The 144179-nt window shown below is 44.8% G+C and overlaps 4 protein-coding genes across 8 annotated transcripts in view; 3 read left to right on the top strand and 1 right to left on the bottom strand.

Moving 5' to 3' along the window:
- The window catches only part of LOC125449681 (putative PIP5K1A and PSMD4-like protein), a 54254-nt gene extending 52742 nt beyond the window's left edge, over positions 1-1512 (top strand). The window contains exons 23-25 of the mRNA XM_059642979.1: positions 111-242; positions 346-419; positions 1106-1512. Coding sequence (XP_059498962.1) covers positions 111-242; positions 346-419; positions 1106-1273 — 374 coding nt within the window. The 3' untranslated portion in view covers positions 1274-1512. The remainder of the gene's footprint in view (positions 1-110; positions 243-345; positions 420-1105) is intronic.
- A 4622-nt stretch (positions 1513-6134) lies between these two features.
- On the top strand, positions 6135-36179 carry prune (prune exopolyphosphatase). Its single transcript, XM_048525693.2, has 8 exons — positions 6135-6239; positions 21606-21701; positions 23763-23968; positions 24933-25117; positions 28202-28360; positions 29536-29630; positions 33936-34094; positions 35521-36179. Exons 1-8 carry the CDS (start codon positions 6201-6203, stop codon positions 35938-35940), a joined length of 1359 nt encoding a protein of 452 aa, XP_048381650.1. The 5' UTR covers positions 6135-6200; the 3' UTR covers positions 35941-36179.
- A 24276-nt stretch (positions 36180-60455) lies between these two features.
- On the top strand, positions 60456-123246 carry bnipl (BCL2 interacting protein like). Of its 5 annotated transcripts, none has more exons than XM_048525718.2 (10): positions 60456-60662; positions 93528-93623; positions 96148-96218; positions 104212-104418; positions 107749-107922; positions 108840-108942; positions 112296-112427; positions 114991-115077; positions 117122-117220; positions 120442-123246. In XM_048525718.2, the coding sequence occupies exons 1-10, from the start codon at positions 60598-60600 to the stop codon at positions 120479-120481; spliced, it is 1074 nt and encodes a 357-aa protein (XP_048381675.1). In that variant the 5' UTR covers positions 60456-60597; the 3' UTR covers positions 120482-123246. The 5 variants fall into 5 exon arrangements, with proteins under 5 accessions (XP_048381675.1, XP_048381674.1, XP_048381676.1 ...); XM_048525717.2 differs by having other exon boundaries at positions 104212-104439; XM_059642952.1 differs by lacking the exon at positions 60456-60662 and adding an exon at positions 68632-68756 and having other exon boundaries at positions 104212-104439.
- A 12416-nt stretch (positions 123247-135662) lies between these two features.
- The window catches only part of LOC125449762 (CDC42 small effector protein 1-B-like), a 21133-nt gene continuing 12616 nt past the window's right edge, over positions 135663-144179 (bottom strand). The window contains exons 3-4 of the mRNA XM_059642978.1: positions 143593-143713; positions 135663-139811 (exon numbers count right to left, since the gene is read on the bottom strand). Of these exons, the coding sequence (XP_059498961.1) occupies positions 143609-143713 (105 nt within the window). The 3' untranslated portion in view covers positions 135663-139811; positions 143593-143608. The remainder of the gene's footprint in view (positions 139812-143592; positions 143714-144179) is intronic.

Here is a 144179-nt window from a genome sequence, read left to right as displayed (position 1 = left end):
CTGGCCCTCTGTATGGTTTATCAATCACCAGTCTCTTGCCTTTAGCACATCTGTACGTTTGTGAGTGTTGGGTGCTGAGGATACACTGTCTGTTGTTTTCTTTCCCCCAGAGCCAGACGACGTGCTGCTGAAGATGTCCATGAGCCAGCCAGAGACTGTGGGGACTGGGTTGCCTGATTTCAGCAGCATGTCTGAAGAAGAGCAGATGGCCTATGCCATGCAGATGTCACTTCAGGCCGCAGGTACTCCCTGCAGTGCACTGTGCCGAGAGCTGTAAGCAGGACAGAAAATGTCAGTATGTGCTTCTGATCAGCGAATTCACGTTGTTCTCTCCTTCTTATTTAGAGTTTGGGAGCTCTGAGGGTCTGTCCGCCATGGAAACTGGCACAGCCATGGACACGTCTGAGGCTTCAGCCAAGGTAAGTCTGTGCTACCTTCCCAAACCACTGCCCCCCCCCCCCCGACTCACCAGGTTCTCTTCTCCTGTTTGTCTCACACGCGGTTTCTCTCCCTCGCAACCCCAATCTCAACACAATAGGTCTTAGCACAAAGAACAAAGAAAATTACAGCACACGAACAGGCCCTTCGGCCCTCCAAGCCTGTGCCGATCGAGATCCTCTGTCTCACCTGTCATCTATTTTCTAACGGTCTGTGTCCATTTGCTCCCTGCCCATCCGGGACCTGTGAGAGCTAGACCGTACCTGTTCAGGCTGCTTCTGCTGATCCAGCTTCTTTTTTGACATAAAAAAACCCCAAGGCCTCACAAGTCATTTATCTTCTCATAGACTGCTTGGCAGTTGCTTCCTCCACCATCGTTCTCTGAAAGTAACTAAGACAAAGCACATGTCTTAAAGCTACAAAATGTCCGGTGTCTCTGGGCTGCAGGGATCAGGAGCTGGATCCTATTCCCTGGTCTAACAACCAAGGGTTACCTGGCCAAAGGTCCTTCCCCAGTGCCTGGGCCTCCTGGGTGGAATCCTCCTGCAATTGTAGCTACAGTTGGGCTGCTGAGGTATTGCATGTGATTCTTTCGAAGTTGAAAACTTGCACTCTTTCTCTTTCCACACCCACCCCGTCCTTTTACTGGCGATTTCCGTACCAATAGGAGGAAGACAACTACGATGTGATGGAAGACCCGGAGTTCCTGCAGAGCGTGTTGGAGAACCTGCCTGGCGTTGACCCAAACAACGAGGCCATTCGGAACGCCATGGGCTCCCTACAGTCGCAGACCTCAAAGGATAACAAGAAGGAGAATGAGGAGGAGAGGAAGTAGAGCTGGGTTGTCCCAGTTGATGTGAATGGAGAATTCTGTCCATACAGTGATCTGCATGTTGCTGCTCCAGACAAACTGGCCTTACAATACGATGAATATCACATTCTTTAGCAGTGGTTATTGGCTGCAAGCAGTAAAACATTGCGCGTGAAAATCTCTATCTCTTGACCCTGGTTGGTAGCACGGTGTGAGTTTTTTGCTTTGGAAACAGGACATTAATAAAATACACAAAGACCTCAGTTGTACTTCGAATTTAATTTGAGTCTGTAACTGAGTCCCTGTGTATGTGGCTGCACAGACATATCACTGAGAAGGGGTTGCTCAGTGTGACATTGCTCCGTTCTAGCCTTCTCATTGTTGGGAGATAATGGTCCTTCTTGTGTATAACTAGTTATAATCAAACTGTTCAGACATGCAGTGCTGCGTAATAAAAACTGAAAGGACTGTGGATGCTGGAAGTCACAAACAAAAACGCAAATACCTGGAAAAGTTCAGCAGCATCATTGGAGAGAAGTCCACGTAAACAGTTCAGGTTCAGCAACCCTTCCTCAGGACTGATGCATGTCCGGGCCAGGTGGGACTTCAGCCTAGGCCTTCTGGCCCAGATATTGGGATACTTCCACTGAACCACAAGAGCTCTCATATTGGGGTTTACCCTTTGTTTTGAGTACTGCTACAGAGATTACTATGGGAAAGAGGTGCCGGTGGCAGCCTATTTAGTAAGCAGATACGGTAACCACTTGCAAGTGATGCCAACCATGTGATACACAGGATTAGAAGCTGACCAAACCTCACTGTCTCTTAAAACATCTCCGTTTGTGTGCGTGTAAGAGAAGGGCAGGTTAAACTGGGGAATGAAATCATTGGTGTTAATGGCACAAGGATAGAACGAAACCACCGACCAATGCTCGCAAGTGCTGATCTTGGTTAAGCCACCAGAGGGAGACATTTCCCCCCCCTGCCCTCAAGCCAGGGAGCGATTGCAGTCTGAGACAGGTACCAATGCTTCTATTGAACAAGGGCTCCGGAAAGGAAGACCTGGAAGGCCTTCCTGCTTTCAAGGGTCAATGAGATAAGAAGTCACAGGCTGCTGAGTCAGAAACTTGTGACTCTGTGACCCTTTCCAGAGAGAGGCTCATGTTCTCATGCAGTGCCAAAGGGAGCGGCACACGATCAGGCATCTAGTTTGGGGCAACGAAGATGTGATATAAACAGAACGCTTTAGAAATGGGTGCTATTGATATTGCTATTTCTGGAGCAGGCCAACATTCTTCGCCCATCCCATGGTGCCCTTGAGATGGTGGTGGTGACCTGCTGCCTTGAACTGCAGTTCACTAAAGATGGTGCATCCACAGTGTTGTTAGAGAGAGGGCCAGGATTTTGACCCAGTGACATTAAAAGAATGGTGAAATAATTCCAAGCTGGGACGGTTATCTGAAAGGCAAATTGGGTTATTGGCAGGAGGGAGGGAGCGGAATGGCAAGAAGTGAATTGGTCATTCACAGACAGTGTACAAACATGAGGGGCAGGACAGCTGTTTTCGGTGCTGTGACCCCTCTGCGATTCTGTAAATGTAGAAAGGACAGCAGATCAAATACCTCAGCTCCTGTGGAGAAGTTGGGATTGGAGAAAGACAGATTAAATTTCGACAGACTGAATAACTGGCAGGAAGGTGAAGCACGAGGGAGATGTTGAAATGTTTGTTTTGATGTCACGAGTTGTGGTCTAGAACTCACTGCCTTGAAAGGGTGGTGAGAACAGATTCAACAGGAACTTTCAAAACTAGATACTTGAAGGAGAACGGCTTGTTTTACCCGAGTCAGCTTTCAAAAAGAGCTCCTCTATATATCCCATTCTCCCACTGCTCTCTTTCCACAGCGCTGTAATTTTGTACCCTGTTAGTTAAATATTAATGGGAGCTTTCTAAGTGCAAATTAGCTGCTGTGTTTCCTATTTCACAGCACTGTGAACATTAGCTGTAAAGTGTTTTGGGATATGTCATGAAGTGCAATTTCTTTTCAGTGACTCAGTGGTTCGCACTGCCACCTCATAGCACCAAAAACCCAGGGTTTGATCCCACCCTTAGGCAACTGTTCTCCTCCTGTGTCTGTTTCCTTCCACAGTCCAAAGATGTGTAGGTTAGGATGGACTGGCTATGCTGAATTGTCCATTGTGTCCAGGTTAGGTCAATTAGTGATGGGAAAAGCAAGGTTACAGGGATAGATAGGGTAGGGGTGTGAGAATAGGTGGGATATTCTTCAGAGAGGTGGTGTGGACTTGATGATCCGAATACATTCTATGGTTCTTTCCATGATAATTGGGCTCCTTGTTCCTCACAGAGGAGTACAGCTCCATCGGCAACAGAGAGAATGGGAAACACAACCAGACTGGAAAGGCACAAAAACAGAAGTTGCTGGCAAAGCTCAGCAGGTCTGGCAGCATGTGTGGAGAGAGAAAGCAGAGTTAATGTTTCGGGTTGAGTGACCCTTCCTCAGAACTCTGATTTCTCTCCACAGATGGTGCCTGACTTGCTGAGCTTTTCCAACAACTTATACTGACAGGAAAGGCTTTGTGCTTCAATATTTCCAGGCAAATCTAGGTCTGTTTTGCCGAAAAATGCTCATGGGTCTGAGGGGCATAGATTGGGAGACTATTTCCCCCTCCATCTGTAATAAACTGGTCAATAACTAAAGGGTTTTAAAGGTAAGAAGCAGAGATTCTGCGAGGACTTGAAGAAAATAATTTTCACCCAAAAAGGGTTGTGAATTTGCAACTTGCTGCCTGAAAGAATGGTGGAGCCAGAAACCATCACAACATTTCAGATGTGTTTTAGATGAACACTTGAAAAGCCATGAATACAAGGCCCAGTGATGGAAAATGAGATAGAATATAGTTTTTTTTTTAAAAAAAACTTGGAAGAACTGCAGATGCTGGAAATCTGAAAGAAAAACAAATTGCTGGAAAATTTCAGCAGGTCTGGCAAAATCTGTGAAGAGTCAGAGTCCTCCAGCACTGAAACAGATCGTTCAGTCCAAGCCACACATAATCCTAACTGCTTGCGCTTGCCCCAAATTCCTCCAAACACGACTTATTCATGTACCTATCCAAATGTCTTTTAAACATTGTAATTCTACCCGCATTCACCACGTCCTCAGGAAGTTCATTCCACGCACGGACCACCCTCTGTGTAAAAAAAAATTGCCCTTTTTTTTTTAAATCTCTCTCCTCTCACCTTAAAAATGTAACCCCCTAGTTTTGAAATCACCCCTTCCTAGGGAATGGACAACTCCCAGTAGCTATATATACCTCTCATTAGATCTCTGTAAATCCCCTCTGAACCCTCTCCAGTTTAATAATATCCTTCCTGTATCTGGGTGACCAGAACCAAATACACAGTACTCCGGAAAAGGCCTCACCAACCTCAACATGACTTCCCAACTCCTATCCTCAGAGACTGAGCAATGAAGGCAAGCATGACAACCACCCTGTCTATATGTGACACAAACTTGAAAGAATTATATACGTGTGCCCCTAGGAGCCTCTGTTCTATAACACTAACCAAAACCCTACCATTAATTGTATAAGCCCTACCCTCGTTTGTTGTACCAAAAGGCACTTATCCAGATTGAACTCCATCTGCCATTTTTCAGTCCGTTGACTCAATTAATCAAGATCCTTTTTGTAATCTTAGAAAACCTTCTTCACTGTCTATAATGCCATTTGATGTTATCCACAAACTTAGTAACCATGCCTTCTAAATTCTCATCCAAATCATGTATATAAATGACAAACAAAAGAGGACCCAGAACCAATGCTTATGGAACAAGGGTTGTCACAGGCCTCCAGTCTGCAAGGCAACCCTCCACCACCACGCTCTGTCTCCTGTTGTTAAGCCAATTATATGTCCAACTGGCAAACTCACCCTTAATCTTGTGACCTAACTTCACTAATTAGTCCACTGTGTGGAACCTTTTTGAAGGCTTTACTAAAGTCTAAATAAACAACATCTACTGCTCTGCCTTAATCAATCTTTTTGGTAACTTCCTCAAAAAACTGAATCAAGTTTGTGAGACATGGTTTTCCTCACAAAATAATGCTGACTATCCCTAAGCAATTTTTGCCTCCCTGAATGTTCATTAGTCCTACCTTTTATAATCACCTACAACAGAAGTCAGACTCAGATATCTTTAGTTCCCCAGTTTCTCCTTACAAACATTCTCAAACGAAAATACAACAGCAGGCACCCCACCCATGGTTATAGATGATAAATATTTTTGCAGGGGGTCTCACAATTTCCTTCCAACAACATTCTGGGATACATTAGATGAGATCCTGGAGATTTATCTACCTTTATGTTCTCTAACATCTTCTGGAGAGAAAGCAAAGTTTAACGGTTCCAGTCCGTTTCTGAAGAATCCAAAACATAGGTGTCAGTATTGAAACCAGACATTCACCCTGCTTTTCTCTCCAAAGACCTGCTGAGCTTTTCCAGTAATTTCTTTTTTGTGCCCCCGACCGAAACATGGTGGATACTCCGGTGTGGCTCAGCAACACGTGTAATCATTGATAATAAAATGTGAGGCTGGATGAACACAGCAGGCCAAGCAGCATCCCAGGAGCACAAAAGCTGACGTTTCGGGCCTAGACCCTTCATCAGAGAGGGGGATGGGGGGAGGGAACTGGAATAAATAGGGAGAGAGGGGGAGGCTTGCCTGCACCCCACCGAAAAGAAGAGTAACTTATTCAAATTATAGCATTTGGTTTTGAAAAGAACAATTTCTCATTCATTCCGACTTTGAAGGTCCTTAAGTTCCGGGAGGGACAGAGCGAGGGGGTGGAGTTAGTGAGCGCTTGCGCAGTGCTGCCGGAATGTATCAAACTGTGGCTATGTATCAATTGTGAAGGGCCGCGTTGAAATTGACTGGACATGGAGCCTTTCCTTAGGGGCTGTATAACCACTTTGGAGGTGAGTCTGGCTGGGTAAGAGTGTGTGTCCTTGTTTCGGGAAAGTGGGCAGCTACTCTTACACTACTGTCATACGTTTCGCTCCTGTCCCCCTTGCAAGACTTCTCCATCCCCTCCCCCTTTTACGACCATGCAGATAGGAAGATTACCAAGTGTATTTAGCTCTGAGTAAGGCAGGCGTTGGAGAAACTTTACCCTCTCAGTCGAGTAGCTAAAGGAGGGCAAGAATTTTCACGCAAGGAGCAGGAGGGTATTTGAGGAACGTTTTCCTTTCATCCAGAAGGTGCTGGGTGTATGTAGAACTCACTGGTCCACAAGGTGGTACAGGCTGGACCCCTCGCAACATTTTAAGAGCTATGCAGGTTATAATTTAAAGAGCCAAAGCAAACAAGGCTTGGGGCAAACTGGTGGAAAGTGGGTCTACAGTAGGTAGGTATTTCTTGTACAGGTACAAAATGTCTTAGGTTTGTTTGTTCCTTCATCTGCTGCAGTACAGAACCGAACTGGTTTAGTGCCTATGTATATGTACAGATATTTTTATGAATAAAGTATATTTTTCAAATTTAAAACAAACTTGATGGAGAAGTACGGACCTGGTTGTCTGAGAGACTCTATGACCCAGTGCTGTGGTACACCCTCTTCACTCCTTTATTTGCCCTCTGTTACTGCTGGTGTTGTGGCACCTGCATGTGCCCACCTCCCCCGACCCCCCCCCCCCCAATTCCTCCCCCGACCCCCCCCCCCCCAATTCCTCCCCCGACCCCCCCCCCCCCAATTCCTCCCCCGACCCCCCCCATTCCTCCCCCGACCCCCCCCCCCATTCCTCCCCCGACCCCCCCCCCAATTCCTCCCCCGACCCCCCCCCCAATTCCTCCCCCGACCCCCCCCATTCCTCCCCCGACCCCCCCCCCATTCCTCCCCCGACCCCCCCCCATTCCTCCCCCGACCCCCCCCCCATTCCTCCCCCGACCCCCCCCCAATTCCTCCCCCGACCCCCCCCCCAATTCCTCCCCCGACCCCCCCCAATTCCTCCCCCGACCCCCCCCCAATTCCTCCCCCGACCCCCCCCCCAATTCCTCCCCCGACCCCCCCCAATTCCTCCCGCCGACCCCCCCCAATTCCTCCCGCCGACCCCCCCCAATTCCTCCCGCCGACCCCCCCCAATTCCTTCCCCCCCCCAATTCCCTCCCCCCCCCCAATTCCCTCCCCCCCCCCAATTCCCTCCCCCCCCCAATTCCTCCCCCCCCCAATTCCTCCCCCCCCCAATTCCTTCCCCCCCCCAATTCCTTCCCCCCCCCAATTCCTTCCCCCCCCCAATTCCTTCCCCCCCCAATTCCCTCCCCCCCCAATTCCTCCCCGCCAATTGCTCCCCCCGACCCCCCCCATTGCTCCCCCCGACCCCCCCCAATTCCTCCCCCCGACCCCCCCAATTCCTCCCCCACCTCCCCCTGCCGAATCCTCCCCCCCCACCCCCGTCCCCCGCCCCCCCCACCCCCGTCCCCCGCACCCCCCCCACCCCCGTCCCCCCCCTCCCCCCCCACCCCGTCCCTCCCTCCCCCCCCCACCCTCACCCCCCCGTCCCCCCCCACCCTGTCCCCCCGTCCCTCCCCCCCCCAACCCCTTCCCTCCCCACCCCCCGTCCCTCCCCCTCCACCCCCCGTCCCTCCCCCTCCACCCCCACTCCCCTCCCCACCCCCACCCCCGCTCCCCTCCCCACCCCCACCCCCACCCCCGCTCCCCTCCCCGCTCCCCTCCCCATCCCCGCTCCCCTCCCCACCCCCACCTCCCCCCCTCCCCTCCCCACCCCCACCTCCCCCCTCCCCTCCCCACCCCCACCTCCCCCCCCTCCCCTCCCCCCCCTCCCCTCCCCACCCCCCCCTCCCCTCCCCACCCCCACACCTCCCCCCCTCTCTCCCCCCCTCTCTCCCCCCCCTCTCCCCCCCCCTCTCCCCCCCCCCTCTCCCCCCCCCCTCTCCCCCCCCCTCTCCCCCCCCCCCTCTCCCCCCCCCTCTCCCCCCCCCCTCCCCCCCCCCTCTCCCCCCCCTCTCTCCCCCCCCCTCTCCCCCCCCCTCTCTCCCCCCCCCCCTCTCTCCCCCCCCCTCTCTCCCCCCCCCTCTCTCCCCCCCCTCTCTCCCCCCCCCTCTCTCTCCCCCCCCCTCTCTCTCCCCCCCCCTCTCTCTCCCCCCCCCCTCTCTCTCCCCCCCCCTCTCTCTCCCCCCCCCTCTCTCTCCCCCCCCCTCTCTCTCCCCCCCCCTCTCTCTCCACCCCCCTCTCTCTCCCCCCCCCTCTCTCTCCCCCCCCCTCTCTCTCCCCCCCCCTCTCTCTCCCCCCCCTCTCTCTCCCCCCCCCTCTCTCTCCCCCCCCCTCTCTCTCCCCCCCCCCCTCTCTCCCCCCCCCCCTCTCTTCCCCCCCCCCTCTCTTCCCCCCCCCTCTCTTCCCCCCCCCTCTCTTCCCCCCCCCTCTCTCTCCCCCCCCTCTCTCTCCCCCCCCCTCTCTTCCCCCCCCCTCTCTTCCCCCCCCCTCTCTTCCCCCCCCTCTCTTTCCCCCCCCTCTCTTTCCCCCCCCTCTCTTTCCCCCCCCCCTCTTCCCCCCCCCTCTCTTCCCCCCCCCTCTCTTCCCCCCCCCTCTCTTCCCCCCCCCTCTCTTCCCCCCCCCTCTCTTCCCCCCCCCTCTCTTCCCCCCCCCTCTCTTCCCCCCCCCTCTCTTCCCCCCCCCTCTCTTCCCCCCCCCTCTCTTCCCCCCCCCTCTCTTCCCCCCCCCTCTCTTCCCCCCCCCCTCTTCCCCCCCCCTCTCTTCCCCCCCCCTCTCTTCCCCCCCCCTCTCTTCCCCCCCCCCACTCTCCCCTCCCCTCCCCTCCCCCCCCCCCACTCTCCCCTCCCCGCCCCCCTCTCTCCTCCCCCCCAGGTGGGTGGGTGTTAGGGATAAATGGAAGCATGGAACTCGGAATACAGCTGTGACTTTATTAAATGGCGGAGCAGGTTATTTCAAAGTTATTTTGACCCAGCGATAGTGAAAGAACGGCTGATATATTTCCAAGTTGGGCTGGTGTGAGGCTCAGGGGGGAATTTGCAGGGGCTGATGTTCCCATGTACCTGCTGCCCATGTCCTTCTAGGGGGTAGAGGTCACAGGCTTGGAAGTTGCTGTCTAAGGAGCCTTGTGCATCTTGATGGTGTGCACTTCTGCAGCTGAGCATTGGTGGTGGAGGGAATGGATGTATGCAGATGTGCCCCCACCTGGGGCAAATGGGGAGTATTCCCTGCACTCCTCACTTGTGCCTTGTCATTTGTTGGACAGGGTTTGGGAGTCAGGAGGCGAGTTGCTCACTGCAAGATTCCAGTCTCTGACTTATAGCTGCTGCATTTATATGGTGATCCAGTTCAGTTTCTGGTCAATAGTAACTCCCAGCATTCAGTGACGATAGTTCCATCGAATGTGACAGGAAATATTTTGATCCTGTCATTGGAGATGGTCATTGCCTGCCACTGGTAGACGTGTTGCCCAGGGTTTTTCTGTAAATGGGTATGCATGTTCAAGGTGTCGCAAATGGTGCTGGAGGCTGTGCAATTATCATCAAACAGCCCCACGTCTGACCCAATGATGGAGGGATAGACTGTTGAAGAAGCTAGCAATTAATTTCAATGGGTAACCAAAGGCAAATGGAATGCTGGTCTCTACAGTTTTGGAGTAGATTTGTAGCTTGGGTTGTGGGAGTTGGCTCGCCGAGCTGGTTTGTTGTTCATTACCCTGCTGGGTAACATCATCAGTGTGGCCTCCAATGAAGTGTCGGTGTGTTTTCCCGCCTGGTTTTTAAACTCTGGGGTCCATTGAGCTGGATTGCCTCCCTTCGTAGTGGAGTGTATACGGGGTTGAGTTCTATGTGATGGTTTATTGATGGCTTTCTTCTTGGAGTACCAGGCTTCTAGGAATTCCAGTGCCTGCCTCTGCTTAGCTTGTCCCAGGAATGCTGGTCTTTTATCAAAGAGACTAGAGATTAAAAATGGGAAGGTCTTGCTTAAACTATAGTGGACACGAGTCAGACCGCTGCTGGAATATTGTGAATAATTTTGGGTCCTTTCTCTAAGGAAATATAGATTCACATTGGAGGCAGTTCAGAGAAGTTTCACTTGGTTCATCCCAGGTATGGAGAATTGAGAGGTTGAGTAGATTCAGGCCTGTATGCATTGGACTTTTTAGATGAATGACAGAAGACTTTTTATTGAAATATAAGATTCTTAGAGGGGCTTGACAGGGGAGATGTGGCTTCCCATTGTGGGAGAGTCTAGGACCAGGGGGGCATCATCTTAGAGGGTGAGATTGCCCATTGAAGACAAAGATGGGAAGGAATTTCTTCTCTTCGATGGGAGTGAATGCTTTAGTGCAGAGGGCTGTTAGAGTTTGGGTTATTCGGTATATTCAAATCTAAGATTGACTTATTTTTAATTGGTGAGAAAATCAAAGGTTTTGTGGAAAAGACAGGAAAGTAGATTTGATTATCAGATTAGCCATTGAATGGTGGAGCAGACCCGTTGGGCTGACTGGCCTACTTCTGCTGCTACATCTTACAGAAGCAGTTGAAGATGGTTGGGCCAAGGACATTACTTTAAGAAGCTCCCGCAGGGATATCCTGGGCCTGAGATGATTGGTCTTTGTCCGTCACAGGTATCTTCCTTTGTGCCTGGGATGGTTTCCATTGGCTTATGTTTACCTTGAATTTCTTGATGCCGCACTCTGTCAGATTTGGCCTTCATGTCAAGGGCAGTTTCTCTCACCCCACTGGAGTTTGGATCATCTGACTGTGCTGTAAAGAAGTCAGAAGCTGGACGCTCCAGAGGAACCAACCTGGGCATTGGTGAGCAGGACTGCCGTGTAACTACCATTTGATAACACCTTTTGATGACTCCTGTCATCGCTGATCATTATAAATGGACTGATGGAGCTGTGTTGGATTTGACCTACACCTTGTGGACAGGAAATAGTCATAGATGTGTACAGTACGGAACAGACCCTTTGATCCAACTCATCTGTGCTGACCAGATGTCCTAAACTGATCTACTTACGTTTGCCAGCATTTGGCCCATATCCGTCTTGAACCCTTCCTGTTCAAGTCCCCATCCAGATGCCTTTTTAAATGTTTGTAATTGTACTAGCCTCCATCACTTCCTCTGGCAGCTCGTTCCATACACGCATCACCCTCTGTGTGGAAAAAGTTGCCCCTCGGCTCCTTTTTAAACATTTCCCCTCTCACCTTAAACTTATGACCTGTAGTTTTGGACTTTGGGTAAATAGCTATCCTCTTTGTCCCAAATCTATGCCCCTCCTGATTATATAAACCTCTAATAATGTTACCCCTCAGTCTCCAACGCTCCAAGGAAAATAGTGCCGGCCTCTTCCTACAGCTTAAACCCTCTCAATCCTGGTAACATACATTTTTGAGCACTTTCAAGTTTAATAATGGCTTTCCTTTAGGCATAGGGCAATTTTTACTTTGGGTCATTTGCAGAGTAATACAGCAGCTATTTTGGAACGATCCCAGGATGGGGTGCAGATCAAGGTACTACACAAGAGCTTAAATTGAACAAAAATCTCACCCGAACCTCATGAATATCAGGGATGGGCGGCCACGATCTCAAAGAGCTCTCTCTCTCTGTCAGGAGTGTCTTAAAGGCAGAGACAGGCAGGGAAGTTTACGGAGAGCTGAGCTGATTCGCTGGAGTTGGGGTTCAGAGTAAAATCAGTCATCTGCTGACTGAACCTTCACACATCATGTTCCAACTGGCTGCCTTGCCAATCTGCCAGCTACATACGTGTGAGTGTGAGTGTGTGACCACAGACAGGAAGGTAATGGCCCAGTGGTATTCTTGGTAGATGATTAATCCAGTGACCCAGCTAATGTTCTGGGGACACTGGTTCAAATCCTGCCACGGCAAATGGTAGAATGTTGAATTCAGTTAAAATCTGGAATTAAGAGTCTAATGATGACCTTGAATCCATTGTCGATTTTGTTTGGAGGAAAATTCCAGAAATGTCCTTTAAGGATGGAAACTGCCATCCTTGCCTCGTCTGGGCTTACACATGACTCCAGTCCTGCAGCAATGTGATTGACTCTTAACTGAGCAATTTAAGGAATAGGCAATAAATGCTGGCCTAGCCCTCATCCCGTGATTGAATGTTTAAAAGTGTATTCGATATACCCTGAAAGTTCTGCTTAGATTCTGGAGGTGTGTGGAGAGGAAGGGGCTGATATTCCTTCCACTGTTGGAATCCAAAGCAGCTTACATTTGTGTAGTGCCTGTCACAACCTCGGCGAGGTGGGGGCACCACTCCTCAGCCAGGGAAACAGCTTTGTGGAGTGACGGCAGAACCCATTTAGTGGCTGTGCGAGCAAATTAGAAGCAGGTCGCTCAGTCCCTTGAGAGCCTCCTCTGGTCAGTCAGCAAGGTCGCTGTCTCGAATCCACCTTTCTCTCAGTCAAGTACGTACCTCGCTGTCCATTTTTGAAATGGAAGTGTTTTCTCTCTCTAGTGCAGAGAGAGCTTCACAGTCTGATAACGCTGAGAGGGGGAAAAAGATGTGCCCTCCCTCTCTCATCTTAAAACAGGTGACCCCTGGTTTTGATACTGTGCTGCCCCAAATGTTCTAGACTACCCCACAAAGAGGGTGCCCTTTTGTGGCAAACAGACGAGTACGGGTAAAGGATGAAGTGTTGTTCCAGAGAGGGTGTTAATGGCAGAATAGCAAATGATCCTTTCTTGGGGCCCCTCACCCCATCGGGATTACAGTTTGCAACATCACCCCCACGTTGCTGGGCTGCAGCGAAATTCTTCAGAATGCGCTAACAGCCCCTTTAGGGGAAGGGAATCTGCCTCGCTCGTCCGGGCTGGACCGAGACGTGACCCCCGGCCCATAGTGATTCAAGTGCTGCCTTGGCAAGAAAAACACTAGCCTGACCAGCGACACCCACGGTCTGACAGTGAACAACAAAAGAATGACTGTGTGCATTCGACGTGGAGGTTTGCCCAGGAAATTGGTCGTAAAATGGAACCAGAATGTGATAGGACTGGGGTGAGCCGGGTTGGGGTGGGCGATGTCTGTTCTGAACCAGGGGATCCTTTTCAAAGCTGGTGTTAAAATCCCTCTTTTTTTCTCTCTCTATCTCTCTTTATTTTTAATTTTGTCTGCCACCCTGAATGTTTCTTTTGAGTTGAAAATGCCAATGATATCATCGAGGGCCTTTGACAACTCGTGATGTGGAGGAGTGGAATTTCCACGTGCCCTGATATCCACTTTCCTTTTTAAACAGGGAAAGTAACCAATGACTTACTGAGGGTGAGTCAGCAGCTCATCTGGCTTCTCCAAGCTGATTTGTTGGATGAAACCAGTGCAACTCCGAATCCTGCTCTTCCTCTTCAGTCCCGCTCCGTTTTTGATAAAAACAAGGACCCTATTCCAATTGGCAGTGAACCGTCATACAAACAGGGGAATGTGGGGCACTGGGGAGTGAGTCATAGACTCTCTCAGCACGGAAACAGACCGCACAGTCCAACCCATCTGAGCTGACCAGATATTCTAAAGTAATCTAAGTCCCATTTGCCAGCATTTGGCCCATTTCCCTCTAAACCCTTCCTTCCTATTCGTGTCCCCATCCGGCCGTGTTTTAAATGTTGTAATAGTACAAACCTTCCTCCACTTCCTCTGGCAGCTTGTTACGTTCACCCTCTGGTCCCTTTCAAATCTTTCCTCTCACGCCTTAAACCTGCACTCTAGGAATAAAAGACATTAGCTATTCACCCTATTTGCACCCCTCATTATATAAACCCCTTTAAGGCTGCCCCTCAGCTTCCACTGCTCCAGGGAAAGTAACCCCAGCTTATTTAGCCTCTCCTTATAGCTCAAACCCTTCAACCCTGGCAACATCCTTGTAAATCTTTTCTGCACCCTCTCAAGTTTAACAACAACTTTCCTGTAGAAGGGAGACCAGAATTGAATGCAGTATCCCAAAATTGCCAATGTCCTGTAATGCCACAACATGACCTCCCAACTCCTGTACTGGATGCACTGACCAATAAAGCCAAGTGTACCGAATGCTGCCTTCACTGCCCTGTCTCCCTGTGACACCACTTTCAAGGAGCTATGAACCTGCGCCCCAAGGTCTCTTAGTTCAGCAACGCTCACCAGGCCCTTACCATTCAGTGTATAAGTCCTGCCCTGACTTGCCTTTCCAAAATGCAGCATCTCACATTTAACTCTGTCTGCCACTCCTTGGCCCATCTGAGGGTTGCAATTTTTGGAACCCTGCTTCTCAAAAGGCTGTGGAAACTGAGTCTTTGAATATTGTTAAAGCAGAGGGAGGTGGCTACTTGATCAGGGAGGGGAGTTATTGAGTGGGTTTGTGGCGATGTACAGTAATTAGGTCAGTCAATGATCTTATTGAATGGTGGGGCAGGCTCGAGGGGCCCAGTGGCCTAGAACTGCTCCTAATTCATAGGTTTGTACCTAATCTTCTCGAAGGACAGGTACATTGACATCGGAGGCAGCCTAAAGAAGGTTCATTCGGCTGGTATGGGGGTGCTATCTTATGAGGAGAGGTTGAGTAGCTTGGGACTGTACTCATCAGAGTTTAGAAGAATGAGAGGCAGCCTTATTGAAACACACCAGATTTTTAGGGGGAAATTGACAGGAGAGGGTGTTTTCCCCCCCCCCATTTTGTGCGGGGCGTGTCTGGGAACCAGATGGGGCATCATCTTTGAATAACAGGTTACCCATTGAAGACAGAGGAGGAATTTCCTCTGTCTGAGGGGAATGAATTTGTGGATTTCTTCACCACAAAGGGCTGTTGAGATTGGGTCATTGGGTCAGTGCTGAGGGCACATGTGCTGCTGGTGGGTCTTATCTGTACCTCAAAGCAGTGTGTATAGAACCCTTAGGTATTAGAATGTGAGATGAGTTCTCACCTGTGTCTCTTCATCCAACTCCTGCACAACAACTTAGTAGCCTACAGTTTGTTTCTAAAGTGATAAAACTAGATTGACTGACTGTTGCGCTGTTGTTAATTTGGCTTGTTTGAAAGGAGGAGTCATACAGCAAGGAAACAGACCCTTCGGTCCAACCAGTCCATGCCGACCATAATCCCAAACTAAACTAGTTTGAACTGTCTGCTCCTAGCCCATATCCTTCCAAACCTTTCCTACTAACGTACTTACCTAAATGTCTTTTAAATGTTGTGACTGTAGCCGCATCCATCCCTTCCTCTGGAAGCTCATTCCACACGAGCCACTCTATTGTCAAAACAGAACTGCACCTCATGTCGTCTTTTAAATATCTTTCTTCTCCTTAAAAATGTGCCCCTTAGATTTGAAATCTCCCCACCCTAGGGAAAAGACACCTGCCATTTGCATTATCCATACACCTCATGATTTTATAAACCTCCTTAAGGCCAACCTCCTATGCGCCAGTGAAAAAAGTCCCAGTCTCTCCTTGCAACTTAAACTGTCATACCCGGAAATATTTCGGTGAATCTTTTCTGAACCCTCTCCTGCTTAATAATATCATTCCTATAACAGGGAAACCAGAACTGGACACAGTGCTCTGGAAGAGGCCTCATCATTGTCATGTATGATCTCAACACACCATCCTAACTCCTGTACTCCAAGGTCTGAGCAGTGAAGACAGACGTGCTAAACTTAATCTTAATCACCCTGTCCATGTGATGCAAACTTCAAAGAATTATATACCTGAACTGCTAGACCTCTGTTCTATAAAACATCCCAAGGCCCTACATTTAGTTGTATAAGTCTCCTCTGTTTGTTTTATGAAAACGCAACACCTTGCATTTATCCAAATTAAACTCCATTTGCCAATTCTGGGCCCATTGGCCCATCTGATCAAGATCCTCTTGTTCTCTGAGGTAACCACCTTCTTTGTCTACTGTACCTCCAATTTTGGTGTCATCTGCAAAATTACCAACCATCTCTCCTACATTCTTCTGAGGGGAGTAAATATTCTGATTCTTCTGAGGGGAGTGAATCTATGGAATTCTTTACAGCAGAGGGCTGTTGAGATTGGGCTGTTAAGGACATTGTTTTTTTTTTAATCAATAAAGAGATAGAGGTTATGGGGAAAAGGCAAGTAAGGGCTAGCACTGCTGCCTCACAATGCCAGGAACCTGGGTTTGATTCCACCAAACATGGAGTTTGCACTTTCTCCCTGTGTTTGTATGGTTTCCCTTCGGGTGTTCCAGTTTCCTCCCACAGTCCAAAGGTATGCAGGTTAGGGCAGATTGGCCGTGCTAAATTGCCCATAGCAGTGTGAGTAGGTTAACCATGTGATGGGCAGAGTTACAGGGATAGGGTGGGTCTAGATGGGATGATCTTGGGAGTTGTGGATTTGATGGTCCAAATGGCCTGCTTCCATACTGTAGTGATTCTATAGGGAGTTGATGGGTGGAGTAGACGCGATGGGCAAAATGGCCTACTTCTGCTGTTATGTTTTGTGGTCCTGTATGGCTGGAAAGGGCAGCCTGGCCTTAGTGGAGGGGGCTTTGAGTAGAAGTGAGTGATAAACGTTAACCCAGGGATGATTCAGCAGGAAGCTGTGTTGTGTTAATCCAGCCAACCCGAGTTGCGAAACTCTAATCTGTTCGAGACAGTCCCAGACTGAGCAAGGGAACTTAGTAAGGGAGCAAAACAGCGATGTATCTTTATTCCTTTTTTTTTTAATTTTTGAAACCGTTTGTGTGATTTGCCTAAATCTCTTTGATTTGTGCTGTTGTGTTGAATGATTCTCTGAGGTGGGGGATCTTACAGGCAAGTGACAGAGAAGTGGGAACTATCTGAGTTACTCCTGCAACAGGGGACGGGTCCCAACACTATGGGCCAGATGGCCATCTCCGGTTCTCTGCCTGACTCGGAATGGGGGTGGGGGGAGGCTATTTGGCCTTTGCAGTTGGGCTTAAGCAGGACAGGATTGGGTGTTGCCATGGCTTGAGCCTCAAGTTCGCTGAAGGCCGCCCAGTTGGCGCTGTTGGTGAGGAGACAGCACCTGTGTTTCCATAGCATGTTTTTACCTCCTCAAAGCTCGACAGCCAATGGGTGGGAAACAGGGCAGCCCGGTTTGCACGCACGAAGATCCCATGCGGCTGGCAATCAGCTAGAGTGCCCTTTATCGGCGGCATTGTTTTTGTGATTGATATTGACACTGGGTGGGGGGAGAATGAGGCCAACGCCTGGTCTCCCCTCCCATCAGCGATGGGATATTTTTGCTGGATAGGGCATTTGTCTCGGTGTATTGTCTCAGCCTGAAAGGTGGCAGTGCTCCACTCTTCCTTTTGGTACTGAGCTGCTCTCTATTTTAATATATTCATGGGATAAGGTCTTCACTAGCTTGGCCAACATTTATTGCCCAGAGGGCAGTTAAGAGCTGGCCACGTTGCTCTGGGTTTGGTAGGCCAGACCAGTTAAGAATGGCAGTTTTGCTTCCTTAAGGATAGTAGTAAAGTATAGACAGGGAGGTTAGGAAGGTGTTTAGCATGCTTGCCTTCACCAGCCCTTTGGGTATAGGACTTGGGACATCATGTTGAGGTTGTACAGGACGTTGGTGAGGCCACTTCTGAAGTATTGCATTCCACTTCTGGTTGCCTTGTTACAGGAAGGATATTCTTAAACTGAGGGTTCAGGAGAGATTTACCAGGATGTTGCTGGGAATGAAGGGTTTAAGTTATGTAGTTAGGACAGCATGGATAGGCTGGGACAATTTCACTGGAGTGTAGGAGGTTGAGGGGTGACCTTTGAGGTTCGGAAAATCATAAGGGGCATTGTTAAGGTGAATAGCAAGTGACTTTTCCCTAGACTGGGGGATTTCAAGATGAGTATATTTTTAAGGCGAGAGCAGGAAGATTTAAAAGAAAGTCATGAGGAGGTAGTCTTTTTTTAGAGTCGTTCCTATGTGGAATGAATGTCCAGAGGAAGTGGTGAGTGTGGGTACAGTTACAACGTTTAAAAGACATTTGGATAAGTACCTGGATGGGAAAGGTTTGCAGGGATGTGGGCCAGGAGCAGGCAGGTGGGACTAGTTTAGATCGGGATTATCGTTGGCATGGACTGGTTGAACTGTAAAGGCTTATTTCTGTACTGTATGACTCTTAATTCTAGATTTTTATTGAATTCAAAATCCACCATCTGTCATGGCTGGATTTGAACCCGTGTCTCCAGAACTGGGTTTCTGTATTAGGAGTCCAACAATGTAACACTAGACCTCCCTATAAATATGCCTAAAGTAACAAGCTATAAATATCAGGTTCGAAGAATGGAATTTGAACTCTCAATTACAGAAGTGGGAGCCCTGTCAGTCAGGTGATGTTTTGAGTGGGGATTGTGGTTGGGGCGATCTAATAATGGCTCAGGACTGGGAACTGAGGCACACCCTGAATAGTAGTGGGCGTGTCTGAAAAGGCTAGCAATGACATTGGCAAGGCATCCTTCGTTTGTCAGTTTGGCAGCGCCTAGTGGCTGGATTCCCCTCCAACTCTGCTCCAATGTTTAATGTCAGTCAATGTCCTGTGGCCAGCTCTCTGTAAAACACTAAGGAAGCAGAAATGAAACTGAGTTCTTTCTTCATAGAGATATTAGGCATGAAGTGATCCTAGTTTCTCGGTGAAAGGTTTGCCCCTTCAGCATAGAATTACATCTCTGAGGCAGAACTGGTGACCGTTCCTTGTGTAAAGACATTATGCCTTTGAGGGGTGCATTTTGCCTTGGTTTTTTTTTCTGTGAGAGTGAGGTACCAAGCTGTCCAATGAAAACCTTTAAACAGCTTATAGGGTCTAGGGTTTTTTTAAAGTTAAAGCAATAAAAGGTGCCTGGATGAGTGGGGTCAAGCTCCCATCGAACCAGAGATTTTTAGTTCCTCAGCAGCAGTTGCTGGAATCTTAAGCTGGGTATGGAAGGTGCAGTACTTCGCGCTCTGCTACTGAGTTTTCTCAAGTTTTTTTTTCCCTCCAGTCCAGGAGGAAAAATAATTGCCTGCCAGACAATCTTTTTCACTGAATTTGCCTTTGCAAAGGGTGTTTTTGAGATCTTACTATATTGGAACAATTATGGTTCAGTAGTTAGACAATCTATTAATGTGTTAAATTATTCCAATTTCTTCTTTTTTTTGCATTTTAACTACTGTGTTGAATAAAGTGTTTTGCTTAAAGTTGAGTAGTTCGACCAATCTAATTCCATCTGAAAAGCAATGCGTTACAATACCTTTTAAAATAAGGAAAAGTTAGGGTCTAGACTATCCTCTAAATCTAGGAAAAAGAAGCAGGAGGAGGTCATCAGGCCCATCAAGCTTGCTCGTCCAGTCAGTGAGATTGCGGCTGGTCTTTTTCTGGACTGAGCTCCACTGACCCGCCCACTCATCATAACCCTTCATTCCTTCCCCGTTCAAAAATCTAATCTATCTTTGCCTTCAAAACATTTAACGAGGTCACCTCAACTGCTTCGCTGGGCAGGGAATTCCACAGATTCCCAACCCTTTGAGTGAAGAAGATCCTCCACAACTCAGTCCTAAATCTGCTCTCCCTTATTTTGAGGTTACACCCCCTCGTTCGATTTTCATCCTCCAGTGGAAACAACCTCCTTGCTTCTTTCTTATCTAATCCCTTCACAGCCTTTTATGTTTCTATGAAATGCTCCCCTTGTTCTTCTAAATTCACAGTCATCTCCTCACAAGGCAACCCTCTCAAATCTGGAATCTGAGCTCCTTTTACTCTCCCTCCAGTGCCAGTCCATCCTTTCTCAAGGGAGGAGACCAAAACTGCACACAGTACTCCAGGTGTGGCCTCACCAGCACCCGATACAGCTGCAGCATAACCTCCCCATTTTTAAACTCCATCCCTCTTGCAATGAAGGACGATATTCCATTTGCACTGACTATTTCGAATAAGAGTTTATAGCTGGTGGGAAGTGTCTTTGTCACTTTATCATCTCGTTATGGCCCAGATCAAACCTCCTTCAAATGTATTGAGGACGTAGTCTAGACCCTGACCTTTTCGTTTTTGAAGGCAAGTCTATGGTGCTGTGCTGTGTTCCCTACAATGCTGCTGTGACCACACCTAGAAAACTAATCCTATGTTCAGTGCAGGATATAATCTATCAGTGCGTTGTTTGGGAAATTGAGGTTCTGGCGGGGGGGGGGGTGCGAAAAAATAGCCTTTCTTTTCTTAATTTGTTCATGGGAGCTGGGACGTCCTGTTGAGATCGCACAGGATTTGGTGAGTCATCGTCTGGAGTAACGTATCCAGTTCCGATCGCCCAGTTACAGGAACGGTATTATTAAATCGGTGAGAGTTCAGACAAGATTTACCAGGACGTTGCCGGGTGTGGAAGGTTTGAGTTCTGAAGTTGGGCTGGGACCTCTTCGCTAGAGCTTAGGAAGTTGAGTGGCAACCTGAAAGAATGAGAGGTACAGATGGAGTTAATGGTAGTTGTCTTCCCCTTAGGATGGAGGATTTCAAAACCAAGGGAATTTTCTTTTTTTTAAGGGCGAGATGAGAGAGATTTAAAAAGGACATGAGGGGCAAATGTTTTTACGCAGGGCGGTTCACGATTGGAATGAACTTCCAGAAGAAGATGCGGGTACAATTCTAACATTTAAAAGACATTTGGATAAGTACAAGAATAGGAAATGTTTGGAGGGATATGACTAGGAGCAGGCAGGTGGCACGAGTTTAGTTTGGGGTTATGGGCCAGCATGGACTGGTTGGACCGAAGGCCCTTTTTCCATGCTCTATGACTCTATGGGATGTGGATGTTACCAGCTATGCCCAGCATTCACTGCCCATCCTTTAAATGCCCAGGAGTAAGGAGTCAACCACATTGCTGTGGGTCTGGACTCCCATGTACGCCAGACCAAGTAAGGATGGTAGATTTCCTTCCTGGAAGGGCATCGGTGAAGCAGAGGGGCTATCTAATCATTCCACCAGGATTTTATCGCATTTGGGTGGGATTTTAAGCTGTGAGTATTAGCCAGAGGTTGTGGATCACTAGTCCAGTGACGACACCACCTGAAAGCACAGACACTGTCTTAGTTCCATATCTCATCTGAAATATTCTACCTCTGACAGTGCAGCACTCCGGCAGGACTGCCACTGGCCATTGTGGACTGAGGCGCGACTGACCAGTGCAACTAGCGGAGCTACCTGTCCAAAGGCTAGACCTGATATTCACAAACGGCTCTGAAATGTGTTCCTCTGGGTCCTCCCTCACTCGGGGGTTCCAGCCACTGGTGGTTTCTGTAAGAGTGCCATGGCGATGGAGCCTCTCCCTGAGAAAAGGGATGCTGAAATTTTATTTGGGTGTTTTTGACAGTGCTGTTCTGTTTCAGAGGGGAGCACCCAGCCTACATGTCGTCCTTGGAAATGAAACTTGTGATCTGGATTCCATGGTTTCCGCCATCGCATTTGCCTACTTCCTGAGCAAGGTTCGTAAGTATCACAGGCAATTATGTGAAAATCCCAATAGACGTCCCTACCTGTGTAACCCTCCTACCCTCTCCATATCTCTGTATCTCTTCCGTCCCTTACACCTCTCCCTATCTCTGTCATCTCCTCCAGCCCAACAACACTCCGTACATCTGTAATGACCACTAGCCTCTGCATCTCTCCTAGTTTCTGTGACCACTTGAAGCCCCGACAGCTCTGAATTCCTCCCTTTCCAGTTTTATGTGCTTCACTCAATTCCTTTCGTTCCACCACATCCCCAGGCTTGGGAATTCCCCGCTTAAGTCCATCCATCTCAAGCCTCCCTTCAGACCCTGTTTAAAACTGTACTCGTTGACCAAGTTGGTGTCAAACACTGCGCGTGAAGTTAGTTTGCCATGTTGGTCAGGTGCCAGGAGTTAGTGCAAAGTAGGTAGGGTGCCAGATCACGAGACCAGTTAAGTGACGGCATTTTTAGGGCTGCTCAGCTGGTGGGGAGGCAGTGTTGGGTGAGGGGTCCGGATAGTATATGCATGAGGGATTAGGTTCAATGTGGCTGTTCTGTCCCCAGCAGGTGGGTGTCCGATCTGGCCTGTTGCTGGCGAGGGTGCGTTGGGTCCCTGTGCTGTATGCTGGGAAGGAGAGGTCAGTTTTACAGTTGCTTGAGAGTTAGACTTTTCCTGAGTCTTCTATAGTACAGAAGAGGTCTTGTCTGCACCAATACAAGGATTTATCTTAACTCTACACCAGTCCTTCTATTTACCCCACATTTTAATCCTCCCAATTCTCAGATTTGAACGGAGCAAGATGGTTATCCAAGATTGCAAAGGGATTTTGATCAGTTGGACCGAGGAGTGGCAAATGGAGTTTAATTTGGATAAATGCAATGTGTTGTGTTTTGGTAAAACAAACAAGGGCAAGAATTATACAATTGAAAGGAGGGCTTTGCATAGTGTTGTGGGACAGAGAGCTAGGAGTTCAGGTACATAATTCTTTGAAGTTTGCACCACTTATAGACAGTGTGGTTAAGAAGATGTTCAATATGCTAGCCTTCATCACTCAGACCTTTGAGCATAGGAGTTGGGACGTCACGTTGAAGGTGTACAGGACATTGATGAGGCCTCTTCAGGAGCACTGTGTGCAGTTCCTGTTATTGGAAGGATATTATTAAGGTGGAGAGGGTTCAGAAAAGATTTAGCAGAATGTTGCCGGGCATGGAGAGTTTTAGTTACAAGGAGAGCTGGATAGACTGAGACCTTTTTCACTGGAGTCCAGGAGGTTGAGCAGTGACCTTAGAGGTTTATAAAATCATGAGGCAGGAATGGAAAGTGTCTTTTCCTAGGATGGGGGAGGCAGGAATTCTAAGACCAGGGGGTGTATTTTTAAGATGAGAGGAGAGAGATTTTAAAAAAGACACAAGGGGTAACTTTTTTTTTCCTGACATAGTGGTTCGTGTATGGAATGAACTTCCAGAGGAAGTGGTGGATGTGCATACAGTTAAAATGTTTAAAAGGCATGTGGATAAGTACATGAATAGGAAAGGTTTGGAGGGACATGGGCCAAGCACAAGCAAGGTAGGACTAGCTTAGTTTGGGGTAATGGTCAGCATGGACCAGTTGGACTGAGGGTTCCGTTTCCGTGCCATATGACTCCATAAAGCAGTTCAATCCTCAATTTCCTGGGCAATTCCTTTGGGGTCCACTACGCTGGGGATTCTGCAGGGTCCTACGGAAACAATGACTGGGAAAATCCAGGCCCAAATTTCAGGGGATGGAGCGGTGTGTGACGGAAAGGCCTTTGTCAGTTAGTATGTTAAAGCATGTTGTTGCCAATGAACACACTTTGGGAAATTATTGTCCACCAGGTTTTAGTTTAATTCCAGAACAACCGTGTAGTAGCAACACGAGCAGTGTTGGATGGCCTGGCCACTTGGAGAAATTCAGGTGGTTTGCCAGTTCTTAACCTACGTGACAGTCAGTTGTTGTTTACTTGAGATTGGTCTCTGTTGTACCCACCATTACAGCCCGAATTGCTCCTTCTGGTTTTATTCCTCCACATTACAGACTGCCGTGGACCAGAAGGCTGCCTTTGTGCCTGTCTTGAATATTCCACGCTCTGAATTCCCTCTACGTGGCGAGTGTACGTTCCTCCTACAGCAGAACTCCCTCTCTGAGGACCTGCTGGTGTTCCGGGATGAGATCGATCTACATGGCCTACACAGGGATGGACGATTGGTCCTTACCCTGGTTGACCATAATGTCCTGCCCAGGTATGGAGTCCCAAGCTGGTGACGGTGAAGAGGGGATGGGAGGTGGGTTATACACAGCAAGTTCAATCCGATACTGGCTTCTCTCACATTCCCAGACTTCCAGCACTCTGCTTGAGGTAGTTGCCAAATGACTCAAATTATCGTATTTCCCATTCCCACTTTGCCCAACAGACCAGCTTCAAACCCCACTCTTCTTTTTTTGATCTCTTCCTCGACCTATCTTTTCTCTGTCGTGTGCGCTCTCTTGTCACCATCCCTCCCTCATTTCCTCCCCTCACCACAACTCTCCTGCTGTCGCCCTCTTTTTTTTACCCCCCTCCAAGCAGTGAACGTTCACACCTGAACTGATGGAGAAATGACAGACAGCTCTGGAAATCTGAGTTCAGTCCAAGGAAAACAAACACGAAACTTGAAACTTAAAAGGGACCTGAGGGGTAACTTTTTCATGCAGAGGGTGGTGCGTGTATGGAATGAGCTGCCAGAGGAGGTGGTGGAGGCTGGTACAGTTACAGCATTTACAAGGCATCTGGATGGGTATATGAATAGGAAAGGTTTAAAGGGACAAAAACAGAAAGTTGCTGGAAAAGCTCAGCAGGTCTGGCAGCATCTGTGAAGGAAAAGACAGTGTGGTGACCCTTCCTCAGTACAGATTTTTTATTTTCCTTCACAGATGCTGCTAGACCTTCTGAGCTTTTCCAGCAATTTTTGTTTTAGTTCCTGATTTACAGCATCTGCAGTTCTTTCACTTTTTACCTAGGGTTTTTGGGGATATGGGCCAAATGCTGGCAAACAGGACTAGATTTTTTTTTAGGATATCTGGTCATCCTGCACAGAGGGATCTGTTTCTGTGCTATATAGCTCTGATTCTGTGGAGCTTGTAAAGGTTTTCTGAGTGAGGCTTTAACACTTGCAGTTTGCTCTTGTTTGTTGTGCATTGACTGTGTACGACTCTCCTTTCCCATAGAGGTGACTCGGCCCTGGAGGACTTGGTGATGGAGGTGGTTGACCACCGGCGCTTGGAGCGTCCCCTCACCCCTGGCCTTGCTGTGACCACCGAGCCCGTGGGGTCCTGCGCAACGTTGGTGACGGAACGGATCATCCTAAAAGCGCCTGATATTCTGGACAGGCAGCTTGCTGATGTCCTGCGCAGTAAGGGCCTACATTGCTATTTCAGAGGCGTGGAAGGGGAGAAGGGGAGCAGGAGTGGTTTTACTTCCCAGTGAAATCAGGAGGCAGCAACAGCAGGGGAGCTGTAATTATGCAGTTATCACTGAATTGAAAGCAGAACTCTAGAGAAAAGTCTTGCGGAGACAGTCCAGGGAAAGTTATGGAGGGGCTGTCATATGAGGAGAGGTTGAGTACTTTGGGCCTGTACTTGTTGGAGTTTAGAAGAACGAAAGGCGACCTTATCAAAACATACAGGATGCTTTGGGGGAAATTGACAGAGGAGATGTGGTGAGGTTTTCTCCCCCTTTGTGGGAGAGTCTAGGACCAGATGGCACTATAAGGAAGGCGTCACATATCTAAGACAGATGAGGAGACATATTCTGTCTTTGAGGGGATTGATTTTGTGGAATTCTTTACCGCAGAGGGCTGTTGAGTGGTTCATTATGTGTATTTAAGGCTGAGATAGAGAGATTTTTAATCAGGAAGGGAATCGAGGTGTTAAGGAGAAAAGGATCAAAAGTGGAATAGAGGATAATCCGTTCAGCTAGTATCCCATTGAATGGTGTAGCTTACTCGATGGGCTTAATAGCCTACTTTTTACCACAGGGATGCATTCCCATCGACCTCGAATTAGTCTGGATTTCCCCACCTCCAAGAATCTAATCCATCTCTGCCGTAAAAATATTCAAGAACGCCATCTACACTGGTTTCTGAGGCAGGGAGTTCCAAAATCTCTCATTCTTCTGAGGGAAAAGAACATTCCCTTCAGCTCTGTCCTGAAAGGGTGACCCTGAATTTTAAGACAGTACCCACTCTTTCTGGAGTGACCCACGAGAGGAAGCATCCTTTCCACGTTGTCAACACCATTCAGGGTCTTGCGTCATTCACACAAATCACCCCTCACTCTTCTGAACTCCTGTAGAAAGAAGCCTAGTCTCTGATTTGATTTATAATTATTGTCACGTGTATCTAGCTACAGTGAAAAGTTTTGTTTTGCGTGTAGCACAGGCAGATCGTATCATACAAAGTGCATTAGGGTAATAGAACAAAGCGAGAAATTCCATGTTATGACTGCAGAGAAGGCACGTAGAGAGCAAGGTCAACATTAAATTTGAAAGGTCCATTCAGAAGTCTAATAACGGTGGAGAAGAAGCTGTTCTAGAATCTGTTGGTAAATGTGTTGAAGCTTTTGTATCTTCTGCCCAATGGAAGAGGTTGCAAGAGAATATAACTGGGGTGGGAAGGGTCTTTGATGTTGGCTACCTTCCTGAGGCAGCAGGAAGTATAGGTGGAGTCAGTGGATGGAAGGTTGGCTTGTGTGACGGACTGGGCTGTGTTCACAACTCTCTGTAATTTCTTACAGTCCCAAGCAGAGCAACCTTTCCTCACAAACCAAGCACTCGTTCCTGGCAATCAGCATTGCAAACTTCCTCTGAACCACCTCCAATGCTGCTTCTTTAAATAAGGAGACCAAAATTGCACACTAACTTGAAAAGTAATCTCACCAGTATCCTATATCACTGCAACGTAAGAGTCATATTTAAAAGGGACCGCAGGAGCAACTTTTTCGCACGGGGCTAGTTGATGTGTGGAATGAACTGCTAGAACAGTTAGATGTGGGTACTATTTGAGAAATCCTATCACTTGAGATTATTTTGTCCTGGTTTTGTTTTGAAGAGAGGTTGTAATGCAGAGGTGTACAGCTGTCTCTGAGAAAGTAAATAATTTGTGAGGCCTTGGGGTTTTTTTTTAAAGTTGGAAGCAGCCTGGGTGTTGCCAGCTCTCTCAGACCCAGGCTTTCTAGTGTTTTTTGTTTTAGTTTTTAGGTTTAATTTTCAAGCATAAGTCTTTGTGCTCTCAAAAGAGTTGGAAGCTTCAATGAATGTCTCCTGGCTGCTCCTCTCTCTGAATTTTCTCTTCCTCCTGGATTGGAGAACTGCATGTGAAAATCTGTCTGAATTAGCCTTTTTGCCAATGGGTATATCTAGGAAATGTGACTCTACTGGAACAACTAATTGTAATGGGTACTGTATCAGTTATTTGGTTAAGTTTTCCCATTGTTAGGTTATTTTAACTATAGTGTATAAATAAATAGTTTTGCTTAATGTTGGGTAGTGTGGTCACATCACATCTGGAACACTGCATCTTGCACTGACTTTAAAGGTAATTTCACGGGCTGTATGTTTTTCATGGAACACAACAAAGCAGCCCACCACCACCTCAAGGGCAACTAGGGACAGACAATAAATATCGGGGGAGGTGATGGCCTAGTGATATTATCACTGGCCTGTTAATCCAGAGACCCAGATACTGTTATGGGAACCTGGGTTTGAATCCCACCATGGCAAATGGTGGAATTTGAATTCAATAAATATCTGGAGTTAAGAATCTAATGATGACCATGAATCCATTGTCGATTGTTGGAAAAACCCATCTGGTCACTAATGTCCTTTAGGGAAGGAAACTGCCATCCTCACCTGGTCTGGCCTACGTGTGACTCCAGACCCACAGCAATGTGGATGCCTCTGAACTAGGCAATTGGGGATCTGGCAATAAATGCTGCCTGGCCAGCAATGTCCTCATTGCATTAATGAATAAAGAAAAATAAATGTTAGGCTCTAGGCTACTTTCTTAAAGCATATTGAGGGGTCTGGTCTGGTCTGGTCTGGTCCACAACAAGTTACAAAGACATTTGAATAGGAAAGGCTGACAGTGATATGGGTCAAGCACTGGCAAATGGATCTAGTTTACTTTTGGAAACCTGGCTGTCTTGTCTTATGATACAAAGTGCATTAGGGTAATGGAACAGAGTAAGGGATACAATAATATGGGTGCAGAGAAGGTACACAGAGCAAGATTAATGTTCAAATTTAAGAGGTCCATTCAGAAGTCAGTGGGGAAGAAGCTGTTCTTGAATCTGTTGGTACATATGCTATGGTGATTGGAGTGGCGATAAAGAGCAGGATAAAAGGAGTCTGGTGTGAAATGAGAGCGCAGTAAATACTGTGGGGTAATTGTTTGGCATTGTAATGGAAAGGCTGATTTGTTTCTCTCTTTCTGTCGCAGGTACCATTCTCCTGGACTGCATTAACATGGCGCCTGAAGCTGGGAAAGTGACACCAAAGGACACTGAATATGTCACCACCTTGGAGTCAAGATTCACAGATCTCCTGCCAAGGGCCGTCGTGTTTGATTCACTGCAGAGAGCCAAGTTCGACGTCAGCGGTAACAGCCTCCTCTCGCAGTTGGGGAATGGGGAAGAGGAAGGAAGCAAGGGGAAATAATGTCGAGGACCTCACTGGGTCAAGCTTGAAACTTCATGATTTGTTTGGGCCAAGGCACGCTGTCTAGCTAGGTGGCTAACATTTGAGTCCTGCTCCCAGGGTCCCGAGCGCACAATCCATTGAGGCTGCAGCACAATGCTGGCGTAGAGGAAAGTGCAGCCAGTTTGCACACAGAAAGTTCCCGTAAACAACACTATGCCTCCAGTGACCTCTTTTTAGGAATGTGGCGCAAATGATTTATTTGGCCCCAGCCTCCAAGGAAAGAGTCCCACTCTTTTCCTTAATAGTGGCCTTTGTAGTTTTTTAAAAATTCTTTTGTGGGATGTGGGCATCATTGGCTGGGTCAGCAATTATTGCCTGTCTCTAGTTGCCCTTGAGAGGGTGGTGGGGCTGGCTTTAATGAAAATTGTAAAGCATCTAAAATGAGTGCGTAAGTAAGAGGTGGACGCATATGGTTCTGCATTCTGACAGTAACCAATTCACAAAGAGGGTGGCATGCTGCCTTGACAGCACCAGGGACCCGGCTTCGATTGCACCCTCGGGCGACTGAACGTGTGGAGTTTGCACATTCTCCCCCCGTGTCTGCGTGGGCTTTCTTCCAGGTGCTCTGGTTTCCTCACATAATCCAAAGGTGTGCAGGTTAGGATGGACTGTGCTTGTTAAATTGCCCACTGTGTCCAGTGTTGTGGAGGCTAGGTGGATTGGCCATGTTAAATTGCCCCGTACTGTCCAGGGATGTGAAGTGCAGGGTTACAGGGGTGTGGGTGAGATGCTCTTCAGAAGCGGGGCATGGCCTCAATGGGCTGAATGGCCTACTTCCACACTGTAGGGATTCTGTGAAAGAGTGTAACGTTTTTTGCCAACAAGGCAACTCCTCAAGACCAGCAGAGAGACAGCCACGCTGTTTTAATGTGGCGCGCCTTCTGAGAAGGTCAGCCTGGATTTTGTGCTTCATTGCCTCTTTGTGGGGCTTATGCCTGAAAGCTCCTCACTCGAGATGCGAGAAAGAGAGAGTCCCCAGTGAGCCACCAGCGAACACCAATGGTCAATTTGCTGAGAGATACAGGGGGAGGGAATAAATCATCCCGTTGGTACAAATCATTCTGTTGTCTCCAGGGTTGACCATCGAGCAGATGCTGAGGAAAGACCTGAAGGTTTTATCTGGCGGGGATATCCTTTTAGCCATCAGTGCTGTCTACCTGAGGCTCGAGGTAGGGGTTTAGCAAATCAATCTCACCTTCATCAGCGATCCCATATCTTAGACCATCAAGCTGTGGTACCAACCAGAGAATGGGCTATACTAGACCTAGTTTTGACTAACACAGTAGGATTATCCCATAGGAAACGCAACCCTAGAGAGCAGCAGCCAAAATACACTTGTGTTTCACTTAATCTAAGGGAATTGGTGTTGTAGTGGGTAGAAGAAAAAGAAGGTCATTACAATTGATCAGATGGGCTGAGGAGTGGCAGACGGAGTTTAATTCAGATAAATGAGGTGTTGCATTTTGGTAAGGCAAATCAGGACAGGACTTGCACACCTAATGGGGTTCTGGGGAACAAAGAGACCTTGGGGTGCAGACTCATGGCTTGTCAAAGGTGGAGTTGCAGTAGACAGTGAAGAAGATGTTTGATACACTTGCCTTTATTGGTCAACGCATTGAATATAGGAGTTGGAAGGGTCATGTTGCGGCAGTACAGGACATTGGGGCTGCTTTTTGAAATACTGTGTTCAGTTCTGGTCTGCCTGCTGCAGCAAAGATGTTGTTAAACTTGAAAAGGTGCAGAAAAGATTTACAAGGATGTTTCTGGGGTTGGAGGGTTTGAGGCTGAATAGGCTGGGGTTTTTTACCCCCTGGTTGTCAGAGTCTGAAGGATAACCTTTATAGAGGTTTATAAAATCATGAGGGTCATGGATAGGGTGAATGGCTAAGGCCTTTCCCTAGGTTAGGGGAGTTCAAAATGAGAGGGGCATAGTGTAAGGTGAGAGGGACAACATTTAAAACAGACCTAAGTGGCAACTTTTTCACACAGGGTGGTGCATGTATGGAATGAGCTGCCAGAGGAAGCAGTGGAGTCTGGTACAATAATAACATTTAAAAAGGCACCTGGATGGATATATGAATGGGAAGGATTGAGGGGGATATGGGCCAAATGCTGGCAAATGGGACTGGATAAATTTAGGATAGCTGGTCAGCATGGACGAATTGAACTGAAGGGTCTGTTTTCCTGCTGTATATCTCTTAGACTCTGAGAGAAGTGTGGGTCTAAGAGTACTAGTTTGAATTTAAACAAAGCAGTTATGAGGGCATGAAAACAGGGCTAGCAAAGGTGAACTAGCAATTTGGGTTAAGGATTAAGTTAGTTGAGATGCAGTGGCAAACAAAAAGTGAATAGATACATTTGAACGTTTCAATAGAATGTCCTGCTATCAGTGGTTAACTAAAAATGTCAATGATAGGATGAGTGCAAAAAAAAACTGTAAAAGTTTCAAAAATATGTGGCAGGTCAGAGCATGGAATTTCTTTTTAAACAAGCAACGAATTACAACAAGATTAATCATAGAAAAATTAAGAGCCCCTCCAATTTTAAATTTAACTCTTGATCTTGCTCGTTGTGCACTTTCTGTAGAGCCATAACATTGTAATCCTTGCTATGCTTTATTACCCTAATGTATTTTGTGTGGTATGATCTGCCTGTACCGCAAGTAAAACACAACTTTTCACTGTACCCAAGTATATGTGACAATAAATCAAACCAAAAATTTAGAGTACAAGAGTAAGTTTACCAAATACATAAAAACAGATGAAAAAAACTTTCTTCAGATATGTGGGGAAAAAGAGAGTTAGCAATGGGTTGGGCCAATAGACAATGAAGATGTCTGCATGGGCTTCCTCTGGGTGCTCCAGTTTCCTCCCACGGTCCAAAGATTTGCAGGTTAGGGTGGATTGACCATACTAAATTGCCCTGTAGTATCCAGGGATGTGTAGCTTTGGGTGGATTGGCCGTGCTAAATTGTCCCGTAGTATCCAGGGATGTGCAGACTCAGTGGGTTAGCCATGGGAAATACGAGGTGGTTCTGGGTGGGATGATCTTCGCAGGGTAGATGTGAACCCAAGGGGCTGAATGGCCTGCTTCCACACTGTAGAGATTCTACGATCTTAAAAAATAATAGCTAATGAGATAGTTAATGTATTAGTTTTAATTTATCAAAGATTAGATTTGATAACAGTTCCTTTGGATTGGAAAACAGTTGATTCAAACGGGGGGTGGGGGTAGAGCAGAAAGCAGGGAACTGCAGGCCAGTATCGCTTAGTATCTGTCATAGGACAAAACATTAGCAGCTATTACTTAAAGCTGTTATATCAGGGCGTTTGTATACAGTCAAGGTAATCAGGCAGGTTTGACTTGATTTGTTGTCACATTTCTTAGTACAGTGAAAAGTTCTGTTTTGCAAGCAGCACAGACAGATTTCCTTTTGCACAAAGGAAAACTACTTGTGGTTAATTTATTAGAGTTCTTTGAAGAAGTAACTAGACCATGGGTAGAGGGGAACTAATGGATGGCTTGTAAATTTCCAAAAGGTACCACATTAAAAGTTATTCTCGAAGATAAAAGCCCACGGTCTAAGGGGAATTTAGGAGAATGAGATGGGGCTCTTATAGAAACATATAAGATTATGAAGGGAATAGATAAGGTAGAAGCAAGGAGGTTGTTTCCAGCAGTGGGCAAAACTAGAACAAGGGGGCATAGCATCAAAATAAGGGGGAGCAGATTTAGGACTGAGTTGAGGAGGAACTAAGGGCCTGTAATGTTCTATGTTCCAAAGGAGAGGGTTTCTATGAAATTCCCTGCCCGGTGAAGCAGTTGAGGCTACCTCATTGATTTTAAGGCAAAGATAAATTATTGGACAGTAAAGGAATAAAGGGTTATGATAAGCGGGCTGGTAAGTGGAGCTGAGTCCACGAAAGGATCAGCCAAGATCTTACCAGATGGCCTACTCCTGCTCCTATTTCTTCTGTGAGGGATAATATATTGGATAGAAGATTGGCAGCTGCAGGAAGGAGAGATTAGGATTAAATGGGTCTTCAAGATGTCACAAGTGATATGCCACAATGCCCCTTGCTAAAGTCTCAACTCTTCACAATTTATATAAATAATTTGGATGACACAATCAAATATTGTGGCTAAATTTGCTGACGACACAAAGATAAGGAAGTGAGTTATGGAGAGGAGCCTACAAATAGATTAGCTGCAGAATACAAGAATAGCAAGTAATCAGGAAATCAAACAATGTTCCATTTTTATTGTGAGGAGAGCGGAATACAAAAAATAGGGAGGTTATGCTCAAGTTATACAGGGCATTAGTGAGACCGCATCTGGAGTACTGTGTACTGCTACTTATGGAAAGATATTAATGCATTGGAAACAGTTCAGAGAAGGATTATTTGACTAATACCCAGAATGAGTGGATTGCCTTATGAGGAAAGGTTAGGCCTGTATCCTCTGGAGTTTAGAGGTGACTTAATTGAAATGTGTAAGATCTTGACAGGACTTGGCAGATGGATAGAGAAAAGATGTTTCCTTGTACAGGAGAATTTAGATCATAGAGTCCAAGATGTATAGCACGGAAACAGACCCTTCGGTCCAACTCATCCAGGCCGACCTGATATCCTAAATAAATTTAGTTCAGTTTGCCAGCATTTGACCCATATTCCCCAACCCTTCCTAACCAAGTACCCATCCAGATGCCTTTTAAATGTTGTAATTGTACCAGCCTCTGCCACCTCCTGTGTTAGCTCATTCCATACACGCACCACCCTCTGCGTGAAAAAGTTTCCCCTTAGTCCCTTTTAAATCCCCCTGACCCCACCAACCTTAAACCTATGCTCCTCTCGTTTTGGACTCCCCCACCCTGGGAAAAAGACCTTGGCTATTCACCCTATCCATGCCCCTCACAATTTTATAAACCTCTATAAGGTCACCCCTCAACCTCTGATGCTCCATGGAGAATAGCCCCACCTATTCCAGCCTCTCCCTATAGCCCACAGCCTCCAACCCTGGCAACATCTTTGTAAAGCTTTTCCGCACCCTTTCAAGGTTCACAACATCTTTCTTGTAGCAGGGAGACCAGAATTGAACGCAGTGGCCTATTAATTTTCCTCAAATTGGGTAGGTAATTCAGGTGATTGCCACCTCTTGCATTGATTCTAAACTGCTTCAGCAATCGCCTGAATTACCTACCTCTTTTTGTCCCTAGGCCCCTCCCTGTTGCCACTTTCTGGAAATGGGCAATAAATGTTAGCGTTACCTGCGAAGCCGCCTCCTCGAAAATAAATAAGCGGGAGCAAGATTTAGCACGAGGGAGGAAAGGACTGGGGTCTGGCTGTGAGGCACAGCACAGTTGAATTGTCTCATGGAGCTCACAAGCTCCGCTTGCAATGTTTCTGTGAAGCAGGGTCGTTTTGACCTGTTTTCAACGAATTGCGTTGACCTCTGAACCTTCCTCCCCCTTGCAGGAGCTGCTGGCCCGTCCCGGATTGAAAGCAGGGTTTGAGGAATTTTGTCGGGCCAGGGGCTACAGCGTTCTGGTTGTCATGACCATCACCTTTGAGCAGAAGAGTGAACCCTTCCGGCAGTTGGCAGTCTACAGCCCACACTGTAACTTGAGAGAATCGGTACGTTCTGAGAGTCTACATAATGGATTTGGTCGGGATGTGGGGTGAGAGTCTTGGAGGGAGGCTAAGAGTCATCCACGTTGCGGTGTCTGGAGTCACGTGTAGGCCAGTATGGGTAAGTAGGGCAGATTTCCTTCTCTGAAGGGCATTAATGATCCAGATGGGTATTTTGCAACAAACAGTAGTCAGGGTTATTGAGAGGAAACCTGTTTCATTTGACCCTGGGAGGCATCACAAGAATTGAGACTGGTCATTATCTGATGTATGTAAATTGAAGTAAATCCATTAAGTTTCAATGGTGTATGTTCGAAAATGAAAGACTTTTGTAAGGTCCTGGGTGCCTAATGCCTTTGAAGAGCTGGTCAATGCAGTGGGCAGAGGAATTTGCAGAAAGGCTATTAAAGGCACAGGGAGTGTCAATTCACCAAGTTAGTCAGTTTAATAAATTGGACGACAACCATTCTGGTTCGTTCCTCAGAGCGATGACTAGACCAATAATAGAGTCCTACAGCATGGAAACAGACCCTTCGATCCAAGCAGTCCATGTCGACCGTAATCCCGAACTAAACTAGTCCCACCTGCCTGCACTCAGCCCATATCCCTCCAAGCATTTCCTATTCACGTACTTATCTAAATGTCTTTTAAATGTTGTAACTGTACTTGCATCCACCACTTCCTCTGGTAGTTCATCCCATCAATGAGCCATTCTCCGTGTTTTAAAAATAAATTGTTCCTCAGATTTCAAAAATACACATCTTCTCTCACCTTAATAACGTGCCCCCTAGTCCTGAAATCCCTCGCCCTAGGGAAGACACCTGCCTTTTGTGCCCCTCATGATTTTTATAGACCTCTGGAAAGTCACCGCTCAATCTCCTACACTCCAGTGGAAAAAGGTTCTAGCCTATCTAGCCTCATCCAGAGCTGATGAAGTGTTACCTAGACTTGAAACATTAGTTTACTGTCTCTCTACAGATGCTGCCTGACCCGCTGTGATCTCTAGCATTTCTTTTTGTTTCCAAGCATCTGCAATAATTTGCTTCTAATTAAATTAGTTTGGGAAGATGGTGGGTGTGGACTAGTTGGACGGATGGGTCTGTTTCCATGCTGTAAGACTCTAAAACAAAAATGAAGTAAAATTATTGAGGTTGGTTGACAATCTACTCCAAAACCTTGAAGTAAAATTATGCTAATTCTTCCTTTTCTTTTTGGTATTTTAACTGTGTTGTGACAATAAAGTAGTTTGATTAAAGCCTATGTGAAGCACAGCATCTTATGCTTGCCTTTAAATACAAAAGTTGAGTGTCTAGGCTGTCTCTTTACACCACTTTGTGGGATGGGTGTGTGTGTGTGTGGGGTGGGTCTGGTCTGGTCAATAGCGACGGGATGGACTGTTCCTCTCTGAGTGTCCCTAATTCTCTGATTATAGGTGAGCCGGGCACTGGAGGAGTCTGAGACCCCTTTGTTACAGCTGACGCCACTGGACAGCCCAGATTCAGAAATCGTGGCCTACCACCAGGGAAATGGGCAAGCCTCTCGCAAGAAGGTGCTGCCCGTCATTGTGGACTTCCTGAAGGCCCAGGAGGCTGGCCGGTCAGACCCTGCAGTTGTCTGCTGGGGGTGGGGAACTGTCTCACGGGTCCCGAGGGGACAGGGGGAGGAAGAGGGGGAGGATGTGGAGGAGACTGCCTGCGACGAGGAGGTTTACCTACCCCCCACTCCCATGAACAGCCTGGTGGAGGGCTGCCCTCTGGATGGGGGGTTGCCCAAACTGTTGCAGGAGGCTATCTTGGAGCGGTTCGACAAAATGGCTGTCGAGGGCCCAGTGGTGGATCCCAGCAACCACTAGCCTGAGTCTGGACAGAGCTTCTGGTTTTGACTGTTGAGGTTGTCACTGGGGGATGGAGGGGTTGAGTTGATCTTTGGAAAGAGGCAGTTTTGAAACTAGCTGAAGTCATGCCCCAATCCCTGCCCCCCCGATTAAACATTTATTTGCCTCCCTCCTGGGCAAGGAAACACTCTTTTCGATCTATCACCTGGTTCCCCACCCCTGCCACCAATTGGCCCCATCCTTGCACTCCCCACCCACCCCACCAACGCCCCCCCAACGCCCCCCCCCCCCCCCCCCCCCCCCGCCCCAATACTGCTGCTGGGGAAAATGTGACCACAGGGTGATTTTGGTGGGTTGATGGGGGGAGGGGGGTTTCGGGTTGAATGTTTAAAGGCACTATGGGGCTAAGGGCTTCTTCCTTTCCAACGCTTCCTGATACCAGAATCTACATGAGGAGGCCGTTCAGCCCTTTTAGTCTCTTAATCCTTTCGATGGATTTTTTTTTGGCTCATCTGTGACTGGTTTCTCCCTCAGTCCAAAGATATGTTGTTTAGGGTAAATTACCCCAAAGCATACAGCGCAAGATGGGTTAACTCTTGGTAAATGTGGAGTTGTAGGGATAGGGTGGACGCTGTCTGGAGGGTCTGTGCAGCCTCGACAGGTCGAAAGGCCTGTGTCTGCACTACAGGGATTCTGTGATTCTAACTCTACCTAGGCTCAGAGGGTCGAATTGCCTGCTTCTATGCTGTCCTCTCTTTTTCTAAAACAAGTGAGCTGATTTGGGTGACAAGGTGGTTCTGCGTTGGCATTATTGCCTCACAGCACCAAAGAGAGATGGTCTTCAGAGGGTCAGTGTGGACTCAATGGGTCCAATCTGGGTCTGTGGCACTGTGAGGCAATAGTGCTAACCACTGAGACACCGTGTTGCCCTCCCTCGGAATTTAGAACTCCCTTAGACAGCAAAAAACCACCCAGCCGCAAAGTTAAAAGTCGCGTCTAAGTGGCTGTGGTGAAGGAACAAGAATACTAACCCTGCCCTACCTCTAGAATCTGACATTTCCTAATCTAAGCAATAAAACGAGTGCAGCGCTGGCTCGGTGTGGCTTCTAGAGCTGTAGTCAAGGCTGAGGCGGGAGTTTGTCATCCCTAATCGATGCTCAATGGGTAGCTAGACTTCAGGGCTCCATGGTTAAGGGCAGTAGAGATGGGGAGAATGGGACAGGGAGGGATAGATGAAGGTGCAGGGGCAGGGCCAGGGCCAGAATTCTAGCTCTGCATCTGGCTTGGGGGCCTCTCGACCTGAGTATAGAGTGGGCTGTTAGAGACTCATACATGTTCCTTCTGGGGCAGACCTAGTGGAACAGTTTCCCTGTCCCTCCCCTGACAAGACGTGGTGAGATTAGAGAGGACCAAATGAACAGAAGTCAGAGAATGAATTCCGTCCACTCTGGGCCAAGTTGAGAAGCCTCAGACTGAAGTCTTCCACCTCCAGGGGGGAGATCGACAGGTTCTGCTGGAATCTCTCCTGTTTCTGAAGCAAAAAAAAATTATTGTGCATGTGACTGTTAATTGGTGAAGATGTGTAATGATTGATTGAAATTACTGACGCAGATTTTAAGTGCAGAATGTGTTTGATGTGGGGGTGGGGAGACTGAGAAATGATTGTAAAATATAGCCATTTGTGTTTTAGGGGGTTGGGAGTTTGTATCTGTGTCAGTTACACCATCCTAGGGTAGAGAAGCCTCCCATCTGTTTGATTTTGCCCCCCTTCTGTCACACCTCTTCCACAGATTTCTGAATTCCTCAATCTCTTCAGTGTAAGCCCTTCCTCCTCCCCTACTTGCAGCACATCCGATGGGAATGGTGTGGAGGTACGTGGGGAGGGCCCAGGAAGTTTCCTTACGCCTTCCTCCTCCCCCAATACCCAATTCTTCAATCGCATCCCTCAACCCTTAACTCCACCCTGCCATCCAATCTCTCTTGCTCTCTCTCATGCTCTGTCTCTCCCCACCCCAACCCCCCAAAAAATACTGCAGAATTACATAGCACACTCTGGTACTCAATACATGAACAGGGCATTCAGCTCCTCTGCCCCACACAAGCCACCTCCCAAACCCCTCTTCATCCATCTACCTACATCATCATGTCACAGTCATACCATGCAGAAATGGCCCTTTTGATCCAACAGTCCATCCTGAACTTAATCCCAAATCCCAAACTAAACTAGTACCACTTGCCTATTCCTGGCCCAAATAATTTCAAACCCTTCCTATTAATGTACTTACCTTTTAAACTATCTTGTGACTATACCCGCATCCACTAACCCTTCAGGATTGTTTATTCTGCCCCCAGACCACACTGAAGTTTTTTTTTAATTTCTCCCCTGACCTTAAAAATATGCCCCCTAGTTTTGAAATCCCCCATCGTAGGGAAAAGACAACTCCCATTAACCCTATCTATACCCCTCATGATTTTATAAACATCCTATGCTCCAGTGGAAAAAGCTCCCAGCATATTCCACCTTTTTGTAACTCAAACCTTCCATACCTGGCAACATCCTGGTAAATCTCTTCTGAACCCTCCCCAGCTTAATGCCTTCCGATAACTGGGTGACCAGAACGGGACACAGTGCTCCAGAAGGGTCCTCACCAAGGTCCTTCAATTCCTTTCTTCTCCCTCATGTGCCTACCCAGATTCCCACTTCAATATATCAATCCAGTACAGAGGAACAGGCCCTTTGGCCACCAAGCCTGTGCCAATTCCTAGTCCTTATTTAGACCCACCATTTATTGCCCATATACTGTTTCTGTCCTTCTGCCTCCCATTCATGTCTCTAGCAATATTTATGGTGTACCTTGATAATGTGCTGACTGGCAGCATGTTCCAGGGACCCACCAACCTCTGTGTAATAACAAATAAATAAATTTTCACTGCACTTCTCCCCCAAACTTTCGCCCTTTCACCTTGAAGCCGTGCCCTCTTGTAGTTGACCTTTCCACCTTGCAGGAAGCAAGGTCTCTGACTATCCACCCTGTCTATGCCTGTCCTCATTTTGTAGACCTCTATCAAGTCGCCACTCAGCCTCTGTCTTTCCAGTGAAAATAATCTGAGTTTATCCAACCTCTCCTCATAATAATAAACCTCCAAACCGGGCAACATCCTGGTAAACCTTCTCTGCACCCTCCAAAGCACATCTGTACAACTCATCTCGAATCATTCATTCCCTACACCCTATCCTCTGGTTCCTCCTGAATTCCTGATTCAATTAATTGCTGGCTGACTGATATTGATGCTTACTGTTATAAGCCCAACTAATGTTATTATTGCACAAGTCATTTGCCAGAATGAAATCTGGTTTGACTAATCTAGTTTTGGTTTGAATGAGACAGTCTCTTGGTGAGACAAGCACACAATGTTGCTGATTTTGTGTTAACAATAAAACAGAAGTTTACTTATCAAAATAAGTGCAGATAAAAAAGAATACAAATCGATCTATGTATAACACAAACTGTAAAGATTTTTGAATACACGACAAAGGCATAATCCTAAAACACTCCTTTATAGATTGCAAACTGTCCTGTGCATAGTACCAAAAATTACTAAATTACCTCTTGTATAGTGAACAAACCCTTTGTTCAAACGTGTCCATGCCAACCAGATATCCTAAATTAATCTAATCCCATTTGCTAGCATTTGGTCCATAATCCCTCTAAACCTTTCCTATTCATGTACCAATCCAGGTGCCTTTTCAATGTTGTAATTGTGCCAGTCTCCACCACTTCCTCTGGCAGCTTGTTCCATACACCCACCACCCTCAGTGTGGAAAAAGTTGCCTCTTACGTGCCTTTTAAATTATTCACCTCTCACCTCAAACCTGCAGTTTGGGACTGCCCAGCCTGGGAAAAAGACCTTGGCTATTAACCTTCTCCATGCCCCTCATGATTGTGTAAACCTCTACACAGTCACCCCTCAGCCTCTGACGATCCAGGGAAAATAGTCCCAGCCTCTCCCTATAGCTCCAACCCTGGTGAAATTTTTGCTGTACCCTTTCAAGTTTAACAACATCTTTGCTAGAGCAGGGAGACCAGAGTTTAATACAGTATTCCAAATTACTTGCATTAGAGGATGAAAATCACTTTATTTAAACACCTTAGTAGACTTAAACATAACTGCCAGTCTTTAAAGTTTGTTAGCCTCTTCCTCGAGTTTTTATCCGTCTGATTTTAAGCATTATCGGCTTTACTGACATTTCTACGCAAACAATTTTCGTTTGGGACTACACTAACTCCTTACTAAGAAGTTAGGTAAATCTCCTAGTTTTGAAAACTAGCTCTCTCAAAACAAAATCACCAGGGCTACAGAAATGCTTGCAAGTTAAATCAGTTCCTTCGGAGACACAGCAAAACTGATACGTCATTACTCAAAAATTCAAAACACATATTAAAATGTATACATCACATACCCAGCATAGAGCTGGTAGTTTTAGGTGTGACAGTTAGCTTTGTAAGGAAGAAATTGGCCATTGCAGGATAACCAAACCACATACGCACACACCAAAAAGTGTGTCTAACAAAGTATAGATCAATGTCCCAAGATGTTTGGAGAGCCACTATCTGAGGCCCACACTTTGCACTATGGGTCCTGGCAGTTTAACATCAACCCAATTTTGTTTTAAATTCTGTTATATTTTTGGATATGTTAAGGTAGTTTCAAAAGGCGGGTGATGGCCTAAGCCCTATACAGCAAGAAAAGGAATTCCATTCCATGCCAGTGACTTGTAGAGGCTTAGGCCAGCTCCAAGATCCAGCTACAGTGATATTTATGAACATTAGACAGTTTACTTCCAGGCGTGGAAAGTTATTGTCTTGTTAGCCGACCATTGGCAGTTTCTCACCTTTGTCTGCTCCCAGACATGTAGAAACACAAGTTACAGATGTGCATCTAATCTACATTCATGTGTGGGCCAGCGATTTTAAACACTGACCCTGATTATTACTTTAGCTGTGGCTCAGTCAATAAAACACTGACTCTCTCTTTGTCACCTCCCAGCCATAAGGTTGTGGGTTCAGCATCCTCTCCAGAGATGAGCATAGCATTGAGTGAGGTGTCGAGACATGCTGCAGCATCTTGGGTGAGGCACTCTGGGGATGCTGCTCCTACTCTCTCTGATCTCATACCTGATGGTTTTTCAAAAGCAGGCTCTAGTGAAACCACCCCCCCCCCCCCCCCCCCCGAATATCCTGGGCCACATTCCCTCCGAACGTTGTCGCTGCGCAGACCTCCAATTCCAAAAGCAAAACTCAATGGGTTCACGGCCAGTTGGTGTACGTGGATCTTCCACATGGGACACAGTGCTGTGTCCCAAAATTTATTCCTCAGCCACTTTGTAGAGAAACCAAATGTACTAACCATCATGTTGAGGGAGCTCGCTATGGTCAAATTGGCTACCTCATTTCCTATAATATAACAGCAATTTTGTACCAGAGAGGGTGTCAATTGTCTGGTCAGCTGTTTTGTGATGCACCGTGATGCCAACAGTGTGGTGTTCAGTTCTGCACTGGCTGAGATTACCACATGGGATTCTCCTTCTCGACTTCTCCCCATTTTACTGAGGAATGCCAACTCTCTGATTTTTTTTAAATGTTGTCTCTCTCTCTCTCTCTCTCTCTCTCTCTCTCTCTCTCTCTCTCTAATGAGAGAGGAGCCTTGATGGTCTGATGGGACAATGGCCAACTTACCTTTACATTCCAAAAGTACATTAGTTTAACAGCAGAGGTTGCAAAAAAAAATGCTGTGCAAACTCAAGTGCCTGTCAAAACTAGTTAGTGATGACATGCAGCTAATCTAAAGAGAGAAAGTTAATCGAATATTAACTGAGGGCGGTGTCAACAGATTTGATCATTAATTATCAATGACTACAGGTTTATTGAGAGAGGATCTGGTGTTCCTTTACCAGGGAATTCCATACAAGGTAACTGATCTGAACATGTTGACACATTCTAGGCACGGTTGGTTGCTTTGTAGTTGCATTTATCCCACCGTTGTGGTTTTGCATGCTTTAATCTTGTCACAACGCAGTAGAGGGGTAAAAAATAATCTCTCAAGGTGAGTGATTTTTCCAGCAGGGTTGGTGGCCTGTCTTTGAGGGCATTATCACATGGCAGCAATGAACTCTGTTGGCCTGTCCTGCTCTGATTTCAATCCCCAATTGTGCCTGTCTTTGAAGCGCAGGGGTGGGTGTTAATACGTCAGGAAGAGAGAATTGTTTTTAAGCCCTTGCTTGTAACCTCTTTTGGTGTCTGGCACTAGGCTTGGGAGCAGACATAGAGGAGAAAAATAAAATGAAGGCATTAAGATAAAATTGTTTGATTCTTTTTTCTTTTACAAAAATTAAAACTGATTAATTCTGCAAAACATCCTGTCGACTTTTTTTTTAAACAGCTTTGCTCTTCAGTTTATTCTGATCTCGCAACCTTGTGCATTATAAAAACATTAGAACTGGAGTAGGCCATTCAGTCGCTTGAGTCTATTCTTCCATTTTGTATGATCATTGCTGATCTCCTCCCAGCAATTGCTGCCTGCTCTCTGTAGCCTTCAACCTATTACTAAATAAGTCACCTTGGATTTATTTGGTGTCCCCTCCACTCCAGTTTAGTAAATTCCACAGATTCACAACACTTTTTGACAGAAATCATTCCTCCTCATTTTAAATGTGCTAGCCTTGAGCCCGAAACTGTAATCTCTCATTCTACCTCAGTCTTCAAGGGGAAGCCATCACTTGATATCAAATTTGTCAATTTCCTTTAGTGTCTTACATACACCCCCTTTAAGCCATAGAATCCTTTACTGTGTGGAATCATGCCTTTCAGCTCAAGTCCACACTGACGCTCCAAGCAATATCTCACTCAGACCCACCCCCTTACCCTGTAACCCCACAGCTAACCCACCTAGCCTGGACACTCTGGGGACATTTAGCATAGGCAATCTGCCCTAACTTGCACATCTTTAGCCAGAAGCCTGCACAGGCAGGGGGAGAATGTGCAAACTCCAAATACAGACAGTTGCTTACCACTGAGTCACTTTCATTCTTCAAAAATTGAGCAAGTATGAACCTATGCTTTTCAACCTGTCTTTGTAAAACAAGCCTTTTGTCTCTGGAATTAATCCAGTGAACCTTCTCTGAACTGCTTCCAATGAAATATCTTCTCTGTTGATTGGGAAAGATTCTGGCCAACATTCCCTCCACACGTATGGGATTAATTTTGTCAGTGGGTAAGTGGTGGTTTAATGATAATGTCATCGGAGGAGTAATCCAGAGGCTCAAACTAATGTTCTGGAGCCATGGGTTTGAATCCCAACGAGGCAGAATTTAAACTCAGTAAAATCTGAAATAAAAAGCTAATCTAATGGTGGCTGTGTTGTAAATACTCATTTAGTTCACTGATGTTCTTTAATTCAAGGTGGCCTGTTTCCCTTCTCTGGTTTGGGCCTATAGGTGACTCCAGGTGCATGTGCCACAATGATGCCACCCGAAGGTTGCAGGAACAGCAACTCATATTCCGCCTGGGAACCCTGCAGCCATATGGTATCAATGTGGACTTCACCAGTTTCAAAATCTCCCCTTCCCCTACTGCATCCCTAAACCAGCCCAGTTCGTCCCCTCCCCCCACTGCACCACACAACCAGCCCAGCTCTTCCCCCCCCCCCACTGCATCCCAAAACCAGTCCAACCTGTCTCTGCCTCCCTAACCGGTTCTTCCTCTCACCCATCCCTTCCTCCCACCCCAAGCCGCACCCCCAGCTACCTACTAACCTCATCCCACCTCCTTGACATGTCCGTCTTCCCTGGACTGACCTATCCCCTCCCTACCTCCCCACCTACACTCTCTCCACCTATCTTCTTTACTCTCCATCTTCGGTCCGCCTCCCCCTCTCTCCCTATTTATTCCAGTTCCCTCTCCCCCTCCCCCTCTCTGATTAAGGGTCTAGGCCCGAAACGTCAGCTTTTGTGCTCCTGAGATGCTGCTTGGCCTGCTGTGTTCATCCAGCCTCACATTTTATTATCCAGGTGCATGTCAATGTGGTTTACTATTAGGTTTTGAATTTCTATAGCAACCAACACCATTGTCCAGAAGGTAGATGGGAACCAATGTCTAAAGGAAGTTAAAGATGGGCAATAAGGGCTGGCTCTACCACATTCCACAAATGAAGAAAAGTGCTTTAATTTTTTTTTCATTCATTTAAAGTATTGCCCATCCTAAATTAACGGTCAGCCATATTGTTGTGGGTCTGGAATCATATGTAGGCTAGACCAGATAAGAATGGTAGTTTCCTTCCCTGAAGGAGATTAGTGAACCAAATGGGTTTTTCTGACAATCAACAATGGATTCATGGTCATCATTAGACTCTTAGTTCCAGTTTGTTTTTTTTAAACTTGAATTCAAATACCACCATCTACTGTGGCAGGATTCAAACCCAGGTCCCCAGAACATTACCTGGGTCTCTATATTAAGACCATAAGCGACTTCCCCAGGCTGAGCACTAAACTGACCAGGGAATAGGCCGCCCCCAGACCCCAGTGGTCGGAAACCCGCGTGCTCACCATTACGCCACGGCAACCAGAGCAGTCCAGTGATAATGCCACTCGGCCTTTGCTTTCCCCTGGCTCTCTGAGAGAACCTGGTTCATCCCATCCCTCTGAACGCCCCCCCCCCCCCCCCATTACTTCAGCTAATTCCAGCGTATCCAGTGCCGTACAAGTCAAATCTTCCAGACTTGGCAACATCCTGGTAAATCTTTTCTGGACCCTCTCCAGTTTAATAATGCCCTTCCTATTGGAGAGCAACTGGAACTGGGCACAATACTCCAAAAGTGGCCTCACAAACGACCTGTACACCCACAAATGTGACATTTCAACGCCTATGCTCGAAGAAAAACCAAAAGAACCATGGATGCCGTAAATCGGAAACAAAAACAGAAGTTTCTGAAAAAGCTCAGCAAACAAAAACAGAAGTTTCTGAAAAAGCTCAGCAGGTCTTGCAGCATTTGTAGGAGAAATCAGAGTTAACGTTTCACTCTAGTTCTGAAGAAGGGTCACTGACCCCCAACATTAACTCTGATTTCTCTTCACAGATGGTTCCAGACCCTCTGAGCTTTCACAGCAACTTCAGTTTTTGTTCCTATACTGAAAGGTCTGAGCAATGTTGGCAAGTGTGCAAAAACACCTTCTTAACTTCCTTGTACCTGAATCCCTGGGTCTCTCTGTTCTACAATGCCATCCAAGGTAACCATTGTTGAAAATTTTATCTCCACCATCTTTGCGTATGGATTAATCTGCAGTGGAACGGCCCATTATCAACTAGTCAGCATTATTTCCAGAGGGAGGCATTGACAGAAATTACGCCATTACCCTGCTTGCCTAGTATTTTGTACAATTTATGCTGAGATGGCACCACTGCAGAGTCTGAATCAATGGCCATGAAGCCACAGATTGCGATTTTCTTTTGAAAACTCAGCCAGTTCGCCAGTGATCTTTTAGAGTCATAGAGTTGTCCAGCACAGAATTAGACCCTTCAGTCCATGCTAACCAGATATCTTAAATTAATCTAGACCCATTTGCCAACATTTGGCCCTCATCCCTCTTAAATCCTTCCTATTCGTATATCCATCCAGATGCCTTTTAAATGTAGTTGTGATAGTACCCCATTCTATCATCACTCCTGGCAGCTCATTCCATATGCGCACCACCCTCTGCATGAGAAAGTTGCCCCCTTAGGTCCCTTTTAAATCTTTCCTCTCTCACCTCACACCTTTGCCCTCTAGCTTTGGATACCCCCACCCTGGGGAATAGATTTTTACTATCCACCCTATACATGACCCTCATGATTTTATACATGGTGCACATGTTTCTTGATCAGAGGTCATCGGTTTGATCCCCCAGCTGCAGGGATCTGACCCTCCCAGTGCCTGACTTGAGGCAGCACCACACTGTCAGACATTTCACTTGGCAGAAGTTGTATTAAATCAAGTCCTCAGCTGCCCTTTCTCATGCAGAATATCCACTGTGTGGAAGTAGGCAATTCAGCCCTTCAAGTCCATGCCAACCCTCCAACGAGCATCACATGCAGACCCGCCCCATCCCTGTAACCCACCTGTAACCCTGCATAATTTTAAGAACAGCCGATTCACCCTAACCCACATATCTTTAGATTGTGGGACGAAACTGCAGCATCCAGAAGGAACCTGCACAGCCACAGGGAGAATGTGCAAACTCCAAGCAGGCAGTCACCCTGAGGCTGGTGCAGAACCGGGGTCTCTGGTGCTGTGAGGCAGCAGTGTTAACCATGGGGCCACCATGCCACCTGGCAGATGCACATGTGAAAGATCCCACAGCCGCTGCACTGAACAGCAAGGGGGATTCCACCCTCCTGTCCCAGTGATAAAATTTAATTTCAAGCAATTCAACGTCACTGAAAACAGATGTTTGTAAATCCGCTACTCTGTCCCTAATTGGCTCACCTTCAAGTCTTGGGATTGACTGACAGGCTACAGTAATACAGCATGGAAACAGACTCTTTGGTCCAGCCTGTCCATGCCAACTATAAACTCAGACTACACTAGTCACGCCAGCCTACGCTTGGCCCATACCCCTCCAAACATTTCTTATTCATGTACTTATCCAAATGTCTTTTTAAACATTGTAACTGTACCTGCATTCACCACTTCTTCTAGAAGCCCATTTCCCACATTCCACATTCCTCTGTGTAAAAAACATCTGCCCCTCATGTCATTTTTGAATCTTACTCCTCTCACCTTAGAAATACGCCACCCAGTCTTGAAATCCATTACTCTAGGGAAAAGATCTTATCTGTACCCCTCATGATTTTATAAACCTCAATAAGGTTACCCCTCAACGTCCTATGCTCCAGTGAAAGAAGTGCCAGCCTTTCCTTATAACTCACACCATCCATTCCCGCATCATCCTGGTAAATCTCTTCTGAACCCTCTTCAATTTGACAATAACCTTACGATAGCAGGGCGACCAGAACTGGACACAGTACTCCAGAAGAAGCCTGTAAAATCTCAACATAACTAGACGTGACCAGGTGAGCACCCCCCACCCCCCACAAGGCATCTGTCCCCAACAAGCATTGTTTAGACTGAACCAGCCAGCAGAGGGAAGCCTGTTCCATGTTAAAGCTGGGCAGACCAAAGAGGTACCCCCTCCAGAATGTGAGCTTGAGCTTTGGCTTGCAAACTTGCAGGAGAATGCCAAATGGAGCGAGAGCATGCCAGGCCCGAGGAATCGAACTCAGGAAGTCGTTGCTTGTGTGCAGCGGAAAAACAGGGGCAGGAGTCTTCTGGCACTTAGCACCGAGCTTAACTTTTCCTCCTTCTGCACGTTGTCACGCAGTGGGCAGCGAGTGACGCCGGGGAGGATTCAAACAGAAACAGAGACTCCCTCACACATTTTACCCTAACCCCCATTCCAGCCCAAATGATCATTCTTTGTTAGAAGCACAGAAAATAATAGCACGAGGAGGTCAATCAGTCCAACAAGCCCACTCTGTCATTCACTATGATCATGGCTGATGTTTTATCTGAGTTCTATACATTCCCCATTCTCCCCATATCCCTTGAGGCTTTTAATGTCTACCCGGCTGTTTCTTAAACATACTCAGTGAATTATGGAATCCCTACAGGGCAGAAGCAGGCCATTCGGCCCATCAAGTCCTCCACACCAACCCTCTGAAGAGCATCCCACACAAACCTTGTTCCTGTACAAACCCTGCACTTCTCATGGCTAACCCATTGATCCTGAACATCCTTGGGCACTATGGGACAATTTAGCATGGCCAACGCACCCTCACCTGCACATCTTTAGACTGTGGGAGGAAACCAAAGCAGATGGAGGACACCCGCACAGGCACAGGGGAGAACTTGCAAATCCCACAAAGACCGTCGCCCACGGCTGGACTCAAACATGGGTCCCTGGCGCTGTGAGGCAGCAGTGCTGACCACTGAGCCACTGTGCCACCACTCAATATGATTGTAGCTGATCTTTTATTTCAATGTTATAGTTCCACATTGTCCCCATGCCTGTTGATGCCTTCAATAACTAGAAGTCTACCCAATTGTGTCTTAAACATATTGTGAATTGGCCTCCACTACCTGCTGTGTTTGAGAATTCCTCTGTATTAACACTTTTTGAATAAAGAACGTTCTCCTCATCTCAGTCCTAAGAGGCCTAACCTTTATCCTGTGACTGTGACCTCTTTGTCCCAGATCGCCCCACCCAGAGGAAACAATGCATCCGGCCATGTCAAAAATTGACACGTTTCAATGAGATCCCCCTCTCATTTTTCTGAAGTCCTGCAAATACAAGCTCAACTGACCCAATCTCTCCTCGTGCAATAATCTCACCATCCCAGGAATCAGTTTGGTGAACCTTTGCTGCATCCCCTCTGTGGTAAATGAATTATTAAACATATAAATCTGATGATTTCCCTCATATTACACAAGACGCCATCACTGATACTCTGAAGAGCATCCTGCCCAGACCCACCCCATTTAGCCTACATACAATGGGGCAGCTTAGCATGGCCAATCACCCTAACCTGCACATCTTTGGAGTGTGGAAGGAAACCAAAGCATTTTGGAGGAACCCCACACAGATACAGGAAGGACATGCAAACTTCACACAGATACTTGCCCAAAGCTGAAGTTGAACCTAGGTCCCTGGCACTGTGAAGTAGCAGTACTAACCACGGAGCCACTCATCCTCCACCTAGTTCCAATCCACTCTGGCTGCTAACCCTTAAAAACTTTGCTCAAGCACAAGAAGATGAATAGAAAGCTAAATTTACCATGGTGACTACACAACCTGAAGGTGGTTACTAAATAAGGGGTAACAAGGTGCAGAGCTGGACGAACACAGCAGGCCAAGCAGCATCAGAGGAGCAGGAAAGCTGACGTTTCGTGCCTAGACCATTCTTCAGAGATGGGGGAGGGGAAGGGTGTTCTGAAATAAATAGGGAGAGGGAGGGAGGCGGATAGAAGTTGGATAAAGGAGAAGCCAGGTGGAGAGGGTGCATTTCACTTTTGTTTTGAAATTACATCACTTGCCAACTTCCTCTGAGGCAGACCCTCAGGATCGAGGGATAGATTGTTTCCCACAATGGTTCAGTGAGTCCCTGAGTTGCCTGAGCCGTCCGACGTGCAATCAACAGACTCTGCTATGTTGGTGCTGTTCAAAAGATCAATGAGTTGTTCAGAGGTTAGCACACCCTCTCCAATATGTCGGCTTCACCTCACAATCCTCACAAAGCATCTCTGCATTTGCTGCCTTAGGAATAGCTACAGCACTGCAGCAGGCCATTCAACCCATTGCTTTTGTTCTGGCTGTCTGCCAGAGCAACTCACCTAATGTCACTCCTCTGTTTTTCTCCCACTGTAACCTTGCAAATTTTGTTCTCCTTCAGATAATGAATCTGCAGTCACTACTTACTCAGTGTGTTCTGGAACTTAACCAGTTGCTGCATTTTTACAAAATTATAAAGTTTTAATTGAATTAGCTTTATTATCGCATGAGTACAGTGAAAAGGTTACAAGTCACCACTCACGGTGCTAGTAAGAACTGCCGATGCTGGAGTCAGAGACAACGCAGTGTGGAGCTGGAGGAACACTACAGGTCAGGCAGCATCTGACCCTGAAGAAGGGTCCCAACCCAAAATGTCAAGTTTCCTGCTTTCCTGACGCTGCCTGTCCTGCAGTGTTCCTCCAGCTCCGCACTGTGTTACCACTTACAGCGCCATCTTCAGTAGAGATTCTTGAGTACAAGTCCTCAGGGAAAAATAAAAATTAATTCCCTTTTAAGAAATGCAGTGATTAATGCCCAAGCTTAGTATTAAAAATTACATTCAGTGTGACTATTTCTCTCAGAGGGTAGTGAATTCTTTGTTGATCGGCCTATGTCATTAAGTACATTCGAGGCTGAGACAGATGAATCAGTTAAGGAATCATCAAGCAAATTTCTTCTCTAACATATTCTAGCATGTCTACACATTCTCTGAAGTCTTCACAGTCATGCTGTGGAGGTGCCGGTGTTTGATTGGGGTAGATAAAGTCAAAAATCACATCACACCAGGTTTATAGTCCAACGGGTTTGTTTGAAATCACAAGCTTATGGAGCGCAGCACCTCTGTCAGGTGCAGTGAGAGGACAGCACACAAACAAACTCTGTATTGTGTGCTGTCCTCTCACTGCACCAGATGAAGGGGCTATGCTCAGAAAGCTTGTGATTTTCAAACAAACCTGTTGGCTATAACCTTGCGTCGTGTGATTTAACTCTTAATAGTGTTCACAAAGTTTTGTGGACATGGTGACTCAGTGGTTAGCGCTGCTGCCCCATGGTTCCAGAGCCAAGGTTCAACTCCACCCTCAGATGGCACTCAATGCAGAACTTAGAACATTACAGCTCAGTACAGGCCCTTTGGCTCTCGATGTTGCGCTGACCTGTGAGTTTGCACATTCTTTCCCTGTCTGCATGGGTTTCGTCCCATCGTCCAAAGATGTACAGGTTGGGGTGGATTGGCCATGCTGAATTGTACATGGTGTCCAGGGATGTGCAGGCTAGATGGATTAGCCATGAGACTCTTCAGAAGGTTGGCATGGGCTCAACGGACCAAATAGCCTGCTTCCACAGTGTAGGGATTCTGCAAACTGGACCCAGTACTGCAAAAGGCTGAACCCCGGTGTTTTACACCCATTTAATGTAACTTCCTTGCTTTTGCACTCTCCTCTCCTATCGATAAGACTCATACTGACCATGCTCTCATTCTGTCCTGCCACTTCTGCTTCTTCCTAGACCTGCCTTTGCCATTTTTGGCCAATCCCCAGTGAGTCAGGTGGAATGTCTGAGCTTCTGGGAGAACCCTGAGACATTTCCAATGTCGCCAGGAGGGTCCTTCTGCAACTGTGCCCCGAGCAGTCGCTGTTGCAATGTAGGAACTACGCCAGTCAATTTGCTCAAAGCCTTCTCCCAAAAATGATAACATCACAAATAATCGAGTCGTCTGTTATTTGGTTATATTTTGGTTGGAGTTAATTACCCGTACTAGGACACCAGGGAATTTAAGAAGACTGTGTCAAAACCTTTTGTGATTTTGAATGCCTCTATACCTGCGGGCACCATGTGCTTCTGTTCCAGGGAGATGACTGGTGAGTGGCAAGGTGCCAAAACCTTCCTCCTATCTGTGTCTTAAGCTGGGTCAGTTGATCGATGTGCATCAGGATGGGAATCTAAGGAATCCTACCTGGAAAGAACATTTGTCTAATGAGGAAAAGTTAGACAGGACAAATCTGTATCTTTTTGATTTTTAGAAGAGTTAGTGCTGACTTCACTGAAACACAAAGATCCTGACGTGGTGGGTGTTTCCTATTGTGGGACAATCTAGAACTAGGGGTTGTAGTTTAAAATAAGGAGCTACCCACCTAAGACAAACGATGAGGAGAAACAATTTCTCTCAGAGGGTTGTGCGTCTTTAGAATTTCCCTCCTCAAAAGGCAGTGGATGTGCAACCTTTAATATTTTTAAGGCAGACATAAGATTTTTGATTATCATGGGGATGTTTTAATGGGGGGATGCAGGAATATAGAGTTGAGGTTAAAATCCTGATGTTACAGAATGGCAGAGTAAGGTTTGTAAGGCTGAAGGACCTGCATTTCATGTTATTTGCATATAAAGAGGAGTAGGATGAGGCCTTTCAGCCCCTCAAGCCTACTCTGCCATTCTAGAACAAAATTGATTTTCTAACTCAATGTCATTTTCCTGCATTATCCCCGTATCTCTCAACGATTTTAATCCAGAAAGTCCCCAAGTTACAAACGTTTGACCTAGAAACACCGGTACTTATGAATGTAATCTCATACTGGGGTGTCATTTTAAAGATCTGAACACCTCATTACTGGAGGATGTGGAGGCTTTAGAGGGGGACCAGAAGAAATTTACCAGGATGCTACCTGGATTAGATATACCTGTATGAGCTGAAAGAAGAGGCTAGAAAAACTCGGCTTGCTTTCTCCGGAGTGGTGGAAGCTGAGGAGGGCCTTGACAGAAGTCTATAAAATTACGAGATGCATTGATAGGGTTGACATCCAGAATCTTTTTCCCAGAGTTGAAATGTTTAATTCTAAGGGGTATGCATTTAAGATGAGAGAGAGAAGTTCAAAGGAGATGTGAGGGACAGGTTTTTTACACAAAGAGTGGTAGGAATGTGGAATGCGCTGCAAGAGGTGGTGGTAGAGACATATTATAGGGACGTTTAAGAGATTTTTAAGATAAGCATATGAATGGAGGGATATGGGGTGTTGTGGACCAAGGGGGCATCATGTTCGCACAACATCGTAGGCTGAAGGGCCTGTTCCTGTGCTGTACTGGTCTATGTTCTATCCAACATATAAACATTTCCTGTACTTACGAATGGCTAATTTGCATTGTCCTGCATTGTATTCCGACTTGTGAACAGAACAGAAACCGTTCACAACTTGGGGACAGCCTGTCTATAGAAAACTATCAATCTCAAGTGTGAACTTACTTGCTGACAGAGCTTCCACAGCTCTTTGGAGTATTCCAGATTCACTGCCCTCTGAATGCAGAAATTCCTCCTCAAACAGTACTAAATTGGCCTATCCCCTTATTCTGAAACTGTGTTTGATCTGATCTACTCTCACTGTCTGGTGTAGATACAATAATGGGCTTATTACCTTCAGCAGGGTATCTGTACCTAATTAGCTGATACTTACGTTTAACTCCTGTAAGATAACTACTAGATGTGGGTAGGGTAGTACTAAAAGACTCAATCTTCTTTCCAATGACTCTGACTACACTTGCCACTCTGTCAGGAAGGCAGCTAACATAATCAAAGACCCCTGCCACCCCGTCATACTCTCTTCCGTTGGGCAGAAGTTTGAAAACACGTACCAACAGATTTAAGAACACTTCTTCCCCGCTATTATCAGACTTGTGAACAGACCTCTCATATATTAGAGTTCATCTTTCTCTGCACCTTCTCTGTAACACTGTATTCTGAATTCTGTTCCATTGCCCTGACGTACTTATGTAAGGTATGATTTGTCTGGTCAAAAAGGTATACAATACTTTTCAATGTATCTCGGGATATACAATAATAAATCCAATTGAATCTGTCTATTACAATTTCTGGTATTCACATACGTTATAAACTGCTTCATTTGAGCTGATACAAAGCAATTCAGTTACAAACTGTAGTGTGCTTCCTACACCATGTCAGGCTGCAACTGGTCACAGTTAGGATGGAGACTGAGACAAGTCACATACCGTGCAATGATAGCTTCAGCATGTCTCTTAAAGATTTAAAGGGCACACATCAGCTATGAGACATAACTTGACAGTGTCTTCTGGTTCTAGACCCTACCTGCTACCCCCAACTCCCACTAGCCAAGGGAAACGTTCTTTCTGCGTCCACCCTGTAAGAATTGTGCATGTTTGATTGAGATCAGGTCTCAAGCTTCTAAATCCCGCAGAATATAGCCCCAGTCTATTTAAACCACCCTCGTCCAGCTCTCCCCCAGGAATTAGTTTGGTGAACCTTCACAATGGTCCATTAACGGCATGTGTATCTCGCTTGTTTTTCTCTTTTTTCCCCCTGGTTGCACACACCTTCTGCTTCCCCTAGCCAATGTCTGGAGTGGGGTGGCAGGGTGCGAGCAATGATGACGCTGTCAATAAGGAGTGGCACTGAGGGTTCCATTCACAGAACTGCTGCCACAGAGCAGCAGAGAGGAGGTGGGGCATGGGATCACTGCAGCCCAAAAAGAAACTAAAAACAGACTGTGTGGAATTTTTTCTGAATTACATCATCACACACACCCTGAACCACAGATAGAAACAAGGGATGTAAATATATGACTGCACCAGTCAGGCTCTGATTACAAACTGACAGCGTCCCTACATGTCATTCACAGAGGGGGCCAAGGGACTTCAACTATAGAGTCATACAGCACAGAAACAGACCCTTTGGTCCAACTTGTCCATGCCAACCAAGTTTTCCAAACTAAACTAGTCCCACTTGCCTGCATTTAGCCCATATCCTTCTAAATCTTTCCGGTCCAAATGTCTTTTAAAAGTTGTAACACCATCTGTATTTACCACTTCCTCTGGCAGTTCATTCCACACACAAACCACTCTCTGCGTGAAAACGTTTTCATGTACCTGTCCAAATGTCTTTTAAATGTTTAGCTGAACCTATGGCCACCACTTCCTCTGGCAGTTCATTCCACACAATGAACCACTCTCTCTGTGATAAAGTTGCCCCTTGGGTCCCTTTTAAGTCTTTCTCCTCTCACTTTACACCCTTTACTTTAGAACTCCCCTACCCTAGGGAAAACACCTTTGCTATTCACTTTATCTATGCCTCTCATGATTTTATAAGCCTCTATCAGATTACCCTTCAACCTCCTACACTCCAGTTATTTGGAAAGAGGCCGCAGTTGTGTTGGCATAGAGAAGGCCAAAGACAGATTTTGAGGGAGGACATTTTCTTTCTGACACTGTGAGTGATCTGGAATGCACTGCCTGAGGCTTTGGTGGAAGCAAATTCAATAAGAACTTTGGAAAGAGGGAAGTGAATGCATACTTGAAAAGAAAATGCGAATGGAGAAGCAGGGGACTAATTGATCAGTGGTTTCAAGAGCTAGTACAGGTGGAATTGGCCAAATGGCATTCACCTGTAAGATAACATTACATGACCACATTATTGCTGACACAAAGCACAAACAGTCCCTTTTACGATTATTTCTCCTGTTACCTTCAGTCCCAAATGATGCTCTTCCTGCCGCACCATGGAACATCAATGTATGAATTTTGGGACTGATGTAATTTTAGGACATATGTCCCAGCAATTGATAGATCAAATTGGACACATTGTTTGTGTCAAGCCAACTGCATGCCGAACTTGACCAGCTCCTGCTTGCAAAATCTGGAACAAGACAGACACTTTTAACTATGATTCTGTGATTGGATGACAATCGTTGCACAATCCTGATTGCGCTAAGGCAATACTAATTGAAAATAATTAGTTCAGCTCATAACCTGGCTTATGTACACTTGCTAGAAATGAACTAGAAAGGATAGCAAAGATGATTAAGGATAGCAAAGATAATTCTCGATAGGAGTGAGAGAGACAGGGTAGTTGTCATGGGGGACTTCAACTTTCCAAATATTGACTGGGAACACTATAGTTCGAGTACTATAGATGGGTCAGTTTTTGTCCAGTGTGTGCAGGAGGGCTTCCTGACACAGTATGTAGATAGGCCAACAAGGGGCGAAGCCACATTAGATTTGGTACTGGGTAATGAGCCTGGCCAGGTGTTAGATTTGGACGTAGGTGAGCACTTTGGTGATAGCGATCACAATTCTGTTATGTTTACTTTAGTGATGGAAAGGGATAGGCGTATACCACTGGGCAAGAGTTATAGCTGGGGAAAGGCAATTACGATGAGATTAGGCAAGATTTAGGAAGCATAGGATGGGGAAGGAAACTGCAGGGGATGGGCACAGTAGAAATGTGGAGTTTATTCAAGGAAAAGCTCCTGTGTGTCCTAGATAAGTATGTACCTGTCAGGCAGGGAGGAAGCTGTAGAATGCGGGAGCCGTGGTTTACGAAGGAGGTGGAATCTCTGGTCAAGAGGAAGAAGAAGGCTTATGTTAGGATGAGATATGAAGGCTCAGTTAGGGCACTTGAGGGCTACGAGGTAGCCAGGAAAGACCTAAAGAGAGAGCTCAGAAGAGCCAGGAGGAGACTTGAGAAGTTGTTGGCGGATAGGATCAGGCTAAACCCTAAGGCCTTCTATAGGTATTTAAGGAATAAAAGAATGGTGAAAGTAAGATTAGGCCCAATCAAGGATAGTAGTGGTAAGTTGTGTGTGGAGTCAGATGAGATAGGGGAAGCGCTAAATGAATATTTTTCAACAGTATTCACTCTAGAAAACGACAATGTTGTCGAGGAGAATACTGAGATACAGGCTACTAGACTAGGTGGGATTGAGGTTCACAAGGAAGAGGTATTAGAAATCCTTCAGAGGATGAAGATAGATAAGTCCCCTGGGCCAGATGGGATTTATCCTCGGATCCTCTGGGAAGCCAGGGAGGAGATTGCCGAGCCTTTGGCATTGATCTTTAACTCGTCATTGTCTACAGGAATAGTGCCAGATGACTGAAGGATAGCAAGTGTGCTTCCCCTGTTCAAGAAGGGGAGTAGAGACAACCCTGGTAATTATAGACCAGTGAGCCTTACCTCAGTTGTTGGTAAAGTGTTGGAAAAGGTTATAAGGGATAGGATTTATAATCATCTAGAAAAGAATAAATTGATTAGGGATAGTCAGCACGGTTTTGTGAAGGGAAGGTCATGCCTCACAAGCCTTATTGAGTTCTTTGAGAAGGTGACCAAACAGGTAGATGAGAGTAAACCGGTTGATCTGGTGTATATGGATTTCAGCAAGGCATTCGATAAGGTTCCCCACAATAGGCTATTGTACAAAATGCGGAGGAATGGAATTGTGGGAGATACAGCAGTTTGGATTGGAAATTGACTTGCTGAAAGAAGACAGAGGGTGGTAGTTGATGGGAATGTTCATCCTGGAGACCAGTTACTAGTAGTGTACTGCAAGGCTAGGTGTTGGGTCCACTGCTGTTTGTCATTTTTATGAATGACCTGGATGAGGGCGTAGCAGGATGGGTTAGTAAATTTGCAAATGACACTAAGGTCAGTGGAGTTGTGGATAATGACGAAGGATGTTGTAGGTTGCAGAGAGACATAGATAAGTTGCAGAGCTGGGCTGAGAGGTGGAAAATGGAGTTTAATGCAGACAAGTGTGAGGTGATGCACTTTGGTAGGAGTAACCAGAAGGCAAAGTACAGGGCTAATGGTAAGATTCTTAGTAGTGTAGATGAGCAGAGAGATCTTGGTGTCCATGTACACAGATCCTTGAAAGTTGCCACCCAGGTTGACAGGGCTGTTAAGAAGGCATACAGTGTTTTAGCTTTTATTAATAGAGGGATCGAGTTCCGGAACCAAGAGGTTATGGTGAAGCTGTACAAAACTCTGGTGCGGCCGCACTTGGAGTGTTGTGTACAGTTCTGGTCACCGCATTATAAGAAGGATGTGGAAGCTTTGGAAAGGATGCAGAGGAGATTTACTAGGAAGTTGCCTGGTATGGAGGGAAGCTCTTACGGGGAAAGGCTGAGGGACTTGAGGCTGTTTTCATTAGAGAGAAGAAGGTTGAGAGGTGACTTAATAGAAACATATAAAATAATCAGAGGGTTAGATAGGGTGGATAGGGGCAGCCTTTTTCCTAGGATGGTGACGGCGAGCACAAGGGGGCATAGCTTTAAATTGAGGAGTGAAAGATATAGGACAGATGTCAGAGGTAGTTTCTTTACTCAGAGAGTAGTAAAGGAATGGAACGCTTTGCCTGCAACGGTAGTAGATTCGCCAACTTTAGATACATTTAAGTTGTCATTGGACAAGCATATGGATGTACATGGAATAGTGTAGGTTAGATGGGCTTGAGATCGGTATGACAGGTGGGCACAACACCGAGGGCTGAAGGGCCTGTACTGTGCTGTAATGTTCTATGTATGTAACTGCATTCATATGCAGGGTTCCATTCTCTGCTAACAAATAATTATATGTTCAAATTTTGCACCTTTTCTGAGGCTTGGGGAGCCTATTGTTTGATCCATGACCTCCTTCTGCATCATAGTAATTGTGATTGGGTTAGTCAGAGTCAACTTGCCAACCAGTCAATGATCTTTTCTCCAGTAGTATAAATCAGTGTGATCCTTTGAATTTTGGTATTCTTGCATCTGTCCTGATGCCGTAAGACGAGAAAATTTGGCAACACACATTGGCAATACTTACTAATTATCCTTGAAATGTGTGTTCTTGCTCAGGCCATTTCAGAGGGCAATCATATTGCTATGGGGCTGGAGGCCCACGTAGGCCAGACTGGGTAAAGATGACAGCTTCTTTTCCTAATGGGCATTAGTGAACCAGATGGGTTTTTTTGGACAATCAATGATAGTTGTTGTGGTGACCGTAGCTTCAGCCTGTATTCGTTGAACTTAATTTCTACCAACTGATGTCCTGGCAGGATTTAAACCTGTGTCTTTAGAGTATGAGCCTAGACCCCTGAATTGGTAACCCAGACACATTACCACAACACCAACACCTTCCCAGGAAAGATGTTGTTAAAGTTAGATGGATGCAGAAAAGATTTACAAGGATGCTGCCAGGACCGGAGGGTTTGAGCTATAGGCAGAGAATGAACAGGCTGGGACTTTTTTCCATCATGTGTCAGTGACCTTTCAGAGGCTTATAAAAATGAAGGGTATGGGTAGTGTGAATAGCCAAGGTCTTTTCCCCAGAGAAGGGGAGACCAAGAATAGAGAGCATGGGTTTAAGGTAAGAAGGGGAAGATTAAAAGGGACCCAAGGGGCAACCTTTTCATGCAGAGCATGGTGTGTGTATGGAATGAGGCAGTGGTGGAGGCTGGTACAATTACAACACTTAAAAGGCATCTGGATGGGTATATGAATAGAAAGAGTTTAGAGGTACATGGGCCAAATTGCTGACAAATGGGACTAGATGAATTTAGGATATCAGGTTGGCATGAACGAGTTAGACTGAAGGGTCTGTTTCCGTTCTGTATGACTCTACAACTCAGACATGGAGGTGAGATCAGCTAGAGATGCGATTATATTCGGGAAGGTTCTTGAAGGAAGGAACAGTTACCACTACAGAGAAACCCATTTCTGTAAGTCCTCATTTAAAGTGTGTATTGATCTTTATTCTTTTATGGGATGTAGATATCATTGACGAGGTCAGCACTTTTTGCCAATTTCTAATTGCCCTTGAACTAAGTCCCTCGCTTCTTCCATTTCAGAGGACAGTTAGGTCTGGAGTCACTTATAGGGCCAGACTGGGTAAAGACATCAGATTTCTTTCTCTAAAGAACATCAGAGAGCCAGATGGGCTTTCTACAGGGGTGATAACAAAGTTTTCAGTAAAGGACTAATTATGGTAAAGATCTGCAACTGGTGAAACTGTCTGTTGCTTATTTGTAAATCTAAATGGCTCATCAAATCATTCAATGTGTTACCATAGTATCATGTTGTAACTCCTCACTCACTTCCCTCCCATTTCTCCACAATTTTGGATTGCCCAACCTTAAAATCACTCAGTCACCATTTCCTGAATTACAGAGGGAGCAATTAAGAGTCAATCGCACATTGCCGTGGATGGAGCAATGATGGAGTCACCTGTATGCCAGAATGGAGACATAGTGCAGATTTTCTTTTTGACAGGGGCATTAGTGAAGCAGGTGAAGACTCTATCAATGAACTGACAAGGGTGGCTCAGTGGTTAGCACTGTGCTAGGGACCTGGGCTCAATTCCACCCTCAAAAAAATTGTCTGTGTGGAGTTTGCACATTCTCCCTATGTCTGTGTGTGTTTCCTCTGGGTGCTCTGGTTTCCTCCTACAGTCCAAAGGTGCGCAGCTTAGGGTGGATTGGCCATGCTAAATTGTCCAGAGTGTCCAGGGATGTGAAAGCCAAGTGGAATAGCCTTGGGTAATGCAGGATTACATGGTTAGGGCAGGGGGTGCATCTATGTGGGATATCCATTGGAGATTGGTGTGGACTTGATGGGCCAAATGGCCTGCTTCCACATTGTAGGGATTCTATCTGGTATTCAACATGGTGAATATCAATACTTATTTGTGAATTCCCTACTCTAGAGGGGCATTAGTAAAGTGGGCAAGGATTTTAGTGACAGCCTGGAATGTAGCACAACCTGTACCAGTACCTCTTGTGAATTCCCTACCTTGAAAGGGTAGTGGTGAAACAAATGTGTTCTTACAACTATCGTCGAGGCTATAATTTCTATTCCAGAATGAAGTTGCCTTTTTCCTAGGATGATGGATTTCAAGACTAGGGGTCACAATTTTTAAAGGTGAGAAGAAAGAGATTTTAAAAAGACAAGGGGGCAATTTTTTTTTACACAGAGGGTGGCTGGTATGTGGAATGGACTTCCTGAGAAAATGATGGATGCGGGTACAATTACAACGTTTAAAAGATATTTGGATAAGCACATGAATAGCAAAGGTTTGGAGGGATATGGGCCAGGAGCACGCAGTTAGGACTAGATTAGTTTGGGCTTATGTTCGGCACAGACAGGTTGATCTCAAGGGTTTGTTTCTATTCTATATGACTCTCAATCAGTGAATTGAAATTATGCCTGAGACTGGCGTAGAACCCCAAGCGGCACTAGGACCCAGCCGCAGCTGCTTTCGGTCTCTCTCTCTCTCTCCCCCTCTATATCGCTGGACGCGTTGGTCAATGAAAAAGAAGGGGATATTACTGACAGTTTAATTTCAGATTCTGCTCTCTCGTCATCGGGGTGGGAGGGGAAGGGGAAGAGGAAGAGGTGGAGAGATATAAAAAATACATAGACAGAAAGAAAGAGAGAGACAGCAGACAATCCAAGGACGTGTTGAGTAGGAGGAAAAGTTTGCAACTTTTTCTTAACTTCCTTCTCCAAGGAGGCTAAAAAAATTTCGGGAGGGGACACATGACATGAGTTCGCTACTGCAGGACAGCAACGCCGAGGAGAACATTGACAAAGAGGAACAGAATGGGAGGTGAGTGATAGCTAAGGAGAGAGGGAGAAAAAGAGGGGCTGCTCTCTTAATTTCTAAAACTTTGAAGCTCAAGGTAGGCTGCAGGAAGAGTCTGAGCTGCATAGTCTCTTGCTTATCCCCTACCCATTCCCAATTCAAAGGCCCAAGTTTTCCCCGTGTTAATCATTAAACTACTTGGCTACTAACCTTAACCTCCAATGTATAGATTCAAACTACACTAGATTAAAAGAAAACAAATTTTCTTTAAAAAAATTGTATCGTGATGTTGCAAAAAAAATCCTTTAATGTAGAAGGCGTTTGGGCATGATTTATTTCCCCATAATGTATCTGCTAGTCTGGCCTCCAACAAACTTCCTTGCTAACTGGCCCTCCTGCATTGTTGAACATTTTTGATCCCAGATTCAACTGATCCTGAAAGGAGAAATTCCTCCTCATTTTGGATCCCATCTTTGTCAATTTAATAGGATAGACCATTACTGGATTTCTGAACACACCTTCCCCTACCTCAGGTGTACAGCCAATAAAAGTAGTTATTTACTTTGGAATGTAAACAAAAAAACTGGAGATCACAGTGCGTTTGGAAGCATCCATGGAGAGAAAGTGGAGATAATGGGAACTGCAGATGCTGGAGAATCCAAGATAACAAAGTGTGGGGCTGGATGAACACAGCAGGCCAAGCAGCATTTCTTGAGATGCTGCTTGGCCTGCTGTGTTCATCCAGCCCCACACTTTGTTATCATGGAGACAAAGCAAGCACTTTTAGTTGAGAAGTTGCACAGAAAACAGGACTGTCCACTTATGGATTTCACAAGCAATACTTCAAGAACAGATCTTTTTTAAAAGCGGTAATAGTTTAAGATATAAATATTCACAGGACACTGGGAAGAAGGGGGAGTGTGCTCTAGCAAAATAGTGACCGTGGGATCATTTGTCCTCACCTGAGATGGCAGATGGTGCATTCTGAGAGATGGGGTGGTACCTCTTTAATGCTGACACCAACTCAGTTAAGATGGCAGGGAGAGGTGATGAGGAGGAATTTCTTCTCTGAGGGGCAGTTCTGAATCTGTGGAATTCTCTTCACTCAGAGAATAATGAGGCTGAGAAAGACAGGTGTCAGGTTGACAGGGAAGGGAATTGAGAACTGGGGGAAGAGGTGGGCAATGGTGTCAGAGGTGCCTTGAACTGCTGGAATGCCGGAGTGGAGATATCATACATTTTCCTTCTTGCCTTACCCTTTTAGAGGTTATGCTGATCATGATTATGTATTCAAAGGTTGAATGAGAATAGGCAGATTTTCTAAAAGTATCTAGAGATGGTTTACAGTGTAGGAGGAAGCCATTCAGCCCAAAATCTGTGCCAGCTGTAGCAACTTCCTTTGCCTTTTCCCTATGGGCTGACAATTTTTTTAAATCTTTGTTTTATTATCCAATTTTCTTCTGAAGTCTTGACTGAACCAGCCTCTACTACACTCTCCACTGGTGAAATTCCAGATTCTAACCACTCACTGTGTAACAAACCTTTCCAGGTCTCATCTTTGCTGCTTCTGCTGGTTACCTTAAATTAGTCACCTACAGTTCTTGATCCTTACTCCATCGGTTTGGTCTACGTGTGATCTCGGACCCACAGCAATATGGTTGACTCTTAACCTCTCTCTATAATAAGAACATAGGAAAAAGAAGCAGGTGTGGGCCATCTGGCCGGTTGAGCCTGCTCCACCATTCAATAAGATCATGTCTGGTCTTTTCGTGGACTCAGCTCCAGTTACTCACCCCTGCTCACCATAACCTTTAATTCCTTTAAACCATAACCCTTAAATATTTACTGTTTAAAAATATATCTATATTTGCCTTAAAAACATTCAACAAGGTAGCCTCAACTGGGCAGGTAATTCCACAGATTCACAGCCCTTGAGGTGAAGAATTTTCTCCTCAACTCAGTCCTGAATCTGTTCCCCCTTATTTTGAGGCCCTGCCCCCCAGTTCTAGTTTCACCTGTCAGTGGAAATAATCTGTCTGCTTCTCTCTTACCTATTCCTTTCACAATTTTATATGTTTCTATAAGCTACCCTCTCCTTCTAAATTCCAATGAATGTAGTCCCAGTTTACTCAATCTCTCAACTCTGGAATTAACCTCGAACCTCCAGTGTCAGTACATCCTTCTCAAGTAAGGAGACCAAACCTGTACACAGTACTCCAGCTGTGGCCTCACCAGCACCTTATATACAGCTGCAGTATTTTAAACTCCTGTTTTTAAACTCCATTCCATTCTCAATTAAAGATAATATTCCATTTGCTGCCTTAATTACCTGCTGCACCTCCCACTATAATCGTCTGAGCAAGACACTGTGGTCAATTCTGGCCTTGCTGGAGAGGCCCATACCCCATTGAATAACAAAGAATTAAAAGGAATGGTCAGAGTACCATTCCCCTGTTGGATCCCACCCACTAAGCGCAGCATGGTGGCTCAGTGGTTGACAATGCTGCCTCATCACGTCAGGGACCTGGATTTGATTCCACCTTTGGGCGACTGTCTGTGGGTATTCTCCCTGTGTCCATGTGGGTTACCTTCAGGCTCTATGGTTTCCTCTCATAATCCAAAGATGTGTAGATAAGGGTGAATTGGCCATGCTAAATTGCCCAGAGTGTCAAGCCATGGGAAATGCAGTGTTACAGAGATAGGGCAGGGGGCTGAGTCTGGGTGGGACACTCTTCAGAGGGTCAGTGTGGACTCAATGTGTCAAATGGCCTCCTTTCTCACCATAGGGATTCTATAATTCTAACCTTCCTACAAGTTTTTATTTTAGTCCTTTTGCCCATTCAATCTCTCAATCACCTCCTCTTATGACTTCAGGAACACCTTCCTCAGTGAAAATAATTGAAAATTACTCATTTAATATCTCAGCCATGATCTTTGCTTCTGTGGTTTTTTTTCTTTTAATTTTGTTCTTTAATGGCTCCTACTCCTCCTTTGACAGCCTTCTAACCATTTATTTCTCAATTGCAGACTTTTGAATTGCTTATGATGTCAGCTACCAGTTGCAATGTGGAATGGACTTGAGGCATATAGTAACATGGAAAATTGGAGCAGGTGTAGGTCTTTAAAACTGCTTCATCATTCACTATGATCATGGCTGATCAGCCAATTCAATAACCTGTTCCTGCTTTTCTCCTAAATCCTTCAATCCCTTAACCCCACATGCTGTATCCAACTCTTTCTTGAAATAATGCAATGATTTGGTCTCTACTGCATTCTGTGGTAGCACATTCCACAGGCTGTCTACTATCCAGGTGAAGAAATTTCACCTCATCTCAGTCCTAAATGGTTTACCTTGTATCCTTCAACTTTGACCCTTAGTTCGAGACTCCTCCCACCATTGGGAGCATCTTTCCTGCACCTGCCCTGTCTTAAGAGAGTTGGAGATTCAACACTGAGGGAGGGCTGTGCTGTTGGTCAGCCCTGAGGGATGTGGGCTCATCAAGGCTATATACACTATATTAATAATTGCAAGAGATTTGCTAGGATGTTGCCTGGAGGGAATGGAGGGTTTGAGTTACAAGGAAAGACCAAATAGTCTGGGACCCTTTTCACTGGAACGTATCAGGTTTATAAAATAATGATGGGTACAGGGAAGCTGAATGGCAGTTGTCTTTTCCCTAAGGTGGGGAATTTCGAGACCGGGGGCATATTTTTAAGGTGAAAAGAGAAAAAGATTTTAAAAAAGACATGAGGAGCAACTGTTTTACTGAGAGAGTGGTTCATGTGTGGAATGAGAAAGTAGTGGATGCGGGTACAGTTGCAACATTTAAAAGACATTTGGAATAAGTACACGAGCAAGGAATGTTTGAAGGGATAAAGGCCAACTGCAGGCAGGTGAGATTAGTTTAGTTTGGGATTATGGTTGCTGTGGACTGGTTGGACCAATGATGCTGTTTCTGTGCTATATGACTCAAATTGTATCAAGAGTCTGAAATGAGGAAGTGTTCCTTTCAAGCATGCTCGTTCAGCAAGTACATAACCATTGGAGGGAGGGATTCAAGAAGGTCGTGCACGTGTTCTGTAATGTTACTTGACAGCCTTTTTCCCTCATTCCAAAATGCTACTGAAATTTTAAACTCTGCTTTTGTTACCTCCTGTCTCAGCTATTCCATGCTCATCTGGTCTGGCCTCCTACGGTTCATCAAGTCCACCTTGAAAGTGGAGTTATAGGTAGACAGGGTAGTGAAAAATGCGTTTGGTACGACTGTCTTTATTGGTCAGTGCACTGAATGTAGGAGTTGGGATGTCATGTTGTGACTGTACAGGACATTGGTGAGGCCACTTTGGGAATACTACATTCAATTCTGATCTCCCTGCTTTAGGAAAGATGTTGTTAAATTTGAAAGAGTGCAGAAAAAAATGGTGCTGGGGTTGGAGGGATTGAGCTATAGGGAGAGGCTGCTTAGGCTGGGGCTATTTTCTCTGGCGCTTTGGAGGTAGGGGTAGCTTTGTAAAGGTTTATAAACCGTGAGGAGCATGGATAGGGTGAATAGCCAAGGGGCAAAACCCAAAGGGCAGAGGTTTAAGGTGAGAGAGGAAATGTATAAAAGGGACCTGGCGGGAAACTTTTTCCGAAAGAGGGTGGTGTATGTGTGGAATGATTACGGAATGCCAGAGGAGCTGGTGGAGGCTGGTATATTTACAGTTAAAATGCATCTGGATGTGTGCATGAATGGGATGGGTTTGGAGGGATTTGGCCCAAATACTGGCAAGTGGGACTAGATGAATTTAGGATATCTGGTGAGAATAAAGTTGGACTGAAGGTTCTGTTTCTACAGTGTACAACTCTATGCAAACTCACCTAAAACTGACCAGCTCACATCCCAAATCCTATTCACCCACTGTCTCCCCGTGCTCACTAATCTACACTGACTCCTGGTCCAGCTCTGCCTCAGTTTTAACCTTCTCATCCCTTGGATGTTAAGATGTGTCACTGGGACAGTGTGCTATACAGTAATCCCCATTATCCCCAGAGTCTTAGACAGGGAAAGTTTTTTTTTAAAAGTTGGTGCGATGGGCAGAGGGAAAGATGGAAAGATTTGAGGAGCAATTTGATGATTCCTTTTAACAGGATTATATATTTATGTTTGAATATATGTAATGTACTGAACTCAAATTTCACCTCATTCCATTTTGGGATTTGAACATGTGTCTCCAGAACATTAGATGATGAAATGCAAGACGTTACGACTATACCAGGTTCTCCCCTTGAAGATGTATCTCTTGGACTAAGCTTGTCCTAACACTTTTTAAAATGTAACTTTGTGTCAAAAGTTCAAGTTTCTGTGAAGCACCTTTGCAGTGTTTTTCAACATTTGATACTCCATAAATGGAATAAAAAAACAAGAATTGTGGACGTTGGAAATCTGAAACAAGAATAGAAAGTGCTGGAAAAACTCAGCAGGGCAGGCAGCATCTGTGGAGAGAGAAACAGTTAACACTTCAAGTCTAGTGACCTTTGTCAGAATGCAAATTGTTGTCAGCGGGTCGTGCAGATGTAGAGTGCAACCTAAAATGAGGTCTGAAGAAGGGTCACTGGACCAGAAACGTTAACTCTGATTTCTCTTCACAGACAGTGTCAGACCTGCTGAGATTTTCCAGCAATTTCTGTTTTAGAACCTATAATGGGTTCCTGGTCTGAATCACCCAATGCTGACAGGATCACTGTTCTTGGATCAGCCTCCTCACTTTAAAGCAAAGAGGTGTAAACTGCCAGACGTTGTCCAGAGTGACTTTCTAGAGAAGCGTGGAAGTTTGCTCTGACATTTCTTAACACGTCTCTTAGCAGTAGAGATAGTAGGAACTGGAGAATCTGCGATAACTAGGTGTAGAGCTGGATGAACACAGCAGGTGATGCTGCTTGGCCTGCTGTGTTCATCCAGCTCTACACCATGTCTCTCAGCAAGGTGGCTTGAGATCTGCTGACTGAATCGTGCAAGTACATTCTCACATGATTATTTGTTTCCTCTCCCCATTATCTGTGCAGTGGAATCCGCCCTTTTTAATGGAATCCTAAATTCCAATTGGGATTCCTGTGTGTACAGGGTGGAGTCAACCAGTGGCAGTGGGTGGTATGAGAATGGAGGTTGCTGGTGGTGTAGGAGCATTTGAAACTCACGTTGAACAGTACTGTGTCCAGCTCTGGGCCCCCTGTTATAGGAAGGATATAATTAAACTGGAGAGGGTGCAGATAAGATTTACCAGGATGTTGCTGGACAATCCAAGATAATAAAATGTGAGGCTGGATGAACACAGCAGGCCCAGCAGCATCTCAGGAGCACAAAAGCTGACGTTTCGGGCCTAGACCCTTCATCAGAGAAGGGTCTGATGAAGGGTCTAGGCCCGAAACGTCAGCTTTTGTGCTCCTGAGATGCTGCTGGGCCTGCTGTGTTCATCCAGCCTCACATTTTATTATCTTGGATTGTCCAGCATCTGCAGTTCCCATTATCACTGTTGCTGGGAATGGCAGGTTTGAGATATAACAATGGACTGGATAGGGTGTTTTTCATTGGAGGGTAGGAGGTTGAGGGGTAACCTTTTCAAAGTTTATAAAATCATGAAGGGCATGGATAATGTGAATGACAAGGATCTTTTCCCTACGGTGGGGGAGTTCAAAACAAAGGTGAGAGGAGGAAGATTTTAAAACATGAGAGGCAACTTTTTATTACATCGTGTGATTTGTGTGTGGAATGAACTGCCAGAGGAAATGGTGGATGCAGGTTTCAAGAGACATTTGGATTTTAAAAGTACATGAATAGTTAGAGTTTGGAGGATTATGGGCCAAGCGCAGGTAGGTGGGACTAGTTCAGTTTGGGAATATGGTTAGCATGGACTGGTAGAAGGGTCTGTTTCCGTGCTGTATGACTCAATGACTGTGTTTTTCATAATAGCCCTGAGAACAATAAATCAGGAGCACAGAGAAGGGGCAGCGTATCTGTACGGTCTTTTTGGTTTTATGAACAGGACCACGATTATAATGGGTTGTGTGCTCCTTCTGTGTGGATGTTACAATTGAGACAATCACCTCCACTGCACCTACCAACCTACCGGCAGTGAATTAGAAATTTACACTTGCTTTAACAAATTTCACAATCAGCTGCCATGGCACTTTTCAACCAATCCGGTACTTTTTAAAAGGATGCTTTGCTGTTCAAAGGAATGAAATGCGGTAGCCAGTTTTTACACAGTAAGATCCCACAAAAATGGCCCAGACCATTTGTTTTTAAAGGTGCTGGTTGAGGGATGATTATTGGTCAGGCCACCGGGGAGAACTCTCTCGGGGCCCCACTTCTTTAGAGGACTGTAGAACTTTTTACATCTGAGTGTCCAGATGCATTGTTGATTATCTCGACGAAAAGCAGCACCACCACAGTTCAGCACTCCCCTTAATCCTGACCATCGGATGGCGCAGCACTCCCTCGGCGCTGACCCCTCCGACAGTGCCTGCTCCCTCGGCGCTGACCCCTCCGGCAGCGCACGCAGCCTCAGCACCCACCTCTGGTGCGGCACTCGCTCAGCACTGACCCCTCTGATAGTGTGGTGCCCCCTCAGCGCTAACACCCCAAACAGCGTGGCAGTGTCTCAGCGTTGCTCCCTCAGCACTTATCCAGTACCTCGTGTCCGCTCCATGTAGTTGCACAAATTCAACAGAAGGAGGAAGGGTGAAGAGTGGCATGTGTTCGCCAGATATTTTACAGAAACAAGGACAGCCAGTCCAGAAATCTGAAAGCAAGGATGATCATTTAAAGACTTAGGGTTTGCTAGAGAGCAGGGGCAGGATTGGGAGAACAGAAGTTGGTGTGTTCCCTCTGATGAAGGGTCTAGGCCCGAAACGTCAGCTTTTGTGCTCCTGAGATGCTGCTTGGCCTGCTGTGTTCATCCAGCCTCACATTTTATTATCTTGGAATTCTCCAGCGTCTGCAGTTCCCATTATCTCGGAAAAGGACAGCACGGTTTTGAATGGACTTCCGTTTGTTGCAATTACATACTTATTATCTCGTGGCACATGGATATCACTGGCAGGTCCAGCATTTGAGTGGTTTGTTTGGGCTATCAGAGGTGAGTCAAGAGTCAACCACGTTGTTATGGATCTGGAGTCACATGTAGGCCAGGCCAGGTAAACATAAACAGACTAACTTTTTTCCAAAAGAGTTTTAGTGAACTGGATGTTTTTTGTGACCATCAGTGATGCTCTCCATTGCTTAAATTAGCTTTATAGTACACATTTATTAATTACATTTAAATTCCATCTTCTGCTGTGTTGGGATTCGAATCTCATGTTGCCAGAACAGTAGGCTGTTGGGGGACTGGCACCTCTGGATTACCAGTCCAGCAACATTACCGCAACATCATCGTCTCCCTTGGGGGCTTGGCCAGGAGAACCTCGGAGTCAGCTAATGTCGAGGAAGTCACTGAATCATACAGCACGGAATGAGGCCGTCTGGCCCATTGTGCCTACTCCAGTGCTTCTGAAAACGCACTGCTTTGCTTTTGTTTTCTCATATCCGCAAGTTTATTTTTATGCTTCAAGTTTACCCGATTCCGTTTTGAAGGGAAACGCAAAGGTTCCTCCAACAATACCTTCCAAACCCGTGACCACTACCCCAGTCAAACCAGGGCAGCATACACTTGTGATCATGGCCACCTGAAAGATCTTCTCTGAGCCCCACACCATCCCAACTGGAAGATATATCCACCATTCCTTCAGTATCAAAATCCTGGAACTCCTTCCCTAACAATTTGTGCACCACAATGACTGCAGCAGTTCAAAATGTTACCTCACCACTGCCCTCTCAAAGGACACTTAGGATGGGCAATAAATGAAGGGCAGGCCAGAGATGCCCATGTGCTAAAAAAGAATAAATGACAACAAAGAAATCATATAGTTCCTGAGAGGCTACAATTGTCCACAGCAGTCGATACATGGGAACACCAATCCCTCTAAGTTCTCCTCCGAGCCCCACACTATCCTAACTTGGAAATATATCAGCCGTTCTGTCATTGTCGCTGGGTCAAGATCCTGGAACAACTTCCTCAGTAGTACTGTGGCCATGCCCACACCTGAAGGATGGCAGCAATATGCAACCTTCTGCTGGGCATTGAGGGATAACCTAGCCAGTGATGTCCAAATCCTGTGGACAAATGTTTCTTTAAAACCTTAGGTTGATACATACAGATTTAACACATCAGCAAGTCTTAAGGATGTACAGCATGGAAACAGACTCTTCAGTCCAACTCATCCATGCTGACCAGATATCCTAAATTAATCCAGTCCCATTTTCCAGCATTTGGCCCATATCTTTCTAAACCCTTCCTATTCATTTAACTGTCCGGATGCCTTTTAAATGTAATTGTACCAGCCTCCACTGCGAACTCTGGCAGCTCATGTGTGAAAAAGTTGCCCCTTTGCTCCCTTTTAAATCTTTCCCCTCTCACCTTAAACCTATGCCGTCTAGTTTTGGATTCCCCTAACCTGGGGAAAAGACCTTGGCTATTCACCTTACCCATGCTCCACAAGATTGTATAAACCTCTACAAAGTCACCCCTCAACCTCTGATGCTCCAGAGTATTCAGTCTCTCCCAACAGCTCAAACCTTCCAACCCTGGAAGCATCCTTGCAAGTCTTTTCTGCACCCCTTCAAGTTTCACGACATCTTTCCTATAGCAGGGAGACCAGAATTGAATGCAGTGTTCCAAATGTGGCCTCACCAAGGTCCTGTGCAGCCACATACCAGTTGTTGCATTAAAAGGCTTTTCCACTTGTGGCCCCAGATCTTCTGCCAGTCACCATAAATCCTTTAACAAAAACAGAAGTTATTGGCAAATCTGAGCAGGTCTGACAGCATCTGTCAATCAAAGTTAATGTTTCAGGTCAGCGGATCTGATTTTTCTTCTTCTTTACAGACGCTGCCAGACCTGCTGAGCTTTTCCAGCAACTTCTGTTTTTGTTTCTGATTTACAGCATCTGCAATTTTTTTGTTTTTTTATTTACTATAAATCCTTTGGTTACAGACCTTTCAGCCATTGGACTGATTTCAAATGCCCTCAGCAAAATTGCCTGCTCTGATGCTGGCTAATTAAACCAGTGCATTTTGCACCACGTCATCTAGTTGCTAACAATAAAAAAAATCAGCCTTGGCTTGGATAAGATGTTAGTCACTGGATTTTTCAGTTTCCTGTAGCTGGGAGGTTTCAGGAAATTCCACAGTTAGTTTTTTTTTCTTTCCTTAGACCTATTGACTAGCGTTGAGGAAATCACAAGTTGAGCTTTTTTTGATAAAATAAGATCTCCGCGAAATGTAAATAAGCAGGAATATTCATATTGCTTTTTCTGCCTTCCTTTTAGCCATCAGTTTTCTTCGCTCAATCACTCCTCTCTTCCAAAACCATTAGCTTCTAACTTTAACAGTTCCACTCTGCTCAGTTCCAGCAGCCTATTAACTGAAAAGCAGCAGTATTTTGTATCAGCCTTGGTTGGACCGCAATTGTGCGCAATTCTGGCTTCTATTATTGTTCCTCCGAGTGTGTCAAGTGGTGAAAGAGAAAACTGACTAGAATGATACCAGAACTGAGGGGTTTCTGTCAGGAAAGATTGACAAGGCTACTGCTGTTTCCTCTGGTTAAGTGAAGAGTAAGAGGTTATGGGAGGCGATGGCCTAGTGGCATTATCGCTGGACTGTTAATCCGGAGACCCAGATAACATTCTGGGCACCCGGGTTCAAATGCCGCCACGGCAGATGAGTCTAGTGTGTCTAATGATGACCATGAATCAGTGTTGATTGTCGGAAAAACCCATCTGGTTCACTAATGTCCTTTAGGAAAGGAAACTGCCACCCTTACCTGGTCTGGCCTACATGTGACTCCAGACCCACAGCAATGTGGTTGACTCTTAACTGTCTTCTGGGCAATTAGCGATGGGCAATAAATGCCGCTTAGCCAGCAATGCTCTCATCCTGTGAATGAATAAAGAACCTGGGCAAGATCTTAGGGTTCAATAATGTAGATGTAGGGAAGATGCTTCTACTTGTGGTGGATATCGAGAAGGCCTTTAGGACCCTGGGGCAGCTTTGCCATGATGTAGTGGAGCTGTTCCACACTACGCATAAATAATAGTGTGGGTGTAGTTAGTTAGAACAGAATAAAACAGATTAGAGCATGAAAGGGTGATAACACTGATAAATCTGCCTGTATTAGAGCTATTAGGAGAGGCTAGAAACAGTCGGAACAAAAACAGAAGTTGTTGGAAGCTCAGCAGGTATGGCAGGATCTGTAAAGGAAAAGTCAGAGTTAACATTTTGGGTCCAGTGACCCTTCCTCAGAGCTTATTAACTGATTTTTTTTCTTCACAGATGCTGCCAGAATTGCTGAGCTTCCAGCAGCTTCTGTTTTTGTTCCGGTTTCGAAGAGGGGTCACCGGACCCAAAACATTAACTCTGACTTTCTTCTTCACGGATGCTGTTAGAAAAACTCAGGTTGTTTCCTCCGGAGAAGCAAAGGCTGAGGGGAAACTTGATAGAAATTTATACAATTATGGAACGCATAGATGGGGTTAACGGTTTTCCCCGGGGTGAAGTGTCTAATACTGGAGGGCACGCATTTAAGGTAAGAGAGGGAAAGTTCAAAGGGGATGTGAAGGGCAAATTTTTTTTTTACACAGTGGTAGGTCTGGAACGTGTTGTCAGGTGTAGTGGTGGACGCAGATATGATAGGGGTATTTAAGGGATTTTTAGATAAGCACATTAATAAGCTTGGATGGAGGGATATGGACCATGGCCAGGCATAAGGGATTAGTTTAAATTGGCGTCATGTTCGGCACAACGTCGTGGGCCAAAGAGACCATTCCTGTGCTGTACTGTTCTGTGTTCTATGATACATTTGAGCATGTAGGCCTGAACACATGTATAGATTAGATCTTACTTAATATAACTATTATGACCTATCTATAATTAACAGTAAAGCAGTACTTTCGTTAATGTACAGTAAATAGTCTTACTTTGATGTCTAAACCTGAATACTGTTCTTTATCATCTTCTCTCACTTTATGTAGAACCAAACCTTCTTGTGTGGCATTAGAGTCATAGAGTCATCGGGATGCACAACATGGAAACAGACCCTTTGGTCCAACTCATCCATGCGAACCATATATCCTAAATTAGTCCAATCCCATTTGCCAGCATTTGGCCCATATCCCTCTAAACCCTTCCTGTTCATGTCCCCATATGCTAGCCTTCACTAGTTCCTCTGCCAGCTCATTCCATACACGCACCACCTCTGTGCCTCTTATGTCCCTTATAAATCTTTCCATCTCTCACCATGAACCCATGCTGTCTAGTTTTGGACACCCCTGTTCTGGGGAAAAGACCTTGACTATTCACCCTTTCTATGCCCTTCATGATTTTATAAACTTCTGTAAGTTCACCTCTGAGCCTCTGACTCTCCAGGGAGAACAGCCCCAGCCTTTCAGCCTCTTCCTATTGCTCAAACCCTCCAACCCTGGCAACATCTTTGTAAACCTTTTCTGAACCCTTTCAAGTTTTAGCAACATCTTTCCTGAAGCAGAGAGCCAAGAATTGAACACAGTATTCCAAAAGTGGCATATCCAATATCATATACAGCCGCAACATGGCATTAATCCGCATAAGAGGGGAAACCAGAATAAGGGGCCATCAATATAAGACAGCCCATGAATTTGGGATGCAGGAGAAATATCTACACCCAGAGAGTGGGGAGAATGTGAGACTTGCTCCCACAGTTAGTGGTCAAGATAGGAGAGATTCAATGGAGGGGGATGTTGGATAAAAACATGAGAGAGAGAGAGGATTATGGGAAAGTCATTTGCTGGCGATCCCTCACAGACGAGGATGACTGTCTTCCACTTTTGGAGTCTGTAGGTTGCTGTACAGATTCAAAGTGGCTTCTGTCGGCTCAATTACAGAAGGTGGTTGTGGGAAGGGATGGGTAAGTGCAGGAGAGTCTCATGCGGGATAAGGACCTATTGGGCTAGATAGGTGGTTTCTCTGTTGTAAACTCTCAAGGCTGTTCACTCAAGTTGTTTTTGAGGTTAAAAAGCCAACCCAATCAGCAGGGTGTTCCATCACAGATCACCCACTTGTCATTAATTCCATTTTGCTCAGCATGAGTTGAATAATATGCAATGATTACTTGTCTTTGAGCCCTGTCTGATCCTGAGGGCGGACCCTTGGCTTGGAGGTGAACCGAGCTTGTTGGAATCTGACCAGAGCACACCCAAATTCAGGCTTACCTGATTGAAAGGAATGTAAACATGTCGAACCTTGTCAAACCAGATGCTCACCAGATTACAGAACATCTTTATGATGTGATCACTTCCTGTTTAGGTCAGTGGTTGAGGTTTTTCTGCCTTTTTTTTAAAACATTTGGCCAAAAATGTATATTTCTAAAGCTTCTTGGGTTTTAAGAGTCATACAGCATTGAAGATGTTTTGACATTGATCAGATGTTTTGCCCAGCACTGAAGACGTAAACAACATGTTGACTTGTACAATTGCAAATTAGATACTTTGAGATTTGCAATGTAAAGCAGCACTTCCCCAACATGCTGGTAAAAAGAGGACAGAAAGGAAATTGAGATAACAAGGTGTTGAGCTGTATGAACACAGCAGGTCTGGCAGCATCAGAGGAGCAGGAAAGCTGACAGTTTGGGTCTGGACCCTTCTTCAGAAATGAGGACTTCTGTAGAAGGGTCCAGACCTGAAACGACTGCTTTCCTATTCCTGTGATGCTGCCTGACTGCTGTGTTCATCCAGCTCTACACCTTGTTATCTCAGATTCTCCAGCATTGGCAGTCCCTAGTCGTTCCCAAAAAGGAAACTCTACCTTTCGTAACATTAGGATGGACCCAGAGTGGTTTACTGCCAATAAAATAATTCTCTAATCATAGCTGTGATCATCACATCATTGGCGGTCCCTCACAGGTGACGATGACTCTCTTCCACTCTCAGGGTGAATCTGTAGACGGATGTACAGAATGATGCAGCTTCCACAGGTTCTGTTACACTTGGGGCAGAAGGTGGTCGAGGGAAGGAGTTGGTAGATGTTGGTATGGCAGCATGCTCCTTACACTGTTTTCATCCGTCTTCTCCTTTTTCCTCATGGCAAATCTCGGTGCTCAACACCTTCCCAGCTTTTCTGATGAAGGATCTAGGCCCGAAATGTCAGCTTTTGTGCTCCTAAGATGCTGCTTGGCCTGCTGTGTTCATCCAGCTCCACACTTTGTTTTTGTTATCTCACCTTCCCAGATGTTCCTCCTCCACTTTGGATGGTCCTGGGCCAGTGATTCCTGGGTGAACTTCATCGGGAGACCTTGAGGGTATCCCTGAAGTGCTTCCAATGTCCACCTGGGGCTTGCCTGTCGTTTTGGAGCTGGGAATGGAGTGTCTGCTTGGGGCGTTTAGTATCGGTCATGCGGATGATGTGCCCAGCCCATCATGGCCGATCAAGGGTGGTCAGTGCTTCGACGCTGGGAATGTTGGCCTTGTCAAGAACGCACGTGTTGGTGTGTCTGTTTGCTTAGTGGATTGTTGTAATGTGGGAATTATGAGAGGCAATTTTCAGTCAGCAAGGAGGATCAGATTTAGATGTTGGTTATCTTGACTAAGGAATAAATGTTGATCAACACACGGAAGAAACCACCAGCCCCCACCTCCCAAATAGCCAACCGCCCACTACCATTGCTTTTTGAAGATCGAGGGGGGCCAGTGGAACATTGCTGTAATGTCTTATCTGATTGTGGCACCACCATCAATACAGCATTTCTTCCAGCACTGGGAACATGGCTGTGGGTTTTCAGCTCAAGCTGCTTAGTCAGAAGTGACCTAGCCAAGGTTGCGATCCAGTGAGGGCATGCGCAGCAAGAGGAATAACTCTGCTCCTTAAACAGGAAGTCATGGAGCAGCTGAATTACATCCAGGAAGAGGAGCGAAGATGCATAAATACAGTAAAAAGAATGACAGAGGTTATGCATCAACCCCTCCGTTATCTTGGCTTCTAACAGCCAGGATAGCACATGACCGATCACCCCAATGAGTAAAATCTCCATTAATTAAAGTGAGTGGGAAAGAAAGGTCTGATGAAAGAGACAGTGAGCTGGTTTCACTTTGTAAATTTGCAGCACCTCAATTTGTTGGGTTTATTGTTGGTAAAAGGTTGCAATTTGTAAATTAACGTGATCTGCCTCAAGTTTTAAAGCAGTTAAACATCAAAAGCAGTACCCTATTTTTGGAAGTACACGAAGGAACCTTGTTTACTATCTTCAGTTCTCCAGTTGAGAAGTGATTCTATTTTAAGGTTCTAGGGCGTGTTCCTTTTTAATCCAAATAAAACCTCCCTGTTTAATCTCTGCGGCCTTGTGTTTCTGCATTCCTTACTACCTGCTACTGTATCCTCTGTTGCACTGGGGTTTCTCTTCACGACTGAACAATCCTCCTGTCCTTCCTAATCTCTCTCCTCTTCCCATTGGTTTGTGAAATGCTTAATGCTGTGTTCCTTATCTGTATTGAACTCCTGGCTGTAAAGCAGAGCTAGAATCTTTTTGATGGTGTAGTGGAAATGTCAGTGGACGAGTAAGTCAGAGGCCCAGGCTAATACTCTGGACACGTGGATTCAAATCCTGCCATGGCAGATGGTGGAATTTCAATTCAATAAAAATCTGGAATTAAAATTCTAATGATGACAACGAATCCATTGTAAATTGTCAGGAAAAACCCATCTGCTTCACTAATGTCCTTTACGGAAGGAAACAAAGTATAAACTGGGTGACTGCTTCGCAGATCATCCATGTTCTGCTCGCAAAAAGAGACCCTGAACTACATGTTGCCAGCCACTTTAACAGACCACGCTGTTTCCTGGCCAACATCTCTGTCTGTGGCTTGCTGCAGGTTTCCAGTGAAGCTTAATAGAAGAACAATACCTCATTTTCTACATGGGGACCCTGCAGCCCTCCAGACTCAAAATAAAGTTCAATAATTTTAGGGCCTAAACTCTCCCATGTCCCAGCCTCCTACACCACACACCAGGCTTTGTTATCATATAGCCTGCCATTACACACTGCCTATTGTTAGTCACCAACAGTGTCCATTAACAACTGTTTACCCTCCTAGCCAGATCGTTATCAACTCCTTTGTCTGTGCAACTGCTTTTCTCTCGCTTCAGGCTCTATCCTATTGTTTATTCCCTATGCTGCCCCTTCATATTTTTGGTTTATAAACTGACATTTTCCTAACTACAGAGATAATGGGAACTGCAGATGCTGGAGATTCCAAGATAATAAAATGTGAGGCTGGATGAACACAGCAGGCCAAGCAGCATCTCAGGAGCACAAAAGCTGACGTTTCGGGCCTAGACCCTTCATCAGAGAGGGGGATGGGGGGAGGGAACTGGAATAAATAGGGAGAGAGGGGGAGGCGGACCGAAGATGGAGAGTAAAGAAGATAGGTGGAGAGGGTGTAGGTGGGGAGGTAGGGAGGGGATAGGTCAGTCCAGGGAAGACGGACAGGTCAAGGAGGTGGGATGAGGTTAGTAGGTAGCTGGGGGTGCGGCTTGGGGTGGGAGGAAGGGATGGGTGAGAGGAAGAACCGGTTAGGGAGGCAGAGACAGGTTGGACTGGTTTTGGGATGCAGTGGGTGGGGGGGAAGAGCTGGGCTGGAAGAGCCCAGCTCTTCCCCCCCACCCACTGCATCCCAAAACCAGTCCAACCTGTCTCTGCCTCCCTAACCGGTTCTTCCTCTCACCCATCCCTTCCTCCCACCCCAAGCCGCACCCCCAGCTACCTACTAACCTCATCCCACCTCCTTGACCTGTCCGTCTTCCCTGGACTGACCTATCCCCTCCCTACCTCCCCACCTACACCCTCTCCACCTATCTTCTTTACTCTCCATCTTCGGTCCGCCTCCCCCTCTCTCCCTATTTATTCCAGTTCCCTCCCCCCATCCCCCTCTCTGATGAAGGGTCTAGGCCCGAAACGTCAGCTTTTGTGCTCCTGAGATGCTGCTTGGCCTGCTGTGTTCATCCAGCCTCACATTTTATTATTTTCCTAACTACCATCAGTTCTGAGGAAGGGTCACCAGACCCGAAACATTAACTCTTATTTTTTTTCTTCACAGATCCTGCCAGACCCACTGAGCTTTTCCAGCAACTTCTGTTTTTGTGCCATCCTTACCTGGTCTGGCCTACGTATGACTCCAGACCCACAGCAATGTATCTCATAGAATCCTACAGTGTGGAAACAGGCCCTTCAGCCCATCAAGTCCACACCGACCCTTGGAACATCCCACTCAGACCCATCCCCCTCTAACTCACCTAAGCCACACATCCCTGAACACTACGGGCAATTTAGCATGACCAATCCACCTAGCCTGTACATCTTTAGACTGTGGGAAGGAAACTGGGGCACCCGGAAGAAACCCATGCAGACACTGGGAGAATGTGCAAACTCCACACAGACAGTCGCCCGAAGGTGGAACTGAACCCGGGTCCCTGGTGCTGTAAGGCAGCAGTGCTAACCACTGAGCCATTGTGCTGCCGTAAAGTAGTTGACTCTTAACTGCCCTCTGGGCAATTAGGGAGAAACAATAAACACTGGCCATAGTCAGCAATGCCCTCGTGAATGAATTTTTAAAAAAAAAATCAGTGACCACATAAACTAGAAAGAGTGCAGAAAAGATTTACTAGGATGCTACCTGGACTGGGCGGCTTGAGTTATAAAGAGAGGTTGGATAGGCTGGGATTTTTTTTTCCCCCGGAGCAGGTCTATAAAATAGTGACAGGCATAGGTAAGGTAGATGGCAAACAACTTTTCCCCAGGGTCACAGAGTCTAAAACTAGAAGGCATAGGTTTAAGATGAGAGGGGAGAGATACAAAGGGGTCCAGAGGGGCACTTTTTTTCTCGCCGAGGATGGTGAGTATCGGGATCGGGCTACCAGAGGTAGTAGTGGAAGCAGGCTTTGTCATTTAAGAAACATTTAGGCAGGTACTTAGGGGTATGGACCAAAAGCTGGCAAATGGGCTAGATTTTAGATAGATTTTAGAAATAGTGGGGGAGTTGAGAACTATGAAGAGCTGGCACAAAAGAGGATTTGAGGCCTGGTGCATATCAGCACACTTGAGGGACTGAATGGCCTACTCCTCCTATTTCTTCTATTTCTCCCCCCCGCCCCCAACCCATTCTCACTAGTCAGGACATGGGCAGAATGACAGAGAAGGTACCAGGGGCTCTACTGTTAACTTCCTCTTTTCCAACACCATTGTGCAAACAAGGAACAAGAGTAAGCCATTCAGGCCTTCTGCTGCACCATTCAATAATGTCATGGCTGTTTACTCCACATTCCCACCGAAACCTCCGATAATCTTTCACCACCTCTGCCTTAAAAATATTCGCAGACCCTGCTTCCACCACCTTTTTGAGGAAGAATTTTCCAAACACTTGTGACAGTGAGAGGGGAAAAGAAAAGTCTTGATATATTGATCTCAATTGGGTAACCCCTTAATTTTTTTTAAATAGTGACCCCTAGATTTATATATTCCAACAAGGAGAAACATCCTTTTCATAGCCTACTTATCAAGACTCATGTCCACACATAGCTGGGCCTGTGCTCGTAAGTGGCAAGTAACAATATCACCACAGGACACTGGTCAGACTTCTTAGAGTCATAGAGTCATACAGCTTGGAAACAGGCCCTTCAGTCCAACTTGTTCATGCTGACCAAATATCCTATATTAATCAAGTTATATTTGGCAGCATTTGCCCATATCTCTCTCAACCCTTCTTATTCATATATCCATCCAGATGCTTTTTAAATGTTGTAATTGTACCCACCTCACCATCTCCTCTGGCAGCTCATTCCTTACATGCACCACCTTCTGCGTGGAAAAACTGTCCTCTGGTCCCTTTTCTATCTTTCCCTCTCACCTTAAACCTATGCCCTCTAGCCTTGGACTCCACTACCCTGGGAAAAAGACCTTGGCTATTCACCCTATCCATCCTCACCCTCATGTTTTATAAACCTCTATAAAGTACAGTGTCCAGTTCTAGTTTCCCTGTTAAAGGAAGGATATTATTAAGTTGGAGAGGGTTCAGAAGTGATTTACCAACATGTTGCTGGGAAGGAGAGTTTCAGAAGGAGAGGCTGGAAACATTGGGACTCTTTTTACGACAGTGTAGGATGTTAAGGAGTGAGCATCTAGAGGTTTATAAAAGCATGAGGGGTATGGATAAGGTGAATGACAAGGATCTTTTCCCTAGGGTGGGGTGAGTTCAAACCTAGGGGGCATATTTTTAAGGCGAGAGGTTTAAAACAGGATCAAAGGGCATTTTTTTGTACACCGAGTAGTTCGTACATGGAATGAACTTCCAAGGGAAGTATTGGATGCGGGTACAGTTATGTTTAAAAGACATTCGGATAAAAAGTACATGAATAAGAAATGTTTGGAGGGATATGGGCCAAGTGCAGGCAGGGGGAACAAGTTTAATGTGGGATTATGGTCAGCATGAACTAGTTCGACCAAAGGGTCTGTATCTATTCTGTATGATTGTATGACTATCTCCAACAAGCGAGAATCTATCCATCTCCGTTAACAGTATTGCTGAGACATCCGAGGGAGTTATCACCGATCAGAAACTGAATTGGATCAATAATATAAACACTGTGGTTACAACAGCAGGTCAAAGGCTGGGAATTCTGTGCTGAGCAATTTACTTCCTGACTTCCTAAAGCAAGCTATAAGGCACAAGTCAGGAATGTTGTAGAATAATCTTTACTTGGCTGGATGAGTGGAGCTCCAGCAGCACTCAAGACTTGACAAATTGGATAAAGTAGCCAACCTGACTAGCAGTGTATCCACAAACCTGAAACACAATGGTAGAATGTGAGCCAAATGTTGGCAAATGGGATTAGATTGATTTATGATTTCTGATCTGCATAGAGGAGTTGGACCAACAGGTCTGTTTCCAGGCTGTATGACTCTACGACTAAGTGTATTGCATCCACAAGACACACTGCAACAACACATCACGTCTACTTTGACAGCACCTTCATACCACTACCCCTTGAAGATGAACAACAGCAAACGTGGGGATAGGTATTAATGTTGGTCTACTGGCAATGTCCACATCCCACAAATGAATTATTTTTTAAATAATGACTCCTCAGGATTTTGTGTTTCAATTATGTCATCTCTCAAATGTCTAAACTCCAGCAGATACAAACCTAGCCTAGCCTGGCCTTGATACCAGAAAGATGCATTTCAGTATTCTTCATCTGTTAGTAGCCCATTTGATATAAGTTTTGATATATGTTATGTTTAAATGCCTTTTGCTTTCATTCCAACCAGATGGGTCTGTTCACTCCTGGTCACTTTCTTGCTTGTCCAGTCATAGGCAGATCTTCATTTACAATGCATCAGCAATGGGAACCCTCTCACCTCTAAGCCACAAGATACAAAATTCAAGTCCCACTCCTAGGCTTCAGCTTAAAAGTCAGAGCACTCCAAGACCATTGGAAATTTGGTGCCAAGGGAGCACCTGTCGGAGGATCAGTGCCGGGGGAGCGCCGCACTGCCGGAGGGTCGGTGCCGGGGGAGCGCCGCACTGTAGGAGGGTCAGTGTCCCAGGGGAGCACCACACTGTTGGTCGAGCTGTCTTCTGGAATAAGATGTTAAACTGAGGCCTCATTTGCCAGCTTGGATGAGTGTAAAAGGGTGCCATTATTTCAAAGAAGGTTAGGGGAAGTGCTTACATATTAGCTAGAAAAATCAGATTAGCAAGGGTAACACTGAAGGAGTTCGTAAAGTGCTTCAAAGTAGTTTCTTACAGTAGCCAGTATGAAACTAACTGGAAAGCAGGTTACACTAGACTTGGGATTGTGTAATGTGATGGGATTAAATAATGACTTTACAGTAAAGGCATCCTAGGTGGCAGTGACCACAATACAATTCAGTTTGGAAGCGTGGCAAACGAGTCTACAAATGGTATTTTGAGCTTAAATATGGGTAACTACATGGGTGTAAAAGCTGAAGTGAACTGCATGCATCAGATTATTGGACCAAATATAAGGAATGATGGAGAAAGTCTAAAAGATTAATCAGGAGAAAGACATCAGAGAATGAGAAGGCTAACTTGAAATGTAAAATTGGATAGTAAGAGTTTCTGCATATTCAAAAAGGAAATGTTTAAGTAAAATAGTGCGGGTTCCTTTACAAAGCGTGAGAATGAGGATCTAATAGCAGATGTTAAGGAATAGGTTTAAGATGAGGGGGGAAAGATTTAAAAGAAACCTGAGGGGCAACAGAGGGTGGTGTGTGTATGGAACGAGCTGCCAGAGGAAGTGGTGGAGACAGATACAATGACAACATTTAAAAGGCATCTGTGTGGGTATATGAATAGGAAGGGTTTAGAGGGATATGTGCCAAATGTTGGCAAATGGGACTAGATCAGTTTAGGATATCTGGTCGGCAAGGATGAGTTTTACCAAAGTGTCTGTTCACTCTGTATGTATAATTCTATGACTCTAAATGTTGAATTAGGTTAATGAATATTTCATTTCTTGCTTCACTATTGAGGATGCCAAGGTGCCGGTGTTGAACTGGGGTGAACAAAGTTAGAAGACACCAGGTTACGGTCCAACAGGTCTATTTGAAATCACAAGCTTTCATAGTGCAGCCCCTTTGTCAGGTGCAGTGAAAGGACAGCACACAGAGTTTGTTTGCCGACACTTCTCTCACTACATCTGACAAAGGAGCAGCACTCTGAAAGCTTGTGATTTTAAATAAACCTGTTGGACTATAATATTGTGTTGTGTGACATCTGACATAGTCCACTATTAAAGATATTTAATAAAAATTCAGTCACAGTTATACATCAGGAGGTGGAAAGTAGTAAAATCACAATCACAAGGAAAGTGAGACTGAGCAAACTGTTGGAGCTGTGGCCTGATGATTGCCCCAGTTCCAGAGTCTTAAAAGAGGTGGCTAAAGATGTAGAAAATTTGTTGGTTTAGTTTTGCAAAGTGGTGAGATTCTGGGAAAATTCCATCAAACTGAAAAGTTGCAAAACATAAATCTTCAATTCAAGAAGGAAGGGAGATGGACAAAAGGAACCTACGAGCCAGTTGGTTTGATGTCAGTCAAGGGGATGGTTTAGATTCAATCATTAAACATGTTCTAGCTGGTTACTTAGAAACATTCACAGTAATCGGGAAGAGTCAGTGAGATTTTGTGAAAGAGAAATCAGGTCTGTTTAATTTATTGCAGTTTCTTTGATGGATTAATGGCAGGGGAATTGAGTTTAAGAGCCCTGAGGTTATGCTACAGCTCTATAAAACTCTGGTTAGACCATACTTGGAATATTGTGTTCAGTCTGGTCACCTCATTACAGGAAAGATGTGGAAGTTTTAGAGAGTGTGCAGAGGAGATTTATCAGGATGCTGCCTGGACTGGAGGGCAAGTCTTATGAGGAAAGGTTGAGGGATATAGGGCTTTTCTCATTGGAGCGAAGAAGGATGAGAGGTGACTTGATAGATGTGTACAAGATGGTAAGCAGCATAGATAGAGTGGAAAATCAGTGATTTTTTCCCAAGGCGGAAATGACTATGACAAGAGGGCATAATTTTAAGGTGATTGAAGGAAGGTACGGGAAGATGTCAGAGGTAGGTTCTTTACACAGAGTGGTGCGTGTGTGGAATGCGCTGCCAGCAGTGGAAGTGGCGTCGGATACATCAGAGACTTTTAAGCGACTGTTGGATAGGAACATGGAGGATAGTAAAATGTAGGGTTTGCAGGGTATTGAGCTTAGTAGGATAATAGGTTGGCACAAAATTGTGGGCCAAAGGTCCTGTATTGTTCTATGTTCTATGTGTACTGTCGGTAAAGGGAAGCCTGTATGTCTTTGATTTCCAGAAGGCATTTGACGGGATGCCACATTAAAGGTTGTTGTGCACAGTAGAAGCTCATGGTATAGGACATAACATACTAGAATGGATAGAAAATAGGCTGGCTGGAAGGAGCAGAGATGTGGAAAAATGGATATTTCTTTGATTTGGCAAGATGCCGTAAGTTGTGCCCTATCAGGGATCCGTGCTGGGGTTTCAGCTTTTTTTACAATGTATATTAATAACTTGATAAAGGTGGAGTCATTTGCTTCAAATGATAAAGAAACAGTATTACCTCAACAAAAAGCTCCTGCAGAACTAAAATGGACTCAGTGCAGTAAATCACAAAAAAGTTAGTACGCAGGTATTGTAAGTAATTAAGAAGGGTGGGGACCATATATTGAATTGATTTTTGCGGAAGGGAGATGGAATGGGGGAATTTCTCTTCCCCCACTGTGCATCAACCAGGTATCATAGTACCTTTTGGGTAAGGGGCTGTTGGTGGTTGTGTCACTACTCCGATCCAGGAGTCCATGTACAAGTCGCATCTGCTCCAGGGCTGTGTAACAACATTTCCAAACAGGTTGACATTTGCTCAGGTACATATTTTAGTTTGGGAAACTTGGACAAGTTGGACCAAAGGGTCTGTTTCTGTGCTGTGAGACTCTGTGGGTAGTGGAATGCTATCCTTGATTATGCGAGTAATTGAACATAAAGGTAAGAATAAAAGCTGAAAGAATTGCAGATTCGGTAAATCAGAAACAAAAACAGAAATTACTGGAAAAGCTCAGTAGGTCTGGCAGCATCTGTGGATTGAAATCTGAGGATTGAGTGACCCTTTCTCAGAACTGCAGGTCTGAAGAAGGGTCAATCGACTTGAAAGTTTAACTCTGATTTCTCTCCACAGATGCTGCCAAACCTGTTCAGCTTTCCCAGCAATTTCTATTTTTGTTTTTGTCTTTAATATGGTTGTTCTCTAAAATGAAAATGCCTTTGCAAGTAAAACAAAAATTGCATTTCCAACAATTTCTATTTTTGATTAAAGTTAAGAGTGTTATACTTCTGTCATACAGGGCATTGGTGAGACCATATCTCAAACAGTGTGCAGTTTTGGTCTCCTAATTTAAGGAGGGATGTGGAAGCAGTGGAGACAATAAAGAGGGCGTTTATTAGATTGATACATGGAATGAGTGGGTTATGCAAGCCTGGTGGCTCAGCAAAATCTCAGGCTTTAAACCTCATAGTCCAGGGTTCAAGTTCTCAGTGCTAATTTGGAATAAGAGGGTTGTCTTGTAAAGATAGTTTGGATAGTCTGGTCATGTTTCCAGTGAAGTCCAACAGAGTGAAGAGTGAAGTCCCGCCACAACCGCCCCAAGAGGATCCCCCTCGTTCTCACACACCACCCTACCAACCTCCGGATACAACGCATCATCCTCCGACACTTCCGCCATTTACAATCCGACCCCACCACCCAAGACATTTTTTCCATCCCCTCCCCTGTCTGCTTTCCGGAGAGACCACTCTCTCTGTGACTCCCTTGTTCGCTCCACACTGCCCTCCAACCCCACCACACCCGGCACCTTCCCCTGCAACCGCAGGAAATGCTACACTTGCCCCCACACCTCCTCCCTCACCCCCATCCCAGGCCCCAAGATGACATTCCACATTAAGCAGAGGTTCACCTGCACATCTGCCAATGTGGTATACTGCATCCACTGTACCCGGTGCGGCTTCCTCTACATTGGGGAAACCAAGCGGAGGCTTGGGGACCGCTTTGCAGAACACCTCCGCTCAGTTCGCAACAAACAACTGCACCTCCCAGTCGCAAACCATTTCCACTCCCCCTCCCATTCTCTTGATGACATGTCCATCATGGGCCTCCTGCACTGCCACAATGATGCCACCCGAAGGTTGCAGGAACAGCAACTCATATTCCGCCTGGGAACCCTGCAGCCATATGGTATCAATGTGGACTTCACCAGTTTCAAAATCTCCCCTTCCCCCACTGCATCCCTAAACCAGCCCAGTTCATCCCCTCCCCCCACTGCACCACACAACCAGCCCAGCTCTTCCCCCCCCACCACTGCATCCCAAAACCAGTCCAACCTGTCTCTGCCTCCCTAACCGGTTCTTCCTCTCACCCATCCCTTCCTCCCACCCCAAGCCGCACCCCCAGCTACCTACTAACCTCATCCCACCTCCTTGACCTGTCCGTCTTCCCTGGACTGACCTATCCCCTCCCTACCTCCCCACCTACACTCTCTCCACCTATCTTCTTTACTCTCCATCTTCGGTCCGCCTCCCCCTCTCTCCCTATTTATTCCAGTTCCCTCCCCCCATCCCCCTCTCTGATGAAGGGTCTAGGCCCGAAACGTCAGCTTTTGTGCTCCTGAGATGCTGCTTGGCCTGCTGTGTTCATCCAGCCTCACATTTTATTATCCAACAGAGTGAAGGTGACTTGATTGAAGTGTATAATAAGGTCCTGAACGGTCTTGACAAGAGGGACATGGAAAGGATGTTTCCTCTTGTGGTTCAGTCCAGAACTAGACAACACTATTTAAAAATGATGCAGGTTTGGAACTCTGCCTCACAAGGCAACAAAGGCAGGGTCATTGAATATTTATTGTTAGGCAGGGGTTTCGAGGATTATTAGAGGTAGATAGAAATATGTAATTTGAAACACTAACCATTTAACCACAATCTTACTGAATGGTGGAGCAGGCTTGAGTGTAGTACTTTTGATCCCATGTTTTTGTATGTTCATATGTAAATATTTAATTAGCCAGGCTCTACTGCTCTCTGGCAAAGAAAGGGACATATGCACAATTTTAATATAGAAGATAGGAGCAACAATAGGTCTTTCAACCCTTGAGCCTGCTCTGCCATTCAATATAGACTTACACAGCACAGAAGCAGACCCTTTGGTCCAATGCCAACTAGGTTTCCAAAATTAATTTAGTCCCATTTGCCTGCATTAGAACCATGTCCCTCTAAACCCTTGCTATTCCCGTACCTATCCAAATGTCTTTTAAATGTTGTATTATACCAGCCTCCTCTACTTCCTCTGGCATCTCATTCCATACACACACACACACCACCCTCTGCGTGAAAACGTTGTCCCTCTTTAAATGTTTCTTCTCACCTTCTACCTTTGCCCTCTAGTTTCAGGCTCTCCTACCCTGGGAAAAAGACCTTGGCTATTCACTTTATTCATCCCCTTCATGATTTTATAAACCTCTACCAGGTCACCCCTCCAAATAGGCCACCAAAGCTCTCAAAGAATAAAGAACAAAGAAAATTACAGCACAGGAACAGGCCCTTCGGCCCTCCAAGGCTGCGCCGATCGAGATCCTCTGTCTAACCTGTCATCTATTTTCTAACTGTCTGTGTCCATTTGCTCCCTGCCCATCCACATACCTGTCCAAATATATCTTAAAAGACGCTAACGTGTCTGCATCTACCACCTCTGCTGGCAATGCGTTCCAGGCACCCACCACCCTCTGTGTAAAGAATTTTCCACGCATATCTCCCCTAAACTTTCCTCCTCTCACTTTGAACTCTTGACCCCTAGTAATTGAGTCCCCCACTCTGGGAAAAAGCTTTTTGCTATTCACCCTGTCTGTACCCCTCATGATTTTGTAGACCTCAATTAGGTCCCCCCTCAAACTCCATCTTTCTAATTAAAATAATCCTAATCTACTCAACCTCTCTTCATAGCTAGCACCCTCCATACCAGGCAACATCCTCGTGAGCCTCCTCTGCACCCTCTCCAAAGCATCCACATCCTTTTTGTAATGTGGCGACCAGAACTGTACACAGTACTCCAAATGTGGCCAAACCAAAGTCCTATACAACTGCAACATGACCTGCCAACTCTTGTACTCAATAACCCCGTCCAATGAAGGAAAGCATGCCATATGCCTTCTTGACCACCCTATTGACCTGCGTTGTCACCTTCAGGGAACAATGGACCTGAACACCCAGATCTCTCTGTTCATCAATTTTCCCTAGGACTTTTCCATTTACTGTATAGTTTGCCCTTGAATTTGATCGTCCAAAATGCATGACCTCGCATTTGCCCGGATTGAACTCCTTGCACCTCTCCTTATAACTCAAACCCTCCAGCGCCATTACCTCACTTCTAATTTTCTTCTGCACCCTTTCTAGGGAAACAGCATCTTTCCTGTAGCAGGGAGACCAAAATTGTATGCAGCATTCCAAAAGTGGTCTAACCAATCCGTACCAGATCTGACCCACACATGACTCCAGATTCTTAACTGCCCTCTGGGCAATTAGGGATGGGCAACACATGCTGGCCTTGCCAGTGACGCCTTCAACTCGTGAATGAATAAAAAAGAAACTCCCATCATTTCAGTTTGGTTTCATAGCCCTTAAAATGAGTAACCCAAAAAAATGTTTCTATATCAGTTCTGAGAATTTTAATCTGACCCACTTCACCCCAGCTTTTTGGAGTCAAAACAGACAGTGCTGGAGAAACTCAGCAAATCTGGCAGCGTCTGTAGGGACAGAAATAGAGTTAACACTTTGAGTTCAATATGACTTGTCTTCTAAAGTTTTGCTTTTTGAAAGGAAAGGGTTCCAGATTTCTGATACCCTTTGTGTGAGGAAGTGCTTTCTGATACACTGTCCTCTACACGAGAGAAAATAGCTCGTCGCTACCCTGTGAACACCTTGTCTGTGAGGCCAGAGAGAGAGAGAGGGATTTGCTGTTATGAGCATTCTAATTCACACCGTCAGTGGCAGATAAAGCAAAATTGCGTGTCGGGTTGCCTGGGTAACTGGAACTGATAGGTGTGGCTGTTCAGTACATGCCCAGGTCCCAGGTGAGCTACGATGCTGTAAACAGCCTACAGTCTGTTCTGTAGCATACAGCAAGGCTGTCTTTTATGTTTGAGAGGAGAAAGTTGAACCATCTGGAAAATTTCGTCCTTTGCTGGGTCAGACAATAAGTTAATTGCCAAGCTTGGGGTAAGTGCCATTTGAAAACTGAAGCGACAGGGTGTACAGCAACTTTAGTTCTAAGTTTTTTGATGGACCAGTTTTTCTTCTGATGCATTCAGGGAATTGTATTCAAGGCATCAAGTTACTTGTGGTTTTTATTAAAATATAAAGGAACAATATATTGTAAATTTTAAATGGTGCTGCATTTAATCAATTTCGTTGGTTCCTGTTTAGCATTTCATAGCATCACAAAGTAGAGACCCTTCAGCCTACTGTTGTTCCACTTTCCAACACTTGGTCTGTAGCCCTGAATGTTTTGACATTTCAAGCAGTTTTCAAAGGTTTTAAACTAACATCCCTGATCCCTTTCCTCTCTAGTAACATTCTTACTTTCCAAATACTTTCCTCTTCTCTCTCTCTCTCTCAGTGCCGACACTGCATTACTGAAAACATCAATCAGACAATCCCGACTGACTGTTTCATTGTAGGTATTCCTGAGTCACTGCCACAGGAGCATACTGATATCTAGCAACATGCAAAAACATGTTCTGCCGAGGACAAGAAACCTCACGCCCTTCAGCAGAGAATCCTTTCTAAAGAAAATAGCACAAAGAATAATTCAGTCAGAGTTTCCTCCTCCCTCACCCCAACCTTGCCCCACCCCTGAGCTCGCTACCATTTGGGGAACTTGTTTCTCACAGTCTGACCTACTGTCCGTCAGCCGTGTCTCAGCAAACGGCACCATTGTCACTGGCCATAGAACCAAGCCTGCCATTCAGGCCAACATACCCAGTGCTAACACCAGAGGGAGTGTTGCATTGTTGGAGGTGCATTTTTTGACTGAGATGTTAAACCAAGGCCCATGCCCCACTCTCTCAGGTGAGCATCAAAGATCCCATGACACAATTCTGAAGAGGGACAGCTGACTTCTCCCTGGTGCAGCAGGGCCGATATTTGTCTTTGCCTGCTTTTTATGCATTGCTCCAATCTGGGTTGCTACCACAGGACTTTGTGGGATCTTTCTGTGCTTGCCTGGTTTGCTACACTGTACTTCCAAGATACCTTCTCGTTAAACGCTTTGGGGTCAAGAAAGGTCCTGTATAAACCTTCAGTCTTTCTTTGTAGCTTACCCAGAGACCAGTACTGTCCCAAACCAGATACGTTAGATAAACTCCATTTAATTTGCGGAGCTGTGCTGGTCATTACAACTCACCATAAGAACTAAGAGAGATAGTAGGCAATTCAGCCCCTTGAGCCTACTCTGCTATTTGATATGAATATACCCGACTCATTTTGGCCTGCTCTCCATAACCCATCAACCCATTTCTAATTAAAAATATCTGTCTATCTCCTTCTTAAATTTATTCACTGTCCAACATCCACTGTACTCTGGGTTGGTAAATTCCACAGATTCACGACTCTTTGAGAGAAGTAATTTCTCCTCATCTCTGTTTTAAATCTGCTACCCCTTATCCTTAAACTATGACCTCTCATTCTCCCATCAAGAAACAACATTTCTACGTATACTTTGCATCTACATCCCTTTAGCATCTTTGTATACCTCAATTAGGTCTCCTTTCATTCTGCTAAACTTCAGATAGTATAGGCCTAAACTGCTCAGTCTCTCTTCACAAGACAAGCCCCTCATCTCTGGAATCAATCTAGTGAACCTTTGAATTGCCTCCAATACAACTGCATCTCCCCTCAAGTAATGGACCAAAATTGTAAGCAATATTCCATGTGTGATCTCATTAATGTCTTGTACAGTTGCAGCAACACCTCTTACTTTTATACTCTATTTCTTTAATAATCTATGCCAAGATTCTATTTGCCTTCTTTATTACTAACTGTACTAGTTCCCTTATGCTTCATATTTGCATACTAGTTTTCTACTAGTTTGATTCATCAAACAGAGAAGAAAACCGTTTATGACTACTATCTGCTTCATGTTAGCTGGCCAGTTTACTACCCCTCATACCATGGGCTTTTATTTTCCCTGATACCTTCTGGAAATCAAAATACAGTATGTCGACCAGTTTCTCTTTATCCACAACACACAGAACTCCAGTAGCATGGTCAAATATCATTTATCTTTCACAAAATCATATTGACTCTGCCTGATTGCCTAGAACTTATCCTCTGCTCTACCTTCATTTAAAAATAGCTTTCAGATCACCTGAATAAAGTAATGAGCTAGCACTGCCAGATGTGTTGTTTCTCGAATAAGACCGCCACAGAATGAATGGCCTTTCAGGTGGTGAGAGAGGATCCCATGGTGCTTTTGGATGAAGACTAGAGGAGCAGGAGAACTAAGATGAGAGGGCTTTCATTATAAGACCTTCACAGATAAACGCAATTGAGAATTCAGGAGAACTTTTTCACCCAGACACTGGGGAGAATATAGAAGGAAGCCAGACATTTTAACACCTTGATTTACAAGGAGGGTCTGAATTACATCTTACTGACAAGTTTTGTTCATGGGAAATGAACATCGCTGGTCAGGCCAGTATTTATTACCCTTGAGAAGGAGGTGCCTTCTTGTATGATGCAGGTATCATCCACGGTACTACTGGGGACAGAGTACTAGAATATTGATGCAGTGGCACTGAAGGAGTGGCCAAGCTACCTCCAAGTCAGGATGAGGGGAACCTGCTTGTGGTGATGTTCCCATGTATTTGCTGCCCTTGTTCTTCCAAGTGATAGATGTTGTAGATTTGTAAGGGGCTTTAAAATATATTCCTCTTCAGATATAGACAAATGAGTTTGGCAGGAATAACACCTGACCACAATGACTGATTTTTAATTTTCTTAACACACATGGCTTTAAAACCCAGCTTACTCCGAAGCTCCAGTATTTATTGTTTCTGAATCACCCTGCCTTGTTGCACATGCTAAGTAATTGAAGTACTCCATCAGCACTGAGGCAGTTGACTGGAAAATCTCTTTCTCTCTCGCTCAAAGCTTGCTTTTAGTTTAATTGTTCTACATTGTAAACAAGCTTGAGCCTGTGTGTTTGCTTAAGAGTGTAGAATAATTTTTTTTTAACTAGCCAGCATTTGCTACACACACACTGGTATAGCTGTGTTGTCAGGAGTCTCGTCTATTGGTGTTCATGGTATATAGGAGAAATAGCACTAAAAAGGATTCAGTTCCATGATAATGTTTCCTATACCTCGTCATCCCTCTACAACGCGATCCTATCTTTCTATTTCTTTCCTACGTCGTAGGACAAGCTTCCCCCTTCAATACACCTCTGCTGTTTGCTGCGACCACTCCTTTAGGAGCAGGTTCTACATGATTTGTGAACTCTGGGTGAGATGTTTTTTCTGAGTTCATGATTGAATTTATTTGTGATGGTCTTAATAATTTTGGTGTCTGTCAACCACCCTCCCTTCTTTCTTTCCCTGCAATAAAAAAAGTGAAAACATATCTAGATCTATGGAACCATTGCAGAATTTTAATGACTTTGATCAGGTCAGCCCCTCTTGGTTTGCTCTCTCCTGCTGACCAGTACGCCATCCCTCATAGAGTGGAGTCACATAGCACAGAAACAGATCCATCCATACCGATGATAATAAAATGTGAGGCTGGATGAACCATCCATACCGATCGTGATTCCAAACTAAACTAGTCACACCTGCCTGGACTTGGCCTATATCGCTACAAACATTTCTTATTCACGTACTTATCCATTTGTCTTTTAAATGTTTGAACTGCGTGTGCAACCACCACTTCCTCTGGAAGTTCATTTCACACATGTGTAAAAAAACAAACAAAAAAAATTGCCCTTCACGTCTTTTTAAATCTTTCTTTCTTCTCTCACCTTAAATAAATGCCCCCAAGTCTTGAAATCCCCAACCCTAGGAAAATGGCACTTGCCCTTTATATGGTCACCTCCCACCCTTTGTGCTGACCCACCAGCAGTGCAGCATCCACCCGCACTGCGTCAGCAGCATAAGCCTGGGATTTTGGTTCAACTCTCCAGCATGGAGAAGTCAAACCCACAACCTTCTGATTTGGGTTGCTGTTGAGCTACAACCTGACAAACACGCTGTATGCAAACCAAACACACTCGTAACTCTGCCATTTGGAACAATTCACTGTCAATGGAGTGGTTGGGGGGAACAATGTTGATAATCGGAGTCACTGACACAGTGCTTCTCAAACATTTTTCTTTGTCTTAACCCAAGACTTCATTATTATTGCAGCCTCTCTCTGAGATCCATGATGGCTTGGATGGGTCTGGGGGGTCAATAAGGAGAGACTTGTGAAAAGTCGGAGGTGTGGGGGAATGGCAGTGGGGGTAGAGCTGTTGGGTGTCGGTTGGAAATCTGGGAGGGATGGCTCGCCATGAGAGTCAGCACCCACTGCAGCAGGAACTGTTGTAACTTGATTGGAGACCAGTGGTGGCCTCGGAACTGGTGATCCAAAGACGTTTCAGCTTGCGGTCCTGACAGCGCCCCCCCCGACCATCACACACATGCATACCATCCAACTCTTATAGTCATACAGGATGGAAACAGACTCCCTTCAGTCTAACCAGTCTATGCCGAACATAAACCCAAACTAAACTAGTCCCACCTGCCTGCACCTGGCTCATATCCCTCCAAACATTTCTTATTCATGTAATTATACAAATGTCTTCTAAATGTTGAAACTGTAGCCATATCCACCCCTTCCTCTAGAAGTTCATTCCATACATGAACCACCCTCTGTGTAAAACAAATTGCCCCTCATGTCTTTTCTTTAAAGCTTTCTCCTCTCACCCTAAAAACATGTTCCATAGACTTGAAACCACTCACCTTCGGAAAAATACATCAGCCATTCACCTTATCTATGCTCCTCGGGATTTAATGAACTTCTGTAAGGTCATCTTGCACCCCCACTTTGGGAAGTCTTGGCTTTCATTGACCTCCTCCATCCCAAGAGTTGGCAAACCATTGGCTCACTACAAACTTTACTATTTCAGCCTACCGAAGGAACAGTTGGAGAATCTGAGCTCTCCAGGCGTTCGGATCGAGGATATGGAACTCCGGGAAGAGTGGCAAGATGAGGAATTTCCCAAGTAAGATCACGCCTTCCATGTAGTTGTAAGTGGGGCGGGGGGGGGGGGTACTTCTTGCTTTCAAAGGGAATGTAGTCTTTCTCTGTGTTTAATTTTACTTTTAATTTGGTGTGTATCCTTTTAATACGGTCATTCCCTAAAGTGAAAATCTTTTTGCAACTAAAACAAAAAGGGCTAAATTAACAGGAGAAGGTGTTCATGTTAGGCCTATATTCCTTTAAGTTTCAAAGCTTATTCAGCTTGAATACTGGATTCATTTGGGTCGACAGTGAGAAACTATTTCCTCTTGGCAGGGGTGAGAGTGGAACGGGATTCCAAAACAAGGTGGCAATCAGCAGAATCTGAGTTTGGGGTGAGGTCAGGAAGCATTTCCTCAAGTAAAGTGAAGTGGAAATCTGGAACTCACTTTCTCACCAGAAAAACTGTTGAGGCTTGAAACTTCAAATTTCAAGACTTGAGATTTGACAAGTGTTTGCTGGGGGAATCCACAACGAAGATGGGTTGATACAGTCACATGACAGCAGTCATGATCTAATTGAACTGTGGAACAAGCCTGAGGGCACGGAATGATCTTCTCTTCAAAGAATCCATACAGTGTGGAAGCAGGCCAGTCAGTCCATTGGAGTCCACACTGACCCTCCGAAAAGCACCCCACCAGACTGTCACCCACTACCCTATCCCTGTAATCCTGCATTTCATGTGGCTAATCCACCTAGTCTGCACATCCCTGGACACTATGGACAAGTTTAATACGGTCAATCCTAACCTGCACATCTTTGGACTGTGGGAGGAAACATAGCATCTGGAGGAAACCCATGCAGACAAAGGAAGAATGGGCAAACTCCACATAGACAGTTGATGGAGGGCAGAGTCGAACACGGATCGCTGGTGCCATGAGACAGCTGTGCTAACCACTGAGCCACCATGCTGCCCCCTTCACTTTGTTCTCCTTCTTCCCAGATAGGAGTGAAACATGAAACTGGGGAGAGAGAGTAGGGGATTCCTGATTTTAAGCAGTAGTTATAAAACTGCTCTTCTCCTTTCTTAGTTTTAAATAGGCACCCTCCAAAGTGATAAAAGCATGTTGCCCAGTGAACAGTGTTCACATAACAACGCATTCTTTTGCATGGTCAAATGCTAAGATAGTAAGTTTCAGTAATCTGGCTCAAAAGGGCAAGCTGAGAAGCAGAAACCTAGCATTTCTTCCTTTCCGATCAACGAACGACTTGCAATTGATATAGCACCTTTTTTGGTAAGATCGAGAATGTACGGCCAGAGATTGTGGTGAAGGCAGGTTCAATTGAGCTTTACAGAAGGGAGTCGGACTGTTATCCGAGAAGATGCATTTACGGGTAATGCAATCAATAGTTGGAGCATTGCTGCCTGAGCACAAAAGGCAAGAATTGCACTTGATCAATGCGGAACAAACAACTGTGTCTGGCCTGCCCAAACAACTATCCAAACTTCAAGGATTACCAATGTTAAATTTTAAACTGGTTGTAAAGTCCAGAAAAACACACAACGATTACAAGCGGTCTTGTGATCAGACTATGATTAGTTAAATTTCAAATCAACACTTCCAGTGACAGTAAAATTCTGGGTCCCTGTACAGTCAGTGTCAATCAGCCTTTCCATTGAAACCTGGACTATCCTGCTAAAAATGTTTGCGCACTGATTATAATTGTTGCTGTGTTCTCCTGGATTAAAAATTTAATGTTATGCTAACATGATGTCACAGGCATATGGTTGTTGGCTTGTTCACCGAGCTCTCTGGTTATCGTACAGACGTTTTGTCACCATGCAAGGTACCATCATCAGTGCAGTCTCCGTTGGGGCAATGTTGTTCCACTCCACTTGGTATTTATATGATTCGGTCTGTTAAATTGGCTTGTGTCACTTCCGGTTCTCTTCTGCGTGGGCTTGTACATGGGGTCGAATTCCACGTGTTTGTGAATTGAATTACGGGTTGAAAACTAGGTCTGTAGGAATTCCCATGCGTGTCCCCAGGGGACTTTCTACAGGCCTGGTTTTCAATATGTAATGCAATTAACAAACGTGGAATTAGACCCCATGTACAAACCCGCACAGCACAGACCCGGAAATGACACGACCGAACAGACCGGATTATATAAATTCCAAGTGGATTGGAACAACATCGCCTCATCGGAGGCTGTACTGATGATGTCACCTAGCAAGGTGATGAAACATCTGTTCAATAACCAGTCAGTTTAGCAAGCAAACCAACAACCTCATCCGCAACCCGAGCTACAAATGTTTGCTAGAACCTTAAAGTCACAGGTATAAAAATGCCTTCATCGATGGATCACAGCAGTTATTTTTTGCATTGGGATCATGCAATCAATCTAAAAAGAAAGAATGTGCATGGTTACTGGGCGAAGGTGATAGAACAGCACTAAGTGAAATGTTCATTCAGAGAGCTGGCGCAAACACAATGGGCCAAATGGACTCCTTCCACTGTGTAACCATGAGCTGATGAGGTCTTTTCGTTTCTTCCAACTTGCAGACCTCTTCCAGAAGATAATGAAGCCATAACAGAGGATGAGCTGAATGCCAATACAGATGGTAATAGACCAGGTAATTATATTAGGGTATATCAGTACATGTGTGTGTGTGTGTGTGTGTGTGTGTGTGTGTGTGTGTGTGTGTGTGTGTGTGTGTGTGTGTGAGAGAGAGAGAGGAGAGAGAGAGAGAGAATGTGTGAGCGTAAGCGTGAGCATGAGAGCCTTACCATTCAGCAAGGATCCGCTCTTTCAATGCCCACTGCCACAGACTCTTCCTCTCTTCCCACTCACCTAAAGAAACTGCTGTTTCATTCATTCACATGATGTGATTGTCACTGGCTAGACCAGCATTTAATGCTCATCACTCATTTGGTACAGGGTAATAAAGACTCAACCACACTTTTTCAGGAGATAAGACAAGCTCAGGGTATGGACTAGGTAAAGACGGGAGATTTCCTCCCTTAAAAGAATATTAGTGAACGAGATGAGTTTTTATGATAATTGATAAGCTAGTTTTTTATTCCATGTTTTTGTATTGAATTCAAATTTTATCACCTGCCATAGCAGGATTCAAACCTGTCTAACCAGATCATTATCCTGGGATTCTATGTTGGGCAGCCCAGTGGCTCAGTGGTTAGCACTGCTACCTTACAGCTCTAGGGACCTGCGTTTGATTCCACCCTTGGGCAACTGTGTGGAGTTTGCACATTCTCCCTGTGTCAACATGGGTTTCCTCCAAGTGCTCCAGTTTCCTCCCACAGTCCAAAGAGGTGCAAGTTAAGGTGGATTGGCCATGCTAAATTGTCCATAGTGTCCAGGGATGTGCAGGTTTAGGTAGGTTAGCCATGGGAAATGCAGGATTACAGAGATAGGGTAATAGGGATGGGCCTGGGTTGGATGCTGCTTGAGGGTTGGCGTGAACTCAATGGACCAAATGGCCTGTTTCCACACTGTAAGGATTCGACATTACTCACTTAGTGACATTAGCAATGTACCACATGTCTTTGTAGTTCCTTTGTAAGCCTAGAACTGAAATCAGATGCAGTCATAAATTACACAGGCAAGAAGCAGGCTAGGAATGATGGGGAAGTCCGCTGATGTTTATGCTGTCTAAGAGACAGTGTGACCTTGTGCACTCCCTTTTTCAACTGCTACAAATGAAGTGAGTCTGACTGAAATTACCGTAAAGTATTACAATGTGAAAGCGGACTATTCAGCAACATGTGCTGAGGGAGGACATCAACAGAATGGAAGTTAGCCACATGAGGGCAATCATCAGTGTGATCTCCAGGCATGGATGAACGAGGACGAGTAGCTTTACTCGGCTCAGCCTATTCTGTCACATTAACTCTTGTGCATATTTTCAGGAAAAATCCTGAAAATCTTGAAATTCTGAGCTCATTAATCACTTCTACTGGCTTTCTGTAGTCTGCATCAAGCCTTGCCTTGAATGCAAAGAATGCTTGACATTTTTAAGCCCATGCAAGAATGTTCCACTACACAGTCTGCAAATGCCTGATAAATATAGAATCATACAACAAATGAGGCCATTCAACTCATTGCATTTAGTACTTTTGATGGGTAAATTGAACATTAGAACACATGAAATAGCAGCAGGGATAGGCCATCTGGCCCATTTAAGCCTGCTCCACCTTTCAATAAGATCATGGCTGATCTTTTTGTGGACTCAGCTCCTCTTACCTGCCTGCTTACCATAACCCTTAATCCCTTTACTGTTAAAAACATACCTATCTTTGCCTTCAAAGCATTTAACGAGGTAGCCTCAACTGCTTCACTAGGCAGGGAATTCCACAGATTCACAACCCTTTGGGTGAAGAAGTTCCTCCTCAGCTCAGTCCTAAATCTGTTCCCTCTTATTATGAGGCTATGCCCCCTCCTTCAATTTTCACCTGCCAGTGAAAACAACCTCCCTTCTTCTATCTTATGTATTTCCTTCATAATTTTCTATGTTTTCATAAGATCCCTCCTCTAAATTCCAATAAGTATAGTCCCAGTTTATTCAATCTCTTAAAAGCCAACCATCTCAACTCTGGAATCAACCTAGGGAGCCTACTCTGCACCTCCTCCAGTGCCAATAAATCCTGTCTCAAGTAAGGAGACCAAAACTGTACACAGTTTCAGACAGTCCCATTCCACCCTTCTGTCCCCTATAGCTTTGCTTTCCACCCCCACCCCACTTTCAAATATTTACCTAATTTGCTTTTAAGAGGTGGCTGTAGAATCTGTGTCACTTATGTATCAGGCTGCACCTTTCCAAACCATAACCATGGTTACCCATTGTGGTTTAGAATAATGAGAGGTCATGATAGTGAAACATGATAAGGTCCTACAAAGCCTTGACAGATGGATGAGGAAAGAATCTGGAACAATCTAGAAACAGGGGTCACTGTATACATTAACAAGGTTTATACATTTAAGGTAGTAGATAAGAATTATTTTTTTCCCTCAGAGCTCTGAATTTTTTGGAGCTCTTCCTAAAAAGGCAGTGGAATAATTTTTAAGACAGAAGTTCTTGATAACCAAGAGGATGAAAGACTATCAAGAATGGTGGGAATATGGAGTAATCAGATCAGCCATGATCTTATCGAATGGTGGAAAAGGCCTGAGGAGCCAAGTGATCTACTCCTGTTTCCTAATTCCTGCTTTTCAGATGGAGAGGAGATGTTTTTCTCTCTGAGGGTAGTAAGTCTGTGAAGTTCTCTTACCCAGAGAGCAGTGGAGGCTCAATCATTGAAAGTTGAGTCATTCTTGATTCACATGGGAGCTGGAATGTTATGGGGCAGAGACTAACAGGAAACATTGAATATAAGTTTGTTATTAATTTGTTATTATTACTTGAAGTAAGCTTTCTACTTTAGTACTGAGTGGGTGTTCAGATAAGTGGGATATGGATGCTAGGACAGTTGCTTGCACCTCCTGTAGAATGTGGCAGTTGGGAGACGTGGCACACGTCTCTGCTGGCTACATCTGCGGGAAGTGCACCCAACTACAGCTCCTTGAAAACCGTGTTAGGGAAATGGAGCTGGAGCTGGATGAACTATGGATCATTCGGGAGGCAGAGGGGGTAATTGAGAGGAGTTACCGGGAGTTGGTCACTCCTAAGGCTCAGGTCAAGGATAGATGGGTTACAGTTAGGGGGAGGAAAGAGGACAGACAGACAGTGCAGAGATCCCCTGTGGGCATTCCCCTCAGCAATAAGTATACCGTTTTGGATACTGCTGGAGGGGATGACCTACCAGAGGAAAGCCATAGTAGTCAGTTCTCTGGCACTGAGCCTGACACTGTGGCAAAGAAGGGAAGGGGGCAGAATAGAAAAGTACTCGTGGTAGGGGACTCGATAGTTAGGGGAATTGACAGGAGATTTTGTGGTCAGGATCGGGATTCCCGGAAGGTATGTTGCCTCCCTGGTGCCAGGGTCCGGGACGTCTCCGATCGGGTGTATAAAGTTCTAAAAGGGGAGGGCGAACAGCCAGAAATCGTGTTACATATTGGCACTAATGATATAGCCAGAAATAGGATTGAGGATATAAAAAGTGATTTCAGGGAGTTAGGATGGAAGCTGCAGAGCAGGACGAACAGAGTAGTGTTCTCTGGTTTACTACCGGTGCCATGAGATAGCGAGGCAAGGAACAGGGAGCGGGCACAGCTTAACACGTGGCTACGCAGCTGGTGTAGGAGGGAGGGCTTCAGATATGTAGATAATTGGGATGCCTTCTGGGGAAGGTGGGACCTGTACAAGAAGGACGGGTTGCATCTGAACTGGAAGGGGACCAATGTCCTGGGTGGAAGGTTTGCTCGAGTAGTTTGAGAGGGTTTAAACTAGTATGGCAGGGGGGTGGGAACCTGAGCTGTATACCGGAGGTGAGAGTTGATGCAGGTGAGGCAGTAGCAAGAGTACACAAGCTAGTGGGAAGGATTTTCCTGGGAAGGAACCAAGGGATCGGTTAAAGTGTGTTTGCTTTAATGCAAGGAGTATCAGGAATAAAAGTGATGAACTTAGAGCATGGATCAGTACCAGGTGCTATGATGTTGTGGCCATAACAGAGACATGGGTTTCTCATGGGCAGGAATGGTTGCTGGATGTTCCAGGGTTTAGAACATTTAAAAAGAATAGGGAGGGGGGAAAAGAGGAGGGGGCGTACCACTACTAATCAGAGAGGGTATCACAGCTACAGAAGCTTCCATTGTCGAGGAAGATCTGCCTACAGAGTCAGTATGGGTGGAAATTAGGAACAGCAAGGGAGTAGTCACCTCGTTAGGGGTTTACTACAGGCCCCCCATTAGCAGCAGGGAGATTGAAGAAAGCATAGGTCGACAGATTTTGGAAAAGTGTGGACGTAGTAGGGTTGTTGTAATGGGTGACTTTAACTTTCCTAATATTGATTGGAACCTCCTTCGAGCAGAAGATTTGAATGGAGCTCTTTTTGTAAGGTGTGTTCAGGAGGGTTTCCTAACGCAGTACGTTGACAGGCCGATGAGGGGAGAAGCCACTCTAGACTTGGTGCTCGGAAACGATCCGGGGCAGGTATCAGATCTTGTGGTGGGAGAGCATTTTGGTGATAGTGACCATAACTGCCTCACATTCTGCATAGCTATGGAGAAGGAGAGGATTAGGCAAAATGGGAGGATATTTAATTGGGGAAGAGGAAACTATGATGCGATTAGACACGAGTTAGGAAGCATGGACTGGGAGCAATTGTTCCATGGTAAGGGAACTATAGACATGTGGAGACTGTTTAAGGAACAGTTGTTGCGAGTGATGAGTAAATATGTCCCTCTGAGACAGGCAAGAAGGGGTAAGATAAAGGAACCTTGGATGACGAGAGCGGTAGAGTTTCTTGTGAAAAGGAAGAAGGTAGCTTACATAAAGTAGAGGAAGCTAGGGTCAAGTTCAGCTAGAGAGGATTACACGCAGGCAAGGAAGGAGCTCAAAAATGGTCTGAGGAGAGCCAGGAGGGGGCACGAGAAAGGCTTGGCAGAACGAATTAGGGAAAACACAAAGGCATTTTACACTGTGAGGAATAAGAGAATGGTCAAAGAAAGAGTAGGGCCGATCAGGGATAGCATAGGGAACTTGTGTGTGGAGTCTGAGGAGGTAGGGGAAGCCCTAAATGAGTTTTTTGCTTCTGTCTTTACAAAAGAAACGAACTTTGTAGTGAATGAAACCTTTGAAGAGCAGGTGTGCATGCTGGAATGGATAGAGATAGAGGAAGCTGATGTGCTGAAAATTTTGTCAAACATTAAGATTGACAAGTCGCCAGGCCCGGACCAGATTTGTCCTCAGCTGCTTTAGGAAGTGAGAAATGCAATTGCTTTGCCACTTGCGAAGATCTTTGCATCCTCGCTCTCCACTGGAGTCGTACCTGAGGACTGGAGAGAGGCAAATGTAACTCCTCTCTTCAAGAAAGGAAATAGGGAAATCCCCGGCAATTACAGACCAGTAAGTCTCACGTCTGCCGTCTGCAAGGTGTTAGAAAGGATTCTGAGGGATAGGATTTATGACCATCTGGAAGAGCATGGCTTGATCAAATGCAGTCAACACGGCTTTGTGAGGGGCAGGTCATGCCTCACAAACCTTATCGAGTTCTTTGAGGATGTGACTAGAAAGGTTGATGAGGGTCGAGCTGTGGATGTGGTGTATATGGACTTCAGTAAGGCATTTGATAAGGTTCCCAATGGTAGGCTCATTCAGAAGGTCAGGAGGAATGGGATACAGGGGAACTTAGCTGCCTGGATACAGAATTGGCTGGCCAATAGAAGACAGCGAGTGGTAGTAGAAGGAAAATATTCTGCCTGGAAGTCAGTGGTGAGTGGGGTTCCACAGGGCTCTGTCCTTGGGCCTCTACTGTTTGTAATTTTTATTAATGACTTGGATGAGGGGATTGAAGGATGCGTCAGCAAGTTTGCAGATGACACAAAGGTCGGAGGTGTCGTTGACAGTATAGAGGGCTGTTGTAGGCTGCAGCGGGACATTGACAGGATGCAGAGATGGGCTGAGAGGTGGCAGATGGAGTTCAACCTGGATAAATGCGAGGTGATGCATTTTGGAAGGTCGAATTTGAAAGCTGAGTACAGGATTAAGGATAGGATTCTTGGCAGCGTGGAGGAACAGAGGGATCTTGGTGTGCAGATACATAGATCCCTTAAAATGGCCACCCAAGTGGACAGGGTTGTTAAGAAAGCATATGGTGTTTTGGCTTTCATTAACAGGGGGATTGAGTTTAAGAGTCGTGAGATCTTGTTGCAGCTCTATAAAACTTTGGTTAGACCGCACTTGGAATACTGCATCCAGTTCTGGTCGCCCTATTATAGGAAAGATGTGGATGCTTTGGAGAGGGTTCAGAGGAGGTTTACCAGGATGCTGCCTGGACTGGAGGGCTTATCTTATGAAGAGAGGTTGACTGAGTTTGGTCTCTTTTCATTGGAGAAAAGGAGGAGGAGAGGGGGCCTAATTGAGGTATACAAGATAATGAGAGGCATAGATAGAGTTGATAGCCAGAGACTATTTCCCAGGGCAGAAATGGCTAGCATGAGGGGTCATAGTTTTAAGCTGGTTGGAGGAAAGTATAGAGGGGATGTCAGAGGCGGGTTCTTTACACAGAGAGTTGTGAGAGCATGGAATGTGTTGCCAGCAGCAGTTGTGGAAGCAAGGTCATTGGGGTCATTTAAGAGACTGCTGGACATGCATATGCTCACAGAAATTTGAGGGTGCATACATGAGGATCAATGGTCGGCACAACATTGTGGGCTGAAGGGCCTGTTCTGTGCTGTACTGTTCTATGTTCTATGAAAGTGGAGTCGAGACCACAACCAGAACAGTAATGATTTTGTTGAATGGCAGAGAGGCTTAGGAGGCTAATTCCTAAGAGCCTATTCCAAAGTCCTGTATTCCCATAATAACTACTATTGAATCATAGCACCATCCAGCACAGAAACGGACTCTTTGGTCCAACCAGTTCACATCAACCATAATCCCAAACTAAACTTGTCCCACCTGCCTGCACGTGGTCCATATCTCTCCAAACATTTCTTATTCATGCACTTATCCAAATGTCTTTTAAATGTTGTAACTGTACCTGCATCTACCACTTCCTTTGGCAGTTCATCCCATATATGAACCACTCTGTGTTTAAAAAAAAAGCCCCTCATCTTTTTCAAAATTTTCTCCTCTCATCTTAAAAACATGTCCCCTTGTCTTGAAATCTTCTGCTCTAGGGAAAAGACACTTACCATTCACCTTATCTGTACTCCTCATTATTTCATAAACCTCTATAAGATCACCTGTCAACCTCCTATGCTCTGGCGAAAGAAGTCCCGGCCTATCTGGCCTGTCCTTATAACTCAAACCCTCCAGTCCTGACAACATCCTGGCAACATCTCTTCTGAACCCTCTCCAGCTTGCTAATATGCTTCCTACAACAGGAGGCCAGAACTGGGAACACTACTGCACTCCAGAAGAGGCCTCACTAGTGTCCTGTACAACCTAAACGTAATGTTCCAACTCTGTACTTGAAGGTCAGAGCAATGAATGTAAGCGTGCCAAATGCCTTCTTAACCACCTTATCTATATGTGATGCAAACTTCAAAGAATTATGTGTCTGAACCCCTAGGTCTCTTAATTGAGCTTTCCCAGCGCAAATGGGACTAGATTAATTTAGTACAACTGGTCAGCGTGGACGATTTGGACTGAAGGGTTTTTCTCCATGCTGGACAACTCTATAGTTGCTTACTAGTTCTTGTGTTCTTCTGTTATTGAAGGATACAAGGAAGAATATAAAGAAGAGGAACAGAACTCTGCTATCTTAGATCTAGCAATCCCCAAATTTTTAACTTGCCACTCTGCTTGGACCTGCAGCGTGGGAAGCCCATATCTAAAACATTCATGATTTTAAACTCCTCAATCACATCTTCCCTTGGCCCTCTCTGCTCCCAATGGAAACCAGTCCAGCATGACTGGAGACAATCTTTCCTCTCCCTTTAATAGATAATTTTGTAAAAAAATGCTATCTATAGGATTAAATCATCTGTCTTTATTTCTCCTTCAGTGCCGCCGAACACTCTGCAGTTGTGTGGGAACAAGCATAAAAAGCGGCTCCTTGCACCAGCAATCAGTTTGACCTTGGAAGGGAATGGGGAGACAACACGGTCCGAGGAGAGGACTCCGGATGAACCAGAAGGGGATTCCTCTGATCTAAATTTAGATGAATTAGATACCCCTTCAGATAGTGAATCATTTGAGTTGCCGGAGAATGGTAATGAATTTGAGTGGGAAGGTAAACAAACCAATCAACGTCTGATCAATATTCTTAATCATCTCCTCTGAATGACTGTCTTCTTTCACCTTCTGTCTTTTCCTCCACTGAGTAGCAATGTAAGTTTGACTGTGACTTTAGTAGGTGCGGCAGCCCCATTTCTCTTGTGGTCAAAGGCTGATTTCCCCTCCGCTCCCAGGGTATCAATGATGGTGGATGCGCACAGGCTTGGGGCTGCTAGAGGGGAGCAGAATGTTGTTCCTTGGAGTGTCCACCTCTTCCCTACTCTTCTGGCGCATCTTCTTAACCCATCATTGAAATAGGTTGCTGGTAAATCTAGTTTGCCTATTCTGCTTTCTGCACTGGCCTTTATCACTAGAGGTTTTCAGTACTCGTGTAAAGAAGTCTTGCTGCAGTTCGGTAGAGCTTCAGTGTGATCGCATGTGTGCAGGTTGTAGAAATCTGGTCATAGAGGTGTACAGCACAGACCAGCACAGCTTCATCCAACTCGTCCATGTTGACCAGAGATCCTAGGTAAATCTAGGTCCATTTGCCAGCATTTGGCTGACTTTCCTTTAAACCGTTCCTTTTCATGTACCCATCCAGATGCCTTTTAAATGTTGTAATCATACTAGCCTCTAACACCACCTCTGGCAGCTCATTCCATACATACACCACCCTCTGCGTGGAAAAAAATTGCCACTTAGGTCCCTTCGAAATCTTTTCTCTTTCACCCTAAACCTATGCCTTCTACTTTTGGACTCCCCCACCCTGGGGAAAAGATCCTGTCTATTTACCCTCATGATTTTATAAACCCCTCAGCCTCTGAGAGTCCAGGGCAAATAGTCCTCGACCGTTCAGCCTTTCCCTATAGCTCAAACCCTCTAACCCTGTTAACATCCTTGTAAATCTTTTCTGAACCCTTTCAAGTTTCACAACATCCTTCCTATAACAGGGAGACCAGAACTGCACATAGCATTCCAGAAGTGGCCTAACCAACGTCCTGTACAGCCACAACATGACCTCCCAACTCCTATACTCAATGCGCTGACCAGTAAAGGCAAGCATACCAAACATCATGTTCACTGTCCAATCTACCTGCTATGGAACTATGAACCTGCACTCCAAAGTCTCTCTGCTCAGCAGCACTCCCTAGGCCCTTACCATTAAGTGTACAAGTCCTGCGCTGATTTGCCTTTCGTAATATGCAGCATCTCACATTTATCTAAATTAAACTCCATCTGCCACTCCTTGGCTTATTGGCCCATCTGATCATGATCCCGTTGTACTCTGAGGTAATCTTCTTTGCTGTCCACTTCACCTCCAATTTTGGTGTCACCTGCAAACTTACTAACCATACCTCCTATGTTCACATCCAAATCATTTATATAAATGACAAAAAGCAGTGGACCCAGCATTGATCCTTGTGGCACACCACAGGTCACAGGTCTCCAGTTTGAAAAGCTACACCCCACCACCACCCTCTGCCTTCTACCTTACAGCAAGTTCCGTACCCAAATGGCTAGTTCACCCTGTAACCCAATGTGATCTAACCTTGCTAACCAGTCCACCATGACGAACCTTGTCGAACACCTTACTGAAGTCTATATGGAACATGTCCACTGCTCTGCCTCGTCAATCCTCTTCATGACATCTTCAAAAAATTCAATCAAGTTCAAAGGGCACGATTTCCCACGCACGAAACCATGTTGACTATCGCCAATCAGTCTTTGCCTTTCCAAATTCGGTATGGACGAGTTGGACCAAAGAGTCTGTTTCAGTGCTGTATGTCTCTGTGAAGCTATGACTAGTTCCTAATTGGTCATTCCTACATTGTCACTGGGTCAAAATCCTCAAACTTCTTCCCTCCCTTCTTAAAGCCACTTTTGAGTGTCCCTATACCATGTGCGCTGCAGCAGTTCAAGAAGGCAGCGCACTACCAACTTCTCAAAGGGCAATTAGGGCTGTTTCAGCCAATGAAACCCACATCTTGTAAACAGAAAAAGTTCTGTTGCAAGATTGTTCTCCTGGTTCAAATCAACAATCCAAACAATGTCCCTGATTCTAACTGCAATCTGCAACATTTATTCCCTCCACCCATTATCATTAAAATTGATGAGTTAGCTTTCCATTTGTGTAAAATCACCTCCCCGTTTCCTGCATTACAATAAGTGGATCTCCAAAACGAAGTACTTCATTGGCTATAAGGTGCTTTGAGATGTGCTGAGGGTATGCAGGGCTGTGATGCAAATTCAAATCCATCTTTAACTCGTAGATGAGTACAGCATGTGCAGAGACCGGTTCAATTGCTGACTTTTTAGCAGCCAGCGCTATACCATTGAAGCTTGGCTGTTTAAGAAATGCTCTTAAATGTTGGACATGAAGCGGAACAGGTGCGGGAAGAGATGACACTTGGGTGGGGAAACATATTTGGTGAGATGGATGCATGTTCCTTCAAGCACACCAAAATCAACAAGTTTTCTGGGCCACATCAGTTTTATGAGCCATGGGTAAGCCTCTGACTGCATATGCTTCATACAAGTTTGTTGATTGTGACCTGATTTGCATTGTTTATTTCACCCGCCATGATTCTCTGCATGCACAGCCAATCATGAACATTTTGTTTTCGCGCCATCTGCCACACAAGCCAAGCTAATGCATTCTTTCACCCATTTCTGACTTAAAAGCAATATCCAGCCTCCGATGATTTCCTATCCCATCTTAACTGATGTTTGTCAAACTTGGAAATTAGCTTTGATTCTCTCCATTTTTGAGATTTATTTGACTGGTTTGTTATTTTGTGATTATTAAAAATGATTCTGTATTCAACTAGGAGATAAAGCAATTCATTTCAAAGTTTGGTTTGCTAACTCCTCACTTCCATTCCTCCACTAACATTGTTTAGAAAGAAAATGCCCTTTAGCTTATTTGTTCAGGATTTGTGGGGTGGTGTAGATTTTTAGCTTTTTTGGAGAACAGCAAGTGTAAAGGGCATAAACCAAGAGATGATTAGACATTGATTTACAAGCTTAGATTAGGAGCTTGAACTTGAAGAACCAGTTCCAGTTCCATCTCGTGAGACAAGCAGAATTTCCTGGCCACATCAGTATTTTTACAATGGTGCTAGTTGGTGGAGGAATCACGAGACGTGGGGGGAAAGTAATTGATTTTTCGCATCAATTGTCAAAAAATACATTTGGGATGGATCACGCCAAGAAAACCCCAAGTAGCTCATTCATACCATTCGAGAACTGAGGAACAACTACTCAAGTTCTGTTATCCTCTCAGCCTAAATGCTACTTTCTCTCCACCCATCCCCAATCTGGACAGATGATCTGCCCCGGGTGTACCGTTCATTGTCAGATACTGAGAGTTTCCAGGGACACGTGACGGATGAGGAAACGGAAGATGGCAAGCTATGGAGGGTTTTCCACATTGGAGAGCAGGAATATCGGGTGGACATGGCTACTGTAGATCCGTATAAGGCGGTCATTTCTCATGGAGGTGAGGCTCCAGGTTTGGGCATCATTTTGTCTATTTTCTTAACTGGTTAAACCAATGTGTCAATCAGGAACGATGACAGTAAATCCAGTAATGTTCCCAAGACAAGTTCAAATCCCACCACAATGGTTGCATGTTTGAGGGGAGATGGCAACATTGTGGTAATTTCAGTAGATTAGTAATTGTGAGGTTCAGGCTTTTTCAGTAAGCGTAAGAGTTCAAACCCCACAATGGGAACTGATAAATTTATATTATCAATAAATCTAGGATGTAAAGCAAGTTTCAGTGAAAATAGATTTGCAGCTATCATTGTTAAAGAAATGAAACCCATCTCATTCACTAATGTCCTTAGAAAATCTGCCATCTTAAACTGATCTGGCTAGGATAGGACTGCAGATTCACAAAAAGGTTGACTCTTAAATGAAATGGGCCTGGGAAGCCACTCGGTTGTCAATGACAATTAGGGATGGGCAGTAATGTTTGCCTGGACAGCAATGGAGTAATTTTTCTTCTTCTAAAAAAAAGCCTCCAACTTGAAGTCTTATGGGGTGAAGTGTAGGAGAGACAGTAGTTAACAAAGTAAACAGATCCTAGTCCCTCCTACTACAGGACACATCCTCTCCAATGTCTGCTCTATCCAGGCCTCAGTGTCCTGTAAATTTCAATCAGAGCAATACCGCATCCCCACTCCCCCATTCCATTCTTCTAAACTCCCACTGAGTACTGACCCTAAGTCCCTAATTGCTCCTCGTGTGACAAACCCTTCATCCCTGGGATCATTCTTGTAAACCTCTGGTATTGAGAGGAATCTGCGACCTTCAGCTCAACCTACCAGGTAATTTATAAATGTCTCAAATGTGGAGAGGTGGGAAAGATGAAAACTCTGACCTGGTCAATAATACTCGCTCTCTTTTTACCAGGTTGCTCTGGTGAGAATTTAACTGCAATCATTGTGTTTTCTTCATGCTATTTGCCTGAAAGCAGTCTACCTGATTATGAAAACGTGATGGAAAATCTCTTTAGGTAATGATCTGCTTCGTATCGTCTGATCTTTAAAAGCCTTCCATTTCCTTGCCTTTGATGTGATGTTTGGCTAACTGCACCATTTTGGGAAATTGAGCAACTTTATTCCTTGGGAGAAACATTTTAGATCCCAACTTGACCTGGTCAGGTTTTCAAGGCTGCCAGTTGGTTGCAGTCTGTTGTGAAACAAGCTACTCAACAACAAAGATTTTTAGAAAGCACATTTCAGAAGCTCCAAAAACATTTCACAGCTGTGGAAGTATTTGTTTTTGGAAAGCTGTCACTACTATAGTGTAGGAAACAGGACAGCCAATTCGCACACAGCTATCACCATGTAACCTTTTGTATTTGCATGTGATGTCGGTGGAGAAATAAACATTAGCCAGGATGCTGAGGTCCTTGGTTTAACATCAATGAAAGACAGCGCCTTGGACATGCAGCACTCCGCCAGGAGCAGTGGCCTGGAGTTTAGACTCCAAACCCTACAGAAGACTAGAAGCCACTCAATTTCCTCAGGAGGCTAAGGAAATTTGGCATGTCTGTAAAACCACTTGCCAATTTTAGTAGACTCCCCATAGAAAGCATTCTATCAGGATGTATCTTTTGTCATAGGCCAGCAGCTTTGGTCATTCTATTGGGGAAACACTGTTCACCTAAAAATGTTCCCGTGTGGCACTTCTCACTGCTAAAATGTCCACTTTCACTAACAAAGGCGACACTTGGGAAGTAAAATTATTGCTAACTCCATCAGGGACAGGCCTAAATACATTTCGTATCAATCCATTATGATGTAAACAGAGGTCAACATAATGTCACAGAGGTCTACTACATGGAAACATATCCTTCAGCCTAACTTGTCCGTGCCACCTAGTTTTCTTTATTAATCTAGTCCTATTTCCCTACATTTGGTCCATATCCTTCCATATCTATCCCATCTGTGTATCTATCCAAATGTTTTTTAAATGACAAAATTGACTTACATAAGAACTAGGAGCAGGATTAGGCCATTCGGCCCTCTGCTGTTCAATAAGATCATGGCTGATCTTTTTGTGGACTCAGATCCACTTACCCGCGTTCTCAGCGTATGCCTTAATTCCTGTATTGTTTTAAAAAAATCCATTTTAGTTTTAAAAAAATCCATTTTAGTTTTAAAAATGTTTACTGAAGTAGTATCGACTACTTCACTGGGCAAGGAATTCCATAGATAATTCCATACTTGCCTCCACCACTACCTCTGGCAGCCCATTCTGGACACTCACCGGTCTCTGAGTATAAAAACACTGCCCTTTGGATCGTTTTGTATTTCTTCCCTCTCACCTTAAACTTGTGCCCTCTAGTTTTAGACTCCCCTACTCTGGGGAGCAGCTGTTGGCTAACTACTTTATCGCTTCGTTTTATGATTTTATAGACCTCTATAAGGTCACCCCTCAGTCTCCTACGCTCCAGTGAAAGAAGTCCCAGCCTATCCAGCCGCTCCTTATAACTCAAACCTTCCAGTACAGGTACAGTCTCACCTGCTGATGAATACTGTGTGAAATTGAAATTAGGCCCTCAAGCCTGTTCTGATACTCACACAGATCATGATTGGTGTAGATATTAATTCTGGCTAATCATTTTGTTTCCATAATACACACGTCCTAACAAAAACATGCTGATCTCAGTCTTGAAATTTCAAGTTAACTTTACCCCTCCCCACCTCCTTGACAGCTTTTGGCATTAGAGAGTTCCAGATTCTCGTGCCTGTTTGTGTGACAGTGCTTCCTGACCCTGAACAGCCTGGCAATTCTGTTTCATGTTCTTTCACAAGACGTAGGCTTTGCTGGCTGAGCCAACATTATCTTTCCCATACCTAACAGCCCCTCTGACAAAGTGAGCTGCCTCCACGTGGTGTTGGGATACCTGGAGAGCTTATAGGGAAAAATGTTCCAGGATTTTGACCTGGTGACTGTGAAGGAACAGCCAATATAGTTCCAAGTCAAGATGGTCTGTGGCCTGGAGGGGATCATGCACATTGTGATGATCTCGTGTGTCTTGTTGCCCTAGCCCTTCTTGGGGGGTGGACAGCCCACACATTTAAAAGTTGTTGTCAAAGGAGCATTGATAAGTTACTGTAGTGCATCTTGTAGATGCCATTGTGTGTTGGTGTGGAGGAGGTGGATGGGGTGCCAGTCAAGCAGAGCTACTTTATCCTGGATGGTGTTCAGTTTCTTTTATTCATTCATGGGATGTAGTGTTTCTGGCTGGGCCAGCATTTATTGTCCAATCATAGTTGTCCTTAAAGTGGTGAGCTGCCTTCTTGAACCGTTGCGATCAGGAGTATTATTGGAATTTCACCCATCCAAGCAAGTGAAGAAGATCCAATCACACTCCTGACTTGTCTAGAGATAGTCCCGAGCTGAAATGTCAACTTCCCTGCTCCTCTGATGCTGCCTGGCCCGCTGTGTTCCTCCAGCTCCACACTGTTACCTCACACTTCATGACTTGTGCATTGTAACTGGAAAGGCTCGGGAGAGTCCTTCACTGCTGGATTCCCAGCTTTTGACCTGTTCTTGCAGCCACAGTATTTATTTGGGTAGAGAATTCCAGAGCTTTTCAAGCAATTTCTGTTTTTGTTCCAGAGAACTGTAGATTGGCGTAGTGTTATTAGGCAGTGGAATTTTGCCAGTTGTGAGGGGTTCTGGTATAGATCAGACACGGAGTGAAGAAGTACAAAATGCATTGCTTGTGTTAGGACATGGACATGGATTACCAACAGCAGCTTCTCAAAAAATTTGCCTGTTTGTCCATGATTTTCCATTCTAATGCCCCTTTGTTCTCCAATCCCCCATGAGGAAAAGGTACAATTACTCTTTTTTTAGACAACCTAAACATTCTAATTAGATCCATGCTCTAGGCTTATCCTATTTCTGCGGTATCACAGAATTGTCACTCTGCAGAAGGAAGCCATTCAGCCCTTCACGTCTGCACCAGCAGCTCTCTGAGCATGATCACTCAGTACCATTCTCTTTCCTTTTTCCCCATACCCCTGAATATTGTTTCTATTTAAATAATTATCTAATACTCTCTTGAATGCCTCAATTGAACCTGCCTCCATCTCACTTCCAGGCAGTGCATTCCCGATTCTAAATGACAGTTTTCTTTCTCTCACGTTGCACTTGCTTCTTTGGGAAAATATCTGAGCCCTATCATACTTGATCCTTTACCAGTAGGATCTGTTTCCAAACATTAATTGAAAAGAAAATACTGTCAGCCCGGAGAAGTGACTTTGAACCAGAGTGACTTAAAAGTCGAGTGCCAAAAAGTGGATTGATCCCATTCCACAGAAATGTGACTGTAGTGTTCTGTGCCCGCAGGTATGTTATTGGAACTCTGGAATTGCTGGTGGCTGAAAACTATATTATTGTGTATTTAAACGGTGCCACAACTCGCAACAGAGTGCCATCAATCAGCTGGCTGAAACAGTGTTACCAGACCATTGACCGGAGGTAAGATGCTGCTGCTGTTCGATGTTAGAACAAATTAAGAATTGAAAGTCAGTGTTGTGCTTTTTCTAAAATACCCTTAGGATGGGGAAAAGTCATGGTAAAGAAATTTTGGAAGGTTGTCTGCCTGAATCATTGCTATGCTGGAAGGTATGGATTTGGCTCAGGTAGTTATAGAATGATACAGCATAGAAACAGGCCCTTTGGTGTCCAACTTGTCCATGCCAACCAGGTATCCCAAACAAAACTAGTCCCATTTGCCTGTATTTGGCCCATATCCCCCTAACCCCTTCCTATTCACGCATCCATCCAGGTGTCTTTTAAATGTTATATTTGTGCCAGTCTCCACGACTTCCTCTGGCAGCTCATTCCATACATGCATCACCCTCCTGTGTGAAAAAGAAATTGCCCTTCAGGTCCCTTGTTAGTCTTTCCCCTCTCACCTTAAACCTATACTGTCTATCTTTGGACTTTCCTATCCCAGGGAAAAGACGTTGGCTGTTATTTATGCCCTTCGTGATTTTCTAAACCTCTAATAAGCTCACCCCTCAATCACCTATGCTCCAGTGGGAAAAGTCCCAGCCCATCCAGCTTCCCGTATAACTCAAACCCTCCAATTCTTTCCAATACCAGGAGGCCAGACTCTGATTATTTTGGAGAAATGGGGTTAACTTTGGCTTTTATTTGTAACATTTTTCAATTAACATTCGGCTCCTCAAGCCTGCTTCACCACAATCCTGGATGGTGTCTTGAGAATCTAATCTCAGGATTAGGGGCAAGCAATTTAAGACTGATACAAGGAGAAATTTCTTCACTCACAAGGTTGCAAAGCTTTGGAGCTTTCTATCTCAGATGCAGTGGAAGCTCAATTATTGAGTGTGTTCGAGTCAGAAATCGATTAGATTTCTGGAGAGCGACAATATCAAGGGATATTTAGAAGGTGCAGGAAAACAGCATCAAGTAGATCAGCTATCATCTAACTGAATAGCAGACCAGCTTTATGGGCTCAGTGGCCTACTCCTGTTCCTGGGCAGTAAGATTATGCTTCATCCTTTCCTTCAACTCCATCTTTCTGTGTTATATTCAATAATCTAATGAGTTGGCTTCTGGACAGGAAAAGAAAAGGCAGAAACTGGTGATTAAGCAAAATTTTTTGACTTATTTGCTGTATCTTGTTTAAAAATAGTGAAAAGTATTGTATAGTGTCGCCACTCTGGTGCCATCTTAAATCACAGAAAAATAAACTAAAACATAAAAAATAAAAACAGAAAAATGAAGAAATGGTGTCCAACTTTACAGTCCTTCTTGTTAAGTGCTCCATTGTGGGTCATGGGTCTGGTGGCCAGGCATGAGTCCCCATCGAAAGTCAGCACTCTTCAGTGCTATCTCGCCTCCACCGACATCCTTGTCACTCAGTCATCAGTGAACCTCGCCAATGTAATCGCCACCAATGTCATCAGGTCTTGTACTGCACCCAAACCCACCTGTACTGTTGCCTCCATGAATCTGCACTGGAAGCAGATACTATCAGGAACTCAAACTCAGTGCTAACACTGCAGCCATGAGTCGGCGCTAGGTCTGCCTTCATGAGACAGGAGCTGCTGGGAACCCAAACTTGCATCTGCTGCCACCACGAGTCCATGTTCTTGGGCCCACTCACCACCATTGATGCCATCACCACATCTGAGCTCTTCACCAAGGGGTAAGTAAACTAAAATGGCAGAGGGAAAAAGAAAGACGAGAGTAGACAGCACATAAAAGAAAGGAAACAAAAAGAAAAGCGGAGTGGCTCAGAAGCTCTACTCCTCCACTATCTTACTAGAAGTAATTATAGATTTACAGTAAAATGCTTTCAAATCTTTGAATTAGGCAGCAAAGACTTTCAACAGATCAATATGGACTTGTTCATCAAAGGCATGTATGAGAGTTTCAGCAGTGGATGAGTTGAAGCAGCAATAGAGTTTGACCATGTTATGGAAATTGATAGTCTTGGTGATGGCATGGGGAAAGGTGTGGCCAGTAGCTCACATTGGGGTTAAGTACATTTGAAAACCAATCTGGCTTGGCCTCTGGATGGTTGCCAGGCAAACAACAGTCAATGACTTCTTGGTTGCGTTATCGAGTTCAGGAGCCTGTGTCTGTAAGTCAAGCAGTGGTGGCTGGCTAATACAAGGCTGGACCTTCAAACGTTGTGAATGTAATGGCAAATGGAGGGAAGTGAAAAGTTACATCCTGTTGCTTTGGGAATGAATGAAATGACACGATGATTCTTTAAGATAATGTTTAAGAATAAGCAACAGAACGTTTCATCCATTGACTATAAATTGGCAGTTCTTTTCCTTAATTATTCCTTTGCTGTCAATGCCTTCATCCCAGGAAAGAAGAGCAAAACTTCTCTCATGAGAGGTGAATCTCCCAATGATCATCGAAAAGAATCACAGGACAAGATTTCACCTTTAAGGCTTGTACTGTAATAAACAAAGTCAACAAGTAGCAAGCGTTATTTCTCAACATAACCATTTGTTGAGTTCAGCATTCGGATTACTATTTTGTTTTGTTGCTATAGGTTAAGGAAAAACTTGAAATCTCTGATTGTCGTGCATCCATCGTGGTTCATTAAGGTGATATTAGCTATTACCCGGCCTTTTATAAGGTACGACCTTCCTTTCATCCCAACCTGTCCTTTTTTTGTGCAAATCTCCCAATTATCCCAAAGGAACACAGAATGGGTTGAGAGGGTGATTAAGCTTCCCTATCATTTGATGGATTCGTGATTAATCTGCAGCCTAATTCCACAGACCTACATTTGCCATCTGTCCCTTTTAATACCATTGGTAAACCTGCCAACCAGAGATTAACAACTGATTGTCATTTGAGGAAGACATTTCAAAATCTAAACCAATGATCCCAAAAGGAGTGCTGCACTGCTGGAAGCACCATCTTTTGAATGTGATGTTCAGCCAAGGTCCCTAACCCACTGCTATTTAAGGGAGCTTTCTGGGAGTATATTGTATTGGCTGCTGTTCCATACCTTACAACAGTGACTTTATTTAAAGAGTACTTTATTGGAGGTAAAGCACAAACTCTTAAGTGGAGTCAAGGGTTACGGGGATAAGGCAGGAACAGGATACTGATTGTGGATGATCAGCCATGAGCATAATGAATGGTGGTGCCAGCTCAAAGGGCCGAATGGCCTACTCCAGCACCTATTGTCTATTGTCCTTCTCCATCTTTCCCTCCATTTACCCACCCTTTCCTTCCTACCTTCCCCTCCCTCCTTCCTCTTTTGCCCACTCTCTCTCGGGTCTCTCCCCCACTCTTGTACTCTCACTCGTTTTATCACCTTTGCTGTCATGTTCCCTCCATCCTTTCCTCTTCCCTTTTACAGGGCTAATGGTAAGATTTCTTAGTAGTGTAGATGAGCAGAGAGATCTCGGTGTCCATGTACACAGATCCTTGAAAGTTGCCACCCAGGTTGACAGGGCTGTTAAGAAGGCGTACAGTGTTTTAGCTTTTATTAATAGAGGGATCGAGTTCCGGAACCAAGAAGTTATGGTGAAGCTGTACAAAACTCTGGTGCGGCTGCACTTGGAGTATTGTGTACAGTTCTGGTCACTGCATTGTAAGAAGGATGTGGAAGCTTTGGAAAGGGTGCAGAGGAGATTTACTAGGATGTTGCCTGGTATGGAGGGAAGGTCTTACGAGGAAAGGCTGAGGGACTTGAGGCTGTTTTCATTAGAGAGAAGAAGGTTAAGAGGTGACTTAATTGAAACATATAAAATAATCAGAGGGTTAGATAGGGTGGATAGGGGCAGCCTTTTTGCTAGGATGGTGACGGCGAGCACGAGGGGGCATAGCTTTAAATTAAGGGGTGAAAGATATAGGACAGATGTCAGAGGTAGTTTCTTTACTCAGAGAGTAGTAAGGGAATGGAATGCTTTGCCTGCAACGGTAGTAGATTCGCCAACTTTAGGTACATTTAAGTCATCATTGGACAAGCATATGGACGTACATGGAATAGTATAGGTTAGATGGGCTTGAGGTTGGTATGACAGGTCGGCACAACATCGAGGACCAAAGGGCCTGTACTGTGCTGTTATGTTCTATGTTTTTCTCTTTATCCTTCCTATCTCTCCTTCCTCCTCACCTCTCTCTCACTTCCCCTGTTTTTTTCCTTCACAATTGTACTCTTCCTGTCCTTCCTTCCCTTCTCTCTTTCTCTCCTTCCCTTCTCTTTCTTTCTCTCACCCCTGCCTCACCATCCCCCAAATCTCACTTCTCTCCCTTACTCACTTTCCCCTCTTTTTTTTTCTCTCAGTTCCCCTTTCCTTCCTTCCTTTCTGTTTCTCTCCTCCTTTGCCCTTCTCTGTCACCTTTCTGCCCCAACTCCCTCTCCCTTTTTTTCTCTCTCTCACATCTTCTCCTGTCTCTCACTTACCCCCTTTTCTCTCTCATCTTCCTCCCTCATCTCTCTCTTCTTCCTCCCGTCTTCCTTTCTCTCTTTCTTCACCCCCTCTCCTTTTTCCTCCCAATCCCATTCCCCTCTTCCTCATTCTGTCCATTCTCCCTTTGTCTGTTTTTCCTTTGTTGAGAAGTGATGTCCATGTTGTTACTTTAAACTGAGAGATCATAATTATATCAGTCCATGCGTTAGTTCTTGATGCTGGTGCTAATGTGATGCTCTTTCTCTCCTGCAGTTCAAAATTCAGTAGGAAAGTTCGGTTTGTAAGTAGTCTTCTGGAACTCTCACAGTTGATTCCCATGCAACATGTACATATTCCAGAATGCATTAAAGAGTAAGTACTGTATAGCTGAACTGCAATCTTAATTTTTATACAATTATATGCCTTATTTTAATATTTACACTCAAAGCGTTGGTGCTTTAATCATGTTAATATGATATGATTTAGCTTTAACCCAAAAATTTTCAAATGGTGAATGCGTTGTTTAAATATTAGTTTGTAGGAGCAAAGTTTATATTGTGTGATTTGTACAAGCTCACAATCACACATCATGAAGGTTAGATTGTGGCCTCCTCTGTCATGGTCCACTATTTTCAATTTTTAAATGTTTTGTATTGACCTGAATCACATGCAGACACATTGGCAAAGTTTAAGAAGCCTTTAGACAGGGAGTAGAGGGATATGGACCACATGTAGGTAGATGGAATTAATTCAGAATGACATCAATGGTCGGCAAAGACATGATGGGCCAAAAAGCCTGTTCTTGTGCTGCTCTGTGTATGAACATTTTTAATAGTAGCTATTGTACAAAATATATTAGGATTCAGGCAGTGTGATATCCTCCAGGAAGTCCTGGTTGTACTAATCATGCAGACTGTGGAGTGTCCCAGGTCTGATCCCCATGTGTGCCGAGATGCTGAGCCTGCCTATGCATTTTGCCTTGATATCAATTTTCTGCATATGTTTAACATCGCTCGGGGCTGGCAATATGGATTACTTTCTGGTAGTCCTTGTACACAAACTCCAACAGCCTCCATTCCCAATGGTGGAACAGCCTGGCAACCGCCTGACTCTCCTCACACCTCCTCAATGGACGAACCACCGGATTGTGACTGGTGTAATGAGACTTTGCGAGAGCTTTGTTTTAATATTGTTCTTGGAATGTGTGCATCACTGGGAGATGACCCAGCTCTCCCAGTGCCCTGAAAGCACAAAATATGGAACTGTAGTCACACATCAATCATAAAGGGTTAGGAATGTGAGGAATCCCTTCCTTCGCTGAACTGAGGGTTTTCCATGAATTTTCTGGTGCTAGTGCCAAATTTTTCACAGCTCAGTTCCACAATATGTCATAGCAGGATTTGTGCTTGTAACCTCTAGGTAGTCAGTTTAATTCCATAATCACCAGACTTCCATACTAGCATCTTCTTGTGACGGGGAAGAGAACTAGGTTGGAAATACAACCATGGCCCATACGTTTGACTTCTAAGTAAATGGGTTCCAGAGGAGAAAAGTTTCTTCTTCTCAACTACTGCAGCTATGCTTTTCAAGTGTGAGGATAGCACATAGCATGGCCTTGATGCAAACCACTGCTGAATGGCCTGACACCGCTTGCTGTTACGGTTCAAAAGGTGACTTCAGCAGCATACAGAGAGCAGCCAGGGCTTTGGTGCAACTGTGTAGGCCTTCAGAGAGGTCAAAGGCCAAATTGTACACAAGCATTGATTTGGAACATAAACATAGGACAGGTCAAAATCCATCAAGAAGGCAGAAGGTAAATCTGCCCTCCATACCAAATGCAAGTATAGCTTCCACAGAGGAAAATAAGTAAAAGCTGTATGTTCTTCACAGGATAGATCCAGCTAGTCAGGCTGCGAGCATAACATTGTGAACAGTTCCAGCTACCACACTTTTGCTAAGGGTGAGATCGCAACGGAGAAGGTAGAGATTTACAAGGCTTGGATTGTTGAATTTTAGTGAGCAGGAAGGATTGGATTGGCTGGAGTTCCTTCCTTTGGAACAGAGGAGACTGAAGGGAGATTAAAATGATGGAAATAAACTTCTATGTGTCCTTAAAGTGGACTGGAAAAACCTATTTTTCTGAGCAGAAAGGTCAAAACTAGACAGGAACAGACTTCAGTAACTGATGGAAGTACTAAAAATGAGTTAAGAATTTTTCTTACCCAATGATAGGGAGTTGACGTTGAGACTTCTTCCTTGAAGAGGTGGTAGAGGCAGACTTGTCAAACTTAAAACATACAGCATTCAGACATGAATTTGAAGTGCCATAACCTTTTTTTCTTTAAGAGTCAACTACATTGCTGTGGGTCTGGTGTCACACATAGGCCAGACCAGGTCAGGATCCTAAAGGATATTAGTGAACCAGATGGGTTTCTCCTGACAATCATTTCATGATCATCATTAGACTCTTATTTCTAGATTATTATTGAATTCAAATTCCACCATTTGCCATGGCAGGATTTGAACCCAAATCTGCAGAATATTACCCAGATCTCTGAATTAATAATCTAGTGATAATACCACTAGGCCATCGCCTACCTGGACTACAGGGCTATGGACCAAAAGTTGGAAAGTGGGATTAAGCTGATAGCTCTTTCTTGGCCAGCAGACAGCATGGACCAAACAGCTTATTTCTGCATAATAATTTTCTGTGACTCTAAGTGCACAGGAGAGGGTGAAGGTTGAAGTAATAAAATCAATCCCAGATAAAAACAGCAATGAAGAAATACAATAGCAAATCAGAATAATAAATATATGAAGATAACATGATACAACAGTACTTAATCTATGCCTTTCCTACCTTGGGACTTTTCTCTTTCAAAGCTCTTTTGGCCAATCTCCAATTTTCACTGTTATACAGACTACAGCTCATCTAGAACTCTGCTATCTTTATACGAAGTCCCAGTTATCGTCATCTCCTTTCCTTGTTGCACTAAACTGACAAGCATTCAAGCAACCATTCGATTCATTAAATTCATGTTTTCAAATTCCTCCTTACCTTCTCCCTACTTCTATTCTCCTCCCACCCCATGCCACTCTCTACCTCTGTAACCTCTGCCAGTCCGTACACCCCTCCCTATCTCAACCTCTGATTCCTACATCTCTCCCTATCTCTGTAATCTCCTCTAGCTCCTGCAATCTGCTGTTGCTTGGAATCCTGAGCTCGGGGTTTCTCTCTCTCCTCCTCGAAGACCATCCTTGACCGTTTGAATACGCTTTTGTCGTCTGTCCCTAATATCTCACGTGATTGGGGGGAATGGGTTCACATTTTGTCTGATAACATCTTGGTTTCTATTTTCTATGTTAAAGGTACTACATAAATATTTGTAGTTATTGTTAGATTTATGTAAATTAGATCTTGGTATTTAAAATTCTATCCAATAGTGATGAGTATTCTGAACCATCTTGAGTCAAATGCAATGAATGTTCTGCTGAGCAGGTTGAGGAATTTTACAGGTGGTTGAAGGAGTTCTGGAAACGGGGAACCAAGATTTTCTTCAATATTTACAGCCCTTTTCCTTTCTTTTAAACAGGCTGGATGCAGAGTTAAATGGAAATTCAGAAAGCTCCTAGAAGTCTTATTATTTTCGTGAGTGTGGGGAATTCTGCTAAATTGCTTTCTATCTAATGTGGAAGAGACATTCTGAGTGGACAACACAAATTGATGATGGTGCAGATCATATAAGAACAGCAGAGAGATGTTCAAGAGCAGTGTTGCAAAATCTATCCTACTTCGAAATAAATTTCCCTCCAACACATTCAACAGTGGATTTTAAAGAAAAAATTCTGAACGGACGCTCGATAGCTTAATGACTCAACCATACAGGACTGGGGATGACGGGTTCAATTCCCAGTGCATGCTGAGTTTGTTTGATCCATAAAGTTTTGGGGGAGGGCCAAGGGGGTGCTTAGGAGAATGAAAAACTGACCTAGGTTTCTATTTGCAATCACCAGCTTGAGATTTCCATTAAGAGTTTGTTTGCAGAATGTGGATAAGGAGGGAATTAAGCTCCTGCAATGGCATTCATGTTGCAAATCTGTGCACAATGGGTCACTAGGAATGGTAATAATGTTGGGGGAAAGCAACAATTGGAATGTGTAGAGCAAGGAATTAGGGTCCAGGAGAGAGTTTTATCAGCAACCTTTGGTGTCCCCTCTCTGCTGTTTCCCAATTGTTGAGTGAGTGGACAATGGTGGCAGGCGGTGTTAATCAGCCTGACGTTGCCAGGGAATGTTATCAAAGCCGAGGGTTCATTTACAAATGGTATTGGGATCAATGTATGGGATGTGCTTTGGGGATGACAGGGACAGAGTATGATGGAGGCAGTGTGGAGGGCTTTTTACTTTTGCTGTACTAACTTAAGAAGGGTGAGTGCCCTTCCTCTGGGTTTGTCTCACGGTCTTGCAAGCAGTTTCATGGCATGGTGGGGAACCAAGGGGAAAACCATCTAATTTGAACTAAAACCAGATGGTTGCAAGTTCAAGATCTGTTAACTCTATTAATGTTTCACTGAATTGGAAACCTGTACATTGGAGGAGGGAGAGGGTTTACATTAAGCCTGTTCCCAAGTCAAGGTTTCATACAATGTGTTTTTTTTTCCTATTAAAAAAAAACTTAAACTGATATCCAAAATAATATATGTTTTATTGTGAGAATTTGTTTCCCTTCCTTTTCGGGTTTGAACCACTAATCATTACAATTTTAATAGGAACTTCAGTTTTGAGGCTCAATGGCCTAATGCTTAACACAGCACTATTACCCAATCAACCAGGGCCAAGGATCTCAGTGTGAGCTGTTACCTTATAGCAGAGGGTTCACCAGGCCAGTAGAAGGGAAGTATTTTCTTAATATCAAGCAAGTTCTGCAGATGCTGGTGATATAAAACTAAAAGAAAATGCTAGAGAAAATGCAGCAGGTCTGGTGGCGTCTGTGGAGAAAGAAACAGAGTTAATGTTTCAAGTAGTAGGAGAAGGGGCTGGGAAACAATGGTACTTATGCTATTGACAAAGGATGATGAGCAGCTGGGTATATGCAGAGCAAAAGGCAAAGGGACTGCTCATGATAATAGAGTAATATAGGTGTTCAAAACAGAAAATGGGATAGGTCTGCTGAGAACAAACCCATCGAAACAAGACACTTGGGATGGGTAAAGGATGTAATTGAAATGGAGAACCATCTTCGAGTTCCAAAGTTGTTAACTTCAGATTATGAAACAGTATAATGAATAATTAGCAGATTTGCATAAATGCCATCATTTTCCAGCACCACCAGTTCTGATAAACTGTTTTTCTCTCCCCAAATTGCTGCCCAATCTGTTGAATTTCTTCAGTTTGTCTTTATTTAGGAAATATTCTGTCCCTGAGTAGAAGCAGGGAGAGAAGACCTGGTATTGTTAACTCATTCCAGAAGATTTCATCACCAGTTGCTGACTGTGGCAGTAGCATTAACAGAAACTGCAGAGAATCCGAGCCCTATCTTGACCCAATCCCCAAATCTTCATTAAAAGAACTCATGACAAGATAGTAAGGCCTGGGGAGAAAAGAAAGTGATTTATATTTTTTATATATATAATATATATTTTTAGAAAGTCTTGAGAATGTTTTATGTTGAGTAATTCCCCGTTGTCATTTTGTAAAAAAAGTTCTTGTTTGTTTTTTAATTTTGAAAATGGCACCCAAGTCTTGCGGGAGAAAATGAAAATGATGGGGGTAGAGACCTCCTGATCCAATTAGCCTGTCTCGTATAAATTCTGAATTCGCACACATCCACTTCCCCATCCTGAGTCTCATGCCCTTGAGAGGGCAAGGGATACGGCAGATGGGGGATGCAACCTGGAAGATACCTTTGTGACCGCGTTAGATCATGAATATATTTTCAGGACACTATTCCAGTGCCCCGTAGCCTCCTGGGCCAACCTGATGCTTGTTGTTACCATGGGCTTTACTAAACTCGTGTACAGAGCTGCCAAAGACCCAAGAAAAGCCAATAAATTGATCTAAAAAATATAGTTTCTCCTTTTAAGCAGACAGCAGGAGATTATCTTGAGTGAGAAATTCTCCCTCACCTTTTAGTACTCAATTTATGAGTACATATATGCACTTCCTGGGAGTAGTTCTTCCTCCACTACCAGCAAGTATATTTAAGGACATTAAAGTGTGTTTGCTTTTCTTTTCATAAGAAGCATTATTTTATTATTGAGAGTATTTCTCACTTTTTAAGAATGCACTGGATCAGAAAGAGCTGCATGTCAATACTTTATTGCTCTAATACTGTCTTAGTGATTTAGAAATTCTCTGTCAGCAGAATTAAAGATTTTCGATATACTTGGAATAATAAACATCACAATTATTAATCTTAGATTGAGAGTGTTGTCACATAGATATCCTACGATGTTCATGAGATGCCTTCCCTGACTGTTTGTGTGGATGTGCATTCTAAATTCAGCAAAATGCTCCTACTAGGTATTGCAAATGGGATCTCTGGACACAAGATAACAAAGTGTGGGGATGGATGAACACAGCAGGCCAAGCAGCATCCTAGGAGCACAAAAGCTGACGTTTGGGGCCTAGACCCTTCATGAGAAAAGACCCTTTTCTCATGAAGGGTCTAGGCCCCAAACGTCAGTTTTTGTGCTCCTAAGATGCTGCTTGGCCTGCTGTGTTCATCCAGCCCCACACTTTGTTATCTTGGATTCTCCAGCATCTGCAGTTCCCATTATCTCGGATCTCTGGACACAACCCACATTTGAAATGGGAGAATCTTATACATCTAAGTTTTTACAGTTCAAGGTGGACACACTTTAGAAATCCAGTCGTTCAGTGTTTTAACTTTCACCCAAGCATTGTACTGTCAAAGTGCATAGTCTACAAACAGCCAAGTACGGGTTCGTAGTTCTTTGAAATTGGAGTTGCAGGTAGACAGGATAGCGAAGGCAGCGTTTGATATGCTTGTCTTTATTGGTCAGTGCATTGAGAATAGGAATTGGAAGGTTAGGTAACAGCTGTACAAGACATTGGTTAGGCTACTTTTGGAATATCGTGTGCAATTCTGGCCTTCCTGCTCTGGAAAGGATGTTGTAAAGCTTGAAAGGGATCAGAAAGGATTTACAAGAATGTTGCCAGGGTTAGACAGTTTGAGCTATAGGGACGGGCTGAATAGACTGGGGCTATTTTCCCTGGAATGTCGGAGGCTGAGGGGGTGATCTTACAAAGGCTTATGAAATCATGACAGGCATGGATAGGGTGAAAATACAAAGTATTTAGATTGGGAGTGGGGCAGTCTAAAACTAGAGGGCATAGGTTTAAGGTGAAAGGGGCAAGAGTTAAAAGATTTTAAAAGATTTAAAGGCAATTTTTTTCGTGAAGAGGGTGGTGTGAATATGGAATGAGCTGCCAGAAGAAGTGTTGGAAACTGGTACAATTACACCACTTCAAAGACATCTGGATGGGTACATGAATAGGAAGGGTTTAGAGTGATATGGGCCAAATGCTGGCAAATGGGACTAGATTCATTTAGGATATCTGATCAGCATGGATGAGGTGGACTGAAGGGCCTGTTTCCATGCTGTCTCGCTCTATGACTCTAAGTGCATGCAAGCTGGTGCACAAATGTTTCTAGCGAAGACCGTTTCTTTTATTGTTCTGGTGACATTGAACATTACCAAGTTGGTTGAAAAAGCTACCATTATAGAAACTGAAACAGACTAGCCATGTCAATGCTCTGGTTATGTGACCTGACTAGAGGCTGGGAATTTTGCAATGAGTAATTCACGTCCTGATTCCTCAAAGTCTGTCCACCAGTTATGAGGCACAAGTCAGGTGAGAAATGAAATACTCTCCAATTGACTAAATCAGCTCAGGAAGCACTTGAGAAGCCGAACACCATCTGACATGAGGCATCCTGCTTCATTGTGCATCGGTGGTTGATAGAGTAACAATGAAAGCATTGCGTACCATCTACAATATGGCCTGCAGCAGCTCGTCATGCCTCCTCCAACAGCACATTCTAGAACACCATGACCTCTACCACTTGGAAAATCAAGGGCAACAGATAATGGAACACCATACCCTGTAAATTCCCCACAAAGCCACACACCAATTTGCAACTTCCTTCACTGTTGCTGGTGAAGATGCTGGAACCTTTATGGCACTGTAGATGTCCTACACCACAGACTTCCATAGTTCAAGAAGGTAGTTCATCAGTGCCTTACCAAGAAGGCAGGGACGGCAAATGAATGCTGGCATATCCAATATTTCCCACATCCCAGGAACACATTTTAAAAATGGCAGGTTTGGTCTATTGTATGATTTGGAACTGGTTTTACTGTGATCTATTCATTTTCTTGTACCTCTGACTTTTTAAAGAGTTCTGTATGACTCTATTGATGTCAAAAAGCTTGCTGTCAAGGAATTCATTACTTAAAATCAGTATCACCACAACCAGTTCATCCCAGTGTTGTGCAGTGCAAAATGGGATCTCTGGCCACAACATACATTTGGCATAGGAGAATCTCATACATCTGACTCTTTACAGTTCAAGATGGGCACATTTAGAAATCCAATGGTTCATGGCTGACACGCCCAGTACCTGGGCAGCATGGACCATTAAACTGAGGCCCTGTCAGGCTCTTCGGGTGGAGGCCTACGGCTACTGATCAGAAGAAGAACAGGAAGTTCTCTTCAGGGGGCTAACATTCATCTGTCAGCCAACTCTTAGAAACAAAAATCATTTGGTTATGATGCAATGGCTGTTTGTGGAACTTGCTGCTTTCCCTACAAGGTTCCAATTTGCAAGTAACTCAGGAAGTTGCAAAGTGTTTCACAGTAATGGAGTTGTGAAATGCAGTGTGTAAATGTATGACTTTATTTTTGTCAAGTTGCCACCAAGTAACTGCTTTAATTAGCTGAGATGTCGAGATGCTAAAGGATGTTGGTGTCCTCCTGTTTTTGGAAGAATGCTGTTTCTTGTGAACAGCTGTCTCCATTATGTGCAACATTTACTCGATCAAAACCCTTCCTTGACTTTGTAATGTCACCGCTGAATACCCATGTTAACATTTTTTTGCTCTCCGGATCACTTCCATTTCGTTTTGGCTGCAATGATGACATTGGCAGGGAAAAAGATTGGCTCATTTCTGCACTGTTCCAATTTCACCACAGACAAAGGCATTCTGTATTAACACATTGAACAAAAATGTAATTCATATGATAAGAACATTCAACCATAGATCTTTTTACCTTAGTCACCCTGGCGGCCATGTTGTTTATACATAGGGCCTTTTGGTGAGTGGAAACATCTGCAACCCATATATTGTACACAAGGAATTCTTTTTGCAATTAAAATACTCCAAATAGTCACTAGTACTTTGGTGTTGGAGTTGTTAAGCATTACTCGGTGATAAAATACACGTTTAACACGAAGAACCATGGTAAGTACCACAAATCAGCAAAGAAGGGAGTTGGGTGAGCAGGTGGAAAAGAAAACCTTCACTTTAACCAAATCCATATACGGATAATCCCTATTGAAGGATATGTACGGTTAGAAATCGTTAGAAGGGACTAAAGACTTTGGATTTAATCTGAAGTCTATATTTTCATTGAGTTTGAAATTGTCCTCTTTACCCCACCCCCAGATGAAAATGGAACGACCCATATCGATCGTTGAACGCTCACCTTCTCCACCACGCGCCAAGTTCCACCCACTCGCGTTTTGGAGGGACAGCCTGTGGTTGGTCAAATCGCCCCGTCGGACGACATAATAGCACAGTCTCTATGGAGACGCCCGTGCGCTCGCTCCCGGGCATTTTGAATGCCACCTTCCTCGCGCGCTTCTTAACGGATTTTTCCGGGGCCACCATCTAATGGCGGCCATGATGATTGGTGGAAGTCAAGAGACCTACTGGATCTCACTTTCCAGGGAGCACAGCAGTGGCCATGCACTTTGTTGCGCTCACCTTCCTACTTGCCCACTTGGCCACACCGGGGAGGGCACCAGGTGTGGCTGGAGGTGCTGTCTTGACGGCAGTGCCCAGTGATGGGAGTGCCTCAAACCGCCTCGCCTCGCCGTCCACCCAGCTTACAAACGCCCAGACTGATACGCGGCTCAGCAACCAGTCTGCCACCAAGTCTATTGCTCTACCTGCCACTCAGCCCGGCATCCGATCCACTGCCCAGCCCGTCACCTGGTCTACTGCTCAGTCTGCTGCTCAGTCCAGCACCGAGCCTGCTGCCCAGCATGCCGCCAAGCCTGGCACCCAGCCTGCTGCCCAGCATGCCGCCAAGCCTGGCACCCAACGTGCGACCCAGCACACCGCCAAGCCTGGCACCCAGCATGCCACCAAGCCTGGCACCCAGCCTACTGCCCAGCATGCTGCCAAGCCTGGCACCCAACGTGCGACCCAGCACACCGCCAAATCTGGCACCCAACGTGCGACCCAGCACACCGCCAAATCTGGCACCCAACGTGCGACCCAGCACACCGCCAAGCCTGGCACCCAACGTGTGGCCCAGCACACTGCCAAGTCTGGCACCCAGCCTGCTGGTCAGTATGCCACTCAGTCTGGCACTCAGCCTGCTGTCCAGTTTACCACCCAGCCTGTCGCCAAGTCTGGCACCCAGCGTGCTGCCCAGCAGGCCACTAAGTTTCACACCCAAACTGCTGCCCACCATACCACCCAGTCGGCTGTCCAGCCTGCCACCCAGTCTGGCACCCAGCCTGTGGCCCAGCATACCACCCAGTACACCGTCAAGGCTGGCACCCAGCCTGTTATCCAGTTCATCACCCAGTTTGGCACACAAACTGCCATCCGCTACATTATCAACTCCACTGACAAGCCTACCACTCTGCCTATCACCCAGTCTACTGCCCAGCACACCACCCAGTCACCCATCCAGTCGAACACACAATTTTCCAACCAAACAGCCAAAACTACCACACCATCTGCTGGCCCAAATGTGACGCAGACCTCGGCTACCTCTTCTCCTATTGTCCTGATGGGCTCCTCTCAAATCTCCATAAGTGACTCCAGCCACTCTGGGCCTACTGCAGCTGTCCCAGTCACCATTGGTGAGGGAGCAGAGATCATTGTCGCCAACTTGGACAGCAAAGTAGAAGAGAACGCCATCCCCATCATCCTAAAAGCTGGGGATGAGATCATCGTTGCTAGTTTGGACAACACTGGGAACAACAGCAGTCCTCCTGATAACATCAGCAGCCAGACGGAAATCATCATCTCCAATGCCGAGGGCTCAGAAAATGCAACGTCTGCTTCCATTGTCCTCAGCAGTGGGGACGAGATTGTGGTCGCCAGTTCTAATGGTGCTTGGACTGAAACGGCTACTTCCATCTTGCTTAGCAACGAAACTGAAATCAAAATTGCCAGCGTAAAAGATAGCGAACACCCGATTGTTTTAGACAGTAGTTTGGAAGTAATAACTGAACATGATTCAGAAATGGCAGAGACAGAGGCCAAGCAGGCACACACATCTGTCATTGCAGAGACTTCGGCTCCCATTATTCTTACCGGAAACAACACCACTGTGGTGGTCCCAGGCGAAAGTTCCACAGTACAAGAGGCCACGATTTCGCCCCACATGGCCATGACTATCGTTGTCTCACTAGACACCTCTTCTTACACATGGGCCCAGTGGAGTGACTGGTACTGCAACTGCCTCAATAGCAGCATGTCACGAATCCGGGGCATTATGGACAAACAGACAGGTACCATCCTCCACGCCAAGGACTACCAGCCAAGTTATTTCCAAAGAGAGCCTTGTGACTATAAGGTCTGCCAGTGCAGCCGGGAGGACAAGCAGTGCAACGCCACTAATGTCACCTGTTTAGAGTCCAACCCATATGACTGTGTACTCAATGACATCGCCTATCAGGGTGTTTTGGACTCCAAGCATTACTGGAATAAGTTGCAAAAGGGAGTCCGGGCCCTTTATCACAAAATTAAAACGTTCTTGAGGAAAAATGCAAATGAGGAGACTTAGTCAATGAGGTAAGAAATTTACCAGGTCCTGTTGGAGGGAGGAAGGCTGTTGCAGTCAGCACATCCTGCTTTGAGGTGGAGTTCAGTTTTGTACGAGAGCCAGTTTGGTCATACACTTTAGCGGATTGTCGCCCTTGGTCATTAATTCATTCACAGGGATGTGGGTACTGCTGTTAATTCAACAACCCTCCCCCCTCAACAATTGCCCCTTGAGACATTGGCATTGAGCCACTTTCTTGAATCCAACCAAATATCTTGCTCGGCCGTTTTTTTCTCAAGTCAACAAACTGTTACACCACAGCCTGTTTGGTCTGGTGTGTTTATGCTAGCTTTCTCTCCATTGGAGCAACAACCCAGGCCCACTCTCTTGTCTTTTCGCCATCACCATGCAAATTTTTCTTTCCACATAATGATCCAATTCTCTTTTGAAAGCTGTGATTGCCTCTGCCTCCACCACACTTGTAGATAGTGAATTCCAGAGCTTAACCACTCGTCGTCTGAAAATATTTCCCCACAGTGCTTTTGCTTCTTAACCACTCACTGCCTGAAAATATTTTCCCACAATGCTGCTCATTTTGTTAATCACCTTAAACCTGTATCTCTCTTGTTTTCAAGCCTTCCAACAATGGGTACAGTTTCTCCCTCTCTGTCTAGATCACTCATCATTTTGAGCACCACATTTGAACCTCTTCACTGCTTTCTCTTCTTCAAGCAGAAGTGCAGCTTCTCGAATCTGTCCTTGTTACTGGAGTCCCTTTTACCTGGAGCCATTCTTGTAAATATCTTCTGCGCCTTCTTTAAAGCCTTCACCTCCTTCCTAAAGTGCAGTGCTAGATATAATACTGCAATAGAAGTTAAACCAGTGCTTTATACATGATTAGGACTTATTGCTTTTGTACTCTATATCCCTATTGCTAAGGCTTGTGCATTTATTGACTGTACTTTTCAGCTGTCCTGCTACTTTTAATGATTTCTACACAATACTCTAGGTCCTTCTACTCATGAAGCCCTTTTACAGTGGTATCCTTTATTTTGTATTGCCTCTGTTTGCTCTTCTTAGCAAAACGAATCATCTCTTACTTCTCTGTATTAAATTGCATCTGCCACCCGTTCATCCCTCCCACCAACCTGTCTCTTTTTGTAGTTATTGTTTGTCTGCTTACAGTTCACACAACTTCTATAAATACTTGAGAGGGCAGCAAAGAATTAACCGCATTGTTGGGTCTGGAAACAGAGGTGGGTTTGATCAGGTAAAGATGGTAGATTTCCTTCCCTAAATGATACTACTGAACCAGAGGGGACTTTTTAAACAGTAATTTGATATTGCCATGACCAATGCCTGTATTTTACTCCAAATTTATTAAATTAATTGAATTTAAAATTGGCAATATTTGAATTCGCATCTCTGAAATCTCTGTACTGTTAGCAAACATGACCACTGTGTGACCATAATAAAAAGAAATGGTCTTAGATATTCTTGGCCTTTTCTTCCTTGGCTTGCCTTGCATGCAATCATTTGTACAGGAAAAATGATTACCTGGCCATTACAGTGCAGATGTAACTGGTGCTCTGTGATCTCATCTTTTGGGATAGGCTTGTTTTAAACGCACTCCATTGGTTAAGTGTCATTTGGTGTAAAAGTTGGCCTTTTACTTGAAATCATTTTTCTTTGAAACATTGCTAGGAGAAAACCCTTGTTTTGTTGAAGAGTACATGATGGTGAATTGCTGCTTTTCAGAAAAATATTGGAGGTTGATTCCACTGGTTTGTCTCCTGTCATTCGTCTTTTGAAACTACTGTCCACCGATTATTTCTCCAGCATATCATGTATAACCATCACATTCTACATATCAACTCTTAACTTCAGGCAGTTTAAATATTATATGATGTTATAGATGATACAAATATTTCTGCAAGGGGCCCTGCAATTTCCTCTCCAACATCCCACAAAGGATGTTGCTGAGAATGGAGGATTTGAGTTATGGGGAGGGGTAGGATAGGTCGGGACTTTGTTCACTGAAGTGTAGGAGTTTGAGGTCTTAGAGGTCTATAAAATCGAGAGGCACAGATAAAGTGAATGGCAAAGGTCTTTTCCACAGCATGAAGGATTTCAAGACTCTGGGCCACATTTTTAAAGAGGAGAGGAGAAAGATTTTAGAAAAGCCATGGGGAACTTTTTTCTTACATAGTGTGGTTCATGTGTGGAATGAACTTCCAGAAGGATGCTGGTATGGTTACAACATTTAAGTGACATCCTGATTAATATTTAAACAAGAAATTATGGTAGGACATGGGCCAAATGTAGGCAGGTGGGACTAGTTTATTTTGGGATTATGAATGGCGTGGACTGGTTGGACCAAAGGGTCTGTTTCCATGCTGTATGACTCTGGCTAGATGGCTTCCTACTGCATTGTAATCTTCCTGTGAGTTTTGTTTACGTGAGGACTCTTCTTCTAAGTCCAGGTGATAAAATAAACTGAGGAAAGGTATAAGATATTTTACAGAAATGGGGGGAGGTGAATAGCAGGTCACCTTGCTCAAGGGTTCAAGAATGTCCTTTCCTTGATTTAGGTTAGCCCCCACAATTTTAGAAATTAAACTCCAAAATTCATCGAGAGAGAGAGAGAGAGAGAGAGAGAGCGCAAGAACAATAGCAGGCAATACTTGGGTGATCATGAGCCGAGCAAATATGGGATGGTTTACAGATAGTAAGGACTAAAGATGCTGGAAGCCAGAGTCAATAGATGTAATGCTGGAAAAGCACAGCAGGTCAGACAGCATTCGAGGAGCAGGAAAGTCAACATTTCAGGCTGAAAACCTTCATCAGGACTGGGGAGGGGGAAGAGAAGCCCAGATGTAAATAAAGGGAGGAGGGTGTATCGGGGGGGGGGGGGGGTGTGGTAAGTGGGATATTGACAGGTAGATACAGGTAGGGGTTTATTGTGATTGGACAGTGGAAAGGGTGGAGTGGATAGGTGAGTAGGAAGATGGACAGGTTAGGTTATGGCAGGGAGGGGAGAGCCGGACATGGGATAAGGCTAGGTTTGGAGATATTTTGAAGCTGATGAAATCTTCAGAATGTGATTGAAGAGCTTCAGGGCAGAGGAGGCAACCGAGGGAGAAGGAAAACTTCTTCAAGGTGGGCATCCTTAGAAGAGACTGTGTTTTGATTTCCAGTGACTTGGAGACAGTAAGGACTGCAGATGGTGGAAGCCAGAGTCAATAGATGTGAAGCTGGAAAAGTTAACATTGACTTTTCTGCTCCTCAGATGTTGTCTGACTTGCTGTGCTTTCCCAGCTCACATCTATTGAATATAGGATGGCTGCAAAGACGGTGTAGGTTACAGCAGAATAGTTGGGATGCGATACAAGAGTTTGGAGGGTTGGTGTGGACCCCATGGGCCAAAAGGCCTACTTCCACACTGTTGGGATTCTATGACCAGTGGCTCTGGAGAAGAGTGCAACTCTTCTCAATAATGTCTGAAAGAGAGAGGTACCAGTGTAAGCATTTGCTACTCACATTGCAGTCTACTGTAATCTGGGAAAACCCAATGCAGAATGGCTGTGTATATTTTCCATTCAGAAATCATTCATATTTTTATCCAGATAAGTGGATGACTGCACCGTAAATCAGGAATGGAAGGACTTGTAAAATCACTGAAGCCAACCCACCGATCATGGTTGAGGTCACCAAAATCAGGGATCAAATGAAATCATCACACTAAGTGAGATGGTCACAGGAAAGACTTCCAGCAGAACCTCTCTCCAGTGACTCATTTAAGTTATTTCAGTAACCACTTGGTGAAACATTTTACCTGATTTCACTTCTTATTGCTAATTTCAGCATTTTAAATTTATTTTCCAGTCTGTACTTCTAACTACAATGACTCAGTGACTGTATTAACTTCAGTGCTAACTGAAAATTTCTGTTTGGATGATCTTCAAGTCTGCTGCTTTCCCAAAGGATAAGCTGCAGAATTGTTTAAAGGAATGATTTTTTAAAAAGGTATAGGATTTAATCTGGGCAACATTACACAGATCTCCAGCCGTGCTATCATTCTTTCCGTGTGTAATTCTCATTAGCTTTATTAAGTAACTGTCTGCAAGGTTGGATTGGCAGAGGAAGCAGTTCATTAAACAGTTTGACACCAACACAGCCAGGTGGGGCTGAATGGTCTTTTTTTGTACATTTTTCGTACTTTAATAAGTCACTTTTGCAACATTTCCCTGATCCTGGTAACATTTTTATAAAGCTCTTTAACACAAGAGAGAGTCAGATTGCAGAGATGTCATTGTTATAGTTGCTTGGTTACGAAGGGGCTAATGAGCTATGACTGCACAGAGAAAATGGAAGATGTTTCAAAACTACATGCAAATAAGGACAGTTTCTTGTGACAAAGAACCTACTGGGGAGAAATGCACCAGAGGAAAATGGTGAGGCTGACCAGACAAAAGATAATAGGCAGTGATGTTCTCCATTATCTTGCAATTCACTAAACACTTGCTTTTTGAATCGTACAGTGGAAAAATAGCACCTGGGTGAGTTTCCTCCAACGAGCTGGGAGAAAACAAGGTGTACATTCAAACAGTAATCCCTCTATTCCTCCAATGGTACAAAGTGAATCACAAATTCTAATGCAGAGAAGGCACACAAGAATCATGCCCTCTTGATTTAATGGTTCTGGTTAATCTGATGCTGTGGAAACTGTGTGTCTGTTCTGTCTGACAGGAACACCAAATGAATCACAGCTTGATTTTCCTTTATCTTGATTTTCTCAACAGGATCAGTAGGCCGCTAACCTCATCAACAGCTGGAGAATTCGCTGGGCTACCATAATTATCCTGCAGATTTTTAACTCCTGTGTATCACAGAGAGATTCTTTGCACTATATGAATTAAATAGGATATCAATTAACTTTGCATTTGTGACCTTTTTTTGTCAACATTTTGAAAATCAAACATGTAGGAAATGGAAGTGGTGCATTACTTGTAAGACTGTAACAGTTTAAGGTGGCAGCTTACCACCATCTTCTCAAGGGCAAATAAGGATAAGCAATAAATGCTGGCCAGCTATCAATGCCAATATCCCATGAATGAATATGTTAAAAGAAAACTTTTTTTTAAAAAGGCATCAGTCTCCAGCAGCACACATTGCCTGTTTCTCTCATTATCATTACTCAGACAAGCGGATCACTGCACAGTTAAATCAGGAACAGGAACAACTTGTTGAGCCACTGAAGCCAACCCATGCATCATGGTCGAAGTCACCAAAACCAACGATCAAATAAAATCAGCGCTGTGACTGGTTATGGATTTGCATAATAAGTTTACCAAAAAATAAGTAATTCCCAAAATGCTTTGAGAAGTCTCTGCCTAAAAATTTGTTTGATACAAATGACTTTAAAACCAGCTCAGTGTTCATGCTGTTGCTGTATTGGAAATGGTCCTGGGGCAAGTGAGATGAGGAGGAAGACAGGCATGTGTGGGATTTCTCACAAAATGAATTCTTACTGTCAGTCATGTCATTAGGAAGGTGGCAACACATTAAAGAAAGGAACCAAATTAAAACGCATCAAAACACATTTCTCCAGCCCCTTACCATGTTTGTACATCAAACTATTTTCAAGTGCATATACAAATACAATAGTTATTTTGCACTGTGCAAAAATCCCATGACTAAATAAAGATTTCTTCATCTCTTTGCTGTTGTTTGATGTACTACATCAGGATGGAATATTGGCCCAGAATTACCTACTCTTCCTCAAAACAGTGCGATTTGGGCAGCACAGTGATTAGCACTGCTGCTTCTCAGCATTTGGTTTACCATCCTCAGGTGGCTGTCTGTGTGGGTTTCTTCAAAGTGCTCCGGTATCCTCCCACAGCCAAAAATGTGCAACTTAGGCGGATCGGCTATGCTATATTGCCCTATAGTATCCGAGGATGTGAAGGTTAGGTGGTTTAGCCATGGATACGTAGGGTTACAGGGGTAGAGTAGGGGTTCGGGTCTGGGTGAGATGCTCTTCAGAGGGTCAGCGTGGAGCCGAATGACCTGCTTCCACACGGTGGGGATTCTACAATTCTTTGACATCCTTCAGAGAGGGATTTCCGTAAAAGCCCAACTGGTTCACCCATGTCCTTTATGGAACAAAATCTGCCATGATTATCTGGTCTGGCCTACAAGTGACTCCAAACCAAAACAATACGGTTAATTACCCATTGTCCTAACAATGATGGCATTTAAAAGGACTGGCAACAAATGCAGCCTTGTTAATGTCCACATGCCACTAAAGAATAAAGATGTAATTCTGGAGCTGCTATGTAGTAATTCCCTTCTCAGTACCCAGTAAGCTGACCTCTGTAGTGAAGCAGCAAGGATACAAGAACGGAACTCAGCACTTACCCAAACTACTTAGAGGACTCAAAATAAAATGAATCAGCCATTGCTGACCCCCCTAGCTCCTTACCAAGTTATTCAAACGATGTCTTAACTTCAGAGGAAGGCAAGTTTCAGCTGAGCCACAATTTCCTCCCACTGTCGTCAAATTGAGTGCATGGTGTGAAACTACATACTTGACATTCAGAGCAAGACAGCTGTAATATCTTGAAGTCACCCCACATAATCTCATTCAATAGACTGTAAAGAGCTAGTGTTTGCCAATAATGTAGAGTAGAGTGCACCAAGACTAAGTTTGTGCTGGTGGAATAAAAGAGACACGCTCAGGGAAGTAGTTCCATCAAAAAGCTCATTCATTACAACAGACAAAGAGAACATGAAGCTTTATAGCTTAAAACAGGAAAAAAAAATGATACTGCAAACGTGTACAGCACAGGTCACTTACAGCTTCGAGCAAATGTAAATCAACTTGCGCTTAAAGTGTCCAAACACGTGCTTTAAAGTTTCCTATACGCTCAAGTTCAAGATCAGCTAATCAATTTGTTGCATCATGAATCATTAACTAACTACTTACCAAAGCATAATATCAATACAATTCTTAAAAGGCAGCAAATGACTAAAAACACTCTTTGTCTTAGACAATAACATACAAAGTTCTTTCCCTCTGCCAGACCAGCCTAAAAACCATAAGAAATCTTTGAAATTAACCCAAATGTCACCAAACGAATATATATATATATATATATATATCTCTAAAAATGTTACCGCTTACGATGATTTGGCCAGGGAATGCAAACACTACACAGTTAAAGGAATAGCCCAGCTATCCATCAGTGGACATTCTGAGAAGACAAAGGAATTGTTGTGCTTCACTGCAAGAAAGACAGTCCAGCTGTCATCAATACGCATGCATTCAAATACTTGCTCTTGTTGGTCAAGTGCTGAAATTAGAAGTGCCTCCGATGCAACACCCCTTCCCATCATTTAGATGCAGCGCAGACTGTTTAGTGGCTGAAACTTTCACCCTTTTTGCCCAATTGTTTGACAAGAAGGCAGCTTACACTGGCAACTGCTGTGGCATCCCTATGCTCATAGTTGATCTGTACGTGTCCAGTTTACCCCAAAGAAGTTACTCCTGTCCTCAACGTGACTTGTGAGGAATATATAATTGAAACAACATGGTCCCAATGATCCAACGACTGCTGCCAAGTTCGCGTTCTGCCGGAGGACAGCCGGGCAAAAGATCACATTGAACTCATGGTCAAACACAAGGTGCACATGGGAAAGGTGTCCACTTTAGTGAGGCACTGAAGGCCATACAGCTAATGGAAATATAGCCCGAATGACCAAGAGCTTCAAGCGATTTTGGGATTGGCGGGTAAATGTATATTTATAGTGCATGGAAGGAGAAAAAAGTCAAACGCACATTTTAGGTGAACTGGCATTTAAATCTGTGGTTGCCCCCCTAGAATGAGAAGGCTTCAAAAGGTCAAAGTTATTTGCCACTTTAATCAAAGTACTACAAATGCTGGAGATCAGAAATAAAAAGTAGAAAGAGCTAGAGAAACAGAACAGTTTTCCGTAGAAGAGTCATACTGGACTCAGAATGTTAACACTCCACCCCCTCTCTCTCTCCGTCTGTCTCTCCACAGATGCTGCCAGACCGGCAGAGTTTCCTCAAGCATTTTCAGTTTTCATTATAGTTTGCATTTTGTTGAGTAGCACAAACACCATAAGGCAATTCTACTTCCACCATTGGCAAAAAGGATTCTGGACTTGTAGCACAGTTTGGTGTCAAATTTGCTAGACGCTGGGGTTGTGTTCATGCAATTCTGAACATCTTTTACAATTCTCATCCATTGCTGAAGGCAAAAGAAAGGATTTCCAGGCAGCTGAGGGTAGGACAGTTTGACATAATAAATTCCACTCACTGTGCTTTCACATGTACGCTTTGAATTCCCACATTTGCATGTGAATATCCTAGAATAATTTTTTTAAAAACAGCTGCAAGCTGGGATGATGGGTTTGTCTGGATAGGAGAAATGAAATGGTTTGAATGACCTCCCTCGGTCAGAACGTAACCTGGGATTTTGAGAAGTTTGGCCTCAATTTCCTCACGTGGTAAAAAATGAGTTCTCAAAATGAATCATGCTGGCGGTCCGGAACACGGAGATGTACATACAAACACACACACACACACACACACACAGGATCATCAGAACGCCTGTGTCACTCTTCCAAGTTAAAAAATTAAGTTCTGAATCATTTCCCACAGATGGGATGTTAAGATACTCAGCTTTTCAAAAAAGGATCAACGCTTCAGCAAGAAAAATCAGTGTTACAGAAAAATCTTACTGCTTTATTACCAGGTTTCACTGCCCCATGCTGGAAGCTAGAAGCATTCTCACCTAAAAGAAGTTGAAATTTGGGGTAGTTGTAGCAACAGACTGCAGAGAATCTTACAAAGTGGCTCAAAAGATGGCATTGGAAAATGCACGCATCAAGCTGGTACAGGAGATCTTTGTCTGAAGAGCATACTTTTAATGTGCAGTTGGCCTGTTCAGCCTCACAAACACAAAATTGTTCGGTGACAGATAGGGTTGGAAAAACTAAGGAGGCAGCACATGGGGAGAACATGCTCCATTACAGACCTGCCAGTTTGAATGGCTCATTTCTGTACTGTACTCAGTCAATGCCATCACTCTCCCCGCTTCCAGTCTTCGCAACCCTCCCATTTGAGCCCACAGAGCATCTCAACCACCCGCACCACAGAGCAAAAACGCAGACCTCAAAAAGAAAAACAAAAGCAAGCATTTCAAAGATTTATTCAAGATCAAGATATTCGCTGAAAAATATTACTTCTTAAAAAACACCAGCTACCCACCCTCCCAGCTAAAATAATATTTCCCATCTCTGGAGCAGCAGGTTCCAATGGAAGTATTGAAGGGTGGACTACATCCACAGATTGGAGGCCCCACACCCCCACCAATATCTTTCTTGACAATAAGACTCAGTTGAACACTGCAGCATAGAATGCTGTTGAGGGCTGTGGGGAAATTAACACAATTATGTGGAATTTTCCAGTGACTTTGGGCTAGGTTGATATACCAACTAGGTAAGCTATGGGCTGTGGCTTGCAGGGGCTTGGGAAGGGGAACTGGCCATGTGATAAAGAAAGTCTTAATTCTCTTGATTTTACCACGATGGTTTGGAGGAAATGTCACCCTACAATAATCTCATATGCGGGCACTCCTTGTCAGTGAGGAAATTTGTCCTCACACAACTCAAGAGGTCATGACAGTGCTTTCAACGATGGCAGTAGTCAGGCAGCAACTTCAAAACTCGGTCCCTCACTTCAGCTTCTCGGAGAGCAATCAGAAGACGGCTGCTTTGTGTCCTGCCTGATCCAGTGTGCGTTACAGTTGGGCCTTTAGGTTTAACCATATTGAGCCTAACTTTTGGGCTGGGGATAGCCTAGACTGTGTGGATCTGTCTTCCCCATGGCAGTGCAGTTTACCCTCTTGAGTGGCAAGGGAGGCTATCCTCAATTAATGCTCCATGATATAGAACAAACCAAATCTTTGGGACATCTGGTCAACAGTGCTATATACAGAAAAATGGTGTTGCATCACCTCTCTCCAAAATCTGCGCTGCCATGTCAGCTTTCAAGTCGTGATGCGGGTCAAGCAGAGAAAAAGAAAATGTTCTCTCAGATAACCAAAATTCCAGAGGAAAAAAAAGTATAGAAAGGAAATAATTTAGCTCCATTAGAAACTTACTACCAGTCCTACAGTCGAGATCAGCTCGCTTGTGGAGATGTCACCTCCCAACTTTGTGTCATGGGGACTTGCACTTCTACAGACAGGCAGAAGTTTCATTTTTCAAACCAGGGTTACAAATCTGACTGTCAGCAAGGGAAGATTATTCCTACAAGTTGAACTCCGGCATCTCTCCAGTTACCACCAACCTCAAGTCCCTGCTCCCATCTCACCACATTTCTTGTTCAAATTGATATGTTAGATGGAGTTTTTCCACTCAAAGCCAAAAGATTAAGATGAAAAACTTGTCCCCTGCACTCTACACAAACACCTTCCCCCCAAACCCCCCAACCAAGCACACGTACATGCACGCACAGACTGACAGACAGAGAGCAATAACTTGCACTGCAAACCAAGGGGACGTGACCTGCAGATTGAGCTGAACTGAACAAAACAGCAGATTTTAAAAAGACACTTCAGCGGAGATTTCAGAGTGACAGGCAGCCTTTGTTCTTCCACCTCAGGAATATTAGCAGAGAACCTGTGTTCTTTTAGGAGGAACGCACATAAGGAACTGTCCACACAGAGCTCTTGAGCTGGACAGAAGATGTAAAAAGGAGGAATCAGAGGACACCCACATGTGTGAGAGTATATATAAGTTAGTCCAAACCATGCGAAGTGGCTTTTTTTGTAAAGAGCAGACCCATTTTTTTTGGTAATCAAGGGAGTTCAAGTGTGGTTTTGTTGCCTGCCATCACCTAAAAAAAAACACACAAAGACATCAGTGAGAAACTCTTAATGAAGAAAAAAAAAGTTAGGCCAATAGTTTTGATGCAATTTGTCAAACACAGTCAGCTCTAGAGCCACACAGATTCACACAGCGCAGAAATGGACCCTTTGGTGTACCCAGTCCATGCCGAACATAATCCCAAACTAAACTAATTCCGCCTGCCTGCTCCTTACCCATTTCCCAGTAAACCTTTCCAATTCACGTACTTATCCAAAATGTCTTTTAAATGCTGTAACTGTGCCCACATCCAACACTTCCTCCGGAAGCTCATTCCACACCCGAACAACCTGCTGTATAAATAATTTGCCCATGTCCTTTTTTTTTTTAAGGTGAGGAGAGAGATTTAAAAATGTGTCCCCATCCTAGAGAAAAGACAACAACCATTAACTCTATATCTACCCCTCATTATTTTATAAACTTGTAAGGTCACGTCTCAACCTCCTACCCTCCAGTGAAAAAGTTCCAGCCTTTCTTTACAAGGCAAACCTTCCATACCCTGCATCATCTTGATAACTCTCCTCTGAACTCTCTCCAGCTTAATAATATCCTCCCAAAACAAGGCAGCCAGAACTGCGCACAGTACTCCAGAAGAGGCCTCACCAATATCCTGTACAACCTTAAGAATTAGTGAAAGGCCTTCAATTTGAAGAGATTTCACTACCAGTTAGGTCTAATGAACTCATGGAGGATCTCAGATTCAAACTGCCTCAAAACTCAAATGATTCACAACTGCAGAAGGCTGTGGAGACCAGGTCACTGAGCATATTCAAGAGTTTGATACATTTTTACATATTAAAAAGTGGTCAAGTGGTATGGAGAGAAAGCAGGAATATGGTTTTGAGATAAGAGGATTAGCCGTTATCATTCTGAATGACAGAGCAGGCCTAAAAGGGCTGAATGGCCTATACCCATTCCTAGTTTCTATTCTTAAAACGTTTGGCAGCCGAATGAAATGTTGCCACTCCCCCAACTCCTCCGTCATAACCCCCATTTCCTGCTAAGGTTCTGCAATCACCACCAACCTCTCCCAAAATACCCTCTGCAACAGCCCTGCCCCACATTTCCCACTGAAGCTCTTCCAATAATTATTCCAAGGTTCCCACCAAACGCTGGCCTTCATCATTCTCGATTCCACACTGTATTTAAGAGGCAGATAGATGGGTTCGTGATTAGTAAGGGAATCGAAGGTTACGGGGAGAAGAGGAGAGTGGGGATCACCCACAATTGAGAAAAATCTTAATTAGTCGAACGAACTAATTCAGCACCTGCATCTTATCTTTTTTTTTTAAGATTAGATTCCCTACAGTGTGGAAACAGGCCCTTTAGCCCAACAAGTCCACACCGCCCCTTGAAGCATCCCACCCAGACCCATCCCCCTATAACCCACACACCCCTAAACACTACGGGCAATTTAGCGTGGCCAATCCACCTAGCCTGCACATCTTTGGACTGTGGGAGGAAACTGGAACACCTGGAGGACACAGGGAGGATGTGCAAACTCCACACAGACTGTCGCCCGAGGCTGGAATCGAACCCGGGTCCCTGGCGGTGAGGCTGCAGTGCTAACCACTGAGCCACTGTACCCTGTTCTGACTTGATCAGTTCTGCACCCCAAAATCATACAAACCTCAGAGTGTGGAAATAGGCCATTTGGCCCAACAAGTCCACACCAATCCTCTGAACAGCATCCCACCCAGACCCAATCCCTAACCTATACCTGCAATCCTGCATTTCCCATGGCTAACGCATCCAACCTACACACCCCTGGATACTATGGGACAATTCAGCATGGTCAATCCACCAAACTTGCACGTTTGGACTGGGGGTGGAAACTGGAGCACCTGGCGGAAACCGGAGCACCTGGCGGAAACCCACACAGACACAGGGAGAATATGCAAACTCCCCATAGTCACTCAAGGTTGGAATCAAGCCTGGGTCCCTGGCACTGAGAGGCAGCAGTGCTAACCACTGAGCCACCGTTCCAATGAGGGGAAATTCCTTCTACTGCCTCCAAATAAGTTTTCATTTGTTTATACTCGGAACTTATAATTCCACTCTCCGCGTCCATCACATTATGGGTGGCACAGTGGCTAGCACTGCTGCCTCACAGCACTTGGGGGCGGGGGGAGTGTTGGCCATGAGAAATGCAGGGATATGGGTCTGGCTTGGATGCTTTTTGGAGGGTCTGTATGGACTCAATGGGCCAAATGGCCTGCTTCCACACTGCAGGGATTTTATTCAAACCTGGCTATTTTTTAAAAATAGTTCCAAAGCTGTAACGTGTCTCTGGTTAAATAGGAACAGGAATTAAGTGCAGGAATAGGCATTTGATTCCTTAAGACTGCTCCACCATTCAATAAGATCATTATTTCACATTCCCATCAATTCCTGACATGCCTTGCTTACAAAGGATCAACCTCTGTCTTAAAAATATTCAAAAATTCTGCTTCCACCGCCTTTTGAAGAAGGAATTCTAAAGACTTGTGACTGTCTGACAGGAATAAAGATTCTCATCTGTTTGAAATTATTTTGAAACTAGTGATCCCTAGTTCTAGATTCTTTCACAACAGTAAACAGCTTCTCCACATCTAAGCTCTCAAGACCGTATATGGAATCGTGCAGCACAAAACAGACCCTTCGGTCCAACCAGTCCATGCCAAACATAATCCCAGACTAAACTAGTCCCACTGCCTCGGCTCAGCCTATATCCCTCCAAACCTTTCCTATTTGTGTACTTATCTAAATGTCTTTTAAACATTGTAACTGTACACACATCCACCACTTCGTCCAGAAGTTCACTTCACACACGAACCACTCTAAAAACTTTTGACCCTCATGTCTTTTTCAAAATCTCTCCCCTCTCACCTTAAAAAATGTACCCCCAATGTCTTGAACTCCCCATCCTGGGCACAAGACCTTTGTCATTCACCTTATCTATACCCTTCATGATTTTATAAAGCTCTTATAACATCACCTCTAATTCTCCAGTGTAAAATGTCCCAGCCTATCCAGGCTATTTTTATATCTCAAACCCTCTATCCCCAGCGACATCCTGGTAAATCTTTTCTGAACTCTCCATACTCTTCAGTAGTCCTGACGATGCCTGACCCAACATCCCACACAACCTCAACATGATGCCCAACTCCTATACTGAAAGCTCTGGGCAATGAAGGCAAGCATGCTAAATGCCTTCTTAACCCCCCTGTTACCTGTGACGCAAATTTCAAGGAACTATGTATTCGAACCCCCAGGTGTCTCTGTTCCACAACCTAACCCAGTTCCCTACCATGAACTGTACAATTCCGGTCCTCGTTTGTTTTACCAAAACGCAATGCTTCAGATTTATCCAAATTAAACTGCATCTGCCACTCCTCAAACCATTTGCCCGATTGGCCGAGGTCTCTTTGTAATCTTAGATAAACTTCATGTCAACTTTTGGCACCAAAATTGGTGCTATTCTCAAACTTATTAACCATGCCTCCCAAATTCTCATTCAAATTATTTATATAAAATGACAAACAATAGTGGACCTACACTGACTGCTGCAGAACGTGACTGGTCACAGGCCTCCAGGCCGAGAAACAACCGTCCACCACCACCTTCTGTCTCCTGCCTTCAAGCAAATTTTGTATCCAATTGGCAAGCTCACCCTGAATCCCACGTGATGTAACTTTTCCTACAGTTCTCAGAAGACTATCTGCCCATTAATCCAGTATTTGTCTAGTTAATTTTCTATTTGAAGGACTTACTTGCTGAAAGAGGTGCTCACTGTGAAGAAAACTGGCTGTTTGCTACATTCTGTCTTGAATCCGTAGTAGAATTGGCAACTAAACCACTTTTGGATTTCATCCGCTCTTGTACCGACCCTGGCTGTTGAGGGGGGAAAAGAAGGAAACTTTACCAACACCAATAAAATTAGAGCTTTTAGTTTTGTTAATTCATTCATTCATGGCATGTGGGCATCGCAGGCAAGGCCAACGTTCGCTGCCCAGTGCTAACCACTTTTTGAGATATGGGTGACGTACAGAAATAGTTGTCCTGGAAAGAGCGAGCCATTCAGGTCAAGGGGCAACCTGGAATGATAAACAAACAGTGGCACACATCTCATGACCAACAACATCACCATGAACTATAAATGCAAAACAGTCTCATCGCTGCAGTTACTGTACTGAACTGGAAGAGCGTTAGTGAACAAAGAGATCTTGGGGTACAGGTTTATATTTCCTTGACAGTGGAGTCGCAGATAGATAGGACAGTGAAAAAGATGTCTGGTACGCTTGCCTTGATCGGTCAGTGCACTGAATACAGGCGTTGGGAGGGCATGCTGTGGCTGTAC

Source organism: Stegostoma tigrinum, chromosome 47 (genome assembly GCF_030684315.1).
Source record: "Stegostoma tigrinum isolate sSteTig4 chromosome 47, sSteTig4.hap1, whole genome shotgun sequence".
Taxonomy (NCBI): Eukaryota; Metazoa; Chordata; class Chondrichthyes; order Orectolobiformes; family Stegostomatidae; genus Stegostoma; species Stegostoma tigrinum.
This window is presented reverse-complemented; position numbering and strand designations above follow the sequence as displayed.

Coding starts and splice junctions, on each gene's coding strand:
- prune (XM_048525693.2), top strand. CDS start 6,201: ATGGAGCCTTTCCTTAGGGGCTGTATAACCACTTTGGAG. Junction 25,118..28,201: donor GCTTGCTGATGTCCTGCGCA/GTAAGGGCCTAC, acceptor TTTCTGTCGCAG/GTACCATTCTCCTGGACTGC. Junction 34,095..35,520: donor ACTGTAACTTGAGAGAATCG/GTACGTTCTGAG, acceptor CTCTGATTATAG/GTGAGCCGGGCACTGGAGGA.
- bnipl (XM_048525717.2), top strand. CDS start 60,598: ATGAGTTCGCTACTGCAGGACAGCAACGCCGAGGAGAACATTGACAAA. Junction 107,923..108,839: donor GGCGGTCATTTCTCATGGAG/GTGAGGCTCCAG, acceptor TCTTTTTACCAG/GTTGCTCTGGTGAGAATTTA. Junction 108,943..112,295: donor GTGATGGAAAATCTCTTTAG/GTAATGATCTGC, acceptor CTGTGCCCGCAG/GTATGTTATTGGAACTCTGG.